Consider the following 142,896-nt stretch of genomic DNA (forward strand, 5'->3'; position numbering starts at 1 on the left):
CTGGGACAGGCATGGTGGAAGAAGAGAACTGGCTGCTGCCAACAGTCCTGTGACTTCCTCATGAGGGTTATAACATGCATATACAAGTGCTTAAGTACATACACAAACACACACAGAAAAACAAAAGGGAAATTACCTTTTCTGGGTCAATCTTGTCGTAGAGTTTCAAGACATACAGCACTCTGTCCTTGATTCCCTCTAACGTCAAAGGGGGTGCGTCACTGTATTGGCGGCACAAGTGTGTGACCCTTCCAGGCGCCTAGAACAAAGGCAGGAAGCAGACTCACTCAGTCCTAAAAGGTTTTATGTAATTGCACATATCTACAGGTATCTTTTTTAAAAACTTACACATAAATGTTTTACTTGGGAGCAGGATCCACATGTATCATAGTACATGAGTAGAGGTCAGAGGGCAAGCTGTGGTAGTGAGTTCTCTCCTTCTACTGGGTCCTAGGGATTGAACTTAGGGGCATAAAGTTTTGTGGCAGGTGTTTACTGAGCCACCTCACTGCCACCACAGGTACTTTCACAAAGCTTCCTGGGCTTTGCAGAACCCACATCATCTCATTCTTCAATGTGGCCATTACAATATACTGAGTCATAGAGCTAAGTCAACCCAGCTGCTTAAAATAGGACTGGTTCCTCTGGCTTTGGTCATCATCTTGTTCAGTAAGACTGTCATTAACATAAAAGGGTCGCAGAAATGCCAAAGTTCCCTCATGGCAAATTTACTGTGACATTCATCACACAGATGAGAGTCAAAATAAACCACCCTAACAGCTGTCATGGTATACATAAGGGTTTAATTAGGCTTTGACAATAACGAGACTCTGGCTAGAACAAATGAAGCCAGCTACCATCCCTAATCATGATACCCCATCTATTTCCCTGCTAGGTGCGTATGCCCTGTAAGTCACCAGACATGCTATGAGCCTTTCATAGCTCTGTTGTGATAATATCATAAGTATTTCTGTTGTCAGCCTGCTTTATACTCAATTGGGTACTGCAGTCTTGACTAGATTTTGATGGGGGATGTCCTTCTGTATGCTGTGAATATGTTTCTCTTATTGGTTGATTAATAAAGCTGTTATGGCCAATGGACAGGCAGGATGTAGCCAGGCAGGAAGTATAGGCAGGGCTACCAGACTAGGAGAATGCTTGGAAGAGGGATGTGGAAAGAGAGTCTAGAAGCAGATGCCATGTAGCTGCCAAAGGAGTAACATGCCAGAGCATTACAGTAAGCCACAGCCTTGTGACCATACATAGTTTAATAGAAATGGGTTAATAATTGAGAGCTAGCCAATAGAAGCCTGACCCATCGGCCAAACAATTTATAATTAACATAAGACTCTGTGTGTTTATTTGGGACTAAATAGCTGTGACCTGGTGGGACAGAAACTCCATCTTCACAATTTCATTTACCAAGTATGGAGGAGTACTGACCATCTATCTGGCAGAGGGTTAAATGTTGATGAAGTTATAACAAGAACAAGAAAAAACAGGACCTATACACCTGTTTGGCTCATCATGGACCCCTAAACTAAACAGGGTTATCTTCAAATGTTGGTTCTTAGTTTGTAGCTAAGGCTTTTCCACAGAAAATGAGTTTGTTGCTGGGCTTTTAATCCCAGGGCCTTGGGAAGTGTGGCAGGAGGATCAAGATCAAGACCAAACTGGGCAACTTACTGTTTCAAAATAAAAAGGGGCAGGGATGTAATGTAGCTTAATGGCAGGGCAATTTGCTTAGCATGTATGAAATCTTTAACACCGAAGAAGGGGTGGTGAGACAGCAATATGGATCAGAAGCTAAAGAGAAAACAGGACTACCTCAAGTTATCATCTGACTTTCTCATGCACCCACACACTAAATAAATGTATGAGAAGAACTGGGTTTGTTTGCTGGCACTCAGGTCCCTGAGAATGCCTATGAAAAATGACCGAAGAGCTGCTGTGGTGTCAAATGCTTGTAATCCTAACATTTGAAAGGTTGAGGTTGAAATCCAGAGTCCCAGGCAAGCCTGCACTGTATGTATGCATGTATGTATGTATCTACTTCAAAATAAAACTGAACCAGTATATTCCTCTTTATCAAGATAAACTTAATTTGCAGCAAACTAAAGAGATTTCTGAATACTTTTTAAGAATGGCAAAGTACCTCTTTTTCTGTCTAAATCCACTGTTTCCTTTATGTGTGTCAGAGGCCTTTGAAAGGGACATATCACCAGACCTACTTAAAGGGTCACAAATAAAATGAAGCAGAAAGGAATAAAGAGGAAGAGGGAGAAGAAATGTTAATAATAACAGAGAATGACCTCCTGAGGTTGGAGGGCCTAACACAGGTCCTGTATGCATATCAAGAAGGCATGGAAAAGATATAGAAAATATTAAGGGACTGGGGTTTTAATTCATTGGTTGAAGGCTTGCCTAGTATGAGTGAAGCCTCAGTTTAATGTCCAGTCTTGAAGGAAAAGAAAAGATCTAAGTAGATTTTAGAAAGACATGGTTGTTCAGGCTTGCAATCCTAGTACTTGGGAGGCTAAGAAAGAGTAACCTGAGTTCCAAGGCCAGCCTGAGGTAACATGAAACCCTGTCACAAAGACAACAAACAAAAACCATCAAGGACTGGAATGAAGTGGAATTAATACAGAAGAGATGGAGAATAGTACTGAGCATGTCAGCAGGCCATGGGAAGAGTGGCTGGGAAGTCTGCATGTACACAGTTACTCATGTGGTCACTAGATGTCAGTAGCTCATCAGGCATCACTGGCAAGTTCCTACAGGGCCAGGGAGCTGCCAAGAGAATAAACTAAGAGTTCTCAGTCTTGAAGCTACATGTCAATCTAAAGTAGATGGCTGCAGTGAGATCAGTAGAAGGCAATAAGATGTAGTGAGCAAAGAGGTGAGTCTCAGAAACCAGATCTGATTAGGAACCAGACTGCTGCTGTTAGTTATCATTGGGGTACTGGCTCTTCCTAGCTGTCCCCATCAAGTTATATAACCTGTACATGCCTCAGTTCTTTAGCTGTTAAATATGGATAACAATAGTACCTCGTTCATAAAATTGTGGCATGGCATCAGTAAGATGATATAAAAGCACTGGCATCTACACAGTATAATGTAGGTTATCTAGCAGTGCTACAATAACCTGGCAGTGTGGCCCCTTCAGCTGTAGTGTAACTTAAAATTCATTCCTTTCCTTGGTCAGTTTTAAAAATTGTTATTTACTTATTTTGGTACTGGGGACCCCATTTCATTCATTGTAGGCAGGGGCTCCACCATTATGTCTCCAGCCTTGTTTTTGAAATGGGGCTTAATTAAGTTAGTCTGGGTATCTTTGAACTTACTCTGTAGCCCAGACAGGCCTTTAACATGCTCTTTCTGTTGCTGCCTACCAAGGAGCTGAGATAACAGGCCAGGATTGATTTGTTTCACTAAATCTTGAGAGTACTAAACTATGGTATTCTCTAAGCACTATACACACCTTTTACACAGAAACTGAGACAGGATAGCTAGGTATGCTGCCTCAGATCCCCCTCTTAGAGGGTCTAAATGGCTTCCTCCTGCCAGATCTCTACTGTTAGGAAAACACCTCTCCTGTAGTCAACACAGGTGTTCTTCCCCCAGACTCATGAGTGTGACATAAGTGATCTCCCAGCATCAAGGGTGGTCCTGTAGTCAACACAGGTGTTCTTCCCCCAGACTCATGAGTGTGACATAAGTAATCTCCCAGCATCAAGGGTGGTATTGTCTGCAGTGATACTGAGCTAGCCTGGTGCTGAAGAGTTTCCATTAGAATACATCTTGCTTCCCTCTGCCCTTATTTGTTTATGGAAAAAACTTTAAAGGCCATCTCTGTCACTTGCCCACTTCAAACCTGAGGAACAAAGGTATCTCAGACACAGCTGTTTGAAACAAACCCACACCTCTACAAATCTCTTCCTTATTCTACTCCCTCTCCACCTCCTGGGTTCTAGCCAGAAACTTCCAAACCAACTTATTTCAATCATTGAAGCTGGGCAATTTAGTGAAAAGGTTTCTTATTCCTTCAAAAAACCTTGCTTACTATTTGTTTCCCCTGATTTGTGCAGAGAAATCTATATTCCATTAACAATCCTAAAATGTAAACAAGTGTCTGCATCTAAGAATGAGCTTCCTCAAAACCATTCTGTAAGCATAAAGCAGTTCCTCCTCTGTCAGCATAAACCCAATAGAGGTTCTAAGCATGGTCTCAGGACCACATCTGGAAAACACATGACAACACTTGGCAGACCTACCAAATGAATCTTCTATCACAAACCCCAAACCTGATGATCTGTGTGCACACACCTATGTTTGAGAAGCAATGCTGTAAGAACAGGAAGATCACATTTTCACCTAATCTGAAATTAGTCTCTAGACCCAAACACACAGCAGCTTTACTGCTCTTCTGACACTTTATAATGACAAGCTTTTGGTATAGTTTTGGGGACAATGCCCTGTGTATTCACTGTCAGCGAATCTCAAAACTGGATGTACATTTTTATTTCTTCTTGTAGCATGCAGGTGTGACTGAAATCGCTACTGTAGAAAGCTCATGAGTAATGAAAGGGTTTTTCTACTTGAGTAGTTCCTAATCTTGGATGCACACGAAGAACTTAAAATGCCATGCCAGGGCCTGATCCCAGAGGAGTAAATCAAAAGGGGAGCGAGGAGAGGGCTAGAATCTTTTGTTGTTGGGCAACTAGGGTTGAAAGTGATATCCAGGTGTTTCAGCCTCATATTGATTTTATCAAATATGCAAGCTAAACACTTATTTCCTATCCCTACTTCCAGAAGGCTCACAGACAAAAGGTGCCACAAGGGAAGAATTACGACAGGACTCTAGAATACTCTGGAGGGCTATGTAAGCAACTGGTTTCCCCTTGTGCACTGTCTTTAACTTTCCCGAGAAAGTGACCACTGTATACCATAATCACAACTGACGGAGACCGCAGTCGGTGCTCGCTCGATCTCTCTCACCTAAACTTCACTGCCACTCCACAAGACCTGGTGCCCAATTTTGTCGTTCAGTCGAGACTTGGTCTAAGTTCTGTGTTCTAATCATCAGACACTCGGCCTCGCGACAGAGGTCAACCAAAACCCGTCGGGCAGCAGGGCTAGAGGCGTACCCCGAATCACCCCTGCAGCCGCTGTGCAGCGGGCTGGGGCCCCTCCCCCAACCCGGGCGGCCCGGGCCCTGACCCCTGAGCAGCCCCGGCAAAGTCACCGCGAGTCACCTGCGTGAGCGCCAAGACGGGCTGCAGAGTCCCGGGCCTCCTCCGGGTTCCCTCAGAGCAGAGAGTGGTGCTGAGCGGCCGGGCCAAGGCCAGTGTGGGAAGCCGGGGTAGCGGCGCGAAGGCCGTGGGCAGGCGACGGACACAGGCGGAAAGGACACGAGCCGCCATGGCTACGCCAACCCAGAATGCACTGCGCCGCGTCCTCCCGCCGAAGCCGGGGTTAGCAATGTACGCTGGCAACGTACAGAGCGGCGCTTGAGGGCTCAGCGGGCGCTGGCGGTCCCTGGCGGCTCCTGGTGGCGCTGCACCCACCTCCTTTTGAAGGGCAAGAGCTTCATAGTGCCAACTGCACAAATGTCATCTATCCCTAAAAACACTGTCACTGACAAAAAAGGAACTGACTTATTTATTTTCTCAAAGTTCTGAAGTCTTTGTTTTAAGAGTGTTGACCTGTGATCCTGGTGGCAAAGGACTTTAATACTAGCACTGTGGAGGCAGGAGGATAGGATCTCTGTAAATTCAAGGCCAGCCCTGTCTAGCTGAACGTTCCAAGCCAGCCAGGGCTACATGCTAAGATCCTGTCTCAAAAAATAAAATATGCCACGATTTCCCCATAGCATTAAGAAATTGAAACTAGGTACAATATGAATGTGAAACAGAATGGATTTAATACTAGTAGTTAGCCAAGTGTGGTTGCCAAGTCTATGATCCCAACTCCAGAGGTTGGGGCAGGAGGATCATGAGATGATAGCAGTCTAGACTACATAGCAGTAGTCTCTAGATAAATAACCCAATACACAAAACACCCCCTGTCCAAAGCCCATGTGATTTATATGTAAACTGAAGACTAATAAATATGAAGTATAAAGATACATATTTTATATTTTGGTAATGTACAACTCTGGACTAAATCTGCAGTACAGCAAAAGTAAGACTGGACAATCTGTAAGTAATATATCCAACAAAATGGACAAGTGGCACTGTGGTGTCCACACACCAGTTAGCCGGTAAGTAAGGCAAGCACCCAAGGGACAAAAACCTACATTAAATGTACTTTCAAAAAAAGGGTCCTTTCCACCATGCAGTGGTAGCACATGCTTTTAATCCCAGTACTCAGGAGGCAGAGGCAAGCAGATCTCTGTGAATTCAAAGTCAGCCTGGTCTACAGAGTGAGTTCCAGGATAGGCTCCAAAGCAATACAGAGAAACCATGTCTCAAAAAAATGTCCTTTCCTTTATTTTCAGCTAAGACTTTCAGGTATAAACTGAGCATGCCGGAAGGCATTCATATTCATCCCCTTCAATCTCATAAACATATACCTCCTGACCTAAAAATGTGCCTAGTATCTTCTTAGAAGTTGTAGGGATAAGCATATGCTTAAGAATAGACCAACCCAACCCAATATCTTCCCCATCTAGGAGCTGCTGGAGCGCATGAGCTGCAAGATCCTGTGATTCGGCAACAGGAGGATATCTGAGTCTTTAGGAGGGCCCAGTATTGACATTGCAGCAGATGCCAGAGGTCTCATTGCAATGAACATTCTTGAGTAAAGCTGTTTGGGCAAAAGGGTATACTATATGACACACCAAAACTTCCAGAGCCACTATGACAAATAGATATGTGATGGAGATGGAGGAGCAGAATGGTACATGCACAGAAGGCTGCCGTTGATAGAGGAGTAGAGTGTTGCCCAAAGGAATCAACAAGATATTTGTGGTTTTTTGTGTATTTTTTTTCCTTTCTAATTTTTGTTTATTTGTTATTTACTTTTGGGGGGGAGGCAACAAGAGTGGAGGACAAATATGGAAGGATTGGGGAGCATGATGTGAAATACCCAAGGAGTTAATAAAAATTGTTATTTAAAAAATACAACAAAAGAATGGGCCAATCCCTGTGTGAATATATATAGAGGAGCTCACTGAATAAAATTCCCTAGTACCTTTGTTTGATGAGTGCCTTCCTTTAAAAATAACTCCTTTGCTTTCCTTACTGCTACAGGCACTAATTTTTTCTCCATTATTTTATGCCTTGGCTGTACTTCTGTTAGCTGTGTAGAGAAGAACTGGTTTTAACTGACATTAAGAAAACTGAGGTGGTGATAGTCCCTGGTGCTTGAAGCCAGTATCTTCCCACCGGGTTCCAAGTACCCTTGATAGTCTGTGCTAATGGTTACAGCAGTGTTTCCTGAGGACCAATCACCTGGATAACATATCCACTCAAACGTTAGACTACTTTACAAAGACACCTTCTTCCCCCTAATTTATTAACTAGCATGATCATTTTGGAATTTATTCAGCACATGGTTAATATAGACTTGACTACTGGGTATCTGAGATCTGTTCTCAGTCTTTTTTTTTTTTTTTTTTTTTTTTTTTTTTTTTTTTATCTGCAATCAAGGAAAAACTTTTGTTTCCTCTTAAGAGTATTGGGAAGACTTCAGCCAATCCTGAGCTTTGCTATAAGGAGTGGGAATGGTTTATAGAAAAGAGGGACTCGGGCCATGTGATGTGAAGATAGGAGCCCATAGCACTGCACTTCCTTCTACCCCCAACTCTTCATGAAACTCTTAGTTTTTGTTATAATTATCTAGTATTTGAAATCTAGATGATTTAATAACCACCTTCAATTAAAAATTTCTCTTTGCATGGCAATAGACATGTAGTATTCTATTTAAGCCCAAGGACTATTTTACCAGTTTCAGTAAGAAACAGTTGTAAACCCAGATAGCTCTGAGAGGAGGAGGACAGCACAAGGAGGAAAAAAGTCATGCCTTCTGAGTTAGGCAGCGAGGTCATCCAGCAACCGTGGGAGAAGATGGGTCTTCAGAAGAACAGTGAGAAAACCGAAACCTAGAGTATCAAGGAACTTATGCTTAGGCTTTTGGCTAGTAACTAAAAGACAGAAGGAAAAGGGAGGGTTACAGTTTTTTTACTTAAAGCTTGGAAAAGTGGGCAGGCGTAACAGTTGAACATCTGAAATTGTATTGTGATCATCTCCTTGGCATTACCATACACAACACTTTCTAACACTCAGCCTTTTCAGTTAGGCAAAAGGAAACTCATATAGATGATAGACTCTAGGAGACCTCCTTACAGAATACACAAAATATCATGATCTGTAAAATAAAAGGTTCAATATTAAGGTTGTGATCATAACCTTGGTACTTGTATTAAGATTTAAGAGGAGCTCTAATTAAATTATAGAATGTTTGTCTAGAATGCATAATGTCCTGGGTTCAATCCCAAGCACTGCATAAATGAGCCAAGGTTGTACATAGTTACCTATAATCCTAGCATTCTGGAGGTGGAGGCAGGAAACAGGGAGGTCTGTCATCTTTGGCTATATAACTAGTTTGAGGCCAGCCTGTGATACATGAGACACTTTCAAAAAGGGCCTTTCAGTAGCACTCCCATTAGAATGAATAAGCACCTCCAGTGCCTATCCTTATACATACCCCAATACCACACCAGGTACCCTCTTCCTTGCCAGAGTTTTAGCATGTCTTCATTTCCTACCTTATTAGGCACAGTGCTGCTCATTTCCTTGTTTTCCAACTGCTCTGCCAAGGGTCAGACTCCCATGCCCATCTATCTGCCTCTATTCTGTCTGGCCTTTATAAGCCGTTACTACTCTGGAGCCAGAATATGACCTGATGTTATAACTCAGCCTCTCTTTTTCAATTGTAAAATAAAGTTCAAACAAGACCGATTCTCAACTCCATTCTCTATGGCATGGCTTGTCTTTGTAACTCTGGGTTGTCAGTCATTTTTGCCTAGAACCCTTCACTTCTGCTTCATCTGCTTCTGCCAAGAATCAGCTGTCACCCTCCACAGAGCTTTCCAGGTAGTACTAACTGCCCAACATTTGCATTTCCATAGTAGCACTGGAACTAACCCTTAAAGGTCCCACACAGCACTTACATAGTCTCCCAGGACAGAAGCCTAGCAGCAGTCCTTATATCCTTAATGCTAATACCACCATCGAGACTTCATGGCACGGGAACTATGACCTCACCCTACCTAAGTTTTTTCTTCCTTCTCCCTCTCTTCTTATGGACTGGATTTTATGTATCCCAGCCCCGCCCCAAACTTGTTATGTAGCTGAGGATGACTTGCTTTCACTTCCAAAGTGGTGGAATCATGGACTTCTATTCCTACTCATTCAGGAGTGGAAACAGGAGGAGCAGAAGTTGGAGGCCCTCCTTATCTACACAGAGTTAAAGGTCAGCCCAGGACTCCAGCCTACATTGACCCCATCACAAGATGGGGGTAGGGGAGTGGGTGGTGATGCATCACTAGTGATAGGGCACTTGAGGATGCACATGAGAATGGAAAAGAGAAAGGTCGTCTCTAATCTAGGATTTTTTCCTTTTAAAGATGTACTTTTACTTGTGTGTCTATTTCTGTATGAGTGTTACTTGTGTGGGTGCATGCCAGGGTCAGAGGAGGGTATCAGATGCCCTAGAGCTCAAGTTAGGGGTAGCTGGGAGTCCAACTGAGGTCCTCTGGAAGGATGTCAAGTGTTCTTAACTCTTAAGTCATCTTCTAGTCCCTAAACTAGGATTTAAAAGAAATTCATTTTGAATTTTCCTTTTTTTACTTTTTTTTTTTTTTTTTGAGATAGGTTTCTCTGTCACAGATATCCACCTGCCTCTGTCCTCCACCCTCACCACAAGTGCCTGGCTTAAAAGGTGTGTACCACCATGTGTGTTTTAACAAATGTATGAAAATCAAGTAGTATAACAGCATTGAAAGTATGCTTTGAGGCGAGGCATGGTGCTGTACTCATTTTTGGGAGGTAGATGCAGGCAGTCCTCTGTGAGTTTGGGGCCTGCCTGATCTATATAGTTAATTCCAGGCCAACCAGGGCTACATAGTGAGGCCGTTATAAAAAAGGATGGGGGAGGTATATTGTGGGCATGACAGTACATACCTATAACCCCATCACCTAGAGAGGCTGAGGCAGAAGCATCTAAAATCTGAGGGCAGCCTGGGTTATGTAGTAAGCCTTTTAGAAATAGACAGGGCCAGCTGAGCTGTGGTGGCGTGCTGTGCCTGCACAGCCAGAGTACAGAGCGTGGCAGAGGGTGTCGGGATTGAAACACTTAACAGACCACCAGAGAAGTTAAGAAGCTGCTGCCACCACCACTGTTTATTACAGAGAGTAATGGGCTTATATACCCAAGCTGATGGGCTAAGCATAGGAGGAAGTCATGCACCACCCACACCTGGGGTCAAGGCACACCTGCACTGAACACTGGAAAGCTTTGAAAACAACCTTGTTTGCTCAACCTTGTCTGCATGGAAGTTCTACATCTGGATGGGGAGAAAGAGAGCTGTAAGGGGAAAGTACTTAAATTTCCCAACAGTGGCGCATGATTTTGAACCCATCACTTGGGAGGCAGAGGCAGTAGGATCTCTGTGAGTTCAAGACCAGCATGGTGCATAAGAGCTAGTTCCAGGACAGCCTTCAAAGCCACAGAGAAACCTTGTCTCAAAAAAACAAAAAAACTTAAGTTAAACAAAAAGTTTTTATTCTAACCTAACTGAAATACTTTTACTATTTATTATTAACTATTCTAGTTGTCTATGTAACCTTTGTGTATGTATACTACACAAGTTCCAGTGTACATGGCAGCAGAGAACCTTGGGTGGTATTCCTTGGGTGTTATCTACTTTGTTTTCGAGACAGGGTCATTCACGAGCCTGTATTTTGCCAATTAGGTTAGCTTTGTTGACCAGTGAGTCCTAAGGTTCTGGCTATCTTTGCCTTCCCAGTGCTAGAATTATAATTCTGTCGTTACACCATTTTCCTCCCTTGTAACTGATGTCAGGTACGTGCAAGCACTTTACTGACCAAGTTAACTTCCCTAGCCTTCTAATTTTTTAAATGATCTGAACAGACTGGAAAAAAAAAGGGAACATGCCAAGCAGAATCCATCAAAATAAATATTTATTAACATTTACTGTTTATGTACACCTGTAATAGCAAATGTGCAAATATGGATTTAAAATCATAACAACAAAGTAAACATAAACAAATATCAGTAGTGACACCATCAAAATAAAATTAAATTTGTGGGAACACAGTCAAGCAATCATGTGAAATATCTTTTAGATAGTGTATTCTTTTTCAAAAAAAAAATATATTACGAGGCAAAATACCCAGGAAACTATTTGCCTCTTAACTTAAAAGTAGCGGTATATGAATATATTTCCATCCTTTTGTCCAGCCAGCAAATGAGAATCTGTATCTGACCATTTAACCAAAGACCAATTCTGACCAGAGACAGGTGGGAGGACAGCAGTGCAGTGGCCCAGAAGCAAGTCCCAAACGGCAATTGTCCCAGAAGTCAGGACTGCTGCTGCAATGTGATCTTTCACATCCCCTTCTAGGAACCTGAGACGAAGAAAAAGAGACAGTTCAGATCCCACGTCAAAGGCTTCAGAAAGGGCCCAGAGATGGCTCTGGAGGAAAGGTACTGACATCAAGATTAATCCCTGGAACACACATGATGGAGAGAAAAATGACTATTGAAACTTGATCTCAGGCTACCACATGCTCACCATGACACATGCTCCCAACAAAACAAACAAATAAATAAAATGTAGAACATAAAACTTAAAAAGCTTAAAAACAAAACAAAACAAAAAAACCCCATGCTCCCCCAAAACCAGCCCAAACCAAACTTCTCTCATTGTGAAGGCCTACACCACAAGTTGAGGAATGCCAGCCCTGGACACCACAATTCAGTTGCTGCCTCTTACACCACAGAGGCCCCTTACCTTCTCCATGCTAATCACTCAGTCTTACCTGAGTGGCCTTGCTCTTCCTAGTGTCTCCATAAGACTCTAACCCTGAATGGTAGCATGCCTAGAAACTTATCATCCAGGCCTCTCACAACCATACAAGTTCACTGGAAGCACTGTCCCAGCTTTGTTATGTTTTTATAATCACAACACTTTTCACTATATGAGATTACCATGTTTCCGTAATTTGGGAGTATACATCTCCCCCAAATTCTCAAGGTTGCCTTATTTTTTGGCAGTCCTATGGGATCCCTAGAAGCCACAAGCATGACACCTTGCTAGGTTCTGCCACTGAACTATATCCTCAGGTTTTCTTACTTTTTCCTCAAATTAAAAAGACTTATATTTACTTATTATGTGTTTGTTTATGTGTGTTTAATAATCCCTGAAATCCACATGGTAAAAGGAGAGAACTGATTCCCACAAGTTGTTCTCTGTTCTCCATAGTCATACTCACTAAAGAAATACAAACAAATAAACAAAAGGGGGCTCTGTATTCTGTTCCTAAGCTTAAATTCTAAAGAAAATAAGTGTTGTGTGACCCTGAGCAAATTAACATCATCAACAGATGGGGATGGTGAGACATTTACTTCATCATAGCATTGTTGTGAGGATGAATAAAATAGTTTGATTAAAAAGCTTTCGGGGAAGCTAGGAGGTGAGTTCAAGGCCAGGCTGGTCTGCAGAGCAAGTTCGAGGACAGCTAGGGCTACACAGAGAAACACTGTCCCGAAAACAAACAAACAAAAAGTCATAAGCTTTGGAGGCTGGAGAGCTGACTCCGCAGTTAAAAGAACTGGTTGGGCTGCTTTTCCAGAAGAATATGGTTTGATTCCCAGCTCATAACCATTCTAACTCCAGTTCCAGGGAACCCTACATCTTCTGGCCTCTTGGGCATTGTATATACCATGTGCAGAGACATAAATGCAGGCCCACACATTAAAAAAAAAAAAAATATAAAACAAACAAAAACCCCCAAACTTAGGGAAATGGAGAGATGGCTTGTTATACCCAGTCTGTTGTGAGCCAAGAGGAAGGAGAGAGACAACAGTTATGGGTTCCAAAGTCTTTAATAAATCACCACATAAGCTGGTCATTGATTGATCAGGGCTGCAGGACAAGGACTCAGGAGTCTTATTTCTCCTGGCAGCCTGGACAAGGACTCAGGAGTCTTATTTCTCCTGGCAGCCTGGAACAGGGGCTGAAACAGGTTTATAAGCACAAAACCATAAATACAATTGTTCTAAGTCCCAGTTACATTTTTCACCAATCAGGATCCAGGGATCAGGTGCTTTTCCTGTGTCCCATCATTGTCAACCTGCACAGAATGTTCAACCAATCAGATTCATCTGTTCTTTCTGTTGTTAGGAACGGCCATAATATCGTAGAGAACTAAGGGGCATAGCAGACTGTTTAGGCTAAGGTGCTTTTACCTGCTCCTTTCAGGCACAAGGATTAAAAGTATTATCTGCTTTTCCAGAGGATCTGAGTTTGACTTCCAGGACCCACATGGTACCTCACGACTATCTTTAAGTCCAGTCCTAGGGTATCCAAGACCTTCTGCCCTAAATGGGCAATGAACAATGTCAAGTCCTTATATAGTTAGAAAACTCTTATGCTTTTGTATAATAAACACTTACCAACAGGTAAATAGATGCCTGAACAGTAAAGGCTAGGTCAGACTTCATATTGAAAAGTACTACCTAAAGTTCATTTAAACGGTCTTTAGTTAGGTCTTTTTTAAAAATTTATTTATTTTTAATTATGTGTATGTAGCTATATGTACGTATATGCATGTAACTGCTGGTGTCTACAGAGGCCAGAAACATCTTTTGGACCTGTCATACAAGCTGCCTGACATGGAACTTCGGCAACAGTAGTACATACCTATAACTATTTTTTTTCTTTTGTTCAATGGCAAAGTCGGAATGCAGGATGCCGTTTATTGAGGGGAAGGAATGGGCACAGAGGAAAATAACAGGATTTTCAGGTTTAACTCCTCCAAACACACAGGTATGTGTAATTGAAACAGGAAAAGTACCAATAACATCTCTGGGGCCAGGAGTTCCAGCCAACAGCAGCTTCCATCTTCCATCTCTCCAGACCTAGTTTACGAAACGTTCTCTTTTTTTTTTTTGGTCTTTTCCAATCAAGACTTTGCTATGTAACTAAGATTGGCCTAAATCCTTCTGCCTCTGGATTACAGGTGAGAAATAACTTTGTGGTAAAAAACTTTGTGGTGCTGGGCTACCAAACCCAGGTCCTTGTGCCTGCTAGACAAATGAGCTACTAGTTAAGTAAAGGTCAGCCTTGTTCTTATTTGTGGCAACAGACACTGAGTCAAGGGCCTCAACTATGCTGAGTTATAAGAACATCACCCCCAGACAGGCTGCTTTGTGTAGCCCTGGCTGTCCTATGCTCATTCTGTAAATAGGCTGGCTTAGAACTCAGAGATCAGCCTGCCTTTGCCTCCCAGGTACTGGGGATAAAGGTGTACACCCACTACCTGTCTTAAAATATTTTCTTTTGGGAGGCAGAGGCAGGAGGATCTCTGTGAGGACAGCCAGAGCTGTTACACAGAGAAACCTGGTGGGGGGGGGATATATATATATAAAATTTTCTTAAACTATTTTGATTGTTTTTAATGACCTCTGTATGTGAGGTCTGTTTATAGGAGTGCAGGTGGCTGACAAGGCCATAGGTGTTGGATCCCCTACAGCTGGAGCTACAGGCAGTCATAAGTCACCTGGTGTTGGTGCTGGAAACTGATCTCCGATCCTCTGAAAAGAGCAATTACTGAACCATCTCTCTAGCTTCCTTAAAACATTTTTTTTTTTTTTTTTTTTTTTTAGGAAAAAAACAGGGTCTAACTTGAATTTTTTTTTTTTTTTTTTTTTTTTTTTTTTGGTTTTGACTTTTTTCAACACAGGGTTTCTCTGAGTAGCCCTGGCTGTCCTAGAACTTACTCTGTTGACTAGGCTGGCCTTAAACTCAAAGATCCATCTGCCTCTGCTGCCTGAGTGTTGGGATTAAAGGTGTGTACCACCACAGCCCAGCCGCTATATGTTTTAAAAACAAAGAAACAAATCTAGGGCTGAGGATGTGGCTCAGTGGTTGAGTTCTTGCCTAGCAAGCATGAAATGCAGACTTAGGCTGGGTGGTTGGTGGTACATGCCTTTAATCAGCATTCAAGAGAAGTAGGCTGATCTCTAAATTCAGGGCCAGTCTGGTTTATGAGTTCCAGGACAGCCAGAAACCCTGTCTTAAAAGAAAAAATAAAATAAAAATAACAACAAAAAGAAAGAATAAAAAAGAACAGAAAAAAGAGGGCCTGGAGAGATAGCTCAACAGTTAAGAGCAGAGATGCTTTCCCAGAGGACCTAGGTCCCCCAAAACCTACAAGGCAGCTCACAGATGTAACTCTAGTTCTAGGAGATCTTATGTTCTCTTCTGTCTTCCAGGGGCACCAGGCATGCAAGTCCTATACAGACATATATGCAGTAGAAATATTCATACACATAAATAAATAAAACACAAAGAGGAAAAACCTATTTAACCCATACTGAAGAACAGGGAGTCTAAAATTTGACTCAACTCCAGTAAACATCCTCGTAAACATCATCTAGTAATGAGGACTTTCAAAAATATTTATTTATTTATTTATTTATTTATTTATTTATTTATTTATTTATTTATTTTTGAGTCAGGGTCTCTCCTTGTAATCCTGGAACTTGCTACATAGCCAAGGCTGGTCTTGGGCTCACAGAGATCCTCCTGTTTCTGATTCACAATAGGATTAAAGGCATGCACCATTGTATTTACTTATTTTATTGCATATTTGTATTATTGTATTATATTTACATATTAGAAATTATATTTATTACTATATATGATGTGTGCCTATGAATACAGCTACACATATACAGGGCACAAAGGCCATGTAGAGATCAGAGAACAAATTTTAGGAGTTGGTTCTTTACTTCCACCATGAATTCCTGGGATCAAACTCAGGTAACCAAGCTTGTAGCCAGTGAGCCACCTCCCCAGCTCAGTGGTAGAGGTCTTGAACCCAGGGTATCAGGCACACCAGGCAAGTCAGAGGTCACACACTGAACAACATTTCTAGCCCAACAGCATTTAGCATCTCATATGTTCTACTCATTCTAGTAACACAAAAGTACCCAGCTTTATATCTGCCGAGTGTCTTCCAAAATACCTCACCCTTGAACAGCAGTCAAACATTTACCTTCCAGCTTGCCCTTCAGGAAGACAGCACAGCAGAACACCCAGACTCTGAGCTGTCTTAGGGTTAATCACCAGAAGCTGAAACATGGGGCTTCCAAAGGCCTGGCTCTCTTTGGCACAAGGATGACTCAGAACAACAAATAGGAGCCCCTGATGAGGGAGAAATAAACACTCAGATTATCAAGAGTATGTTTGGCAGTGGTGACAAAACCAAAGCAAAAGGAATGACCAACAGACTCTTCGATAAGCAGGACATAACCACTGGCTTCCCTTCGTTCAGCAACTGCTGAGAGGATCTCCACACTGAACTTCTGGATCCTCGGCCAGTCCTGCCATCCTGAATCCAGCTGACTCATCAGTTTCCTATACTTTAGCTACATCAGAAAAAGGCTGGTACAGGGAAGGAGGTCACAGAGACATAGGAGCACTCAAATTGGAAATAACTCATTTAAGACCTTCCCCTGATTTAAAGGACATCGACTAGGAATAATCAGTATATTCCAAATATAACAGTTACTTTAAATGAAAAACAGGTAAATTGTAGAAATAAATTCAACCTTTTAAAAAATGTATTATTATTGTTATTTACTTTATGAGCACTGACTGGTGTTTTGCCTGCATGTACGTCTATGGTGAGGGTGCTGTATCCTCTGGAACTGGAGTTACAGACAGTTTAAACTGCCATGTGGGTGCTGGGAATTGAACCCCGCTCTTCTGGAAGAACAGCCAGTACTCTTAACCACTGAGCCATCCCTCCAACCTTCCAATTCAACCTTCTTAACAGATTATAAAAGCTAAGATCAAGATTTTTGTGAAGACTGGTCTACATAATGAATTCTAAATCAATCAGGGTTCTGTCATGATTTTTACCCCCTCCCTTTCCTTTTTAAGTAGTTAGGCATTCTAAAAATATGAACAAAATTCATAGCTTAGAATGTGAATCTTTAAATCATACAGGTAGAAAATGAAATAAGCAATCACATTGTACTAACATTTATTTTCATTTGTAAACTTAAAAAAGAACAAATAGGCTAGGACTGTAGCTCAGTCAATAGAGTACCTATCATGTGCCAGCAATCCCATCACTGGAGAGGCTCATAAGTTCCAGGCCATTTTACTCAATACATGGGGACTTTCAGGCCAGTCTAGGACACATGAGACCCTGTCTCAAAATAAAGCAAAGCACAGCACACTGCCATCCAATTTGATGACTGCTACTGTTACTTCTCTCACTAGATAACACAGATAAACACCAAGTAGCCCTAGGTCACTACTCACCATCTCAGAATAGGCTCTGTGACAGATCGAAGCTTGGTAAGAGTCATCAATGTGCACCTTTTTCAGGAGTTGGCCAGTTCTTAAATTCCTTAAGACATCAAAATAAATGGGGTGATTACATTCTTTCAGTAAAATGATTTTCACATAGTATACTTTTTTCCATTGTTTGAAGATAGGGTACTACTTGTAGCCTACCTAGGCTAGCCTCAAACTTGGCTCTTCTAGTCTCAGCCTCTCAATGCTGGTATAGCAAGCCTGCACCACCATGCCTGACTCACACATAATGCTCTTTATTTGTTACAGACTATTTTGGGAAGTGGCAAAAGGAAATCAAGGGATAGAGCCCTCTACTTTTGTAAAGCCACACTTGATACACTATTTTTTGTTTTTTTGAGAGAAGATCTCACAATTTGCCCTGGCTAGTCTAGAATTTTTTATGTTGTCCAAGCTGGCCTCAGATTCAGAGATCTGTCTGCCTCTACCTCCTAAATGTTGGGACTAAGGATATTCACCACCATGCCCAGCACTTTATACACTTATTAAAAGTGTAATGACAAGTTAACTTTGCCAAAAATTGAACTTGACAGTTTAGCCTTGGGTGAACTCTGCTACATCACTGTGGATAATCTCTCTACAATCTACTCAACATCTTCTCCATCTCCCTGTGCTTGGAAGTAGGCTAGCTTCAAGTTACACCACTTACCATTATGAGTCATTCCCCCTACCTGCCATGATGGTGGCACACACCTTTAATTCCAGCACTTGAGAGGACAGAGGCAAACAGATCTTTGTGAGTTTGAGGTCAGCTCAGTCTACATATCGAGTCTCAGGAATGCCAATGCTAAACAGAGAAGCCCTGTGTCAAAAAAAAAAAAAAAAAAAAAAAAAACCAAATAAAATAAAAAATGATTGTCCCCCCCCCCCAAATCTTTTTATACACACACACTGTATGCTTGTGACAGCAGAGGCCAGAAGAAGTCAGAAGAGGGCATTGGATCCCTTGGAAATGAAGTTATAGGTAGCTGTGAGCTCCCTGACAAGTGGTACTCCAGTTTGTGCTCACTCTTGTTATGGGTATGTTTCCCACTGAGAATGACTACATTACCACATTACACTTAAAAAAAAGATTTACAGAACTAGAGAGATAGCTCAGAGGTTAAGATCACTGGCTGCTCTTCCAGAGGTTCTGAGTTCAATTCCCAGCAATCATATGGTGGCTCACAAACATATATAATGAGATCTGGTACTCTCTTCAGAGAGTTGTATGTTGTAAACATAGTAAATAAATCTTTTTTAAAAATTACTTAAAAAAAAAAAAGATTTATAGTGCTTTATCTTACTCCCCTGCGATCTTGACAGTTGGTCCTGGTTGGGGGCTGTCATGCACCTAACACAAGAAGATGGTGGCTGAAAAGAAGACAAAAAGTCTCAGGAGTTGATCAACTTTAGGCTACAACTTGTTATGAAAAGTGGAAAATATGTGCTAGGATACAGACAGACTCTGAAGATGAGCAGACAGGGCACAATGAAATTGGCTATCCTCACCAACAACTGCCTGGCTTTGAGGAAATTTGAAATATAATACTATGCCATGTTGACTAAAAACTGTTGTCCATCACTACTACAGTGGTAATAACATTGGATGGGGCACAGCATATGGAAAATACTATAGAATATGCACACTGTCTGTCATTGGCCCAGGTGATTCTGATGTTATCAGAAGCATACCAGAACAGACTGGTAAACCAGGAAAGCTTTCCTTTAATACAACTTTACCAGATCTCCCTAAAAACAAACAAACAAACAAAAAAGATTTATTGCTATTTGTATTTTATTTATTCATATCAGAGCTAGTCCAAAATAATGGCATGGGCAAGAAGACTGAGGTAGGATAAAACACAGGAAAAGAAAGGGTAAATATAAGGAAGGAAACAAAAGCATTTGTTGGAACTGCTCCTCATCTGTGTAGAGGATCTGTGATGCTGGTAACTGTTCCATCATCACTGTATTGATGGAAAAACTTTCCCTCTGCCTCTCATTAGCTACAAGATTACTTTTGTGACATTTATAACCTTACCGATCAAGGGCTGCCTTACATTACTGCCAACTGTTCCCTCCTGAACACACTGTGTATTCCCCTGGCTCTATACCTTTCCTCAGGTTATCTCTTCAATATCCTCCCCACTGCTGGACAACTCTCATCTATTCCTTAAGTCCTAGATCATATCCCACTCTTCCAGTCTTCAGGAACTCAACTTAAACTCTCCTTTCTATCTATACTAGTTCACAGCCACCCTTCTCTTTTCACTACCTACATAACTGTCCACATCTCATTTTATATGCTACAATAACTAAGGCAGACCTTTCTTTGGGCAGCAACTGCATATGAAAACACTAAGATTGCTCCTATCCAAGATACCAGGACATGTTTATAAGCTACAGAAGTTAGTGTGTGCCCTGTACTTACTAAATGCATTCCCCCATATCCCAAAGTATTTTATCTAAACCTGTATTATTTCAAACTTCTTTGAACTATAAAGGAACATACTGAAGTGATATACTTCAAACTGTAAAATCTTATTTACCTATTACGTTTTAGGAACCTTGGGACAGGATTCATATTTGACTCATCTTTGCACCTTCAAAGAGAACTGTACATAACTGTCTCTTCAATGCTTAAAAGATAGTACTCAGCAAATACAGCTTAATCAAGATGAAATATTTAGACCTAAAGCAATAGTTAGGAAAAAAACAGCCATCTGAGGGCCAGAGAGATGGCTCGGCAGGTAAAAGTGCTTGCTAGTCAAGCCTGGTGATCTGAGTTCAATGCCCAGAAGCCCCTCCAAAACCAGCTACAATGGCAAGCATCTGCAATCCATTACTCCTATAAGAGATGGGAGGGAAAGAGGGGAGACTGAGCAAGAAACTCAAAGGCAAGCTAGGCTGGAATATAAGCACGGGAACAGAAACAGAGACCCTACCTCAAGAACAACTCCTGAAAAGTGGCCCTCTAACCAAACCTCATACACAAACTAACCAAACACTAAATATGAATCACTTCACAAATAGAACAAACCAGAAATTAAATAGGACAGATAAACAAATATCATAAAAACCATTAGCTGAATGTGGCAGCATACATGTGTAAGTAATCATGGAATCTGGAAGACTATAGGATAATCATACATTTGAGACTAGATGGATTACATAGTGAGTTCCAGGTCAACCCAGGCCAAATAGCCAGGCAGTCTTGACAGTAAACAAGCAAACAACAAATGAATAACTAAAGGTTAATGATAGATTCTTGTTAATGGTACAACCATTATCTTTTGAGTCCTTTCCTTACGGAGCTAAGGTAGGTATTAAGAACACAGCCCGGTGACGTGCATCCATAATTTTTTACACTTGGGAGTCTGAGGAATGTGTGTTAGTGGCCAGCCTGGTCTGCACTGAGACCCTGTCTCAAAAACCAAAGAACAGCCAAATATCTCTGTACTATCTACTAATGGGGGAACACAGACATGGTAGGAAATGATAATGTACTTCTTATACTTAATACTTTTCAGACTATCTCAGATACATTCAAAACTCTGGATTCTTTTAGGTTCTTCTGAAGAATAGCAATTTTATTTATTTGTTCTAGTAAACAGTTAACGTGGACAAATTCAAATTCCAAATGCAGAACTTCTATTTCAAGTCTTTTAAGTCTTAATGAAGCTGCTTACAGTTTACCTTGTAAAAAGTAGTTAAAAGGGATAGCTAGAGCCAGCAATGGTTCATACATTTGTATCCCACTGCTCAGGCACTCAGGTAAGAAAGCAGTTGAGTGTGTGCATGGCCTGGGGACATGGTGAGACCACATTTCAAAACCAAAAATAAGTATGCCAGATAATTAGGTAATCTTACTCAGAACTCAAGGTTCCTTTTTCATGTGAGTGTGCACAAAGGACAGAGGAAAAGCTTGGGTTTCTTTCTTCCTCCTTATAATTTTTTTATTCTGTGTATGCACATGTGTGTATGTATGTGTGGTATACACATGTGGATAGTATGCACATGCTACTCTGCACATGGGAGGGTTAGAGAACAATTGTGAGGAGTCAGTTCTTGGATTACAGGGGTCAAACTCAGGTTTTAGGATTGTTTGGAAAGAATTCAATACGCTAAGTCATTTCACCACCTAACTAATGTGGAACTCTCTATGTAGATGGGTAGATGGAGCTGGCCTCAAACTCACAGAGATCTGCCTGCCTTTACCTCCCAAGTACTAGAGTTAAAGCCACATGCCACTGCTGCCCAGTTTATGCCTCAGTTTTTCAAACGTAAGTTGTGGGAATCAAATTCAGGCTATCCTGCTTGTGAGGGAAGCACTTTATTAAGTGAATGAAGATCTATCCCTAGCATTCCTTCTTTGTCAATTTTCTTCTTGAGACATTTCTTCCTACTTGCTACTTCCTGGTTACCTTGAACTCTATCCGTTGGTCAACATTTTATCACAAAGCTACACATAGTCTGCAGCTCTACATTTTCACCAAAAAGTTCCCTTCATTTAATTTCACTGGCTGGCTTCTTATCTATCTTGTGGTACTAAGCATTGAACCCAAGGCCTTGCACGTATCAGACAAATAACACTTAAAAAAATTGTGTTTTTGATTGTGTAGGATATATGTCTGTGAACCATGTATGTGACTGGTGCCCATGGAGGACAGAGGAGGACATCAGACCCCTTGGAACTGGAGTTACAGACAGCTGTGAGCCACCATGGGCAAGTAAGAATTGACCCAAATCCTCTACAGTAGGAGACAGTGAGCTTAATTGCTGAGCCATGCTTCCATTTCAACAACCCTGCATCTTAAAAATAGTTTCCTTAAGATTGTTCTTTTTTCTTTTCGAGTTGGGAGGTGGTGTCCCACGCCTTTAATCCCAGCACTTGGGAGGCAGAAACAGGCATATCTCTGTGAGTTTGAGGCCAGCCTGAAAGCAATACAGAGAAACCCTGTTTCGAAAAACCAAAAAAAAAAAAAAAAATTCACATATCTGGGTTCATTTTCTTGGGGAGACAAGGACAAAACTTAAGAGTGGAAAAAGAGAAAACTTCCATCATGTTTGCAGTCTCTCTTTTTCTGAGGCAGGATTTTTCCACGTATGCAGCTGAGATCAAATCAGCCTTCTCCCCTCAGTCTCCTGTGTTCTGGGATTACAGGTGTGTAGCATCATAGCCTGTCCATGCCCAGCATATCTAACCTTCACAACTCTACATGAACAGAAGCATATTTGTATATAGATGAGGACCTAGAGCGAAAGCTTACCAGATCACAATGTTGTTCACAGTGGTGGTACCAAGCAGAGCATCCTGCATCCCCTGGACTTCAGCAAAAGTCAATATAGTCTCATCAGGGGGCATCAAAAGCTGTTCATCTTTGCTACTGGATATAAAACAATACCGAAAATCACTTTTTAAGTTAGAACAGTTTCTAAGTAGTCTTTCTATACATTACTGGACTATGTACAATAAAATATTAAAATGAATAGCAGAAAAAAGTTGTAACCAGAAGACATGTGTTCTATATCTTCTACAATGGACATTTTCTTATCTCATCTTCCTGGACACATTACAACCACCTAAAATTTACTCTAGCCAATGTTAAACTCATAAATACTCTGTTTAAATCTATTGTTTCCCATTCCTACCTCAATGACTGTAGTAACAATTTATGCAGGTGACCATCCCTGAAAACTGACATTATTGTGCCCTTCCTCTCGAGACACTCAATTAGTAGGTTTAGTGACTCTATAGGTTCACTTCTCACACATCTGTCATCTTTCTTTGTCCATCAACACTTTCCTGGTGATTGTTTGATTTGAGTCAGGGTCATTTTCTGTCCAGATGACTGGACAGTACTCACTATATAGCCCAGGTTGACCCAACTCACATCAATTCTCCAAGCTGCTGGAATTATAAGTGTGAACCACCACAGGTGGTTCACTCTTATAATTTAAGGACTCACTTGTCTCTTGCCCGGATTACCATGTTAGTTCAGGTGTAACTATGACAAATAATAAGCCTGCCCTCAGTTATTAGGAATGACAAAAAACAATAATTACAACAGGCTGAGAGTGTAGCTCAGCAATAGATTATGCTTATTATTGTCCAGGGTTCAATCCCCAGGACTAAAAGTAAAACAAAGTAGGGGGAAAAAGTACATGATATGATATGATAAAAAGAGAAAATGTTTGTCATTCAGGTTTTCATGTGCTGAACTTGAAGTACCTAAGAGATGGCTATTAAACAAGCATGCAGGTCTAGAGAATGAGTAGCTTAGACCTTGCATCTAGATGGTCAGTGACCAGTGAACATAAAAGAATATGTGGAACAAGGCACTCCTAATACTTAAGGGACACACACAAATTTCAAAGAAAGCCAAAGAGCAAACTACATTTACTGAACCTCTCCACTCCATTGGCTTCCCTGGCTTCCACCTTTTCAGTCTGCTTGTTGGTTGCAATGTAACATTAAGACCATGTTTGCTACTTGTAGTAGTTTGAATGTAATGAACCCCCATAAGCTCATAGGAAGTGGCACTATTAAGAAGTGTGGCTTTGTTGGAGTGGGTATGGCCTTTTTGGGAAGAAGTGCTCAGGATACCACCCAGTGCCTCAGTCAACTTCCTGTTGCAGGCAAGATGTAGCACTCTCAGCTACTACTCCAGCACTGTGTCTGCTTGCATGCTGCCATACTCCCCATCATGATGACAACAGACTGAACTGTAAGCCACCCCAATTAAATGTTTTCTTTATAAGAGCTGCTGTGGCCATGGTGTCTCTTCACAGCAATAGAAACCCCCACTAAGACACTACTCCACCTATACCATAAAAATCAGGGTCCTAGCCATACACATTACCTGATGCCTGGGATAAAATGCCCCTTTACAGAACAGTGAAGACCAACCAATGCTTTACTCACCCTCCATCTTCAGCAAATGTCAAGACTTGTACTTGTTGACTGCAAAAGGTTCCAATGCTACTCACTAGTCTTCTCTTGGTCAGACCAAGCACAGCTTTTATATTTCCAGATTTCAGTAGTACTTGCTTTTCATTTTCATCACCAGAGGAGCACAGCAACGCCCTAAACCAAACACAAAGGCAAATGGGGACAAGCCAGTAATCCGTGAGCAATAAGGGACTGAGTACAAATTTTAAGTAGCAACTTCAGTCAAAGATATCAGTCTACACATGATTTATCTTTATTTATTTACTTTTGTTTTTTTGAGACAGGGTTTGTCTATGTAGCTTTGTAGATCAGGCTGGCCTCGAACTCAGAGATCTGCCTGCTTCTGCCTCCCTAGTACTGGGATTAAAGGTGCGCACCACTATCACCCAGCTCATGGTTTTACTTTTTAAGGATTTTATTTTGTGTGTTAGCCAAAGATGTCAGTCCACACATGCCTTATTTTTTAAGGATTTTTTATTGTGTGTGTGTCCATACATGTGGATGTGTGTCCTGGTGCCTGAATGCCAGAAAAGGAATTAGGACCTCTCAGAGCTGGATCTACAGGTGCCTGAAGGGCAGCTGGCTTGTTATGTGGGTGTTGTATTCTGAACTGCTAAGCCATCTCTCCAGCCAATAGAATTTTGTTGTTGTTGTTGTTGTTTTGGTTTTTTGAGACAGGGTTTTTCTGTGTAGCTTTGGAATCTGTCCTGGAACTCAATGTGTAGACCAGGCTAGTCTCGAACTCCTGAGTGCTAGGATTTAAAGGCATTTGCCACCACCACTCCGCTATTTTTTTTTGCTGCTAGAATTTTTTAAGACAAGACTCACTATGTAGCCCCAAAAGGCTTTGAACTTACAGGGTAGATCAGGCTGGCCTCAAACTCAGGTATTTGCCTGCCTCTGTCTCCTAAATGCTAAGGGTAAAAGTTTGTGCTACTATGCTCAGCCAGATTAAAAAAAAAAAAAAAAAAAAAAAACACATCTCCTTTTAGAAATAAATTTAGATTTCCCCTTTCAAAATATGTGAAACACTGATCCCTGTAGTTCAGGCTGACTTAAAACTCAAAATCCTCCCTCAGCTTCCCAAATAGGAGTGTAGTGTGTTGCCATGCCTGGATCTCTCTTTCCCTTTCTCTTCCTCCCATGCACACTCTCTTTTTAAATGATTTATTTATTTTTATTTTATATGCATTAGTGTTTTTGCCTGCCTTCATGTCTATGTGAGGGTGACTGATCCCCTAGAACTGGAATTACAGATATCGGTGAGCTGCCATGTGGGTGGTAGGAATTGAACCCAGGTCCTCTAGAAGAACAGCCCCTCCAGTCCCACTTGGATCTCTTTTAAGATTAAAAAAAAAAAAGTTATTTTTATTTTCAATTACATATATTGGTGTACCTGTGTGTGGGTATGAGCACCTGAGTGCAGTGTTCACAGAGACCAGAAGAAGGGTGTGAGATACCCTCAAGCTGGAGTTACATGTAGTTGTTAAGCTACTAAGGGTACTGAAAACTGAACTTTACTCCTCTTGTGAGAGTGGTGTGAACTCTTAACTGCTAAGCCATTTTTCCATCACCCTGAGATTCTATTTTTTTTTCTTTTTTTTTTAGTTTTTATGTGTATGTGTGCATGCCTGCATGAGCTTTATGTGCACAATGCACATACTGGAGCCCACAGAAGCCAGAAAAGGGTAGTAGGTAGTTGTGAACCTCCACATGGGTGTGGGAATCAAACCCCAGTCTTCTCAAAGTAGTAAGCACTATTACCCACTGAGCCATCTCTCCAACCCATTTGTTTTGAGTGAGGATCTCATGTAGGCCTTGAACTTCCTATGTAGCTAAGGATGAAGATGACCTTAAGCTCTCCTTCAGCTTCCTAAGTGCCAAGATTATAGTGTGCCATCATGACTGCCCCTAAATTAAAACAAACAAACAAACAAACAAACAAACAAAAACCCCCAAAAGATTTAGCTGGGTGTGGTGGCACACACCTTTAATCCTACCACTTGGGAGGCAGAGGCAGGCGGATCTCTGAGGTCAAGGCCAGCCTGATCTAGGATGGCTAGGGCTACAAAGAGAAACCCTATCTCAAGAAACAAAACACTCCCCCCTAGAAAAACAAAACAAAAACAAAGGTTTATTTTATGGTTATGTGCCTGAGTATATGTACATGCAACACATGTGTGTAGATGCCTGGAGAGTCCAGAAGAGGGTGTGTGAGCCACTTAATATAGGCGATGAGAACCCTGGATTTTCTGCAAGAGCAGCCAAGTGGCCTTCAACACTGAGCTATCTCTCCAACTTAAAAAATCAGATTCTTTGATGGAATTAAAGACAGATAGTTATGGTTATAGTTTTCCTTAGTTAGGATTAAAGATAAGTTACTTAGACTTTAAACACACAAAAATAAAAAAGATGAAATATTTTCTTAAATCTTACTAAATGTTAATGAACTAAATATTGTTAACTGTGATTCTTACTTGATAAGTGTTGTGTGATATATTTTACTATGTTAAGGTTAAAACCCTTCCTTTTATTTAGACAGAAAAGAGATGATGGGAGATGCCATTATGTATATATGTTTCTCATACTGGTTAATGAATAAAGCACTGTTGGCCAATAGGAAAGGAAGATAGGAGGGACTAGGAGACAAGGAGGAAAGAGGAAGGAGTAAGGAGGAGTCAGCATGGAGAGAACAGAACCGCCATTCCTCCGCTCTCGGTAAGACCACGTGGAAATACATAGAAATGGGTTAATAATTAAGACAGAGCTAGCCGATAAGAAACAAGTAACTGGCCAACAGAATTGTATCTAATACAGAGTCTCCGTGTGTTAACTGGGGCTAGCACAGCGGCGGGACTAGACCAGGCGGAGGGCGGAAAAACCATACTTCTTACAACACCCTGCTTTTAAAACTTAAGTGTAGGTTACAGTGTGTACTCAAAATAATCTGAAAAGGACAAAGATAAAGATGGCATGGTGTTAGAGCAAGAGATCATGTGTGGGGTCTTGAGAAATTGCATACCTGATTTCTCTGATTTCCAAATTTCCCAAAGCCACACATATAAGATTGTAAACATCATGCACTGGAACTATTTGTAATACTGGAACCTACATAAAGCAAAATTATACTTAGTCATTTATAGTTTCATGAGTATTTTATAAAAATTTATCATATTCTTTTCTTTATGTTATTACAACTGAGCACAGGGTCTTGCTCATGCTAGGCAAACACTTTATAACCAAGCCGTATTCCTAGACTTTTTACTTTTTAAGACAGAGTCTTATTAAGTAGGTTCACCCTGATCTTATGATCCTTCTGCCTTGGCCTTCTGAGTAACTGAGAATACAGGCCTGAGCCAGCTAATCATATTCTCTTTAATTCTCATGTAACAGGTTTAATTTTCAGCATCTAAACAGATGTGAAGGTTCAGAAAAATCTTCTTGCCCCTCATAACTCCTCTTTGGTGTGTTTTTGTCTTTTTGAGACAGGATCTCACTATGTAGCCCTGACTGACCTGAACTCAATTTGTCCATTCATATTAGCCTAATTAGTGAGTTCTAAGCCAATGACAGATCCTTCTTCAAAAAGCAATATGGACAGTATAAGGACTGACATGTGACATGCATGTGATGCTGTCCTTGGGTCCCCACAAACACGTATACTTGAATCTGAATACGTAGGTGCAACCACCTGCACACCTAAATATACAGGAAGGGAAGGAGGGGGAAGGAAGGATGGGGGAAGGGAAGCAAGAAGGAAGGAAGGGACAGAGGGAGGGAAGAAGACAAACCCATTCATATTTAGGGGTTGGAGGTGAGGTTCAGTGGCAGATCATGAGCTTAGCATGAATAAGGCCCTGGGTGTAATCCTCAAAGCAAAAAGGAGATATTCAGTTACCTCTGTGCAAAGACCAGTGCTCAAAGCTGTGAGCATAGGAAGAACAAGGAACAAGTACAAATACATATAAAGAATACAAAGAAAAGCCAGACATATGGTGTGTGTACCAGTACTTAACAGGTAGAGGCAGAAGGGGCAGGAGGCCAAGGTAAGCTTCACTACATGGGGTGCTCCAAGCCAATCTGGGCTACATGAGACACTGTCTCAAGACTCCCCTCTCACCAAAGAAAAGTAGAAATGAGTATAGTACATGTTCATATGGATTTAAAAATCTTAAACAAAGATGGTTTAAGATGGTTCAGCAGGTAAAAATACTTGCTGTACAAGCTTGGTGACCAGAGTTCAACTCCTGGTACTTGCACTGGAAGGAGAGAACGATTCCTGAAAACTGTCTTTTGACTTCCAAACACTTGCATGCACATACTCATAAAAACTAATAATATTAATAATGATAGTAATAGTACTATTTCTAACATAGTAGTACTGTAACCACATTAGATGTGTATGAAAATAAGCAAAGATAATTGCATTTTGGTGAAGGGGAAGAAACACAGCTATCAGCAGTTTGAATGGTAGAACAGATCCAAATGCAATCTTCCCAACAGAGCCACTGAAGAACTCCACTTGCATAAAAGCATGATCAAACAGTAAGACGCTAACGCTGGAGTCAAGATGGTGAGCATGTAGGACTCAATGTAAACTTTAAGTCTGAGATGTTTCATAATAAATGCTTAAACATGAGTCGCAGATCTCTGCTAAGCTGCCCATCGGATTGTAAATGCACCTTTTAGTTCTAAGGATTGGACATACCTCTGTGAAGTGCCAGGTATGAACTTTTTCCCACTGCAAAGTATCCAGGGGCTTCCAAAGAGAAACCACATCTTCACAAGCAGTTATGATACATGGCTCCTTAGCACCAGCTCTTTCCCACCACACGGCACTCACATCCACAGAACAGGAACTGGAAGGATTCTGACCCAGAAAGATAAATTACGTTAAAGTTCCACTTAATGTAAAGAGTAAGTTCGAAAAGTGAAGTCACAAAGATGAGAAGAAATACCAGCTAAGTAAAATAAAAGTTTTATGTAGGTTTTAAGAGCTTTATAAATTTTATGTCACAAAACAAACAAAATATCCAAAACCATCTATTAGATTTACATCATGATAAATGTAAAAAGGTTTTAATTCTAGAACTAAATAAAATGTAACCGTAGAATGGAATACACTCTGATTTAACCACACAAAAGTGCCCATAAGAACTTAGTGGTTTGGAAATTAAACATCCTGGTGAACAACTCAGGAGTTGAAGAGAGAATTAAATTGAAACCATACACTATATCCTTCAGGCTGGTCTTTCAAGTGCAGGGATCACAGGTCTACCCCACTTTAATATGCCATTTTTGATTAGGACAAGAGTACTATGTGTCAAAACCCACAATCATGGCCAAAACAGACTTTTTCAGAAAAAAATAAAATAGATTACACACAGCTCAAGATGTTAATAAAAACACAAACAAAATAATGAGAACAAAGTAAAAACAATGAATGGACCAAGTGTGGTGGTACATGACTATAATCCCAGTACCAGAAAAAGAGGCAAGAGGATCCTGAGTTTAAGGCCAGCCTGAGCCACACACTGAGACTCTACCTCTAAAACAAAACAAAATCAGTATGACCAAGAACTAGTTGCTTCTGAAAACAAACATGCACAAAAAAGACAAAAAAAGACAAATTTTTAAAGTCTGATTCAAGCGTAAATTACTTTCAGAAATTCGGTAATAAGGACTGAGGATATGGCTTATGTGGCAAAGTACTTGTCTATTGCATATAAAGCCCTGGGTTCAATCCCCAGCCCTCCACAAACTGGGCATGATGGAACATACTGTAATTGCAGCACACCCACAACTTGGAAGGTAGAAATAGAAAGAAGGATCAGAAGTTTAAGACTATCCTCAGCTAAACTGGGAAAACAAGGCTGGTCTTGTATACTTCAGACCTTGCCTCAAATAAATAAATAAATTAAATTAAAAAAAACAGAATGAGATGAACATGGTGGCACACACCTCTAATCCTAGAGTTTGAGAGGTAGAGGCAAGTAGATCTCTGTAAGTTTGAGGCCAGCCTTGTCTACCATGCAAGTTCCAGGATAGCCAGGACTACAGAGAAATCCTGTCTCCAAAAACCAAAACAAAACAACTGTAACCTTTAACATATAAATTTGAAAATATGAACAAAATGATAAATTCCACTTGAATCTAAGGTATTCAAATTGACCTGAGTTGAGGATGCTACGAGAACACGGCCCACAGAATCAACTAAGGGCTCACAAAGACTAAATTGATAATTAGACCCTGTGTGGGTCTAAGGTAGGTCCTCTACATATATGTTATGGTTGTTAACTTGGTGTTTTGTCAGATTCCTAACAGCAGGAGTGGGGATGACTCTGACTTTCTCCCCTGCTCTTGGAACCCTTTCCTCCTACTTGGTTGCCTTGTCCAGTCTTGATATGAGGGGCTGTGCCTAGTCTGATTGTAATTTGGTATGCCATGTTCAGTTGATATCCCTAGGAGGCCTGTTCCTTTCTGAAGGGAAATGGAGGAGGACAGCATTTAGAGAAGGGAAATGGGAGGGGAGTTGGGGAGGAGTGGAGGGAAGGTAAACTGAGGTTGGGATATAATGTATGAGAACAGTACATACGTATACACATACGTAATACATAAAATCGACCCGAGAACAGCTTTGAAACAGACCATAGGTGCTACTCCTACGTACCTGCCACAGAAAAGGAACCTGCCAGTAACTGATAGCAGCACTTCTATGAGTCTGAAGTTTTTCCTCTATATCAGTGATTTCCAACAGGGAAAGACTTGACACCTCCACCTCTATTTCCAAGAACACCCACCCAGCAATGTTTGGAGACATTTTTTTTTGGATATGGTAATTAAACACTATGTATCAAAATTCAGAATTGAGATTTTCCTTTTCTTGAGTTTACTGTTTAGTCCAATCTGACCTTGAAACTGATAAGCAGCCTACACTGTCCTAAAACTCATGGTCTACTTGTCTCCTGAGATACTGTGTGCCGCCACAAACCCATTTTCTTATAAATAGTTAAGTGACTCTTGAAAAATATTTTATTATTTAGCAAGAGAGGCATGAATGACTCCTGTTTCCCTCCTTCCTCCTGACAAAACATCTGATTTAAATAAACTACTCAGCTCATTTAAATAAACTTAAGTTCATTTTTAAAAATTAAACCAGGTGTGGTGGAACATGCTTTTAATCCCAGCAGAGCACTTAGGAGGCAGAGGCAAGTAGATCTCTGACTTTGAGGCCAGCCTATAATGAGACCCTGTAAATAGTAAGTTGTTCTTGGCAATAGAAATAATTAAGTTGTTCCTGGCAATAAGTTGGTGTATAAATTTCAGAAAGATAACTTAAAACATAACTACATGGAAATGCTGTGATGAAGAATTAAAATCTGCTTTTCTGCATCTGTTTCTCAATACATTTAGTATTAAACAAACAAGTAATTAAACTGCTGAGACAGAATTCTTTCCAACCTTCATATTAACTCATTTGATGTTTCACATGTATGTACAAGGCACATATAACAGGATATTCTTCTAACCTTGAACTTTGACACCAACTGTAGGCTGCCTGGGTTCCAGCTGTCACAAGCAGGGAGGTCTACAATTTCATTCTGTGGAGACAAGTCACACTATGAGTTTACTGTCTGTGACACTTGTGTTTTTCACTCACTCACCTGCAAAGGTCCCTCAGATGTTACTACTGACTACACAAAGGCAAGTGAAACTACCTCACTAATGACAAAGAGAGTAGGACCCTCCTTATATTTTTAAAATACGTAATTTGGGGGGCTGGAGAGATGGATTAGCAGTTAGGAGCACTAGCTGCACTACAAGAGGACCTGGGTTTAATTCCCAGCATCTACATGGCAGCTCACAACCGTCTGTGACTCTAGCTCCAGAGGATCCCACATCCTCACACAGATAAACACACAGGCAGAACACCAATGAACATAAAGTAAAAATAAAAAAATTATTAAAGAAATACATAATTTAGTTAGCCTTAATTTTTTTCTAGAATGAACAGAACCTTTAACAATGAAGTCATTTCCATCAAACACAGCAAAAACATCTATACAAATATTGAGAGGCCAATGGTGAGATAGCCAGCTGTCTGTATTCACTAGGACATTTCATCCTTTCAGAGAAAACTTCACAAAGGAAACGATTGTACCTGTTCAGTGGAATATTCATGTAACTCGAGGCATGCATTTCCACAGAGCTGATTTTCTCTGAAAGTGAATGACTCAATGGGTAGAGGTGTTGCTTGGGGGCCAGAGTCACTGTCACAGGCAGGTTGTCCTTGCCTACCTGACTCATGCAGGTTGGTATCCAGTTTTGGTGAGCTGGCTGAACTGTTGCACTGTTTATTAGCAAGTCTGCTTATGTCTTCCAAGTGAGAAGACTGGGATGTAGAACAAGTCTGTCTAACTGCAGTGGCTGCATTCTCACTGCTTGCTTGGGAGGCAAGAGCTGGAGTCGTGCCTAAGACAGGGAACGCAGGTGAACACAGGTAGGCAGTACATCTGCCACTGTGGCTAGGTGCAGCCGAATCTACAGGAGTGAAAAGCAGTACAGATGAAGAAAGGCCCTTGCTCCCAGGCTGCCTTTTCAGGGTTGGCCCTGGATGTTGTGCCTCTTCTGATGGAGCAGTGAGTTCCTCTTTCAAGTCCTCCATTTCTGAACCTACTTGCAGTTCCTCCACAGTGGCATGATTTCCTTCCCTGGGAAGCCTCTCTCCACAGTTTTGTGAGTCAGGAGACTCAATCAGTTTTTCTGAGTAGGACTTCAATTTTTTAAGCTTAAGTGGCCCAAAGTCTTCATCAGGTAACTGGAAGTCTGTGATATTGAGAAAAGACAACTTGCCTTAAAATTTAGGTTTCATCCTTATGGTACAATGAAAGTATTATCCAGAATGTAAACGTTACTATTTTAGTGTACACATATGTTTTCACCTGTGTATAGTCACATGCATGTGGAGACCAGAGGTCAATGTTAGGTGGTATCTGCACTTGCTCTCTACCTCATTTTTTTAGGACAAGGTCTTTCACTGAGCCTGGAGTATGCTGATTAAGTTAGCCTGGTTGACCAACAAGCTGCTTAGCCCAGAAAGGAGTGAAGCGCTACATGCTATAGCATGGACATAATGCCAAGTGAAAACAAACAGATGCAAAATGCAAAGGTCATACATCACATAATTTCACTTCTCTGAAGTACCTAGAATGCTACCTTTCCTCCAGATATCATGCAGTAGACTGGTAGTTGTACATGGACTGAAAAGAGTAATAGAAAGCAGGTGCTTAGTGGCCGGGGCTTCTCTGTGGAGTAATGGAATGTTTTTGAACCAGAGATGGCAACTGTGTAATCCAGTAAATCAGTAAAAATCAGTAAAAGTCACTGGATGGCTCACTTAAAAAAAAAAAAAAAAAAAAAAAACCAGTTAACTTTATGCTATGTGAATGTCACCGCTAGAAAAAGGTTTTTGGTTTGTTGCTGTTGTTGTTTTGTTTTTCATGTCAGAATTTCTCTGTGTAGCCCTGGCTGTCCTGGAACTTGCTCTGCAGACCAGGCTGGCCTCAAACTCAAGGATCCATCTGCCTCTGCCTCTTGAGTGCTAGAATTAAAGGCATGTGCTACCACATCTGGCTCTAGAAAAAGTTTTTAATTCTCCAAGACTGATATTGTTTATTATCTCACCATCTTTATTAAAACCATGTCTCTGGGACTGGAGAGAATGGTGCAGAACATGAACTTTGGGGCTGGAGCAATAGCTTGGAGATCAAGAATGTTTACTGCTCTTTTAAAGGTCCTGAGTTTGGTTCCCAGCACTCACATCAGGTGGCTCACAACCACATGTAACTCCAGCTCCAACATCTCTGGCCTTTGTAGGCATTTGCATTCATACTCACAGATATACACATTACATATACACACGGTTGAAAAGAAAATAAATCTAAGGAGCAAAAGAAAGAAAAAACAGAGAATGGGTACTGCTCTTACAGAAGACCAGAGTTTGGTTCTCAGAAAGCACATGGACCAAGCAGCTCACAATTGCCTGAATTCCAGTTCCAGGGGATCTGAGGCCCTCTTCTGGCCCCTTCAAGCACTACAGTCAAAAGAACAGATCCACACATGCAAACAGATAAACATACAACTTAAACACCACACATCTCTTCTTTGACCCCTTAAAAAAGCAGCACCAGTGGTGCTGGGTGTGGGTGACACAAGCCTTTAGTCTCAATAGATGCAGAGGTAGGCAGGCCCTTCAGTATTAGCAGTCAGGAGGCAGAACTGAAGAATTTTGCTAAGTTCCAGGGCAGTCTAGTCCACACAGCAAATGCCAAGATAGTCAAGGGCTACATAGACAAAACCTGTCTCAAATTAAAAACAACAAGAACAACAACAAAACCAAAAAAACAAACAAACAAACAAAAAACAAAGCAAAACAAACAAAAAAGACACCCCCCCCCGAAAATAAACAAACCAAAACCAGAAAGCAGCACCAAATTCTTAGCTGTTTTTTTGTTACTAAAGGAGTTTTGTTGCAGGTTTGTTTTATCTTTGTCATGAATGATGCCTTAAAAACATCTCTAGTAGGGGGTTGGAGAGTTGGTTCAGAGGTTAAGATCACTGGCTGCTCTTCCAGAAGTCCTGAGTTCAAGTCCCAGAAACCACATGATGGCTCAAAACAACCTAAAATGAGATCTAGTGCCCTCTTTGGGCATGCAGGCAGAATACTGTATACATAAAATAAATCTAAAACAAAACAAAACAAAACAAAAAATCCCTAGTAATACCAAATTCACATATGAAGAATAAACTCAATAATGGAAACAGGAAACGCTTTTAAATGTAACTCAGTTTACTAAAATCACAGCAGGAGACTGGAGAGATGGCTCCGCAGTTAAGAGCACTTCAGCATCCACTCCAGCATAACCATCTGTACTCCAATCTCAGGGGAATCTGACACCTTCTGACCACCACTGGCACTGCATGCATGAAGTATTCAGGCATACAGGCAGGCCAAACACTAATATACATAAAGGAAAATAAAATCACAACAAACTATTTCAAATTACACACACACACACACACACACACACACACACACAAGAATGAGTAACCCAGCACTCAGGAGGCTAAGGCAGAAGGATCTTGAGTTGAAAGCCAGTCTGGACTAGAATACTGAGAACCTGTCGAGTGCATACATTTTCTTTTGAGACAGGGCCTCACTATATAACCCTGGATGGCCTAGTACTGCCTGACTTGACCTCAATTGTGATTATTGTTTTTTTAAATTTTTATATTTTGTTGATTTAGATAAGGAAAAGAGCCACATTTACTATTTTTAAATGAATGAATTACAGGTCATAAGCAAACATTTATGCTCAATGGATGCCTATTTATGTACAAAGTTTTATGAGAACATGATGTTACATATTGCCTATGGCTGCTGCTATACCACAAGTGAATAGGTGAGAAAATAACAAGCAAAATATTCACCATTTTATTTGCAGGTATTTGAGCACTCCCTAGTTTAAAGTCACAGTGATCCTGTTTTTCTGTTATCAGGTATGATTAACTTCTGAGAAAATAAATAAAAAGCTGGTCATATTCTTGCTTACTACTCCAAAAATCTTATATTCTACAGACCAGTTATGTTACTCATAAAAGTTCCAAGGCTTTCCATTACATGATGGAGTTTTTCTGTAGTTTTACCTAGTACACATTCCATTTTACTTCAAAACACCATTTTACTTCAAAACATCTGTATTAGAAAAAACTGTGCTGTACTTTAAATAGGTATTAGCTTGTGTAAGCACCCAATATCTGCTGTGTGAGTTTTTTAAACATACCACTGAACTCTGGTGCACACTGTCAGGTTTCAATTTTAACTCTATCATTTAAAGTCAATGTACCCTCACTCTGCCTTTCCTCAGTTGAAAAGTAGAGATAAAAAGGTTCCTCTGCCAGGTGGTAGTGACATATGCCTTTAATCCCAGCACTCTAGAGGCTGAGGCAGGCAGATCTCTGTGAGTTGGAGGCCAGCCTGGTCTAAAGAGTGAGTTCCAGGACAGGCTCCAACACTAGAGAAACCCTCTCTTGTGTGTGTGTATGTGTGTGTGCGCGTGTCTCGTTCTATCCTGTATAGGGCAATGATTATTCAGTAAGTTAATAGTGCACATAGCATTTTCAAGTACCAGGTACACAGTGATGATTAGCTCTCACATCAACCATCATCACACACAACCTGATTTATATTCAACTTTCTTCTTACCATGAATAATCACTTTTTCGTCCTGACACTTATGTGGGGTGAATTTTCCCTCAGACATGTTAACCCCCAGTGTGCTGCAAGGAGGGAAAAGCAGATGACGATCCAGTGTGGAGACTCGAACTGGTTTTCGTTTTCCTCTGTGTCCTCTACCAGGTGGCTGTGTAATGACTTCCCTAGATTGGCTGTCAGCTCCAGCGGGTGCAGTGGGAGAACTGACCTCAGCTGACCAGATTAGTTCCTGAGAGGGACTTCCTGAACTGGACTGTCCTGTGCATGTGTCCAACACACTATTTTCACTTTGGTCAGTTTCTTCCACGGAGATGACTACATTCTTAGTCACTTTCCTTTTATTTTTAAGCCCTTTCTTCTTGACACCCAAGTGACTTTGAATTACAGCTTCCAGAGCTATTTTTCTCTGGTAGTCTGACATTCGACGGGTAGTTCTAACATAGTATTCCGCAGGAAATGGAAGTCCTTCAAGCACTGTACAAGAGTGTATTTGACTTTCTGTGGGGGGTGGAGGAGAGATAGCAGCTGGGCTGAAGCTTTTAGACGAGCCCAGGATCTCATCTGCTTGAAGATTCTTGTTTCTTTCAGCAACGATGTCACCAGGAGAGTTTAAAGATTTAGAGTTTTGGGGAGTATTGGCTGGCAAGTGATTGTGAGTGAGTTCATTTATAGAACATGAATTACTTGCTTCTGAAACAGGACTTCCTGGCAGCTGATCATTGGCACTCACTGGGTTACCTGTACATATAGTCATTTTCCTGCCTTGTGCCTCCAGGTTTATAGATGAAGCTGGGCCCTGAGTAGGAATTCTGTAGTCATTGTTAGGAGGTGTATGATCAAGGTGTTGACTATGACTGCTGTCTGACACAGCATGTGAAGGAACTGTAATCTCCATGGAGACATTATTTTGTCTTAAAGGTATATCAATATCCCTTTCTGATTTGCCAGATGATGGAATTAATAAATATTCTCCATCAACTTCTGTATCTAGGGTTGGAGGGTCAAGAGTTTTAGACTTCAGATTTAAAAGGCAAGTCTTTTCAGTTACTGGGAACCTAGGACTCTTGCTATTGATTGCTTCCTGTGTCTTTCCTTGCTTGTCAGGGGATATTTGAGAGTTAATACCAAGGAAATACTCTTTCTCCTGGGGAACAGATGTTTTCTTCCACTGCTTCTTTGCTCTCTCTGGCAGTGTATTCTGGCCTTTCTTACCATCAGGGCTGCTGATGACATGCAGAAATTGTTCTTGGATGTCACCTGTTCTTTGTGTATATAGTACTTCTTCTGGGCCATTTTTATGGCTAAGGGGCTGAGGTTCAACATCAAGTATCACAGAGATGTTTTCTCCAGTTTCCACATCAAGATGGTTGATTTGTAGCGTGTCACAAAGAGAGCCTTCCTTTATGGGTTCTGAGAGGGAAAGCATGTATATATGAGACTCAATTAAGTCCACTCCTAGGTAGAGTCCCAAGAGAACCAAAACCAGACTCACATAGAAACATACACATAGCCATTCACATGCAGCATTATTTTTACAATCAAAGAGTGGCACTGGGCATGATGGCCCAGGCAATCCAAGGACTACTATGAGTAAAAAACCAGCATGGAAAACAATATTAATAAGTTATTAATAAGTGCCAGGCCATCTAGGGATGGCTATGTGGCAAGATGTCACATAAAAAATCATAACTAAAAATAAATTAAATAACTAAAAGTTAAAAGTAATTTTTTCCAATACTAAAACATTGACTGTAGTTCCTAAAATTAGAGAAAAAAAGCAAATGAATAGACAATCCAACTTAAGACACAGGGTATTGTATAACATGAATTTTGTATTCTCTTAGTCTACTACTTATTATCTGTAAGCTGTGAAAAATAACATCAGCCAACTGGGGAACGAATACAAACAAGTGTAAGTGAACAGGCTAATTTACCAGAGCAGCTTAGCTGTGGGGAGGTTTCCTGATGGGGCACACAATCTTCTATTGCTTTCTTAGAGTTCTTAACCTTCTCAGCTCTTTTGGCACGCTAGAGAAAACAAAAGCAGCCCCCCAAAAATCAATTTTCCTTAAAGATTTATTACTGTTAAGAACCTTTCTTCCCATTAGGTGTGGTGGTACATACCTATAATCCTAGCACCCAGAAAGCCATGGCAAGATTGTGGGTTTATCTATTTTTATTTATTGTGTGTGTGTGTGTGTGTGTGTGTGTGTGTGTGTATACATACACTCTAATAACCTTGTGCCTTAGCACTTCAGTGGAGGTCAGAAGACAACTTTCCTTACACCATGTTTGTCCTGGGCATTGAGCGCCCTTTCATGAGCTTGGCAGCAGGTAACTTTACCCTCTGACCCACCTTGCTGACCCCAGGTTTATGAGGTTAAGTTCACAATGGACTACATAGTTGAGACCCTGTTTCAAAACCAAAAGCCAAACCAAGACAATAAATCTTTTACATAGTTTGTGCAACACCTTGAAAGTATTGACTCACTCACCTTAAGACGAGCAAGTGTCTTGCTGTATTCCTTTTTCAAAAATGCTAATTTTTCCTTCAACTGGAAGAAAAACATTAACAATTCTGAGCAGTGGGAAGGTGGAATCCGAGGCAAGGGAAGTAGTACATAGCAGGCCCGAGATGGCATGCGGTGCTCACTGTGCCGTGCTCAGCAGCATCCCCCAGCAAGACTCAATACAGGGAAGGGCAGTTTTCTCAGTTCCTACAAAGCATAAAGCTTCTCCGGGATCTTCCCATGCTGGTTTCCTGTCATACTGAGCAATTCATCCCTTTCACAATTCCTATGGATTCCTAAAGTCCTAACCCTAGGGTAGATTTCTAGGTTCTTGCTCAAACCCAGTTTAGACACTCTCCCATTCCTCTGTGCTCTTCTCAAAATTTACTACACCACACACTATGCTGTCCATTTTCTTACGTGTCTTTCCATCACTTTGAGAGACAGGGAGGGGCTGTTACCACAGTCAATCAATCAATAAATGCTTTTAATCTATTAATGGCTCAGGAACTCTAGTAGTAACACCCTCCAGCCTCACCTTAGGGAGACACACAGTGTCAGATATCTATCCCTGGTGCTTGAGCTAAGAGTGGTTAAGACAACGTACTTGTAGTGAGGGATGCAAGACAACAGATAAGACTGCACATGATAATAAATACCCAGATCAACCTGGGAGATATGAGTAACTAGCTTCCTGAAGGTACTACTTCAGGGAGTGTAGTCTTGTAGGCATTTCTGAGGGTGACCATTTACAACTAGATCTGAAAGAAAGAACTAAGCTTGGGGAAATAGGAGCCATGTAGTTATTTTAGGCACCATAAGCAGGAAAGCTTTACGGAGGAATGGACTCATATATTTGAAGATATGGAGAAGAAAGCCAGTGAAAGAAGTAGGGGCTGTCACTGATGAGTTCCCAGCTAAGCACACAGCAGGCATTCCACAAAGCTTTTGCAAATAAATTTAATCAGACTATGCCAAGTTATTAGACTCTCAAGGTTTAGATTCTTTGTCTTCTGTGGTTGAAAATATTCTCTCAGCAGCAAAGCCACTTTCATCTTTCTGTCCTTTAGGAATCTTTAAACTGATATTCATCCTTTGGAAAATTGCTGGCTTTTTAGTCGTACCATATTCCTTTTAAAGCAAAACAAATGGGCTCATCTAGCACGCAGAAGCTTTAATCCTCAGCACTGCATAAGCCCAGTTCTGTGGTAAATAACTGTAATTCCAGCACTTCGGAGATTGAGAGGAAGATCAGGGATCTAGGTCATCCTTAGCTACCCAGCAAGTCCCAGACTAGGGATATGAGACCCTGTCTTAAAAACAAGCAACCTCACAAACAAAAAAGCAGCAAAATGTGCTACAACAAAAGTTGCAAATGATGTTAACTTTTCTTATTAATCATTTCCCCTGCTCAGTTTCTAGAGCATTTTGTGGACTCTAGTACTTCTGCATTAAAGTTACCTCAGTCCCCTTCCATTTTTAATCACACAATCATAAAAACTGCTGATATTTTGAAAATGTGCTTCAGCTGACTCTAAGAACTTTTATAACTTCAATAGCCATTAACTTGATTAGCACTCACAATAACCCTAACAAATAGACTGTTCTATAATCACCCTCATTTTATAAGACATGTAAAATGAACATAGAAGAAGAAGCATTTCTCAAGGATGCTGCCATTTGTAACTGCTCCATCTAAACCCCCATAGGAAGCTGTTCCTAACCTATGCATGGAGACTCCTGGGTGGTAGAAAGACTCTTTCACAAGGGTCGCTTAAGACCACCAGAAAATACAGATATTTACATTATGATCCATAACAGTAACAAAAACGAGACAGCAACAAAAATAATGTCATGGTTAGGGGTCACCACAACATGAGGAACTGTATTAAAGGGCTGCAGCGTTGGTAAGGTTGAGAACCACAGTGCTAGAGTCTGTGCTCTCAAACTGTTGCTCAATCTTATCAATATGTGGGACTTAGCTTGTTTATTTGTAAATGATCTTTACTGCCTATAGAAGGTAAGACAGGATAGGAGGACAGACAAATTAATGTGACTTCTAATTTTGCATGGCAAGGACAAGAACCTGCAATGTTTAAGCCTTGCAGAAGGGTACTATATTAAGCCCTAATGAAACAAGGGTATTTCCAAACTACAATTATATTAAATTTATATCATACACACACCTAACCATTATATGCAATATTTATATTTATCCTTCCTGTAGTCCTGTTCTAACATGGGTCTTAAACAGAAGTTGCAGAACCAACCAGGGCATACATAATGACCACGTTCCTCTCCAATATGTAAACAACTATTACCTTTGGAGGTCAAGACCCAATATATACACACAAAAATGTCTGTTAAGTACAAGACTGTTGAAAGACTTACGTGAGAGGGCAGAGGTGGGTGGGAGAGGTGGAGGGTGTGAAGGAGGATTTTAGGTTTACCTGTATTTAAAGTTATACACCTAATATTTATGCAATGTCACTAGAAGTTACGTGCGGCTAATTTGCATTTTGCGCTCCGCCCCGTGAGCAGTGCGCTAGTTTCTATGACTTCTCGTGGAGGGCAGGTCGCAGGACACTCACTGCCTCTCTCGGATTCAGGAACTAGGCTTGAAGTCCTGGGACACCGAGTTAAGAGCCCTGGGTCACCCTTCCCGCAACCCGGGCACCTTTTCCTTCTCCGCACAGCTGAGGGGCTTCCCGGAAGGCTCTTCCATCCGGATGGAAGCCGAAAGCAGGGAGCAGCCGTCACCAGCCTCGGGCCTGTGGTCACGAAGACCCAGTCGGACCTTCCTGGGCCCAGAAGGAATCCCGGGAAGGAACGAAGACCTAGCGTGCCACCTGCGCGGGCCTGGCTGGCCCACCCGGATCCCGCGCGCTACCCACTCTGGCCAATTAAAACCGCCGCTCGCTCTGCGCACGCGCAGCTGGAGACCTCCGCGTGACGGCGCGGGACTGTCTAGAAGAGAGTCGAGCAGTCGATGAGAGCCGGATAGCGGAAGTGCACAGGCAGCCGGAAGTAGCTGGAATCACAGTCGGCTTGAGCTACTGACAGGATCCTGAGGTTCGAAGAGGAGGAGGCAGCCATGGAATTGGGCGAGCTGCTGTACAACAAGTCCGAATACATCGAGACGGTGAGCGTGTGCAGACCCTTTTCTCGCTGGCCGCCCAGCTGCCCCAAGAGGACAGGAGGGGCGGCTGCCCCTCCTGTCCCTGCTTCACCCGCCCCTGCTCCCTCAGTCTGTTCTTTGGGGGGGGGGAGTGATGTAGATACGCTTCGTGTTTCCTTTGATGTTGTTATTTAGTCTGAGCATGCATGAATTAAGCTCTCCTTCTTCCGTCCGTACCTCTCTCTCTTCCTTCCCTCTCGGTGTGTGTGTGTGTGTGTGTGTGTGTGTGTGTGTGTGTGTGTACACCTGGATTTCCTGTGGAGATGTCTTCCGGAATACACAATTCAGGCTATTCGTTCTGATACTAATTACAGTTTCAGGCTTCAGACCCTTTTAAAAACAATATTTAACATTTTACTAACGTGCTAAAAAGTTGTTTCTAACCTTCAACTCATGGTAACGTGTGAAGTGCTGGAAACAAGCAAGTGCCAGTGTTAGGGGTACTCATTATTCTTTTTTCTGCATGTCCTTACAACTCTGTGGACATGGGAAAATCATTTTCCTTACTTAGGGCTGTGAAACCGGAGAGCTGGGGTTTGAATGCACATCTGTCATTAGATACAAATCCTGAATCCATTTCTAGAACTTTTAGTTCCTAGTCCACCCTTGCTCTTTTGAAATATTGGATTCAATCCATCTTACATGTTTTGGGGGTACTAAGCACTCTTATCATTGAGTTACACCCATAGCCTTCCCTCCCCGTCCTGACCCATCTCTTCCTTCTCTAATTTGTTTCTGTGATCCTTTCAGTTAGCAGTCCAGTCCAACCCCAAATTCATAATCATTCTTCCCGGAGCTGGGACAGTAGGGGTGCAGTACCACACTCTGTCTTCATTCCATTTTAGACTGCACTCCATTCAAAGTAATTTTCTCTGCAATTCTGACTTTCTTGATGGAAATGGTAGCACAAAAATCTCAGCTTTTTCTGTTCACTTTTAGGCATCTGGGAACAAAGTTAGTCGCCAGTCTGTTTTGTGTGGAAGCCAGAATATCGTTCTCAATGGCAAGGTAAAGTACACACAGTTTCAGACCTTTGCTTATCACCATATTATCAGGGTAGACAAAATGATGCTGTGTCTCCAATGTGTTGTACATTTCCAGTTCTATTTGTTTTTTTCTCCAAATTGGATTTATTGACTGCACAAAAATGATAGATGAGGAGAAGTCAGGAGATTAGAAAGAGGCCTACTAGATGGAGAATAGAGACATTTTAAGGAAGAACTGTCGGGGGAGCAGTGTAGCACATGAGATGTGAAGGAGGAAGGCACTATAGACAAAGGAGCATGGGGAGGTAGATGGAGAGAGGAGTGGAAGGGAAGGAATTTTATCTGAACTGAATATGAACATTTTTTGTCATATTCTTCAATACTGTATTTAGGTAGGATTTACATCACAATAATATTACAAATAAAAAGTGTTGGGAGTAGGGGAAGGAACAGCATCCTTTTATTTTACCTGAATAAAATACAATGGCACATTTTTCTGCTGTGTTACATTGTGCTCAGGACTACTGGATGCAAAACCTAAAGAGGCAATAAAACAGAAATCAGGGAAATGCTTGCCTGTAATCTCAGCACTTGGGGAGATGAAACAGGATGAGCACACCAAGTTTCAGGTTACCTTTGACTACACAATGAGCTCCAGATCATCCTCAGGGTTGTAATAAGACCCTATCTCAGAACAAAGTAATCGGGAAAACATAAGCAACACATGTTGACGTTAGTTATTATAGAGTGAGAATATAGACCTATATTACTAGAGCTTCTGACTTCTTTCAAAAGGAACTGGACGTGTGGCCACATGTGGTGGCACAGCCTGTGTGGAAGCAGATAGGACAGTCTCTGATCACGGCTCCAAGGCTTTGGTGACCTCAGATGGTTCTGAGTAACTAAACGCATAGTTCTCAACCTGTAGGTCACAAATCAGATATTTACCTTACGATTCATAACAGTAGCAATTTACAGTTATGAAGTAGCATCGAAACAATTTTATGGTTGGGGTTCACCACAACATGAGAAACTGTGGTGATATATTATTTATGACTTAATAAAGATCACCTGAAGGATCAGAATGCACAGCCAGGCTCACTAATTAGCCATAGAAGTTGGGCAGTGGTGGCACACACCTTTACTCGAAGTACTCAGGAGACAGAGGCAGATGGATCTCTATGAGTTCAAGAGCACCCAGGGCTACATGAGAGTGAATCAGTCTAAAAGAGAAACAGCTCACATCTTTAGTCCCAGCACTAGAGAGTATATAAGGAGCTCAGTGCAGTCTCAGAGAACCCTCTAGCATTCTGAAGCTTGGTGGACAACAGGCAGTCTGAGTGTGAATCTGAGGAGCAGTGAAGTCAGGAGCAATCGGAGATCGGCCCTTTGTTCTGAGCATTGGTAGAGATGAGAACTCCAGTGGCTGGCTGCTTTGCTTCTCTGATCTTCAGCTTGAATCCCAATACCTGTCTCTGGGTTTTTATTATTCACGTTATAAGGAACTGTATTAAAGGGTGACAGCATTAGGAAGATTGAGAACCACTGCTCTAAACAGATATGTTACCTGGTCTACCATATGCATTCTCAGTGCGTGTTCACTCAGTGAGTCCTGTCTGTGGAGTATTAAGATCAAAGCTTACATTGTGTTGCAGTCAAGCCTTTCACTGTTCAATTACCCCTTTTATAGAATTTTGATGGCACGAACCATAACATAATGCTTAGGGTCCTGTTCACTATCTTTTTATAACACTGGTAAATTTTAATATGTGTTTTGCTTTATAGACCATTGTAATGAATGACTGTATCATCCGAGGAGATCTGGCAAATGTAAGAGTTGGACGTCACTGTGTTGTAAAAAGTCGTAGTGTTATAAGGCCACCATTCAAGAAATTCAGTAAAGGGTATGTGATTTAATTACTTATTTCCAGTCCCAGGCTCCATACTGTCCCTGATGATATTGTACATGTCCATGTGTAGTGAAGAGGTCTAACCCTGTTTGGTAGGGTGCTGAATAAGAGTTCACAATAATGAGCACCACTCTGGTTGTAACTTTGTTCATAATTGATTGTCAGAAGTAGAATAGTCCCGACTACGGCCACACCACCTTGAGTCTATGGCCATACCACCCTGAATGTGTCTGATCTCATCTGATCTTGGAAGCTAAGCAGCGTCGGGCCTGGTTAGTACTTGGATGGGAGAAGTAGAATAGTCCCTGTGAGATATAGAGAAATAAAACATAAATAGTAAAGCATGAGAAAAAGGTAAAAGTAGATTTTTCTCTTGCATATCATACCAGAATCAGATTATGCTAAGAAATTTAGACTTTTAACTTAAAATTAAAGAACTCTCAGAACTGCTGTAGCCTATAGTTTCTTAAACTGTGGGTCATGACCCTTTATTGTCATTGCTTAACTGTAGAAGGCTGTGAAAAAATTGGCAACAATGAAAGGTTTCTGAATATGTAACAACCAAAAATTAATTCAAAATGAGATATGTGATGAATCCAACATTTCTGGCAATGCTTGCCTGTGGTGCATCATGAGATATGACCACTTTTGCATAGAGCACGTGCATTACACTATGCATGGTGTCGTACAAGCCATACCAATTGCTGCCTAAAACACTTCTGCTCAGGTTTGAACTACTTTAATGTTATAAATTCTAATGTCTTTACTATACATACTAAGTGTCTTAATTAGAGTTTCTGTGGCTGTGATGAAACACCATGACCAAAAAAGCAAGTTTGGAAGAAAAAGGTTTATTTGGCTTACACTTCCACACTGCTGTTCATCACAAAAGAAGTCAGGGAAGGATCCTGGAGGCATGCGAGGAATGGTGCTGCTTACTGGCTTGCTTCCCAAGGCTTGCTTTTTTTATATATATATAGACTCTAGGACCACCTATCCAGTAATGGCACCACACACCATGGGCTGGGCCTCCCCCATTGAGGAGGCCTTATAGCTGGATCTCATGGATACATTTCTTCAACTGAGGCTCCTTCCTCTCTGAGGACTCTAGCATGTGTCAAGCTGACACACAGAACTAGCTAGTACACTAAGTTTGCTGCTATTAGAGAAACATAATGGTTTAGTTACTGAAAATAAATTTTAGTATCTTCCCATAGTTATCCTTTAACATGTAAGTATACAATTAGTTATATCTTTGAATTTCATATTAGAATGTTGGGTTTTGAGGCTGGAGAGATGGCTCAGCAATTAAGAGTACCACTGCTGTTACAAATGACCTGGGTGACTTAACAGCTGCCTATTGTTCCAGTTCTAAGGGACTAGTTCTTTCTTCTGACTTCCTTGGACTTTGGTATACATGTGGTATGCATAAACTCATTCAAATAAATAAATATACAAACAAATGTTAAAAGAAAAAAAAGATTGTTGGGTTTTAAAAAAATTGCAGTTTGAGTTGCTGACTTGAGTTTCATTAAAAGAAAAAAAGAATTGGTCAGTGTATTTTGGCTTGAGACTTAGACAGTTGTTTTTCAGTAGTTCCTTAAATGGCTGTAAACATACCTGCCATTTTGTCCTAAGTATTTATGCAAAGTGACTTTCTTAGCATTGCCAATTATAAAATTAAAATAGTAGTCAACTGTGAATGGCAGAGAAGATGCTCTTGTTTTGCATTATCAAATACTCAGGCAAGACAATTCTTTTTTTTTTTGGTTATTGTTGCTTTGGCTTTTGGGTTTTTTTTTTTTTTTTTTTTGAGAGAAAGGGTTTCTCTGTGTAGCTTTGGCTGTCCTGGAACTCACTCTGTAGACCAAGCTGACCTCGAAATCAGAGATCCACCTGCTTCTGCTGGGATTAAAGGAGTGTGCTACCACTACCCAGCTAAGACTTAATTCTTTATGTAAAAATAAATGAACGCACCACACATGCACATTTGTTTTTGTCTTTAATCATCGTAAAATTGTGTGTGTGTGTGTGTGTGTGTGTGTGTGTGTGTGTGTTTGAGGTGGGTCTAGTGTAGCTCGGACTGGCCTTAAACCCCCTAATTTTCTTCCCTCAATCATTTAAGTGCTGGCTATGAGTGTGTGCTACCATACTCAGCTTAAATGTTTTACTAGTAAACCTATTCTATATACTTGTATATCTGGGTTCACATAAAAAATAATTTCTTGGGTAAAGAGGTGTCAGGAATAGAAAAAGTTTAAGAGGGCTTACTGTAGACTGCCACGTGACCAAGGGATTCATTGTTGCACAAGAGGAAGAGACTTAACATACTAAAAATTAACAAAGTTCAAGTAAATCTTGAGTCTTGGAGAATAGATAATGATAATTTTTTCATGTAGAATATAGCTGGAAAGAGTTTGAGCAAACAGCTACTTTATATCTTATCTAGGCCACAGATGTAAAATATGAGCTAGGGTCTGGAGAGATGGCTCAGTGGTTAAGAGTGCTTACTGCTCTATCAGAGGACCAAGCTCAAATCCCAGCATCCACATTAGGTGGCCTATAACTCTGACTCCAAGGAATCCACTGCTCCCTTCTGACCTCCATAGGTACCCAGAAACACACATGTACACACACAAATAAGTCCTTAAGACAAAAAGCTTGGTTTGATAAATGCTATTATAGAAACACTGTCAGTAGTATTTGAGGAATTGTGGAGAATGGAATAATATTAGATGTCTGGAGGAAGCCTGGTAACTTCTATTCATCCTATAAGTCTTGACTTAAATACAATTTTTTACCTTTGTCCTTTTTTTTATTATTATTATTTTATTTTGAGACAGGCTTTCCCTATGTAGCTCTGGCTGTCCTGAAACTCACAGAGATCTATGAGAACAGGCTGGCCTTGAACTCACAGAGATCTGCTGGCCTCTGCCTCCTGAGTGCTGGGATTAAAGGTATGAGCCACAACATCTGGCTTATAATTTCACTCTCTATTAGGCTTTCCCCAAAGCCTCTGACTAAGTAACCTTTTATCTCAGCTGTAACTAATTATGTGTGTAGTCCTTTACTTGATCTGTAACTCCTCATGCAACAGATCTGTTTTGCTTACATTGTATCCCCAGTTTGTAGCAAAGTCTGGCACACAGTAGGAACTCAGTAAATGTGGTAGATGGTTAAAATTTAAGAATGATGGGAACTAAAATGATTTTTAAGACCTGAGACTGTAGAGTACTTACTTGTTTAGCATGTGTAAGGCCTTAGGTTCTGTTCCCGCACTGCATGAACAGGGTATGGTGGCACACAACTTTAGTTCAGAGGCAGGAGGATCAGATGTTCATGATCATCTTCTGCTATAGCAAATTAAAGGCCAGGTGGGCTCCATGAAACCCCCTTCTCTTCCCTAGCCCCCCAGATTTTTTTGTTTTGTTTTTTGGTTATTGTGTTGTTTGCTATGTGTTGGGCACCAAAACTGATAACCTATGAACTTGTCAGTCTCGGAAACAGATTATTAAACATATCTGTGAACTTTGTCAAAGAAAGCAAGAATGTGTCAGTATCCATTCATTTTAATTTGCTTTGAAGATCCTACTCCTGCTTTACTGTTTCCTTGTATAACCCACTAATTCTGATTGAGTTATTAAAGTTATTAACCTGATTCCTTGTTTTTTTTTGTTTGTTTTTTGTTTGTTTTTGTTTTTCTAGACAGGGTTTCTCTGTGCTGCTTTGGAACCTGTCATGGAACTCACTCTGTAGACCAGGCTGGTCTCGAACTCACAGAGATCCGCCTGCCTCTGCCTCCCGAGTGCTGGGATTAAAGGTGTGTGCCACCAACGCCAGGCTCTGATTCCTTGGTTTTAACATTTGGAATTTCAATAAACTGAGGGTTCTTTCCTTGCAAAGAATAGTCTATTAAGATGTAACAAAAACTGAGGATATGGTACATGCCTGTAATCCCACTCCTCAGGAAGCTGAGTCAGGAGGAGCAAAGGTTTGAGGCCATCTTAGACTATGTGACAAATTCTAGGTTAGCCTGGGCAACATACAGAGTCTGACTGTAAAGGCTGGACCTGGTGACAAACACCTATAATCCCAGAGCTCAAGAAGCAGAGGCAAAAGGATCTCAGTGAGTTCGAGGCCAGCCTGCTTTACATATCAATCTCCAGGATAGTTAGGACTACAAAGAGAGATCCTGTCTCAAAAACAAACAAAACCCAAAAACAAAAGAGTCTCTATAAATAAATAAATGTTGATATTATGATCTGTAGTTCTCTAAATTTTAACCCAAACTTTTGTCACCTTGACCTTTTCCTTGTCTTCCTTTTTAGTGTTGCATTCTTTCCTCTACATATTGGGGACCATGTCTTTATTGAGGAAGACTGTGTGGTCAACGCTGCTCAGATTGGTTCTTATGTTCACGTTGGGAAGAACTGTGTGATTGTGAGTATACAACTCACTCAACTAAGCAGCATCATTTCCTCTCTGTCTTCCTCTCCCCTTCCCATCTGTGGGACTCTGTATCTAGAATAGGTGGGGAGTCAGTTCCCAGTTTCCTGTGGTTAGGTTTTTCTTACTGGATTTGAAGGTTTTTTTCCAAGCATTAATAGTAATGACTAGTGGGCCGGGTATCTAGCTCAGTTGAGTGCTTATGTAGCTTGTAAGAGGCTCTGGATTTGATTCTTGAACACTGCAAAGACTCAAATGCACACCAAACATCAAACCAAGTAATAATGTCTAGCCTTTATGGAACCTCGTCCATAAGATGTTAAATTTGGGACTGTCTATATTTATGTGTATGGGGCTTCTGAGGCTAAAGAGATAGCTCATTGAATTAAGCACTCATCATGCAATGATGAGAACCTGTGTTTGATCCCTAAAATTTATGTAAAGAGCCTGATGTGGTATCACACACTAATGATTCCAGCACTGGGGAGGCAGAAACAGGCAGACCTCCCCTGGGTCTCACTGTCTGGCCAGCCAGCTTACTTGGTGAGCACTAGAGCAGTGAGGGACCCTTTCTCACAAAATATAAGATGCATGGAGCCTGAGGACCAGCACTGTAGGTTGACCTCTGGCCTCTGTATGAATGTTCACACACATGTATCCTGACATGAATATACACATATACTGACATATAAATGTATATACACACAAAATCTTTTTCCTCATTTAATTCATTTTATATTCATAACCATAAAGGCTTTTGGTGCTGTTATTATTCCTGTTTGCTGATGAGAGGATTGAGAATTCTAAAATTGACAAAGGTAGTCAGTTAGAGCTAGGATTTAAATACATTTGAATAGCTGTGCTGCCACATGGACTCTTTGATGCCTTGCCTCAGTATGATAGGGATGAAGGTTATGGGCAAATCAAAGCTGGCATGGAAGACAGTGGTAGCTTGGGCATTTCAGGCGAGGGATTGTTGTGTGCGAGAGTCAGTGTCTCTGTTGTTAGGGTGTGCCCTGCAGGTAGTACAGGGTACAGACAGGCCCCCAGTTCAGCAGCACCTGAAAGACCCTGGTCCGTAGAAGCACAGGCATAAATTTGTTTTACGTAACCAAAGTTTGGGTTTCTTGCTGTTTGGTAGATGAATTTTATGTCTCTTGGGGTTTCTGAGAATCATGTGTGGTGATATATTGTTTATGATCTAATAAAGCCACTGAAGATCAGAGAAGCAAAGCAGCCAAGCTACCAGAGAGCTCTTACCTCTACCAGGGCTGGGGTGATCCTGACATCAACATGGCTGGAGACTAATTGCCCAAGACTGAATCCTGGATTCCCTGCTCCTGTTTTATATACCTCTCCAGTGCTGGGATTAAAGGCATAATAAGCTCTGTTTCTCTTTTAGACTGATTCACTCTCATGTAACCCTAGGTAGCCTTGAGCCCTCAGAGATCCATCTGCCTCTGTCTTCTGAGTCCTGGGATTAAAGGAGTGTGCCACTATTTCCTGTCTGCTATGGCTGTGGCTAGCTTTGCATTTTGAACTTCAATGGCTTTATTAGATCATGAACAATATAACACCACAATGCCCCCATTTTTGTCTAATAAAAAAGGAAGGCTATAATTAATTATATACAGTATATATATACATATATACTGTATATACAGTATACAGAAAAATCATATACAGTAAGTACAATAACTATAAATAATATATATGTGTGTGTATGTATATATACATATATATATATATATATGTACATCAGCATTGTCTAGTTCATTTGTATTTGACAAATCAAAAAAGAAAATACTCCATTATCAGTGTGTGCCACCATTGCCCAGCTTCTACACTGTGGCTGCTTTTCTTCTCTGATCTTCAGTGGCTTTATTAGATTATAAACAGTATATCACCATAGTCATGATCTACTTGAGAATGTGTATAACCAAAGTTTGTCTGCCTAAAGTCTAAGAAAAGATGTGTCCTATATTTAGATGTGTACTCAGACTACAAGTATGTAAGAGCCAAGTTCTCCCTCCAGAACCAACTCTCTGCCCCAGATAAGCGTCAGATGTTGAAGCATCAAAACCCATGCATTTCACAATCTAGGAGCCACAGGATTCATCATGGGTGGTCAGTGCAGGGGATGATCATGTTGATATGAAAGCAATTCTAACTGGACTTTACTCAGATGGGGGAATGATTATTTTGTAACATATTTTTACTGCAAAGGAATTCTTTAATATGTGTAGAGACAATGTTTTTGTTCAGTTCATGTTAAATAAAGGATAAAAAGGTTGATCTCAAATAGAAGAAAGGATTAAATAAAGAATAGAAGGAGATGGAATAGGGCACTAAAATACAGCTTAGGAAGATGTTCTGCTAGTTCTAGTAGAATAGCCACAGTTCACAACAACTTACTGTATACTGATGAACCTGAAGAGAGGCATTTGAAGGCTCAAAACATGAAGTGAGAAGAAGACCAAAATTTTAATTGCATTGATTTGATCAGCACATATTATATACTGAAGTATCACACTGTAACTTGCAAATACATAGTTATTACACACTGGTTATTACATACTGCTGTCAGAAATTGAGCCCAGGAGCATGACCTGGAGAAACGACTCAGCTGTTAAAGGCTAGGCTTACAACCAAAATTATAAGAAATTGAACCCAGGGCCTTGTAAATGCCAGGCAAGCATTCTATCCTGAGCTATATTTCTAACCTTAAACATACATGTATGTGTATGTTTGTGTGTGTGTATATATATATATACATACACACACACTTTTTTTTTTTTTTTTTTTTTTAAGACAGGGACTGGCTAAGTTGTTTGGACTAACATGAACTTGGTGTGGCCTAGACTGGCCTTGAACTTGTGCCACTGCTGTCCCAGTCTTCCAGTAGCTGGGTTATAGGCCTGTACCACCATTTCTGACTAGATATTCAGTTTTTTGTACCTCTTTTCACAATACCACTTAATGACCTCATCATTGTTTAGTGTGAGCAGTACCTGTTAACCCTTGAAACATTTTAAAGTCTTTTAGACTTTAGAATTTTTTAGAACTGTAGACTCTCAGAGCTAAAGCCCAATTACCTTCAAGGCACATAGGCTTTCCTAGAGTGTCCTGTGTGATAATCTAATGATGTATTGCTGTATGAAGGTGTAAATCAGAATTGTCATATGTCAGGAAAAGCTTAGCAAACATATCCTATGCATTACTATGCTGTCAGCTTTTTGCTTGTTACCAGATTGGTAGCATTGTTGTTGGTTTGGCTTTATATCCTGATTTCTAGGTGAGGAAATGAAGGCTCAGTGATGCCAGTTTGGCTTACATAAAATTATTCAGGTTTCAATAACATGAGCTGCATAGCTATAGTTCCTGACTCCTCCTTGGAGGAAGAATGAAGAAGCTTTTTATTGGTATATATAGTTTTTAGCTATTATCAATCCACTCTTGTCTTAAAACTATCAGCATTCTTCATATTGCTGTGAATTAGTCCCTGTACTCAGAATGTTCCTGAAATTCAGTTAATCTATTTCTTTTAAGTGGTCAGGATCTAAGTGAGTAGGATGGCCAACTAGTAGACAAAGAAGGCTACAGGCTATATGTGGCTGGCTGTAAGTAGTGAGACGATTCCCTCCCACTACATTTGTCTGTGGATCCCAATTTACTTAGCACATTCTAGTCTCGTGTGCTTATCTTGGGGATTAGGAGTGTAGGCATGACCACAGCCTTAGTAGAGATAACATTGCCTTGTTCATCAGGGGACATACACATTTGATATCTTTGAAAGTACTATAGCTCATTGATGAATGAGAACTTCCAGGGAAGAATGAAGGTCTGTACTTATAGCCTGCTTCTGAGCCAGACACACCAACTGTTGCCAGTCCTCTTGTTCATCCAGATGGAGGAAGCTTAAAATAGAAGCTTTTAATTTTTTTTTATTTTTTTTTAATATTTAGCCAGGTGTGGTGGTGCTTGCCTTTAATCTCAGCACTGGGGGAGAGGAGGTAGGTAGAGGCAGGTGGCTTTCTATGAGTTTTGAGGACAGCAAGTTCCAGGACAGCCAGGGCTGTTACACAGACAAACTCTGTCTCTAAAATCCAACATATATGTAATGTTATGTGTATGAGTATTTGTCTACATGTATATCTATGCATTGCATGCCTCCCAGGTGACTCCAGAGGTCAGAAAGGATGTAAGATTTGCTGGAACTGAGTTTCAGACTGTTGTGAGCCACCTTGTGGGTGCTGGGAATCAAATCTGGGTCCTTTGGAAAAGAATCCAGTGCTCTTAACTGCTGCCATCTCTGTAGCCCTGTGGATTTTGTTTTTGTTTTTGTTTTGAGACAGGGTCTCATTAGTAGCTGGCCTGGAACTCTGTAGACCAGGCTGACCTGAAACTTGGAGAGATTTACTTCCCTGTGCTTCCTGAGTGCTGGGATTAAAGGAGGCCCCTACCAAATCCAGTAGTAGAAGCTTTTTTAAAAATTCGTTTAGGGGGCTGGGTAGTGGTGGCACACGCCTTTAGTGCCAGCACTCAGAGGCAGAGGCAGGCAGATCTCTGAGTTTGAGGCCAGCCTGGTCTATAGAGTGAGTACCAGGATAGGCTCCAAAGCTACACAGAGAAACCCTGTCTCGAAAAAACAAATAAAAATTCTTTTAGGGAAGCTGGAGAAATGACTCAGCCCTGACTGTTTATGTTTCTACAATCTCAGCCAGATATTTTTCATCAGATTGTCTAATCTCATTTCTCCTGTGTTTTACTACCCAGAATTTTGTCAAATTGTTTTTACCAGGACACAGGTGAATTTATAAGCCCTAACTTTAAGGATAGCTTTAAGATAGCTTTAAGGAGCTGACTCAGTGGGTAGTGTTTTCTGTATAAGGCAAAGGATCTGAACTTTAGTTTCCAGCCCCCATGTAAAAGCTGGACATAGTGGCACATGCCTGTAACCTTAGTGCTGAAGAGAGGGAGAGACAGTGCTGGGGGCTCATTGGTTAGGTAGTCTAGCTATTCTAGAGTTTTAGACTCAGTGAAAGATCTTGTCTCAAAAAAAATGAAGTTGAAAATTACCACTTTCCTGATGAAAAAACTTGTGACCTCCACATGGATATACGTGGATGAGCACATTAGCACACACACAATCTAAAAAGAAAGTTAATAAAGAGTGAAACTTTGAGCCAGGTGGTGATGGCACAGGCCTTTAATCCCAGCACTTGAGAGGCAGAGGCAAGCATATGTCTGAGTTCGAAGACTGTTTGGTCGATAGAGTGAGTTCCAGGACAGCCAGGGCTATACAGAGAAACCCCCTGTCTCAGAAAAACCAAACCAAAACAAACAAAAAAGAGTAAACTTTGATCTGCTTGGTGAGTATCCTAAGGCATAGGTTTAAACAGTATATATAGCTTTTTCCATAACCTAGCCAAAAAAAAAAAAAAATGAGTTTTCCCATGCCATATTTCTTGCCTTTAATATGCTATGGATTATGGAAGAACAGGGAAGAAAATGGTCACACTATATAAAGTTAAACACAAGGTTTAGTCCAGATATTCAAAAACTATCTCCTGTTGATAAACAAATTGACTAATACCTTCTACTCAAAAAAAAAAAAAAAAAAAAAAAAAAATTATTCAGAAAACAGACACGTAGCCTGTAAACTGGCTGGTACCCAAGCAGATGTGTTAGGTTAGCTAATATAAACTGAGAGTCCAGAGGTAGATCCTGATTTCATGCTCACATGATCCAAGGGTTCATCTGATACCATGAAAACAAGCCTTCCTCCCTTTTCTCTTTCCTATGGAGGTTACTTCCTGGCAAGGAAAAGATGCTGTGGGTATCCATCCTGCCTTCTGGGAACTCTACTGGAAAGTGCTTCATTTCCCTCTCATCCCAGCAGAAACCCAAGGTTGAGGTTCATTAGACTAAGGTGGCTCATGCACCAGTTCTCTAAACCAGGCTCTGGTCAAGCATGAAGTCCATGTGTGGGCTTGAGGTAAAGCATGTGAACCAAGATGGGGATGGGTAGTTCCTAATGCAAAAAGATTTCTGTTACCAGAAGGAAAGGCAGCAAAACAACAGATGCCACTAGGTCAAATAGAGAAAAATGCAACTCTCAGAAGACAAAGGTTTGCCTAGTGTCTAATGCTTAAGACAATCTATACTGTCTGTAGCATTACCTTCCTCATGTTTATGCCTGTGCACACGCACACACACCCTTTACTCCTCCTTGTCAGATTCCACTTGAAGTGTATAATTTTAACCAAACACCCTGTCATTGCCCTGGCTCCCTTGCTATTATAAAATACTATGAATGCCTGGATATGGTGGTGTTTGGCCTTAATCCCAGCACTCCAGAGGTAAAAGCAGGCAGATCTCTGTGTTGGAGGCCAACCTGTTCTACATAGCAAATTTCAGGCCAAGTAGGATTACAATAATGCAACACTTGTAAAAATACTATGAATAGTGAAAATATAGAACAGCTTTCCACACAGAACACTAAACAAGCTTCATTCCCATATCTTGGTCAGTTTCTAATAATAAGAATTTAATTTCAGGGGCGCCGATGTGTCTTGAAAGACTGCTGCAAAATTCTTGACAATACAGTATTACCTCCAGAAACTGTGGTCCCACCATTCACCGTCTTCTCAGGCTGCCCAGGTAATGTTGTTAATGTCTGTTTCAGCCTTCTTAAAACTGGTTTTCATTACTAAAATAATCCATATGACTTCTGACTCTGATATGTAATTTAGCAACAAAATACCTAAAAAAGGCATATAAATAAGTTACCTTTGGGGGTGGTGGTATTTGTTTTGGTTTTTTGGTTTTTCCAAGACAGAATTTCTCTGTGTAGCTTTAGAGCCTGTCCTGGAACTGGCACTATAGATCAGGCCTTGAACTCACTGAAATCCAACTGCTTCTAACTCCTGAGTGCTGGGATTAAAGGCATGTACCACCACTGCCTGAGGACAGGGTCTCACTGTTTAGCCTTGTCTGGCCTGAAATTTACTATGTAGATTAAGCTGCCCTTGAACTCAAAGAGATGTGCCTTCTAGTGCTGAGATTAAAGGCATGCACCACCACATCCAGTGAACAAGCCGTGTTTTGAATTAATAACTGGATTTACAAGAAGAAGAAGAAGAGAGAGAGAGAGAGAGAGAGAAAAATAAATTGTTAGAAACACAAAAGAAATGAGATCCAAGCTGGAAGTCTATAGGTGGTAAATGCTGACTTCATAGTAGAGTGATTTAAAATGTAGTACTTGGGGATAGGAGTGTGGGGATAGGAGACAAAGCCTTAGATCCACACATGGCAGAGAGATTCTCAAATACCTTGGAAGGTTTCCCCTGAAGGTTGCTATAGGGCTGGAGAGATGTCTCAGTGGTTAAGAGTACGGAATGCTCTTCTACAGGACCTGGGTTCAATTCCCAGCGCTCTCGTGGCAGCTCAATTTTCTGTAACTCCATTTCCAGGGGATTCAACTCCCTTTTCTGGCCTCTGTAGTTACCAGGCACACATAAGGTAAGCAGACATACATGCAGGCAAAACACTCCTAGACATAAAAATAAATTAACATTTAAGACAAATCTGCCACCGGCACATGATAAGGACAAAGAAGCTTTTCTCTCTTGGCCTGGGCTCTGAGTGGACAAAGGGGGAAGAAAAAAAATCTTTTTAGAGATTTGTATGCTTCATCTTTTTAATGTATTCAAGTTCCTTAGTGCCAACTTCTTATGGTCATTGAACACTAATGTCAGAAGACAAGGAACCACCCTGATATTTCTTTGAGGTGGAAATAATAAAGACTATTTTTGAAAAGGACCAGCTTCATGGGACCACTTAGGTCTCTGTATATGAGGAAACTGAGACTGAAAGGTGGGCTGTCCCCAGTGTCAAAGCCTTGTCCAGCACCAAAAGACCCCTCATTAAAACTTGTGGTGTTTATTTTCAGTAGTTTCACAGATAAATGCCAGACATTAGGGTACTTTAATGGCACTTCCATCTTTGAATTCAGACATGGGGGCTTGCAGGGAACCTGGCACATTTGTGAGAGCTGCAAGAGATAAAACTGAGCCAGAAAGCAAAAAGAAGTGGAAACCAGGATGGATCTTAATCAGAAGCCACAAGCTTTGCTGCTACTGCAGCCTTGAAGATAATGCAGTAACTGAAGTCATGGCTGCTTGACTTGGCATTGAGAGCATTAAACCTGATGTTTAATTAACAGCTGAAAATGGGAATTTTATGTGGTATCTCTGAATTTTTTAAGTTGTCTAATTATTGCTCTGATTAAAGATTAAATACTGTAAAGTTTAGGGGCTGGGAAGATGACTCAGCTGTTAAGAGCACATATTTCTCTGGCAGAGACCTGGGTTTGATTCTAAGCACCCACATAATTCACAGCCATGCATAAATCCGCTTCCAGAGGATCCAAAGCCTTCTTCTGACTTCCTTGGGCACCAGGTATGCACATGGTGCACAAACATACATGCAGACAAAATATTCATACATATACCATTTGTATGAATGTATACCATTTGTATAAAAGTATACCATACTTTTAATCCCAACACCCAGGAGACAGAGGCAGGCAGATCTCTGTGAGTTTGAGACCTGCCTGGTGTGCATGGTAAGTTTCAGGACAGCCAGGACTACATAGAGAATCTGGCTCAAACAATCAAAACAAGACAAAAATACTGTGAAGTTTAAACATGTTTGCAAGCCTAACATATATATTTTTTTAATTATACAGTGCCTATGAGAAATTTATGAAGTTTTTTTTTGTTTGTTATACATATACCCAATACAGTTTATATAAATATGTAAAATATGTGTGCTTATATGTTTGAATGGGAAATGTAGGTATTTGAAACTGCACCTATATAAATGAAACCAAACTTTCTATTACACTGTACTGCTCAGAAACTATCAGTTATTTAGCAATATCAGATGGCATATAGGGAGCCACATCATTCTTCTCAAATGTTACAGGTTTCACACACTGCATAGGTGGATTTACTACAAAGCATTGAATCAGTCCCATAGTATAGTGGACACTATTAGAAACTGCTGTTTTACATGTATTGAGAAATTGGGCACAGTTATCTCTGGCATACAGTCTTAGAAGCTGACTTTATGAGCCACAGGATATGGACATTGAAAACTTTGCTGGCTATTTTTATTCTATATGTATGTGTCTTTGCCTGCATATATCTCTGCACTGCACTACAGGCATGCAGCACCCAGACCTGGAGTTACAGGTGGTTGTTAGCTGCCATGTGGATGCTGGGATTGACTGCAACTCGGACTTCTGTAAAGTCAGTGCTCTTAACTGACAAGACATCTCTCTAGTACTTTGCTAGCTATTTTTAAAATGTCCTTCAAAACATTGCATGATAGGGCTAAAGAAATTGTTCAGTAGTTAAAGAGCATTGGCTGCACTTCCAGAGGACCTGGGTTCAATTCTTACTACCGACGTGGCAGCTCACAATTTTAACTCCAGTTCCAGAGAGTCCAACACCCTTACATGGATGAATGCAGACAAAACACCAATGCACATTAAAAAAAAAAAAAAAAATCTACATAGTAAGTTCCAGGACACCACAGAGAAACCCTGTCTCAAAACACCAAACCAAACAAACAAAACGAAATCTGTGTGAGTAGGTGAGTGGAGACATTAGCTCAGAGTACCTGGTTCAGAAATACACCCTCTCCTCACCCCATCCTCCCCCCCCCCACCTCTTCCCCCAAGGCAGAGTTTCCCTGTATAGCCTTGGCTGGCCTAGAATACACTGTGTAGACAGGCAGAGATTTGCCTGTTTCTGCCTCCTGAGTACTAGGACTAAAGACATGTGCCACCATGCCCAGTTAGGAGTGAAATTCTTAATCAGGCTTGTTCCATTATGGACTGTTCTGTTGTCCTCTTTTGATCCATCTGCACCTAGTATTGTGGCTTTGGTTTTTATTGTGCTAAACTGAGTTTCACTGTAGGAATGGCAAGCCAATTCTTCCCACAGGGATAAGGATAAGTCTGGCTCAGTAGGGCTCAAACTGGCATCCTGGGGGTGGATAGCTCTTGTGTGGAATGACGCTGAGAGCAGGCAGAGGTGCCTTCTCTCTCTTTTATCCTAGAAGCATGTTCTGATCTCCTCCACCTGGAATTTGTTTCTTCATTTGGAGAGCTGTCGGGCTTGTTTCTCAAACACAAACTCAGACCTTTCAGAAGATGTCCGTAGTGGACAGTCTTGTCAGTCTGAAGATGAAGGACCTCCCAGTCAGATCTTCACAGTAGATCCCAGAAGTTGTAGGCTTCTAACAAGGGGTAGGGCTGCAGTCCCCCTGGCTCCCTTGCTTGACCCAGTCTCTTTTTTCCCAGGACTCTTCTCAGGAGAGCTCCCAGAGTGCACGCAGGAGCTGATGGTTGATGTCACCAAGAGCTACTACCAGAAGTTTCTGCCCCTAACCCAAGTCTAAAGTCTCTGCTTTATATCTTGAATTCCTTTGAACTCTAAGATGAACTGGGAGATAAAGTGAGCAGTCAGTAACTACAAGAGCCTCCGTGCTTTTGACCACTTCTACTCTCCTTGATTTTTGTTTTTAAAATTTAGAATTTTTCAATCCTCCAAGACTCAGAGCATTTAGGAATTTAATAGGAAGGCTGGAGAGATAGCTATTACTAGGAGTACTGGCTGCTCTTTCAGAGGATCCAGGTTCAGTTCTCAGCATCCACATGGCACCTTATAACCATCTGTAACTCCAGTTCCAGGTGATCTGATAGGCTTCTGGTCTCCCTAGCACCAGATATACATGTGGTACAGACATAATATGCATCCAAAACATCCCATCACATAAAATACATTTTTTTAAAGAATAATTTTAATAAGAGAGCATCTGTCTTTATCTGCTGTGCTTACACCTAATCTGTCAACAGTCACCGTACCATTCATTGTCTGAGGAGGGCAGAAAGGTCTTTTCCCAACACTCCAGCCCTTTGGTCCTGCAGATGGCTGGAACCTGGCTGGCATGGGCCTGCAGAGCAGTAGCATCCTCTTAGCATGGGGTCATATGCCCCAGGTGCTACTCACAGCCATGTCCTACTCTCACTGCACACCACCCACTCAGATGACATTCAGCAATCCTGCTGCTAACATGGGACCAGTGGCCACAATTTCTCCTACCTTGAGGGAAGTGTTTGTGATTTCAGAGCCCAGGTTCCAATTGGTTCTTAAAGTGTGGGGAAAAGAGATGGGCTGTAGTCATCCTAGCACCTGTGAAGTAGAGTCAGGAGTGAGCTCACAGTTGCCTGGTGTGCTACATGAGACCCTGCTTCAAAACAAGAAAAACAAGTCAGTAAAAGAAAAGAAAAAATGTGAAGAGCAGGTGGTAGCTGTTGTTCTTCCTTTCAGAGAGACCTTAGCTGTCCTAAAGTAGTAAATAAAAGATGTAAAACATCCTGTCTTAGGCTATTTATTTATAGGTGGGAAACCTACACTGCAGATTTTGCTTCTGCAGAATTCATGGCTTAGGTCTACTGTGTGGACGGCTTAGTCAGGTCCTCATTCCTTGTCTCAAGGTTTATATCACCAGAAATGAACTTTTGTGAACCTTGCTTTCTAGCCTCGAAACATTTGTCCCACCTGGTATTTGCCAAAATTCCCATAATCCAGACCAAAATATTTGTACTTGAGATCAGCCTCACATATGCTTGAGAGTCTTTTCAAGTCATCCTATAGACACAGAGCCATCTTCCCAGCTCCCCTAGCTGATAGCACACTCCTCTGGCTCTGTTCTGAGTCCTTGGTTTCAGGATGAAGGGCTTGGTCCACCAGTGCTCTCAGAGACTGGCAAAATGTTCAGCGTTAAAGGTAGAACTTAATAGGAGCCATCTTGACTTTAGTTTAGCACTAAAGGATAGGGCCTTAACAGGAGCCATCTTGACTCACAGGTAGGTGTGGGTTGGCAGAAAAACCTTATGTGGACTCAGCTCTAATCCAATTGAAAACTGCTTTCTGTTTCTCATTTGTGATTTTTTTTTTTTTAATGTTGGTGCATTAAAAGATTGACACATGGAATACATTTGAAGGTGATCGCTCTCCACCTCTAATAATTGCAGCTGCTATTCCTTAGGCTTCACTGTCTACCTAGAGCTATGCTAAAAGCTTTCTGCTCACTGGCTTGTTTCTCACACTGATACTAAGGTGAATGTTTTCACATTTAACACGTGAAATAAAAACTCAGAGCTATCAGACAACGTGGTGCCATTTGTACAGTAAAGAACTGGCTGACCCAGGAGTCCCCCCACCCCCACCCCTCCACCCCACTCCCCATCCCTGTGCCTCTCTGGTTCCACAACCTACACTCATCAGCCTTGCCCTGTAAAGACTAAATGAGGCCATCTGCTCTGTGTCTTGTCTGATACCAACAACCTGTAATGGTTCTGTTTTTCTTATCAAGGAACCTGCCCCAAATTCTTTATACTTTGGTGGTACCAAAAAGATGAATGTTGGGATTGGCAGTTAGATGTTCACTATGCTAACTTCAGATATTTACCAGGGCTTGTCTGGCAGATTACCTTTCCAGCTTGTGTTTAAATACCGCCAAAAGGAAGTTTGCCACTTTTTGCAGCTGCCTCTACTTTGTTGTTAATCAACTGAAGTTAAAAAGTATGTTTGAGTACTGTGTAGGCTGAAGGCAGGGTGATTGCTGTGAATTTTAGGCTATCTAGTGAGTTAGAAGCTAGCCTGGGATATAAAGCAAGACTTCCAAAATAAAGGGAGGGAGATTATCACTTTACACAATAAACCACTATTAGAGACCAGCCTAAGTAGCAACATAGCATGCAGGTAAGCAAGAAACTTAGGATTCTATAGTGATCATTGAGAAGGCACCTGGGAAAGGTAGAGTCAATTAAATGAGGGACTGTAAACATTAAGGACAGCTTTTGGTGCCTAGGAAGCACTCTCCAACAGGTTCTTATAGGGTCACATGCAAAGGTGCACACCTACCAGTGCTCTTCTGCATCTTTCTTACATTAGTGAAAGGACAGACTGCCACTGCATCTGAGACTTTGAGGAATGCAGTAACTCAATCAAGGTATAAGGTTCTCTCTTCACTGTATTAGTCAAGGTTCTCTAGAGGAATAGAACATATAGAGTGAACACACACACACACACACACATGATTTATTAGAGTGGCTTACAGGCTGTGGTCCAGCTAGTCAAATAAGGGCCATCTACCAATGGAAGGTTGAAGAATTCAGGAGTTGCTCAGTCTGTGAGGCTGGATTTCTCAACTGGTCATTAGTATACGTTGGAAACCTGAAGAAGCTCTAGCCAGCAAAAGAATGGACTTACCACTGGGAGTGAGAACAAGCAGGCAGAGAGAGAATGCTTCCATTTTCCATGCTCTTTACAAAGGCTGCTGGCTGAATGTATAGCCCAAGTGAAAGGTGGATCTTCCCATCTTAAAGACATAGATTAGAAGTGGGTTCTCCCACTTCAAATTGTTTAATTAAGAAGAAAAACAATCCCTCACAGGTATATTTGGGATTTAGTTAATTCTAAATGTAATCAAGTTGACAACCAAGAGTAGCCATCACACTCCCCAAACTGTGCAGGGACACACAAGTAAGTGGCTTGGGCTACCTGATACCATCAGGTATCCTGCTTGTCACCTTTTCACATTTGGCTCTAAGGGAGACTGTAAACTTAATCTCCATTTGGATCGTCAAACTAGGTATATAAATAATAGGTCATTGTGTGTGTGTGTGTGTGTGTGTGTGTGTGTGTGTGTGTGTGTGTGTTTAGACATGGTCTCTGTGGCCTAGGCTAGGAAGGATTTCTGATATTAAAGAGAATGGACATAAGTAGACATTTAGCAGCCTTGAGCAGACCTCTGTATTTGTTTTTCTTCTACTGCAAGTGAGATTTGTCTGTACATTTGGGATATGACAGATTATAGCTCTAGACTTCTACCATTGTATCCCAGCAGCACTCCAGTTTTAGCCTGGCAAATCCCAAAGAAAGTGCTCTGTGTCTTATACTGTGAGACCTGTGCCCTTTTAGATCAGTGACTATGGCCAATGGTGTTTGGCTCTGTGATTGATCCAGTAAGGGTCATCACCTTTCCTCTCTCACCGTAGTGTGAGGAATGGTATTTATTGCCAAATCAAGGTGCTGAGAAGACAAAAACAGTCCCTACTATAAACAGTAGCAGCTCTGTAATTGTGTGCTGATGGTATTTGAGAGTATGCTAACAGTCATGAGTTTGTATCCTAGGGAAAGCCAGCTGGACTCTGTCTCCATGGTGGCTCTCACCCCAGGGGCAGTCGGTTACTAGACAATTATAATTCCAGAAAAGAAAAACTTTTTTCTTCTTGGAATATTAGAAAAGAAGGCAGATAGGAAGACCTTTCCAGCTGTAGAGAGGAGAGGAAGGAGTTGGGTTTCTGCTGCTGAGAAAGCCAGGCCTTAGCTGGATTTCAGGCTTGATTCCAAGACCAAAATGTCACAAGGACATCCCTCTCTCCAGCTCCTGCCTCTGTTTTCCTTTGAGATGGTTCTTTTGTTTGTCTGTTTGTTTGTCATTCTTGAGACAAGAGTCTCTCTGTGTAGCCCTGGCTGTCATGGAACTTACCATAGACCAGACAGACCAGGCTGGCCTCAACTCTCAGATATCTGCCAGCCTCTGCCTCCTGATTCCTGGGATTAAAGGTGTGTGTCACCATGCCTGGCTTATTTTCAGATACCATAGTGTGACACACACCCTCTACAAACACGCTTTTGTTATTGCTAGAAAGAGCTCCCCTTTGCTGAAGCCCCACCCTCACCCCCCACCCCACTTTAGTTCTCATTAGTTCAGACAAGAGAGGTATCAAGACTCAAGTCTTCATTGTAGCTAAGAAGCTGAGATATGAGCACACATATGAAGTGAGTTAATGGCTAGTGGTTGTAGGAAATAAGTCAAACTACTACAGAAGGGATAAATATGTCTGGGTAGGAAAAATCATCCCACATCTAGTGCAGGCCTCTTCCTTTACCCAGATCTCTTCACTTTACCCTTTTTACTCCCCATGCACACTTAACCCACACTCTCATTACTCTTGGTACCAAATGACAATTTATAAGGGCACTGAAAGACCCAGACTAGGGGCAAAATGCTTAGCTTGAGTGGGTATGGTCAACAAAGAGTTGTTACAAGGATGCCTTTCTGTCTGGAACTGCTTCCTGCTGTCCCCAGTCAGCCATCCAGGTGGACATCTAGTTATGTGCCTCCATTTCTAGTCCTAAGGAACTAGGATTAAGCTCCTGGGTTATCCAGCACTTATATAGTAGATGCTTGCCTGGATATGAGCCATGCTCTTCCCATCCCCATTCTTGCCTAGATAAGTTTCACATTATAGGGTCCCAGGGACTGGGAATAATTGACCAATAAGGTCCTCTTGACTCATTCTGTCTTACATGGTTATCCAGAGCCTTTGTGGTTGGTTGGAACGGGCAATGAATTCTCTTAGGACCCAAGGCTATGGTTCTTTTTCAAGTCATTGACACATCTGGGCTATGGTAGGTTTGAAACTAATCAGACAACTACTTGTCCTACTTAACACAGTCTTAGAATATTAGCCATAATGAAGAGGTCTTGGCAATTAGGAAGGTCTTTGTTGGTATACCACCATAGCCTACCTATAAGAACCAAGAGGGTGTTCTTCAGCCATATTTCAGCTGGCATCAGCCACCCTCCAGGACCAACTGGTTTCCATAGGTCTTCTGGTAGCTTTTATGAAGCTAAAAGGCAGTTAAAATAGTACTGGCAGTACTGGGACATGTCTAGCTGTTTATAACTGGCCTCAGAAAAATGCCCTGTCGCCTTAGACAAGTTGTCATAAGTTCACACTCACTGAAACACAGAAGCCTAGCAACAGCATTGTGCTTCTCCTAGTGAGTGTGTTTGTTGCCCATTAGCATAGGAAGGTGGGACCCTGACCACATGCTATGTAGCAGAAGACAGTATCAGCCACCCACCTATTCACTTAAAAATACTGAGCCCACACAGAAAACCAGACCCTGAGATGGAGAGTAACATGCAGCTAGTCCCTGCTCCTAGGCACCTTACAGCTTAGTCAGGGGAGAAAACTCTGAAACAAACTAGAGTTCTCTAGTAGAGATCTTATTTTGGCAGTAGCCATGAAGCATGGGTGCTGAAGGTGAGCATGTCAGCTCCCACTCTGCCATGTACTAGCCATGTTTTCTGACTCCTTGGAACCTCAACTCTCTCATCTATAAAGCAAGAAGGTGGGCAGGGCGCTTTTGAGGATTTTAGTTCCTTCATACATGGAAAGCACTGGCTGTCAGTGTGCACCCCACAAACAGCAGCTAGAACTATCTTTAGAAAGTGAAAGACCACAGGTAGAACCCCTGGAGTTAAAAACACAGCAATTCTGACAACTTTAGACTTAAAGTAAGATCAAGCAGATCTTAACCTTTATAGTCAGACCACCACAAAAAAAAAAAAAAAAAAAAAAAAAAGATTGGGGGGGGGGAATCATTCATATTTTGCACCTGTAGAATGCCAGGCACTCAGCAGAAAACATTTAACCCTCTCAATTGTCAATAAAGTAGGGATTTTCACAACCCATTTTTCAAAGGCGGAAACTAACTAACAGAGAAGTTGAGTAAATTTGCCCAGTGATGCACACCAGAAAATTGGCTGAGTGAGCAGCATCAAAACCCAGCTCTTATCTGGGTACAAAGTCCATCATGTCTGCCCCTGTTCCCATGTCCAGGGTGGCAAAAGCAGTTAGCTCAGTGCCAAGTACCTGCCTGGTATGTTCAAAGTTTCCACAGAAGCCAGACAGGCAAGTGGGCAAAGGGGTGCCTACGAACAGAGTTGACTTTTTTAGGAAAGCCACATACCTGCACTGTATGGCCATTCCTTTTACATGTTGTAAAAAAAAAAAAAATTTTTTTTTTTTAAATTAAGGTTAACAGAACACCCTTGCTGGGCAGATTTGGCCCTGCTGCTCAGCTAGCACTCTTCCAACCAGCCATCCCTCCCTCTGACTGAAGGAAGGGAGGGAGGGAGGGGGAGGGAGGGAGGGAGAGAGAGAGAGAAGGAAGGAAAGGAAGGAAGGAAGGAAGGAAGGAAGAAAGAAAGAAAGAAAGAAAGAAAGAAAGAAAGAAAGAAAGAAAGAAAGAAAGAAAGAAAGAGTGTTCTCTATTTGGGGCTCTGGGTGATGCAACTCAGGACAAGCCAGGTAACCTTGCATCGCGGGGCGGGATGTCTGATGCTTCTTATATTTCACCTTGCGTAGGAATCACCTGACCGTCCTCTTTGATCTGCAGGTCAGGCCTGGGAAGTTTCTTTCCTTTGAGGGTAGGGAGAAGGAAGGTCTCAGGTAGCTGAGGCTGGCCTAGGCTAACCTGTAATATTGAACTCAATGCTCTTTCTTAAGGAGTTCCTGGGTGTTGCAGGTACTGCTGGCTCTTGGGTTTTTCTGGAGAGGTCTAGAGTTCCTTTTAACTCGGGCTCCGGGAACGATTGCCACAGAGAGAGCTGGTCAGCTTCGTTCTGCCTGCCAGGCGTGCTGGGTTTGTTCCGGTTTGGGTATATTTAGGCCAGCTGGGGAGAGGGCAATCGAGAGCTAAGGCGGCACTGCCAAGCTATCTCTTGGCCTGGAATTTCAGATCTAGAAAGCTAGGAGTGGAAGAAGGTATTAGTTAGGTCCCTACAGGAGGAGCCCCTGGAGGAAGGGCTTGAACCACGTGAGCACTCTCCGGCCGAGGAGCAGAAAGCAGGACCGAATCAGTCCCCTGGGGATTTCCGCGTATTCTATTCGTTCCTAGTTTCCCAGGCTATCACAATTGCACTAAGTCCTTAAGTCCCTGCCCATCAAGTTTCTCCTCGCAAGATCGGGGGTTTAAAGGCGGCTGCGCCGTAGAGCACTCCCATGGTGCCGCGCGCTGGGCGGGTTTGTATTTTAAATCCCCGCGGCCAATCAGCAACGCGCAGGTCCTTGTAACGTTCCCAGCGCCGCGTTTGAATTCGGGGAGGAGCGGAGCAGGTCAAGATCCTCTGCACCGGCCGGGCCAGGTCCGCGGAGCAAATTTAGGAGCATGAATGCAGCGGCCAAAGCGGGAAAGCTGGCTCGAGCACCAGCCGATCTCGGGAAAGCTGGGGTTCCTGGAGATGCAGCTCCCGGTGCCCCAGTGACCACTCCGCTGTCGAAAGAGATTCCTGAGGTCTTAGTGGACCCGCGCAGCCGGCGCCAGTATGTGCGGGGTCGCTTTCTGGGTAAAGGAGGCTTTGCCAAATGCTTCGAGATCTCGGACGCAGACACAAAGGAGGTGTTCGCAGGCAAGATCGTGCCCAAGTCTTTACTTCTCAAGCCCCACCAAAAGGAGAAGATGTCTATGGAGATTTCTATCCATCGCAGTCTCGCACACCAACACGTTGTAGGCTTCCACGGCTTTTTTGAGGACAGCGACTTTGTGTTTGTGGTTTTGGAGCTCTGTCGCAGGAGGGTGAGTGTTTCTGCTGCCAGGCTGGGGCGACCATACCGGGAACTTGTTGGCAAAGAGGCATCGACGCCTTGGAGTGGCCTAGAGGAGTGCTTGGCATTCCGAGCTGCTGAGGCTGCGGTTCAGGGCAAGCGGAGCCCGGGACCTGTTGCTATTAGGGAAGGTGGCCCCTGCACGCAAGGCTGCGAGTAAGTTCAGACAATGGGTGTTTAAAGTGGTTAACAAGGGTACTAGGGCTTCCGGAGTGGTGTGGGGCAGGGTTGGGAGGCAGGGAGGTCAGAGACTGTCTTGAGTCAGACTTCAGCTTTCAGGAAAAGGAGAGGGTTACCTGCTGGAAGGAAGCCCCTAACTAAATAGGGGGTCGAGAGTGGGGTTGAGAGAAGACACTGGATAAGGGGGCGATTGAACAGGAGAGGGTCCTGTAAACGATAATGACCAGTGTATGAGCAGAAGCATCAGGGGCCTGCCAAGACATAAGAAATAAGGATTAATGTAAGTGGAAGAGTTAGCTAAGCCTGAATTATGGGCTGAGCATTTATAATTAATATAAGCCTCAGAGTGGTTATTAGGGACTTGGTGGTCAGGATAGGAAACTTCCGTCTATACTTTACTCCCGAGGGCCTAGTCCTGGCCACATCCAGCTGGCCACCCTTTTCCTTGGGCTTCAATATCTTCTTCCCTCTTGCTCAGTCTCTCCTGGAGCTGCACAAGAGGAGGAAAGCGCTGACGGAGCCTGAGGCACGCTACTATCTACGGCAGATAGTCCTGGGCTGCCAGTACCTGCACCGAAATCAAGTCATTCACAGAGACCTCAAGCTAGGCAACCTCTTCCTGAACGAAGATCTGGAGGTGAAAATAGGTGAGGTGCTGGGCCTGCGGGTGTCTGGTGCCAGTACAAGAGGTGGAAGGAGGGGAAATCTGGGAGAATAGGAGCCAGAGAAGGGGAAGGTGGTGGGAAATGGGGGTGTTGCCCTCTAAGCCAGAAATGGAAAGTGAGGGGCCCACCGGCCAGTGTCTTGCTGTGCCTTTACTGAGCTGAAAAGCACCTGTTCCTTTAAGACTCTGATTTGCCTCGATCCCTATACTCCTGTCACTTTTTTTAACTTGTCCATCAGCAGTCACGAAGAATATATGATTCCCTAGTGCTTCCAATTCTGCTATGTATTTAAATTTCATTTATGTGGGAGGTGGAGATAGAAGGTAACTTTCAAGAGTCAGTTTTCTCCTTCCACTGTGGGTTCCAGGGTCAACTCAAGTCATCAGTCTTAGCGGCAAGCACCTGTACCTACTGAGCCACCTTACCGCCCTAGCCTTGCTATCTAAAGAGCAGTGGGAAGGTTCAGGAAACAGAGACTGGAGTATCAAGGCACTGGCTCTCAATGGTCAGGCTTTGAGGCAGCTGTCTTCAGCCACAGATGGCCTGCACCTAGCAGCTAAGCACCTCTCTTCTTCCCTCTGTCCCAGGGGATTTTGGGCTGGCAACCAAAGTGGAATATGAAGGGGAACGAAAGAAGACCTTATGTGGCACTCCTAACTACATAGCTCCCGAGGTGCTGAGCAAGAAGGGACACAGTTTTGAGGTGGATGTGTGGTCCATCGGGTGCATCATGTAAGTTGGGAATGGACTCAGGAGCTATTGGGTCTCAGCGGGATTTTCTGAGGCATTTTACCCAGTTGACCTTACCCTCTGGATCCTTCCTTCCTTATATATACAAAGGCTATTTCCAAGAGCAGGCTGCCCACATGATACCCTTTTCCTTATTAATCTGGTGTAGGCTACAGCATTCCTATAGCTTGGGCTTGTAGTCCAGGGAAGAGACCAGATGTGTCTGTACTTCTTCCTCCAGCTCCTTGCTGCTTACTAAAAAGCATGCACAAACCCAAACTATCAACACCTGAGGGCTTGTTAGGATGTGGGATCTCAGTTTTGAACCTGGGTCTAATACAATCCCTGGCTGACTTTCAGTAAAGCTTTGGAAGCACTGATCAGTGCTGATGGGAGAATTAGATCATCAGAAAGGCTTGTGGTAGGCAGAAGCCCCATTGTGGTGGCCTGTGGTGGATAGCTGTGGCCTCTATGGTCTTTGGGGAGTCTTATTTCTGCAGTCAGAACTGGGGAATCCTTGGCTCCTTGGTAACCAGATGTCATCTACAGTCTTCTGAGGGCTAGTCCCAGCCATAGGCTACTGTGGCACTGGGCAGACTTGAAGATCATCCCCCATCCATTCCAAGTCAGTGAATCCAGCACAGCTCCCTTGCCCTAGACAAAGACTTCTGCATTTGGACTTTCCTGGGGGTTTAAGCAAAATCCTTCCTTATACCTCCAGGTATACCTTGCTAGTGGGCAAGCCACCTTTTGAGACCTCATGCCTAAAAGAGACCTACCTCCGGATCAAGAAAAACGAATACAGTATTCCCAAGGTGAAGACACCATAATGTTTTAATTTATGTTTCAATCAAAAGCTGATCACTGAGCCCAACTATATCTTGGGGACAGACATGAGTCAGCCCTGTCTCTAGTGTAGCCACAAAGAATGTATATCTAAAGGCTGTCCTTGAACTTAGTGCATGTTGAATTTGAACATCAGATTCTCCTGCCTCTGCCTCCCAAGTGTTGAGATTTATAGGCATGTGCCATCATGCTGACTTTATGGTATACTGGGAGCTAAACTTGGCTTTGTGCTTATAGGCAAGCACTCTATCAGCCTAGCCCCATGCCCAGCTTCCTGAGTGGATGTAAAGCACAGGGAGAAAAGGAGGAAGTAGAGGTAGACATGTTTAAGCTTGGGACATGGACTTCTCTTCCCAGCTGAGCTTTGTTTAGGGGTGATGGCTTGACTCTTGTGAACTAGGCTTTCCATAGGGCTTCCAATGACAAAATGACATCTATTTTCACAATCAATGGTATAAATCCATTTGAAAGGATAAATAATCCATTTCTGGGGACTAGGTCCATATGGGACATGTGGCCCCTTTCAAATCTGTATTCTTGACTTGTATATAGAGTATCTATGTCACAAAAGGTCAGCTCATTGTAGACAGCATGGACTAGCTTGAGCCAGCTGGATTGTTATGATATAATTTCTGGCTTTATCACCTAGGGTGTTTGTATTCTCAGACAGGGGCACTTCCTCCTTTGAGCCTGTTCCTTCATCTACAAGTAAGGCCTAATAGTGGAGTAGTCTTAATATTTATAAGGCTGAGTGAGACAGGGGGATTGCGAGTTCTAGGCTAACCTCAGCTACATAGTGAGATCCTGTCTCAGTTCAAATTCTACAGAGAGGGAGGGAGAATAGTCTGTTTTGTGAGAATCGATTGAATTAATGTACAGGAATACATTCCTGGTACATAAGAAACATAGTGCTGTGATTGACAGGCCTGTGCTAGGTTTTATCCCATAAACCAAGTATCCCACTTGGTAGTGTTCCAGGTGTTGGACCTCTCCCCCATTCTATAGATGTGTTGGTAGGTCCAGAAAGCCCAGTCTATTTGTCATACCTGGAATCAAGGGGGCAGAACTAGGATTTAAACACAGGTCTGGGGACCTGGAGGCCTTTGTTCTCAGGTACCCCTGTGGTGTTAAATAACTAAATGTCCTTTGCAAGGGTGAGGTGGAGAAATCATCCCAAGTTGCTATTGAGTGCCAAGTGACAAGAAATGATCCTTCTCACCAATAGGATGACACTGGTCCTTGATAAAGCTGAGGATGGAGGGACCTGGTGGAACTCATGGCCACTGAGCTATGGTATATTTGAGACAGGAGCAGCTGCATGCCAGGTGGGGTTTCTGCTTCATCTCACTTAGGCTCTGCCTCTCCACTCCAGCACATCAATCCTGTGGCCGCCTCCCTCATCCAGAAGATGCTTCAGACAGACCCCACTGCCCGCCCTACCATTCATGAGTTGCTCAATGACGAGTTCTTCACTTCTGGCTATATCCCTGCCCGTCTCCCCATCACCTGCCTCACCATCCCACCAAGGTTTTCAATTGCTCCCAGCAGCCTGGACCCCAGCAGCAGGAAGCCTCTCACAGTCCTCAATAAAGGTAAAGCTTGGTCCCAGTAGTGTAGACTCCAGAGAACCCAGATTTTCAGGGTGCATGCACCTTACTCTGCCCCAGAGTTGGGATCTATCCTTGAGGTCTGGTGTCTGGGCTCTTCTGCGCCTTGGCCTTGGCAAGAAAAACAGACTGAATCAAACCATTGGGCCCAAGAAGAGAAAATGGACTAAACACTAAGACCAGGAAATTGTTTTCGATTACCTTTGAAAGTTCCTAACATCACTGAGCAGTGGTGGTACACGCCTTTAATCCCAGCCCTCGGGAGGCTGAGACAGAGTGAGTTTCAGGAAAGCCAGGGCTGTTATATAGAGAAACCTTGCTTGAGGGTGAGGGGGTAGGGAAGGGTGGTTAGTTGAGAATGCTGGGACTTGTCAGGTTCACGTACATACATGGAGTGTAATGTGGTAATGTGATACCCATCCTCAGTTCTCATTCTTAGCCACCATGGTTCATTCCTTTGTACCTTTCATCTTTGACTGCTTGTGTTTTGTTTTTCAAGAGGAAACTCTCCCAGGCTGCTTTTGATTCAGTCGTCCTGCTTAGGGCTCTGGGTTACAAATTTATCAGCACACCTCACTTTTGAATTGTCACTACGGCCAACTTCAGAAGTCTGCCATTTTACCCTTAAACTAAAGTGTGTCTGTGAGTTTGAGGCCAGCCTTATCTACAGAGCAAGTTCCAGGACAGCCAGAGCTGTGAGACAGAAACAAACAAATAGGTAGAAGAATGAACAGGAAGCTTCTGCGGCTTTTCCCCCAGGTTGTTGACATTTCTTTGGATGTTTGCATCAACATTCCTCTGTATGTTTCTTTAACTGCTTGAGAGAGCGCTCTCCTCTGTTGGTAATGCTTCAATGTATGTGTCTTGAAAATAGACATGACAGACACAGCACAACCTTCAGAATTGTGAGCATTAATCTAATCCCATATTGTTTTAACAGTTTTTTTCTTTCTCCCCTCCACCTGCTTTGGAGACAAGCTCTCACTATTAGCACAAGATGGCCTCCAACTCACAGAGCTCCACCTGCCTCTGCCTTTTAAGTGCGAGGATTAAAGGTGTGTGCCACCACCGCCCAGCTTGGCTAGTTTTAAAATCAGATCTTGAATATTTTATTTCACACTTGAATTCTTAATGTAGCATAATGGGATTTTTGTTGTTTCTAATTGAAAATTTAAGAAATGTCCTGTTTCACAGGAGAACTAATGAGTTGGTTTGGGGAAATGAATCATTGAAGCGTAAAGATGGCAAGAGTGACCATACCATAGGCCAACTTAATGCTTCAGTATGTGTGTGTCTATTCAGTTACTCAGTTATCTGTACGCACACAAAGCAAAAGGGTTACACTGCTTTGCCCATCCTTCCTCCTTCCTAGATGTACAAGGTGACCTTCATTCTTTGCTTGAATTGGTAACTTCAGGCTGCCTTCCTGAGTGACAGTGGCAGCTGCTGTGCTAGAAGGCCAGGCTGTTGGAGCAGAGGCCTGAGCAGCTGACATGTTGTGGCTTCTCAGTATGCGTCACATACCTGATACGAAAACCGGGTAGTGACTCAGTTCCCCACAGTAGTGATCGCTGTGGCAGGGTAGTCCTGTGTTCCCTCCCCCAGTTTTGTGCCTGGTCAATGACTTTGTCACCTTCTTAGGTATGGAGAACCCGTTGCCTGACCGTCCCCGGGAAAAGGAGGAACCAGTGGTTCGGGAGACAAATGAAGCCATCGAGTGCCACCTTAGTGACTTGCTGCAGCAGTTGACCAGTGTCAATGCCTCTAAGCCCTCAGAGCGAGGGCTGGTGCGGCAAGGTGAATATTGTCAGGGGCTGCACATCTGGAGAAGGCAGGGTTTCTCGATCAGCACAGCAGAGTGCCCATTTCCTATAGATCAAAATCCAGATGAGTTAGCATGACACCCAAGTGTGCCTTCTGCTGGTTTCTGCCCCATCTCATTTTATAGGTGGCCTTGGCATAGCTACAACTGTTGTCTCCTTCCTGCCCAGGGAATTAATACCATTCCAGCCTCAGGGCTTTTGTGCTCACTGTCACCACCCAGACACCCACTGCCAGCACTTCTCAGCCTGACTCAATTCTCCATAACATTTCCTCATGTCTTTGCAGTAGGGACTTGTGTGCACCAAGTTGGTTCTGGTGTTGCTGGAGTTGTTGGGTCTGCTCAGTTTCTTGATCACTTTAATCTGGGGCAATAGGCTTCCCACCAGCCCTAGTGTTAATGACAGCTGCTTAAGAGACTTTGATCACACTTCGTCCCTGTGGTTGGAATGTGGCCCCTTCTAGAAGCCTGGGGTTTTCTTTTCCTGTCCTTGCCTACCAGTTCCTGGGACACAGTAAAGGGTCCCACTTAATGAAGTGTGGGACTTGGCATCCTGGGTTGCAATTTTTCATTTGAGTGTCTAGGTTTGTGCTGTCAGGCTCCTCCCCAGGCTTCATGGGGTGCCCCTCTCCCCCCAGCTGCCTGAGAAGACCTAACCAGTGCTCTTTTTCTATCCCAGAGGAGGCTGAGGATCCTGCATGCATCCCCATCTTCTGGGTCAGCAAGTGGGTAGACTATTCGGACAAGTATGGACTTGGTAGGTGTCTCCAGAACGTGGGGTGGGCAGGGGATGGTGTGGCCATGGTAGCCTTTGAGTGAATGAATGAGTGATGTCTGTAATTGTGTATCTGTGTCTGTGTTACCAAGAATTGTTAGGGCCTTAAGTTTGTAAGCAGTCTACTACTGAGCTATTCCCAGGCCTTTGCCCACCTCCTCCTGCCTTTCTAAGATAATCTTTGAACTGTCATTAGGGTACCAGCTGTGTGACAACAGTGTGGGGGTGCTCTTTAATGACTCAACACGCCTCATCCTCTACAATGATGGTGATAGCCTGCAGTACATAGAGCGTGATGGTACAGAGTCCTATCTCGCCGTGAGCTCCCACCCTAACTCGTTGATGAAGAAGGTGGGAACTGGTTGCTGAGGGATGGTGTGACAGGGTGTGGGGGCTGCCTCAGGGTCAGACCCTCATTCTGGAATCCTTATCCCAACTTTCCAACCAGATCACCCTCCTGAAGTATTTCCGCAATTACATGAGTGAACACCTGCTGAAGGCAGGGGCCAACATCACACCCCGGGAGGGTGATGAACTGGCCCGGCTGCCCTACCTGCGAACATGGTTCCGCACACGCAGTGCCATCATCCTGCACCTCAGCAATGGCACTGTACAAATTAACTTCTTCCAGGTGTGCGGGGGCAAGGGCTTGTACTTGGGGTGGTTGGGTGGGGTGAGAATGCTGTCCCTTTCACCAGCTGGGTGTCTTCCTTCGCTTGCCTTCCTCAGGCATCAGCTGAGCTCTTCACTCACTCCCTTCTTCCTTCCTAGGACCACACCAAACTTATCCTTTGCCCCCTAATGGCAGCAGTGACCTACATCGATGAGAAGAGGGACTTCCGCACATACCGCCTGAGTCTTCTGGAGGAATATGGTTGCTGCAAGGAACTGGCTAGCCGGCTACGCTATGCCCGCACCATGGTGGACAAGCTGCTGAGCTCACGCTCTGCTAGCAACCGCCTCAAGGCCTCCTCTTAGGCCTCTGTCCTTCGAACTGGTGCTCCTTCACTCTGAAAACTCTGTCTGGGCCTGTACTGCTGGGCTCCTGGGGCTGCTGTTCAGTGTCCCCTGGCCCTGGGGGCCTGGTGGGGAGCAGTGCCCCCTTGAAGGGGTTGCTGTGTAAGTTATTTTTGTACATGTTTGGGTGTGGGTTTACAACCTCTTCCTCTGCCCTCAGCCCACTGTATGGATTGTATAGATATTTCTATTGAACTTGGGACTGCCCTTTTATTAGCTTTATATACATTAAATATATGTACATCCTTTTTTTTGTAATCCTGTATTTCTTGAGGGTGCCCTGACCTCAAAGTATTTCTCTGTTCCAACAGCCTCAGGCTGCTAAACTGCCCATCTTTTCTGACACTCCTGAGACCAGACTGAGTCATGCCTTTAACTCCTTGGTCCACCTTTGGGGACCCTGGTTGTCTTAGCTCTTTGTGGCATCTGGCAGGAACTCCTGGCATCCAAAGCTGGTGGATAGTAGGGCAGAAAGAGGCTCTCAGAAGCGCAGGTCCTCATGGCATGGTAGGTGTGGAGCAGCAGCCTTGGGAAACGGTGTGTGAAGTACTGGATGAAGCCAGCAGGGAGTTGGCCTAGTGCCTGGTGTACTTCAGTTGGGAGCTCCCTGTAGTGGTGCTTCTGGGGATGGGCAGGACAAAGAACCTGGCTCAGCTGTGGCACGCCATCCCTGGTCCATTTCCCATCCAGGCTCTAGAACACACCTTATTTCTCATGGCACGGAGTAGGTCTCTCACTGATGTCCCCTTATATGATCGGAACCTTCTTAGATCTGTGGGTGGAGAAGTGGGCTACAGGGATGTCCCATTGGGTCTCTTCCTCCTCAGGCCCACCCAAGTGTGGCCTCTACCTGCTTGCAGTGGTGCTGAGATGTGCTTGTGCCAGTTTTCTCGGACCACCTTGTGGCTTCCTGCCTCCAGCGCCATCACGAGGGGTCCCTGCTCTGGCTCCTTCTCCAACCAGTCGCTGACATCCTAGGACCCCACAGAGCTCCTAAGTCTTATGAACAGTATCAGAGGCCCTAGGGCCAGGGTGTGTGTTATGTGATTGAACCTTCATGCCACCACCCACTTGAGGGAAACACTGTTGCCTCTGTTCTATATTCTATAGGTAGGCAGCCTACAGTTCAAGTGTGGTCCCTTGCCCAAGATCTCAAGTAGAAGGAGTATCTGCACTCATGCCCCAGTGTAAATGATTGCAGATGAGAGCAAACTGCATTTCCTTAAAGGGGAAGCTAGGACAAATGCACAGACTTCCAGGTCCAAGGTGACAAGACCCTGACTTCGTTTTTCTTGTTCAGGGCCTGTGATGGTTTGAATGAGAATGGCTTCCATAGTCCATATTTTTAAATAATTAGTTCTCAATTAGGTGAACTGTTTGGGAAGGGTTAGGAGGTGTGGTCTAATCAGAAGTGTCCCTGGGGGTGGGCTTTAAAGTTTCAAAAGCCCACACCTGGCTCAGTGTTCTTTCTTGGCCTTCAATTTGTGGATTAAATGTGAGCTCTCAGCTACTGCTCCAGCACCATGATTGCCTGCCACCACAACACCAAGATTGCTGGGTTTCTCTAGAACAGGAACTAAGGTAGGACCCGAACTTGGAGCTTGGGAGCCCCTTCTTAAGATCCCCATCTGACCTGGAAAAACTGGAGCTGCTTGGCTCTGCTCCAAAAGAGGGGGTGGGCCAGCACCCGTCTTGCTGAGGGGCGATCCTGAGGCAGCAGGCTCAGCATGGCTTTCACCAAATCCAGTGCCACAATCTTGTCTGGAGGGCAGAAGAGAAGGGTTGGATTATAGATGCTCAGCCTCATGTTTCCTTCCTCCCATCTTTGCTGGTTTGGCTGGGATCTCCCTCCCTCACCGTGGATCTCTTCCTCCAGATGAGCCAGACAGGGATCCCCTGAGAGGATGTTGGCTTGGCGGTAGAGACTCTCACCAAAGGGGTGGCTGCCACCAGAAAGCACATAGTAAAATACACAGCCTGCAGAGAAGATATCCACAGCACTAGTCTGTGGGGGGGGGGGGGCAGAAAAATGGGCATGAGAAGCAGGAAGTGGACCTTGCTAAAAATCCTTTCTGGACCTGTAGAGCTGTGTGTATGAGAGACTTTAGTTCAATTTCTCCCATATTCTTAACCCCAGGTCTACACTGAACTGCATCCTACCTAGCTCATTAGGTCAGAACAAGTGAGAGCCAGCATCACTTTTTCTTTCTTTCTTTCTCTTTTTTTCTTTTTTGGATTTTTGAAACAGGATTTCTGTGTGTAATAATAGTCCTGGCTATCCTGGAACTCACTCTATAGACCGTGCTGGCCTTGAACTCACAGATCCGCCTATCCGACTCCCAAGTGCTGGGATTAAAGGCATGCACAACCATCACTCTCCACCCCCACCTCCCATCTCCCACCCAGCAAGAGCCAACATCTTTTTTCTATGTAGCTAGAACTTAGGATCCCCCTGCTTTAGCTTCCTGAGTGTTCCAAATACAGGCTACCACATTCAGTGACTGAGTATAGTGAAGGCTAAGCATCGTTTTCTAAGCCTAGAATGATGTATATAATCCTCAGGAGGCTGAAGTGGGAAAGTTGAGTATTCAAGTCCTACCTAAGACTAGATACTAAGACCCCATGTCAACAGAGTCATTTTCTAAGTCATGTTTTCTCAACCTAGGTGGTACTGATTCAGAAGATAAAACTGTCAGAGAAAGTGTGGGTGGTGCCCTGTGTCATGTTCTACTGTAGCATGTTTAGCAGCATCCCTGGCCTCACAAGATGACAGATGCACTTTTCTTCCCAAGGCGAGCCAGCTAAAATGCCTCCAGACATCGCCTAATGCCCTCTCAGGTGCAGAACAGTCCCTGCTGGAGATTGCCTTGAGGAAGAGAGTGGATTATCCCCTGAGAATAGATGGACAGGTTTGGAGGGGCCTCTTTCAGAGAAGAGCTGGGCCATGGAGGAAGACGTGTTGCGGGCCGGCAGACTCACGGGGCTGTCTGGGGGCAGCTGCAGGAGCTCTGGTGCCATCCAGCCTTCTGTGCCGGGAATGCCGGAATGGAGACTGAAGCTACAGCGGCCTGCAGGTAGCTTCTTGCAGAGGCCAAAGTCAGAGATGACTACTCTGCCTTGGCCCTGGCTGTCAGGCCCAGCCATGAGAATGTTGCCTGGCTTCAAGTCACGGTGTACTACAGGAAGGAAGGGCAGAGTGAGTGATGCCCATGGGGAAGAGCAAGGAGCTAAGGACTGGAAGTAAGACATGGTACCTATGTGTAAGGAATGTAGGTGGGCCAGGCCAGACATCATCTGCTGTAGCACCATGGTGGGCTCCAGGCCCCAGCGGTCTAGATCTGGGTTCTCCACATACTAAGATGAAGAGGCAAAAATGTCACTTTCCAGCCCAAGGCTTCCCTCCCTCCTTCCCTTCCTGGGCTCCCATCTCACCTCTTGCAAGGAAGCCTGGCAGAGCTCCAAGGCAATGTAGTGGAACTGGGGACCACGCTCAGTGCAGAAGTAGCGGAGCACATTGGGGTGCCTGTCAGACTCTTGCAGCAGCTGCACCTCTCGCTGAACCAAGCTGAAGCACTCTCGGAGGAGCCTCTTCACAGCTACTGCCCGTCCCTCAAACTGTCCTCTGAGAGGTGGACCAGGGGTTGGGGGTTCAGAGAGAGCAGATAATGGAAAGGGTCAGGACCTATCCCCAAGTCTGGGAGTCTGGAAGAATGCCTGCCCTTTGGTTGTCAAAAGGGCTACAAGTGATACAGCTGCAGCCTGGGCTCCACCTGCCACTCACCGGAAAACGAAAGTTCCACCTGCCCCACGTCCCAGCACATCCTTGGGGTTGAAGGAAATCTTCCCCACTACAGTGGGCTGTTCTGCTACAGAATGGGGTGGGGGGGGAGATATCATGTCCTCTTAGTGAGCTACACTCACAGCCCACACTCATCCTCCCTGCCTTCCTTTGCCAGCCATAGACCAGAACCACCCTCCAACCTTGACCTCTCTCCAGACCTCCTCCCTTCTGTGCTCAGTGTGCTGCAGTAGCTGAGAGCAAAGACCCAGGTGCTAGGCACATGGCTCCAGTAGCTGGTGCTGCTATTGGTGTGGGTAGGCAAGAGACTCAGAGCTGATAATGATGCCACTTGTATTGATGAGGACCAAATAGATATATGGGAGAGGAAGTGGGTCATGTTGGCTATGCGATTTCCTTTGGAGCACCTCCTGTCTCTGTTTTCTTCCCCTTCTCTAGCATCCTTCCCACCTCTAACATTTGCAACAATTCTTTTCATTGAAGTTGAATGTTGCAAATAAAAAGATGAATTCAAGTAGATGGATGCATGATGAGAGTGAGCACAGTTATAGCAAATAAAGATGGGGCTGGGTGTTACAGTGCGCACCTACAGCACAGCATAAAATCTTGGTGTGCAATTAAGATGGGTGAGGTTGGGACCAGGGAGATGGCTCAGTAAGTAAAGTGCCTGCCTTGCTGTGGAAACCTAAGTTGGAACCTAAGTGAAAAGCTTGGCATAGTAATCCATAATTGTAATCCCAACACTGAGGAGACTGAAACAAACTAGCTGAATCAATGAGCCACAGGCCCCTTGTCTTAAAAATCAAGGTCTAACCAGGCCTGGTGGTACATGGCCTTGATCTCAGCACTCAGGAGGCACAGGCAGGAGTATCTCTGTGACTTTAAGGCCAGCATGGTTCCAGGACAGCTAGAATTACATAGAGAGATCCTATCTCAAAAGACCAAAACCAACAACAATAAAGAACCCAAGATCTATGGCTCCTTAGAAATAACACCTGAGGTTGTTCTCTGACCTACACACACATACATGTATACACACACTAAATGACAGAGGGAATGAACATTACATAGACATCTTTCCCCAATGTGTTTAAGTGAAAGTATTGGTTTAAATAGAAGCAGGCTCTAGGTAATCTGTTGTAGTTTCTTGAGCTCTTGTCTCAAAGTATTAAGAACACTCCCTGTGGTGGATAAAGAAAATTTGGCATTTAACATAACAAAGTGTCCTGGCTAAACCATATGTGGAGACAAGATCCCCTTCATCACTTTAGTGTTGGGTATCAAAACCAGGGCCTCACATATGCTAGGTAAGAGTACTACCTATTGACCTAGATAGGAAGTGGAGAAACTTCTAGAGCTGGGATTCCCATTACATCACATCAATGACAGGGGTGAAGGTGGGTAATAAACTGGGGTAGTGAAGAATTACATGTTCTTGGGGTTGAAGAGATAGCTCAGCAGGTAAGAGCACTTGATATGGGTTCAAATCCCCAGAAACCATTTAAAAATCCAAGCATGGCAACATGTGCCTGTAAATGTGTCTGTGTAGACAGAAGCATTTCTGGTTCTTCCTGGCCAACCTAGCTCTGGTCTTACTGAGAGACCCAGTTTCAAGGGGATAATGTGGAGAGTGATAGAGGACACTTGACATCTTACTCCACATTGCAGGTGAGGAGAAATGCACAAACCCCTTCATGTGCTCACTAACATGTGCATACAACATACATACATATTCACATACACTTCTCTATTTAAAACAAACAAAACAAAGGGATTTGGCAAGAACAGCCTAGGGAAAATACAGAGTCTTACCTGTAGAAAGACAGGTAGACTTCACTCCAGAGTCAAAAGGTCCAAGGAAATGGGTTTTGGGGTACAGTGGAATGGACATTTACTTGGATTCAGTGGAGTCAATAGATGACAAGAACTAATCTCAGGGCTGGGGTTACCTTGCTGTGGAGCCCTTTAAAAAAAGTTGCCCATGGACTGGAGAGGTAGCTCAGTGAGTATGCTTTACTAGAACTGACTCTGAGGAGGAGCTGAGCCCCAAGGAAGAGGAGAAGAACATGGGTGAATACTGGAGCCTCAAGTCAGGAGCCAGGCAGACATCAGCTTGAGTAAGTGGACAGCAGGTGGGAATTTGACATGAGGAAGCATGCTGAGTAGCAATGGGGAGCTACCAGCATCAGCTCACAAAGACACAAAATGCACAAACCTGGCTCAGAGTCAAAAAGCAGAAGACTTGAGTGAGTATTGGATGCACAGGCTATACCCACCAAGCACTCAGTAGACACCAGTGGGTCCAGAGTGAGCAATAGATGCACAGGTGATAGCCACCAAGCATTGAGTATACACAGTGGGTCTTTGTGGGGTTAAGGATTAAACCAAGAAGCATTGAGAAGAATGTTAAAACAAAATAAAAACCATGCCTACGTAATTTACTGCTACCATTATCAAAGACATTATTCAAAAAACTATTATTAATTATTGTATTGGTTTTTGAGACAGGGTTTCTCTGTGAAACTGCCCTGGAACTCCTTTTGTAGACTAGGCTGGCCTTGAATTCACAGAGATCTGCCTGCCTCTGCCTCCCAAGTAAAACAATTATTAACATCACCTTAGTGTAATTCTTTTTTAGACACATATCCCAGGCTGGCCTTGAACTTCTGGTCCTCCTACCTCCTTTTCTCAAGTGCTGGGTTTATAGGTATGTACCACCATGCCTGGTTTATGAGTGCTGGGGTTCAAACCCAGGGCTTTGTGCATGCTAGACATGCACTGTCCTAGCTGAGGTATATCCTCAGCACTGACTTGGTAATGATTAAGATGACAACTTCTCGTAGTGCAGTGATGCAATGAGGTGGGTGTTAGTATTCCCACTGGACCAGTGAGAAAACATATGCTCAAAGAGTTAACTCTTCAAAAGTTAGCTGACAACAGTTTAATCTACACATAGTTCTAGCTACAACCAGAGACTCTGAAAATAAAAATAAAATATAATAGGAGACATCAGAGGATACTTAACTATCTATCCCACCATCTGCGGTTTCTAAAAATTCGACTTTGAAAATCAATTATGTTCACCTCTCCCTTTTCTCTGTTTTTGATTCCCCAGTTTGTTCACTCAAGTTCACCTTCAGGGTCATGGGATGGCTGGTCTTGCTCTGAGGGGCTTTGAAATCTCTTCTGGTTCTCCAGGGTGACCCTTGAGAGCTGTGTCTGAGCATCTGGTGAGGGGTCATGAGGGCCTGCAGGTGCCAAAGGGCTCTGCTGCTGCTGTAACACATGGGTATTAGCGAACTCAAGCCTTCCTCCCCCAATGGGCCCTACACCTGTGCCACAGCTGAGTTCACAATAGAGTAGGGGCCCCTGGGAGGGAGGCAGAGGCAGCTGAAGTTAGGCAAGGGAGAAGTAGGGTTCTCTCTAGGGAAATGGACAAAGGATGTTGGACTTACCTGCCTCATCAGGTAGAGGACCCAGGCTCCCAGGAGGATGGCGGTGAAGCTAGCTGCCAGCAGGTCTTGGGATCCCAACCCTGAAGCTTTCACTTCAGGATGTAGTTCTGGATCCCAAGGTTCTTCTCTCCTCAGGCTCAGGAGCTAGGAACAAAGTGGTACTCCCTCCTACTGTGAAACTCCCAATTCTTCACCACTGGGTTCAGGGCAAGGTTTAGTTGAAGGAGTGGGGAGGGGTGGTCCCTGTGTGATGGACTTGTAGTGCTCAGGAGAGCTGATCAAACCTACCAGAAGACTAGCATCTCTTTGAATGTCATTAAAAGCTCATATGCTGACCTGGGTTGGTAGCTCATACCTTTAATCACAGCAGAGGCAGAGGCAGGCAGATCTCTGTGAGTCTGAGGCCAGCCTGGTCTACAAAGTGAGTTCCAGAATGGCCAGGGCTACACAGAGAGATCCTGTCTCAAAAAACCAAAAGGAAAGAATCATGTGTTCATGGGATATTGCTGAAACTACAAGATTCATCTATAGAGTTGAGGAATTTGGTGGGTCTGGAGCAAACTCCCAGGATTTGAAAATCATTGCTCCTTCTAACCTTGAACAACTAACTAGCACTTCTCCAATCTCATCTGGGAGAACATGCCTTTATAGTTTTTTTTTTTCTGTTTTCAATTTTGCATTTGATGAATATTTTACAATGAAGAGTAAGAAAAATTCTTGGAACTATGCTTTGTGATTTAGGAAGTCAATATCATTTTGACATTTTTAACATGCCTGGTAGTAGCAGCACCAAAATGTGTGTTTTCTGGGAACTTCTGTGAGATTGACTGGGGAAGAGGTACAAGGGCTGCTGATGTCTCTGGGTCAACCCATAGCCCCTGGCATCGCAGCACTAACCTCAGAGAATAGAGCTGGAGCATGGAGGTCCTCTGGGGTTCTTGTCTCAGTAGACCCTTTCTCTGGGATGGGGTGAACCCTCAGCATGGTGGTGTGCAGGACTGGGGGAAGTTCATGGTATCCTAAATGGAAGGAAGAAAAGACAGAGGAGCTGAGGATGCTTTCTATATTCCAATTCAGAAACTGGGCTTAGAAGTCTTTTATCTTCATCTGATCCAAAGTCAGGGGATCTCACCAATGAGTAGCCACTGGCTGGGAAGGGCTACACTGCCTGAGGGGTATCTGACAGCAGTGCTGGGTGAGCCCTCTCGCTCCCCTGAGACTTGAAGTGTCACCTCATCTGTTGTGGGGCCATCGGTGGGTGCCAGGGTCAGTCCACGGGGCTATGACAGAAGATGGAGAGCCACACGTGAAAGAAACCCTTTTCCTGCTCCATCCCTCTTTGCAGTCCTCTCCGAGACCCCCTTCTCACCACGAGGGCCACCCCAGTGTGGACCAGTGCTTTGGAGACATAGAAACCAGCTTCTTCTTTCCCCACATACAGTGTCATCCTAAAGGGGAAGGGAAAAGAGAAGGATGAGTGATGTTGGTGAATAGCTTCAGCATTACTTTACTTATGTCCTTTGTAGTTGCTTCCATAGTGACTCTAGGATTGATCATGTGACTTGCTTTAGCCAATGGGACAAATATGACACAAGCAGAGAGTTGAATGGCACTTGTGCATTGGGAGTTGCCCCTCAGTGGTATTCTCTGAAGCCCTGAGACTACCGTGTAAGGAAGCCTACTCTCTCACAGGGGATGAAAGACTTTAAGGTACACAGATGAACCATTCTATTTGATGCCTCCTTGGCCAAATGGCCCATTGGCTACTAGATAGGTGATTGACACTATCCAAGACCATTGCTTCCACAAGTCATTAGCTGATTTTAGAGACCAGAAAAACTACCTGGATGACCCAAAAATCTTGGAAAATAGCAGGTGCATGTTGTTTTTTAAGCTCCAAGTATTGGAGTTGTTTGTTGTGCAGCAAAACTAACCGGAACAATATCTATAGCAACATTTTCTCAATGTATATCTCACTTTTTGTTTTTTTGAGACAGGGTTTCTCTGGGTAACATCTCTGATTGTCCTGGAACTTGCTTTGTAGACCAGGCTGGCCTAGAATATGCCTGCCTCTGCCTCTGAGTGCTGGGATTAAAGGTGTGGCCTACCAAGGCCTGGCTCACTTATTTTTTATTTTTTAAAATATGGGATCTTACTACGTAGCTCAGGCTAGCCTCAAATTCATGGTGCTCATTGGGCAGTGGTGACACATGAAGCAGAGGCAGGTAGATCTTCATGAGTTCGAGGCCAACCTTGTGTACAAAGTAAGTTCCAGGACAGACAGGCCTACACAGAGAAATCCTGTCTCAAAGAACAAAACAAAACAAAACAAAAATTCATGATGCTCCATCAGCAGCATCCTGAGTACTGGGACTACTGGCATACACCACCACACCTGGCCCAGACCTCTTACAAGATCCCAGTGTTCTAAACTGGAATTTGTTATCTCTTGTTTTACCTTTTGATTTTCCTCTCTTCCTCCTTTAGTGCTTTGAACTTCTGAAAATGATAGCAGCCATGAAATTCTAGAACTTCTAGGAGCCTATAAGCCTCCTTATAAAAGTTGGACTCACTATCCATCCTGTTCCTCATAATCTTCCCCAATCTTCTCTATTACCTTCTACTTAGCACCTTGAGGTTTTTTTCTGCTCCAGCCTGCAGCATCATCTTTATTGTGTGTGTGTGTGTGTGTGTGTGTGTGTGTGTATAATACATTTTATTTTTTAGGTGTATGGGTGTTTTGCCTGCATGTATGTCTGTATACTACACACATGCATGGTATTTATAGAGGTCAAAAAGAGGGCATCAGATCACCTGGAACTGCAATTACAGATGGCTGTGAGCTGCCATGTGAGTGCTGGGAATTGAACCTCAGTCCTCTGGAAGACTCTTAACCATCTCTCCAGCTTCTCTGTAGTGTGTGTGTGTGTGTGTGTGTGTGTGTGTGTGTGTGTGTGTGTGTGAGAGAGAGAGAGAGAGAGAGAGAGAGAGAGAGAATGAGAAAGAACGAGAGGGAGAGGGGGTGGGGGAGAGGCTGATCTCCAGGCAGTTCTGTCTGGTTTTAAACTCATAGAATCTACCTGTCCTTGTCTCCTGACTGCTGAAATTAAAGGCATGCACTACCACGCCCAGCCTCGTGGTGTCACATTTTTCCTAAACACATTCTGAGATATTCTTCATACAGTAACCAGAATACTCTTTCTGAAATGAAAACACGAGTCAGTCGTTTCCTTGATTGAAACTCTCCAAGGATTGACTGCTCTTTAGCCTTGGGAAAAAAATATTCAAGCCTTCTGTATATGACCCTGGCTTATTCGTACAGCCTCAGGCATGAGGCTGCTTAGACCTGTATCTCAGCCTTTGACTTTCTTTTTTTATTTCATGAGTCATGCCTTTTCCCATTTTCTGTTGATCCTTTAGGTCTTCCGTGCATTAGATGTTTCTTCCTCTGGGAAGCTTTCTATGGCTTCCTCTTGTTTCCAGCCTCAGTCTAGGTATCTTTTTTATGCTTTACCACCATAACCTGTCTGTCTCTTCACCCTTATCTTACCATGTTACAGGTCCCTTTTATATGTCTGTCCCCTCACTAGACTCTGAGCTTCCTGTAGGCAGGAACACTGCCTGTGTTGTTTGTTATTGGATTCTTAGAGCCCAGTAAATGACTAGCATTTACTAGTGCCCAGTTAGCATTTGTGGAGCAATTGGAATGAATGGGCAATCCCTGACTCCAGTCTGTGTCTTAGGATGGCATAAGGGAGGGTGACACTTGAAGTATTTAACAATCAGTTCGGTACAGCATTTATGGAACAAACCAGGTTGGGACCCAGAGTCTCCTCCCAGGACAGACTTTGCTCAATCACTTGCTAAATGGTGACTCCCTAGGAGTTCTAGGGACACTATCTTGACACCTGATCCAGCTGTATTGATGGGCCATAGCTGAATATCATACAGCTGGGGCTGTAATGTTGCAGAAATTCCCTTCCTAGGCTCTAGATATCAACACTTACAGAAGTTGGATGTCTAAGGAAGAGAAGTGGGTGACTGTGTCCTGGGAGCTGGAAGCAGGAAGTCGGATGTGTCCCTGGCGAAGGACAAGGAAATGTAGAGTATCCCTAGCCAGCGTAAGATGTGGCAGCTGGTGCAGACCATCCTGATGCCATGTGTAGATGCCCATCACAGGCACTCCCAGGTCTTGTGTCCACAGCACAGTTCCACTTCCTGGATCCACAGTGAGCAGCAGGCCCATCCCACAGGATGTCAGGTGGCTCATGTCTATCAAGAAAGACAGCTGGGGAGACGTCAGAGAGATCTCATGGGACATACCATGAAAGCAGTCAGAGTAGGGGGTCAATTGGGTGTGCAAAGGTCATTTGAAGCCACATGGAGGGTTACAGGGACATAAGAAGATCAATAAGAGTTTGTTTCAAATAGGAAGGGATTGGTTGGGGCCATCTAAAGTTGACTCGGGTGTGTCTGTGAGACTGGGACATTTGAAAAAGTTAAGATGAGAGGTCATTTGGGGAAAGATCTTTGGTTGTAGGTCATTATTCATAGTTATGGTCAGACTGATGTTTACTAAGGTCAAGTAGTATGATCTAGAGGTTGGCAGGTTCTTTGAGAAGCACGTAGAATGTGAAGGAGTCAACTAGGAGCTTTGGTGGTGTCACTTACATGCCAGAGTTACTTGCACGATGCTTCATGAAGAATGATGGAGTTAAGATTTGAGGAGGCACTTAGGAGCACCAGTGTGGTGGTTTGAAAGAAAATGGCCCCAAAAGGGAGTAGCACTATTAGGAGATGTAGCCTTGTTGGAATAGGTGTGGTCTTGTTGGAGGAAGTGTGTCACTGTGGAAGCAGGCTTTGAAGTCTCAGATATGCTCAACCCATGCCCAGTGACCCAGACCACTTCCTGTTGTCTGTGAGTCAAGATGTAAGAACTCTCAGCTCCCTCTCCAGCACCATGCCTGCCTGCATGCCCCCATACTCCCAGCCACCATGCTCTCTAACATGACAGTAATGGACTAAACCTCTGAACTACAAGTGAGCTACCACAATTAAATGTTTTTCTTTATAAGAGTTGTGTTGGTCATAGTGTCTCTTCATAGCAATATAAACCCTAACAAGACACTCAGGAAGTTGGGTAAGGTGAGTATAATATCAAGGGGGTAGCAAGAGTTATATGGAGGCCAGACATAGATGTCACTCACCAGGTTAAGACTTGATGGGATTGCTCAGGGTATTGGGGAGGTTGCTTGGTGTCCCTTAGATGCAAGGAGTCACCTCAGGCTACCTGGTTGGGGTCATTTGGGGTATGGATAAATTCAGATGTATTGCTTGGGCTATGTGATCATCAGTATGGTGTTCAGAGTCACCTCAGGTCATCTGTCAGGCTGTGTCATTCAGCATGTAAGGGGCATCATGTAGGTGGATCAGTATGTGCTGGGACTTGGTCCTCGTGTCACTCAGGGTTTCCAGGCTGGGGACTTTAATCCAAGTAAAAGCTGAGAAAGATGACACTCACATTTTCCAGGTGAGTCATCCATAGGGGGCGCTGAGTAGCGGCGGTAGGTTGTGTTCCAGCGCAGGGCTGGAGCTCTTGGGTCATGCATGGAGACAGTGTACTCTGTGTGTCAGAAAAAAGGGTCACCAGGAATATAGTCATACGGTGCTTCCCCAACCCGACTCCAGAGACTGTCCCTCTTGTAGGACTGGAAACTTCCCAAGCTTGCGGATTGGAGGCCTAATGATCAAGCTTATCATTCATTATACCTCTAGCTCCTTTGTCAGTGCTTAGTAAAATGTGTATTGATGATTGTCAGATTGGCTGAACTCAACTTGGATAGCAACAGTCAGGCCTGGGAAAAGAAAATGAGGGGTTTTCACAGAGCTAGGCAACAATTGACTTACGCGTTCGGCCGATGTAGAGTTGAGGGGTAGAAAAGCCTTCAGTGCTTAATGTCATCTGAGTCTCCCCTGACTCAGGGTCCACTACAAACCACGTGTCTTGCTTCCGGCCTGTGGAGGAGGGAAGTGAGCCAATTTTCAAGGTGATGTAGGAGAGGGTGTGTATGCCCTTTTGTTCCTGGCCAAGGCCCCCATTCTCACTGGCTGGATTTGGCCCCCACAGGTTGCAGGGATACTCACCTGTGTAGAAGACCCCATCAGAGCTGCGGCAGGGAGATGCATGAACCAGCTCTGGGATTGTGAACGGCAATTTCTGAGAGGGAAAGGGTCCAAGAGGGGGTAAGTGCAGAAACATGCAGAGCACTTGCTATGACACACTCTCCCAAGATCAACCCACAGCAACCTTTTGACTGGACACCTTGCCCTTTCCATTTCCCAGGAGAGGAAACTGGAGCTTGGAGAGGCTCAGTAACTTAACGCATGCCGCTCAGGTAGACCAGCCTCAGAGCCAGCATCCTTAGTCACTTTGCTATGGAGCCTCTTGAAGAACTGCAGAAGATCCCACAATGGGTGTCACAACACCACATGATAGCCTTGATTCCACCTGATGACCTTCTCCAAATAAAGGCACACATGCACATACACACACAATACACAGAGACAGCCACACACACACACACACACACACACGACACCCCCACATGAACATACATATACAATACACAGAGACAGCTACACAGACACCCTCCCACACATATACACATACAACACACAGAGACAGCTACACATCCACACAGACACCACCCCCATGCACACACAACACACAGTGACAGCTACACATCCACAGACACCCCCCACATACACATACAACACAGAGAGACAGCTACATGCCACACAGACACTGCCCCCATGTACATACAACACACAGAGACAGCTACACATCCACACAGACACCCCCCTCACACACACACATGCTTTAAAACTCAGTAACCACAAAAGGCAGTGAGATTGAAGAGCTATTTGGACTCAGTGTTGGTGGTGAATTGGGCTACCCTCTACCCTCCTTTGGTGCTTTCTCTCTCTCATCAGGAATCAGATCCCAGTCTGTGTTATGTGAGTGCGTACCTTGTATTTAGGTTTCTTATGGGTTTTAACAAGGGGCACAGAGTGAGGTAACCATATATAGAAACCACCAACTTTCAAAAACAGAGCCATTCAGCTCACACACTCAGTCCAGACTAGCAGAACTACCCAGCCTAATTTTGAGGTTTTTGGGTTTTAAATCTTTGAATTCGTGGATGATACATTATTTAGCAAAAGATAACCAGTACAGTTTTCACCTTAATGCCCTCAGAGTCCTGCAGATGCCCCCTGATACACTCAGAGGTATGACATTCTGGTCTGCAGACACAGCCAAGCCCTCCCCATTCTAGCGGTCAGCCTTCCATAGTGCTCAGAACCTCGACTTACAGCTTCAAAGGACACCCCACTCTGATACACAGTCCCTTCACCCACTGGCCCCCTGGCTGGTGGAGTCCTGCCCAGGAAACACCCATCCCAGGAAACGAGGGAAACAGACCATCAACCCCTGTTGTTTCTGGGTTCCCAAGATGTACAGGCTCCCGTCAGCTGGGTCAGAGAGAAAGGCCATTCTGTGGAGCAGAGAGGGACAAGGGGAAGGCTAGGTGCATAGCTCTGCTTTCATGAAGGTCTTATCACTCCACTTTCTCAGTTGCTAGAGCCCATCTTTGTGGGAGACCCTTGGATCAGCAGGAATCCTTTCCATACCATATAAGAAGACTAATTCTCTCCCCTAAAACCCTCACATGTGCTCCTCCCAAGCCCCTCACACAACTATGACTCCCCAGCCACTCCCCTGTAAGAGGCCCCAATTCACTTACTCTGTGACATACATTGGTCCTTGGATGATGGGGTCTGCAGGGACAAAGACATAGAACCTGAGTCTCTTTTAGACTCTATTGAAAAGCATAGCTAAAGCCATAGCATTTACCCTATGCCAGATGCAGAGCCCAGCAGGCAGCAAGACCGCTATGGGTAGTCTCTGTCATGCTACTTTCCCCAGTTTGTAGGTGAAGTCAATGAGGCTCAGAGAGCTGAAGTGATTTTCCCAGGTCCACACAGTTGGTAAGTAGTGAAGCTTTCTGGACCCTAGTGTTTCTGTGTGTGCATGCATGCAAGCATGCATGTGGTGTGTTCAGTGTGTGTGTGCGTGTGTGTGTGTGTGTGTGTGTGTGTGTGTGTGTTTTCTTTTCTTTGAGACAGCGTCTCCCACTGAACTTGAAGCTTACTAATTTAGCTAGGCTGGCCAGCCAGGAAGTTCCACAGATCTTCCTGTCTGCCTTCCCAGTGTTGGGATTCAAAACACACTGTTGTGGTTAGTTTTGGCTGTTGTTTATTTGTTTGTATGTGGGTGCTGGCCATCCAAGCTCAGGTCCTCATGCTTGTGTGACAAGCTGTTGACTCACTGAGCAGTCTCCCTAGCCCTTCAGTGTTCATGTTCTTATCTTCTACGCCGAGGTGACTGCCCACTCTACCACTCAGAGACCAGAGAGAGATAAGCAGCTATTCCTTGCTCACCGTCCTTCAGTGTCCACTTCAAGTCCCCTGTCTGCTTGTTCAGTGCATGGAGACTTCCATCCAAGGTAGACACAAACAGAAGGCTCTCTGGCTTGAGAGTCTGGACCTGGGAAGGGAAACAAAAATCATCTCATCAGAGGGTGCAAGGACTATCTTGACTTTGCCCCAGGCAGAAGTCATTATGACTTCTCTGGTCAAGGAGACAAAGATAGGAAGAAAGCTGCACTTGACCTTATGGGGTTACAGTGGGAGCTTGGGGAGCTGAGGGGACTTTGGCTTCCATTTCCTCCCTCTCCCTTTACATCCTTCTGTCAACCAAAGCAGGCCAAATGTGTGCGTGTATGCATGTGTGATATTTGTGTGTGTGCATATTTGTGGTGTATGTGTGTGTCTGTGTCTGTGTGTGTGTCTGTGTATAAGGCAGAATTCAATGTCAAGTATCTTCCACTTTCTATATTATTTATTGAGACAGGGTCTCTCATTGAACCTGAGGCTCGTTAGACTGGCCAGGGTGTTCCAGGGATCTACTTGTCATCCCACTGCTAACCCCGACCCCTGCCACCCTGCACTGGGGTGACATTCATGCCCATAGTCATGTTGCCCACCATGGGTGCTGGTGACTCAAACTCAGCTCCTGAGGACTGAGGATTGTGATCCATGCAGCCTCCCTCTGGGATGGAAACTATGAGTGGAATCCTGGTTGCACAGGTCAGGGACTGGGGACTAGGATGGTCAGAAATGGAACAAATGGAGCACCGAGCCTCCTTGAAGACACGGTTTCCTTTTCCTTAGTCACACGTGTGCCTCTGTTCAGAAGACCCTTCCTCTCTCCCTGGACTGGCTCAGCTGCTTTTGGTGCCAAGCTTTGTAGTCCCCCTAATATCTATCTACAGGAGGGAGGCCTGGAGCTACATTGTATCTGGCTCCTTCTGGACTCACTTGCCAGCTCTGGGCCCTCCTTGAGCAAACAAGGTGAGGCTGAGCTCAGAGCAGGAACCCTAACATCCGGGTGGCCCAGCCGCACCCCTTAGAAGGCCACATCCTGCTTCAGGACCCTCAGGTCTGGGGTGGGGTCAGTGATATTCGCTGGAGAGTCAGAAGCTCATCAGCTAGACCCTCTCTCTCTCGGGACTCAGTCTTGCCATCTGCAACATGACAGAGACATGGACCAGGGAAAAGGCTGCCTCCTGATTGGCAGCTCCAAAGAGAATGTTGTTTGATCTTTATAGTGCTTAAAATGTTACTTTTAATTAACTTTCTGTTATTGTTTTGTGAGACAAGGCCTCTTGATGTAGCTCTGGTACTTGCTGTATAGAGCAGGCAGGCTTTGAACTTCTGACAATCCTCCTGCCTCTGCCTCCAGAGTTATGGCATTAGAGGAATATAATGCCATGCCCAACATTAACAGCTTTTTTTTTTTAAATCAGAATTTTTTATTTTATTAATTGATTATTCTTTTGAGACATTCACTCTATGTAGCTCTTGCTGTGCTCGAACTCAGAAATCTGCCTGCCTTTGCCTCCCAAGTGCTGGGATTAAAAGATGTGCACCACCAATGCCTTGCTGAAATTTTTTATTTTAAAAATCCAGATTTTCATTATCATTCTCATTTCTAGTTTTTTTTTTTTTTTTCTCAAAAAATGTCAGACCTGGACAGGACATAGCAGGCTCCCATTATTATTTAGCAACTGTGGATGGAAGCTGAGCTAGAAGAGGGGTTCCCAGTGTCTAATTCTACCCCATCCCTTTAGCTGGGGGTGAGGGGTGGGGAAGGGGAGAGACCCCAGGCTGAGCAGAGTGAACTGACTGGCTCCCAGCAGACAGGTTGGACCAGATCTCTACACTTGAAGATAGATCATTTGTCCTGGGAGTTCTGAACCTGCGGGTGAGGGTGGTGGTCCAGTCACACACAAAGGGAAGGGGCATCATAAAGTGCTATAAGTTGAACCATGGTTTCACAGCCAGTTTCGCAGCAGAAGACCCTAACTGAATCATAATTTTCAAGAAAACTGGATTCTCAAAGGGTTTTAGTGGCCTGAATTTACTGTCTACTTTTTCCTCCCCACAAGCGCCCTCCCCATCTTTGCAGTAGAAGAGGCTGAGTTGGCACATCTTCCCAGGTAGGTTGTAAGAGGCATCTCCCTGAGTTTATGAGGCATTCGCTCTCTAGGGGTCGATTTGGGCGACCTAAGCCTAAGGGAAGGAGGGAGAGGCATTCCTACTGACCAGTTACAACGCCAGTCATCTGGCCCTGCACTCACCTGTGGGCGGATCGTCCCCAGCAAAGACGCAAGCTGCAGCAGGAACCCGAAGGGAGGCCACAGTAGGGACTCCCAGGCTGAATTTGCCATAGCCTGTGGGCATCACAAAGTTGCCAGCTCCCTCTACTCACTTCGTGGCTCCAGGCGACAGCCAGCTCTCTCCACGGGAGACTCCGCCCCCAGCAGAGCCAGCTGGGGAAGCAGAGTCTTGGGCGAAACCTCACCCTGTGGTGGCCCCCGCCCTTCCCATCGCACCTACACCTCACTCAGTCCCTTCCACCTTGGGGCCAAACGTTGCCAGTTGGAAGGATTTTACTGAAATGGACTATGGAGGACATACCAAGGTCTGTTCTCTCTCTCTCTCTCTCTCTCTTTCTCTCTCTCTCTCTCGATTTACTTATTTTATTTTATGGTATGTTTTGCTTGCATGTATCTCTGTGCATCACCCACGTGCCAGGTGGCCAAGGAGGTCAGAAGATGGCGTTGGATCCCCAGGAACTGGAGTTACTGATGATTGTGCGGCTCTGCCATGTAGGTGCCGAGAATCAAACCTGGGTACTATGCAAGAGCAAGTGCCCTTAACCATCTCTCAGACATCTGACCACAATGCTTGTGCTCTTATTTTGTATTATTATTTATTATTTTTTTGTGTGTGGCTGGCCCCCACTGTGCTGTTATGAACTATGAATTAACTGATGGAGTCACTCATTTGTCCAACAGATATTTCAGGGTCTATTAGGCTATCCTGCTGAGCAAGACAGAGCAAAAGTTGTCTTTGTAGAACTTATAGATCACATGGTTAAGAAATCAAAGCTGGGCAGGGTCAGGAGTTCAAGGTCATCCCTGGCAACATAATGAGTTTGAAGCCATCTTAGTTGTTATAGAAGATCCTAACTGAAAAACAAAGGACAAATGATCAAAAACATCAGACTGCAAAGAATGGAAAGAGAATTTTGTATGGCTGTGCCCATGTTAAAAGTAAAATGTTTTTGTATTGAATGAGTATTTTGCCTGCATGTATATCAGTGGCAGAAGCATCAGGAATTCAAGGTTGAATTGTGATTTCAAGGCTAGCCTGGGCTACAAAAGCTTCTGTTTTAAAAACAAAGCAAATCAAAGATGCCACTGGTCACCTTCTCTCTGTTTCCTCCAGGGTGTGGAAATGTCAGTTCTGTGTGCTGCTCACTTTACCACACTCCCTTGGTCAGCTCCCCCCTGTCTTCCTTACCTCCTCAACCCGTAACACTGTTGCTCCTGTCCTCCAGCTCTAGGCCACTGTATGCCATATCCCTCAATTTCCTTTGTCTCCTACCTGCAGCTGGAACCCATATACTTTATTCTTTCCCCACACACATTTTTACCTTCCTTCCCCAAGTTTCAGGAGACAGGCTTCTTACTTTCAGTCCCCTTTGGCCTCCTCTGGGATGTGTGTGTGTGTGTGTAAAAATGTAATTTTCAGAGCTATGGAGATGGGACCATTGGTAAATGCCTGCCGTACAAACATTAGGATCTGAGTTCAGATCCCCAGCACCCATGTACAAAATCCAGACGCAGCCCAGTGCCAAAGATGCAGACAGTGGATCCCTGGAGCTCACTGTGTTTCTCTCTCTGGGTCAATCACTGAGGCTGATGGGCAGGAGCATCCTTTCTTTTTTTCCCCCAATGGCCATAATTCATTATCTCACCATAAGGCACAATACACAGAGCTTTGAGGGTCCAATGATGTTGTCATGGCAGAACACTCTGCAGCCTTGGCACATGATCATGACTTTGAGGCTGCATGAACACTGGAGAGAGATGCTTTCCATCGCACTGCTGTCAGTGAACATTTGCAGGGAGAGTGATGCAGTATGGCCTCCACCAAAGCTGGCTTTGTGGCTCAGCTGCACCACACTGCCAGCAAGGCCTCTGGGAAAGGTGGCAAAGCTGGAGGAGTAATTAAAGCTCTACTGGAGTGGGGCTCAGCGAGAGTTTAGAAAACTTCCCATACAAAGCCTGCTTGATGTTGAGTTGGGAGGGGATGGAAGAAGGTTCCAGGGGCTGACTTAGCCCTTTCCCTGGCTCTCTGGGTAATTTCCAGAAAGGTAGGTCCACAACAAAAGGCATCCCTTGCAAGTGACTCACTAGTCCCAGAGGACTATACCCTGCAGGTTTTCTATTCTCTGCATCTGACTTTAGGGGATCCCTTGAGGACATCTGCTCTGTTTTAAGGCCACCAGTAGAGCCAGGTGGTGGCTTTGGTGTCCAGTCTTCCCTTGTAGTCTGCACGCCATCAGATATGTAGTTTTTGCTTGGTTCTTTGTTCCTACTGGGAAACTGGAGGGACCTCAGTAGGTTGTGGTGTCTGCTCTTCAGACCTGGGGTACTGAAGGGTGAGAACTGTATTCCTAGGACCAAAAAGTTTCTTCTCTTGACCACCAGCATTGTTCTGACCACCCAGGATCCTATCTGTCTGCTCAGAACCAAAGGAGAGGCTCACATTTGCAGAGGAGAAACATGGCACTTCGGAGGTACTGTGATTTCCTGGACACTGACCTGGGGCAGGACCTGGATCACTGCCTTGGGACTGGGAATGGACTTCTTTCTGCTCTTCACAAAGGAAGGAAGAAAAATGCCCTTTGGAATCTATTTCTTCCAGGTTGCCAGAGGAGGGTGTCAGTTCTGTTACTGGATGTTGGGAGTGTAAACTTGGAACCATCTTGGCAATCTTCTGGGGCATTCCAGGAACCTGGGAGGCCTTTGTCGGGCAGGAGCATTCTTATTGGCCAGTCCTAGATCACATGTCCAGCTGCCTGTGGATGGTGTTAAAAAGGGACAGAAAAGGGTATTTCTTCTCCTCCTTCTTCTTGTTTTTTTTTTTTTTTTTTTTTTTTTTTTCTGTTTTTTGTTTTTTTGTTTTTGTTTTTTTTGACAGGGTTCTGGAACTTGCTGTGTAGATCTCAAACTCAGAGATCTGCCTGCCTCTGCTTCCTGAGTGTTGGGATTATACCCAGGCTCAGTTTGTTTCTTCTTGTGTAGCTACTTTTAGTTTAGGACTAATGTCCGTAGATTCTTTTCTTCCTTCCTTCCTTCCTTCTCTCTCTCTCTCTCTCTCCCTTCCTTTCTTTTCTTTCTTTCCTTTATTATTTTGTTTTTACATCCTGACCAAAGTCTCCTCCTTCTCCTCTCCCCCCAGTCCCCCCTCAGCCCCCCTCCACCACTCCTACTTGTTTCTCCCTAGAAAGGGGCGGGTCTCCCATGGACACCAACCAGCTAAGGAAAATCAAGCTGCAGTGAGACCAGGCTCCTCCTATTAAAGCTGGATGAGGTAGGAGGGAAGGACCCCCATACAGGCAACAGTCAGAGACAGCACACTCCTCACCCCCACCCTGTCAGGCATTCCACAAGAAGACCAAACTAAAAATCTGCAACATATGTGCAGATGGCCCAGGTCAGTCCTGTGCTGGCTGGAGCCTAGATTAGTTGGTTCTGTGGGTTTTCTTGTGTCCTTGAGCCCTTAAAGCTTTTTAAAAATTTGTTTTGTTTTGAAATAGGGTTTCTCTGTGTAATAGCTCTGGCTGCCTGGAACTTGCTTTGTAGACCAAGCTGTCTTCCAATTCACAGAGATTTGCTTCCTGTGTGCTGGGATTCTTTGTTTTATATGAAAAAAACAACATGGCTTGTGAGAGCTACCACAGCTTCAGAGGCCTGAGGTGGAGAAAAGAAAGCACCAAGGTCAAACAGACATCAAATCATTGTGTTCCTGCCATTCTTAGTTCACTTGATTTTAACCCTCAAGCTCACCTCACATGCCACTAGTATTAGGGTTACTATTACAGTGATCAAACACCATGACCAAAAGCAATTTGGGGAGGAAAGGGTTTATTTAACTCACCCTTCTTGGTAACTGTCAATCACTGAAGGAAGTCAGAGCAGGAGCTCAAGCAGGGCAGGAGGCTGGAGGCAGGAGCTGATGCAGAGGCCATGGAGGGGTGCTGCTTCTGGGCTCGATCATCATGGCTTGCTCAACCTGCTTTCTTTTCTTTTCTTTCTTTCTTCTTCTTTTTTTTTTTGTTTTTGTTTGTTTGTTTGTTTTTTTTGAGACAGGGTTTCTCTGTGTAGCTCTGTAGACCAGGTTGGTTTAAAACTCACAGGTATCCATCTGCCTCTGCTTACCCCCACTCCCAGCTTTTTAAAATTCTTTAGTGATTTATTTTTTCTTGTTTTATGTGCATCGGGTGTTTTGCTTGCATGTACACCAAAATGAGGGTGCCCGATCCCCTAGAACTGAAGTTAGAGTTAGTTATGAGCTGCCATGTGGATGCCGGGGACTGAATTCAAGTCCTCTGCAAGAGCTGCCAGTGCTCTTAACCATCTCTCCAGTCCTCCAGCCTGCTTTCTTATAGCACCCAGGACCACCAGCCCAGTGGTAGCACCACCCACAATGGGCTGGGCCCTCCACCATCAATCACTAATTAAGAAAATGCCTTACTGCTTACTGCTGGATCTTATGGATGCATTTTCTCAGTTGAGGTTCCTTCCTCTTGGATGACTCTAGCCTGTATAAAGTTGATACAGAGTAGCCAGCACACCATTTGACTGATATCTGCTTGGCCTGAATTCTTGCTGTCATCAGCTCATGTTGCCCAGGCTCATCAGAGCCCTGAGTGACTGTTGATGGCTGGTGTCCTATCCCAGGTCCTCCTAGTGGGCTAAGGGCTCATGGGAGCTCACTTCTTCAGAAATTACTTGCCTTGGGTTAGTCGAGGCTGTGTTGCAACCTTGTATGTGTGTGAATAGCATAAGTGTGTCCCTAGTTACAAAGTGAACCTTGTCACAAAGAGGTCCTGAGCTGGGATTGTGTCATTAGATCTTCCTCAGGACCTTCTAGAGAGTTCTTCCCTACCCACTTCTAGAGAGACTTTATGTGTCCTTAGAACATGGATCTCTGCCTTAGGCTCTGCGGTTTTCAATTGAGTCAAGATGCCTTGTAACTACAGATAACCTGACTGCCCCACAACATGAGACCTCTTGAGAAAATGTGCACATTGAGATTCCAAGCCCGATAAGGTAGGCTACGGCTTACCTGCTGCACGGTTCACGAAGAACCGTGAGGAAGGAGCTCAAAGTGCTGAATGTGAAGAAATGAGGAAACAGATACCATGCTGGTTTAATTATGCATTACATACATGTGTGGGAATACTGGTTGTGGGGCTGGAGAGAAGGCTCAAAGGTTGAGAACTCTTGCAGAGAACCTAGCTCCATTCCCAGCAACCACATGCTGGCTCATTATGACCTGTAACTCAGTTTCAGGGATCCTGCACCCTCTTGTGGCCTCTGCTGGTACTGCATTCTAGTGGGGAAACAACAAACAAAAAGCCCAAAAGCTGCCCAGGCCCAGATCCAGGGTTATCACATGGCAGTCCCTAACATCCACCCCATCTATGATCTGCTGGAGGACAGGAGGGCCCTGACCCTCAGACCCAAAGCTGCAGGATCTCCACAACACAGGGGACCAAAGGGATGTCCAGAAAGAGTCCTGGGTTGGGGAGGGGAGGCGGTGGGGGCAGAATCAAAGGTGTAGTGGAGACTAGGAGACCAGACCAATGACTCTTCGTAATGAACACTTGCAAGTAGAGATGTATAGAACAAGGGGTATATGGCACAACTTGTTGGGTCCCACTGCAGCTTCCATAATGAGTATTTTTTTCCAGTCCCCCCCCCTTTACTTTTCTCATTTTATTTTCTTCATTTTGTTCTCTTGATTTTTGTTTAATTGGGGGGGCGTGGCAGAGAGGGGATGCAAAGGGATGGGGAATGGGATCAAGACCTGTGATGTGAAAAAACACATAGAATAAATGAATTTTATTTAACTAGTACTACCTTGGGTGTTGTTTTGTTGCCTTGTGCTGAGCAGTGCCCATCCCTTCAATCCTCACAGCAGTTGTAACTTCATCACAAAAGCAATTTGTCACCTTAGAAATGAAGCCAAGCTATGTATGGCTGGACTCCAGCTTTATATTCTCTATACTGGGCATTTGTGTTGTTCTGTTAAATTTGCTTAGATTAAAAGTATTTCTCAAAAAAATATTTCTCTTCAGGTGTGCTAGTAGTGTACATCTTTAATCCAAGTACTTGGGAGGCAGAGGCAGGTGGATCTCGGCCAGTTTGAGGCCAGCCTGGTCTATGCATCCAGACCCTCTCCAAACAAACATTGCTCATGTAGTGGATTTGATTTGCATAAAATGGGGACTACAAATGAACTGGAATAAATGATTTGCACATGTGTGATAATAAAGTCAAATGTATTCTAAAAATATCTTAAAATTTAGGGGAAAAAAAAAAGCCCAAAGCAAACTAACCAACCCAACCAACCAACCAACCAACAAAATCCACCCCTGGGTTCATGTCCTGGAGTCACAGAGCCTGCTTTCCCCCTGGATAGTTTTTCTCTATGCCTGCAATCCTGGGGAGACCAAAGCCGAAAGATTAAGACACTTTTACCCCTTGGGGCTTCTTCTTTTCTGTAGAGGAAAAGCCTTTCTCAAATTCAAGAGAGGCTGTTTACACAGAAGGGATGAAAATGTAGAAAGAGAAAATATCTTGCTTTGAAGTTATCAAAGAACTCAGTCTGGAAATCCAGGTTTGAGGAAATGACTGACGAGACAAGAATTTGCTGAATATGTCTACCCCCCCCCCATCTTATGGCTCTAGAGATTTAACTCAGGACCTCCTTGAGCACGCCAGGCAGGTGTTCTACCCCTGAACTTCACCCCCAGCCTCCAAATAGACTCCTATTGTTCTGAAGTTTACCCAGCTAGTGTGGTGGTTTGGATGAGAATGAGCATCCATAAGCTCATATATTTGAATGTTTAGTTCCCAGTTAATGGGACTGTTTGGGAAGGGTTTGGGTGTGTGGCCTATTGAAGGGGCCATGTCAGCAGGAGTAGGCTTTGATGTTTTAAAGGCACATACTAGGCACAGTCCCTCTCACTTTCTGCCTGCTGCCTGTGGATCAGGCAGGATATAAAACTCTTAGCTACTGATCCAGCACCATGCCTGTATGCTTTCTGCCTTGATGATCATGGACTAACCCTCTAAAACTGTAAGCAAGTCCCTAAATGCTTTGATCATTGTGTTGGATGCTTTTATGTCAATCTGAGAAGAGAGACCCTCTATTGAGAAAATGCCTCCATAAGATCAGGCTGTGGGCAAGCCTGTGGGGAATTTTCTAAATTAGAAATTAGAGATTGATGGGGGGGGAGGCTCAGCCTAGGCTGGTAGTCCTGGGTTCTTTTTTTTTTTGAGACAGGGTTTCTCTGTATAACAGTCCTAGCTGATCTGGAACTCATTTTGTAGTCTACGCTGGCTTTGAATTCACAGAGATCCTCCTGCCTCTGCCTCCTAAGAGCTGGGATTAAAGGCGTGCACCACCACTTCCCAGTTAGTCCTTGGTTCTTTAAGAAAGCAAGTTGAACAAGCCATGGGGAACAAGCCAGTAAATAGTACCCTTCCAAGGCCTCTGCATCAGCTCCTGCCTCTAGGATCCTGGCCTGACTTTCTCTGATGATGAACAGTGATATAGAAGTATAAGCCAAATAAACCCTTTCCTCCCCAACTTGTCTTTTGATCATGATGTTTCATCAGAGCAATAGAAATCCTAACTAAGGCAGTCATGGCGTCTCTTCACAGCAATAGAGTAATAACCAAGACGCCTAGTTTGTGACATCCTACTAGAGCAGTATGTCCTTATTAGCCTTTCTAATGTTGTGGCCCATTAATACAGTTCCTCATGTTGTCATGACCCCCTACCATAAAATTATTTTTGTTGCTACTTCATAAGTAATTTTGCTATTTTTATGAACCATAATCTAAATATTTTTGGACTTAGAGGTTTTTCAAAGGGGTCATGACTGAGAATAGGGTTGAGAACCACTGTGTTAGAGCAACATCAAACAGATTAAGACAGAGATATGCAGATGATAAACAAAAGATAGATAGATAAATAGAGGGACACAGAGAGGGACATGGACAGAGGAGACAGAGTTAGGAAAGGAAAGAAGAACAAAGCAGCAGAGACACTGAGGAGAAGAGATGGGACTCAATGATACCATGGTCATCTCAGGGGATACCAGCGACACAGGTGTTCCTGGCACTATGTGAACTCAGCAGGAACTTAATTCCACCCTAGGGAAAGCCTGGGGGAAGCCAGATGGGACTGAATTTCTTCAACTTGACATAAAGAGAGCTTAAAATAAAAGTTAAACTTGTATAAAGTCTGTAAAGTGTATAAAGTTATGAAGAAATGAGTTTAAGGCTGGGATGGTGCTCAGTGGTACTTGTATAGCATGTATGGATGCTTTCCCGGACTCCATCCACAGCACTGCAACAAACAAGCAAACCAAAACAAATGATGTTCTGCCCCCACCCCGAACCTGAGCATGTGCCCTAAAGTGTTCCTAATATACATATGGCTAAATGTCTGCAGCCTTAGATTCAACCAGCTGTGGAAAAAAGGGTCAGGTCCCTTGGAGCTGAAGATACAGGAGGTTGTGAGCTGCCGGACATGGGTGCTGGGTACTGAGCTCAGGCCCTCTGGAAGAGTATCGAGTGCTCTTAACCATTGAGCCATTTCTCAGGATCCCTGAAAAATACATCCACCCTGAGCATACTCAGACATTTTTCTTGTCATTATTCCCTAAACAATATAGTAAACAGGTGTCTACGTAGAACTTACAATGTATTTTGTATTTCGTATTATAAACTCGAGATGATTTAAGGTGCATATGTGTAGGTAATATGCAAATCCAAGTCATTTTATATTATTAACTTGAGCTCCTGTGGATGTCATTATCCCTGGCAATCTTGGACTCATTCTTGTGGATACTGTTGGATGACTGAACGTACATCAATAGCTTTTAAAATGGAATAGAAAAGGGAATGGTATCACAATCATAAGGGCAATAAAGAGAACATGTTTAGGAATCGATTGAACTAGAAAGGCACAGGATTTACAGAAAGAAAATTGTCAACATTTATGAAGGACTTACAGTATGAACAAGTGGAAAGATAACTTCTCAATTTTCCCTAAAGTAAAATATCAGTATAATGAAATTCTTATGAAATTAGGTTTTTAAAAGCTAAAGATCACTGGAAATAGTAATGATTAGTAATTAGTAATGATTTCTGGGTGTAGTGAAGTATGTCTTTAATCCCAGCACTTGGGAAGCAAAGGCAAGGGAGTTCTCAGCCAGATTGGTCTACATAGTGAGTTCCAGACCAGCCAGAGCTACATAGTGAGACCCTGTCAAAATATAAAATAAAATAAAGAAATGATTGAAAATAGTTAAGGAAAATGAAAACGAAGACTAGAGAGGGGGCTTGTCTTATTAGGTATCTGAACATATGGGGAATCCATAATATTAACATAATTTTAGCATACAAACTGTGCTGGGAAAACTAGATAAATACTTATGCTTGGGTAGGAAGTATCCTAAAATGAGGCTCATGTGTTGAAAGATTGGTCCTCACCACTGGAGATTGGGTACTGATTGCTCTAGCTAAAATATTAACCCATTGGTGTGTTTGTATTGTATGGTGTTGCTAAGAAATTGTGGAGACTAGGAAGTGGACATGGAAGACGTAGTCACTGGAGGTATGCCCTTGTTTAGCCTGTATTAGTCAGGTTTCTCTAGAGTAACAGAACTTATAGAACAAATCTATCATCTATCTGTCTGTCTGTCATCTATCTATCTATAATCTATCTATCTATCTATCCATCCATCCATCCATCCATCCATCCATCCATCCATCCACCTATCTACATCTACAGGCTGCAGTCCAATTAATCCAACAATGGAAAGTTCAAGAATCCAGAAATTGCTCAGTTCACAAGAGTGGGTGTTCCAGGTGGTCTTCTGTATATGCTAGAATCCCAAAGAAGTAGGCTCTAATGCCAGCAGGCAAAGAGAAAAAAGCTTCTGTCTTCCATATCCTTATATAGGCTTCCTGCACTGCAGAAGGTGTGGCCCAGATTAATCTGGATCAAGGGTGTGTGTCTTCCTACTTCAAAGGTCTGAACTAGAAGTGCATTCACTCACTTCAAACCAAGCAAAAATAAATAATCTGTCACAGGTGTGCCCTCAATTTCTGGGTTGTAGTTCATTCCAGAATTGTCAAGTTGACATCTAAGAATAGCCATCACACTCCCCATCTCTCCCTGCTTCCTGGTTGCTATGAGTTGAGCAGCTTTCCTTCACCATGCCCTTCATGCATGATATTATATCTAGCCACAGTCCTTAAAACAATGGAGCCAGCAAAGTATGAATGGATGCTTCTGAAATGACGAGCCCAAATCCTTCCTCCCTGTCTTAGTATGAATACCCTGACAAAAGCAACTTAGGGGAAAGGATTTACTCTGTCTCATGGTTCCAGGTTATAGTCTGTACTGTGGAGAAGTTACCGTGACAGGACCCTGAGACAGTTGGTCATATTACCTCTATAGTAAAAAAGCAGAAAGCAAGGAATGTATGCATGCTTTCTCTCAGCTTGCTTTCTTCACTTGTACATAATTCAAGATCACCTACCTAGGGAATGATGCCACCCAAAGTGGGCAAGTCTCCTCACCTCAGTTAGTGCAATCAAGAGATTTCCCCATTGATGTGTATTTGCTGTCCATTGCTACATAGCAAATTGCTGGCTGAACAATAATATCTAGCCAGGTATAGTGGCATGTGCCTGTGATCCCACTTGGGAAACTGAGGCAGGGGAAGTATGAGTTTGAAACTAGCTTCATTTATACAGGAAGTTTGACGCCAGTTTGAGACCTTTTCTCAAAAAGTAACAGAGACAGAACCAAACAACAGTTGTTTTAGACTCCAGGGCATAATCATAACTCAACTGGGTCCTTGTCTAAGAGCTTCACCATGCAGTAACCATGTTTCCCGGGACCGAAGTTCTTGAAATGGTTCACTAGGGAAGGGGGCACTCCCAAATCCCATCTTGTGGTTGTGGGCAGATTCTATTTCTTGTGGAGTGCTGTACTAAGTTCCTTAACAGCTGTTGCTTGGAGGCCATCCTCAGATCCTTGCCAGTGGGACTTTCCATGGGACAGTTCATTACCTAGAAATTTATCAGGAAGAGGGAGGCAGTATATGGGGTGGGGTGTAGTTCAGTTAGTACTATGCTTACTTAGCATGCATGAAGCCTTGGCTTCAATCTCCAGCACCACATAAAACTGGGCCTGGTGGTGCTTGTCTGTGATCATAGTACTAGGGAAGTAGAAGGAAAAGGATTGGGAGTTCAAGGTCATCCTTGGCTGGTCTACATGAGGCCTGGTGTCAAAAAGAAAAATAGCAGAATACATATAGGGGAGAGAGAGAGAGAAAGAGAGAGAGAGAATGAGGAGGTGGAGGAGAAAGAGGAGGAAGAGGAGGAAGGGTATGGAAGAAGGAAGAGAGAAAAAATATCAATGGAATGGATTGGCTTGGTATTGTGTTTGTGTTAGGTTACAGGGAGTGTACTGTAGGAATGAAGGGCAAAATCAACAGAAAAGAAAATCACAGTTACTCAAAAAATAGAAAATAAAATTGGGTGTAGTGTCACGTGCACATCATCACAACACTTGAGAGGCTGAGGCAGGAGGATTGTTAGGTTGTATAGCCTTGCCTGGAGACACAGTGAGACCTCTCAGAAAACCAACCCATGCCAACCAAACAACAGCAGAAGATGCTTTCCTTATGCATCCATCCCATTTCATACAATTATGCACTCACATGACGTTGATGTGTGTTTGCGCCCCAGACCCCATGAAGGAGCTGTGTGCTCACAGTGTTAATGTCCGTCATTGTGGATTGGAGGTCTGCACACCCAGAAGTTCACATTTTGGAGCCTCGGTGCCCATGATGGTGGTGCTGGGAGTGACAAGGTCTTTAAGAGATGGGGCCAAGTGACAAGTCTTTAAGTCATTTGGGAGAGTGGCTCAGAGAGGGATTGTGGGACCTTAGTACTGGCTTTGTGTTTTAAGGTGGGATCCTTTCTCTTAGCTACACCCCACAATTTGTCATAGATTCCTGTTGGAGCCTCACACTGTGTGGCCTCCAATACTATGACCTAAACAAACACCTTTTCCTTAAAACATTATACTCATATATTTGCTTGTATGTGTGTGTCTCCATGTGCCATAGCACATGTATGGAGGTCAGAGGACAGTTTGAGGGAAACCCTTCTCTTCTTTCACCATGTAGGCTCTGGCGATCGAACTTAGGTCATCTTGCTGGCCCTTAAGCGTTTTTCTTCTTCTTTTTTTTGGTAAGTCCAGCCAGCCTCAGGTATTTTAGATAACAACAATGATGAGGAAGAAAACACATTGTCTGAGTTTGGTTTCTGCTGCTGTGATTAACAGCATGACCCAAAGCATCTTGGGGAAGGAAGGAAGGGCTTATTTGGCCTTACAGGTTATATAGCTCATCAAGGAAAGCCAATGCAGGAACCTAGAGGCAGGAACGGAAGCTGAAGCCACGGAGGAGGGCTGCTTACTGGTTTGCTCTCTGAGCTCGTTCAGCCAGCTTTCTCATACAACCCAGAACCATCAGCCCAGAAGTGGCACGGTCCACAATGTGCTGGGGCCTCTCACAGCAATCATTAACCAAGAAAATGACCCACAGACTTGACTTCAGGCCAATCAGATGGAGGCTGCTCCTCAGCTGAAGTGAAGTTCTTCCCAGGTAATTCTGGTTTGGGTCAAGTTGATAAAAAATCTAATCAGCACATTCATCCATGCTTCCACACCTGGCCAGTTCTGCACCCCCCCCCCCAGCATCTTCGGACACAGTATTCCTTTCACCTTCTGCGTATCAAAATATGGTGGTGCCCGCATTTAATTCCAGCACTCAGAAGGCAAAAGTAGGCGGATATATATAATATAAATATATTTTAAAAAGTCATTGTTGAAAAAGTATCTTAGGTCCTCCTCTTCACACGCCTATGTACTTATTGGTTAACTAACTACAGGGGAAATTTTATTATCCTCAATTTACAGACAAACAAGCCGTGTTGCAGAGATGTTAAGTTACCCAAGTAATCAAAGCTAGTAATTAATGAGATAGTGAGTCAAACCTAGCTCAGCTGGTCTCCCGAGTCATTGATCTTGACCTCTGGAGCGCCTTCTGTCTTGCCTCACGGGAGGCCTCTAGTGGTAACATCTCAAACTGCAGGCTTATCGTTCCTTTTGAAGGAAAAAACTTCAGGCTGTTGTAATCTAGAAGACTGGTCATCTGGGCATGGGGTGGGAAAGGAGGGAGGACAGGGGCAGGAGTAGAGATCCCGAGGCACCAGGGAGGCAGTGGAAGGTCTGATTATGTTGTGTGGTGTGGTAGATCCCGTGCCTGAGAGCCAATTACCACATTTTCAGACATTTTATGAGTAGTAGGTTAATCACTGCTATAGGGCGTGGAGGCACATGCTTACAGTCCCAGGACTTGGGCTCAGGCTCAGGCATCGGAGTTGGAAGCCAGCCTGGGGTCCTTAACAAGACATTGCCTTAAAACAACAGAACAAAATAAAAAAAAAAAAAGATGATGATTAGCTGGACGTGGTGGCCCAGGCCTTTAACAGCAGCACTCGGGAGGCAGATCTCTGAGTTCAAGGTCAGCTAAGTCTATAGAGTGAGTTCCAGGACAGCCAGGGCTACACAGAGAAACTCTGTCTCAAAATAATGATGATGATGATGGTAATGGCAACAATAACAATAATAGAGTGCCTGGCCTGTGCCAGGCTCTGTGCAAAGAGCCTTTTATAAGTACCTTTTGGTTTTTCTCAAAATGATCCTATGAGAAAAAAAAATCACCACTACTGTTCCCATTTTAATAAATGACAAAACTGAGTTCCAGAGATGTTTATAGTTCACACATTATTTGCAAGCAAAATTATAGAGCCAGGCTGGAACCTTAGTGTACCCCATTCCAAACACATTCCACCATCTTTTTTTTTTTTTTTTTTTTTTTTTTTTTTAAGCAAGTTTTCACTATGTAGATCAGGTTGTCTTCAAACTTGTACCTTCTGCTTCACCCCACCCCCACCCCAGTGCTGGAGTTAGCTGTGAGCAGCCACACCCTGTTCTGAAGTTCTTCTCAATGAGAAGACTCTCTGGACATGTGCTATCTCCCCTTTTCTCTCTCTCCCTCTCTCTGTAGGACTAAATAACATTGCAATGAATTTAAATGTGGAACCAGGGAATAGATTATAGTGGGGGTGGTGTTTATAAGGTGTTGGCTTATTTGTGGTCATTATAGGCTTGTTCTTATTTAGGTTTTTGGGGTTGGCCTGGGTCCATTGCCTATCCCTATAGGTTGGACACCACCAGTGTTTGACATAAGTGCGTTCTTAGTCACATGTCATAGTGTACCCTAAACAGAACCAATGAGCTGACTCATCAGTGTGTGGACACAGCAGCCAAAAGACAAGGTCTAAAAGTCTCTGCCAGTGGGCATCTTGGACTCAGTGTTTTAGGACCCTTTGGAATGCAGCATGAGCAGTTCTTAAAGCAAACTTTCCTTGCAAAGCTGGCTGGTGCAAAGCTGCACTTTAAGTTCTGAGTTGCCAGGAAGAAGGTGAAGGCATGCTGGGTTGTAGGAAACCACTTTCTATCTGTGTCCTCCTGGGCCTTCTGGGTCCTTGGGGTTCAAGTTCACAGTTTGGCCTATTGGTTTCACCTTTTTCCTCCTTAAAGGTTTATTTTATTTTCTGTATGAATATTTTGAAATGTATGAAAATTTTGCCTGCACAGAGGACGTCAGATACTTTGGCACCAAAGGAGTTATAGATGGTTGTGAGCCTCTGTGTGGGTGCCGGGGATTGAATTAGGGTCCTCTGCAAGAGCAGTAAGTGCCTAAACAGCTGAGCCATCTCCCCAGCTCCTCATTTTTGTCTTTTATTTCACAGCTTTGAATGGTTCCTATTTTATCTCCCTTGAAGCTGGCATGCTAGGAGGATCTAGGGCTACCCTTTTATCCTCGGTTCATGGGCTCTGACAGCGCCCCCAACCCCCCTGCAGAGAGGTTCTAAGTTTTCTGATCTTTACATTGTGTGTGTGTGTGTGTGTGTGTGTGTGTGTGTGTGTGTGTGTGTGTACTCTGGAGGTCAAGGGTGTAACATCATTTACTTACAGCAGGGGGCAGTACAATGTAGCAGATAAGTGTCTGAGGCTTTAACTGGGTTTGAAATTGATTTTAACCCTCCATTCCTATGTAATTACAGGCCTTTTTCAGTAAGAAATTTTTTGACTATGCAAACTCCATATATATAACTATCTTTAAAATTACATATTATTCCTGTTCTAATAATGAAAAAGATGAAATTCACCTTAACTTATTTTACTGACATTCTTTTTTTTTTTTTTTTTTTGGTTTTTCAAGACAGGGGTTCTCTGTGTAGCTTTGTAGACCAGGCTGTCTCAGATCTGCCTCTGCCTCCCAAGTGCTTTGATTAAAGACCTGTGCCACCACCACCCAGTCATATTTTACTGACAATCAATTAAACATATTAAAAATAACTTCATGGTGGTTTGTGCATGCATTGAATACCAGCACTTGGAAGACAGAGGCAAGCAGATCTCCATGAGTTTGAGTCCAGGCTGGTCTGCAGAGTGAGTTCCAGGACAGGCTCCAAAGCTAAACAGAGAAACCCTGTCTCAAAAAACAAATCCAAACAAACAATAAACAATACACAACCTAGACTGGAGAGATGACTCGGTGGTTCAGCACACTTACTGCTCTAAACAGAGGACCTCAGTTTGGTTCCCAGCACTGCATGGGACTCACAACCTCCTGAACCCAGTTACTGGGGATCCAAGATCCTTTTCTAGTCTCTGAGGACTCCTGCACACAGACGGTATACACATGTTCATCGAGGCTCACAACCACGCACATTAAAAGTTTAATCTTTTGAAAGCAGACTTATTTATTTTTTTTATTTATTGTCTTAGTTATTTTTCTTTTGCTGTGCCAAAACACCACAACCAAGGTAACTTATAAAAGAAAGCATTTAATTGAGCTTATGGTTTCAGAGGGTTAGAATTCACAGCAAGGCATGGCAATGGGAGTAACCGAGAGCTCGCATCTTGATCTATAAGTGGGAGGTAGAGAGAAAGCACACTGGGATGCCTAGAGTCTTTCAAAGCTCTCAAAGCCCTCCCCTACTGACACACATTCTCCAACAAAGCCATCCTTTCTAATTCCTCTCAAACAGTTCCACCAACTGGGGACCAAGAATTCAAAAATAGGAGCCTGTGGGAGCCATTCTCATTCAAACTACACAATTTATGTATGAGTGCCTAAATAAGTTCCATATATTTGCAGGTGCTCACAGAGGCCAGAGGAAGTTACAAATAATTATGAGCCTCCTATTGTGGGTGTTGGGAACTAAACCTAGGACTTCTGCTAGAGTAGTTAGCACATATAACCACTGGACCATCTCTCCAGATCCCTAAAACCAAATCTACACACGTGCGCGCGCACACACGCACACGCGCACACGCGCGCGCACACACACACACACACACACACACACACACACACACAGAGAGAGAGAGAGAGAGAGAGAGAGAGAGAGAGAATGAGTACCTGGTATATTTTGACATCATGAACACTCTATGCCATCAAGATCCATCGGACACAAAGGGTTTTCATACCCTTTGCAATTTGCCTGCTGGTCACCTAGCCTGCTTTGTGTTCCCATGGATTAAGTTGTATTGTGTAGAGGTAGGGTTTTTTTTTTTAAAGATTTATTCTCTCTCTCTCTCCCTCTCTCCCTCTCTCTCTTGGTCAGAGGACAACTATCAGGAAGAGTTGGCTCTCTTCTTCCACCATGTGAGCTAAGGTGTTGAACTCAGATTCCCATGGACTTCCTGTCTCTCCCTTCCTGTCTCACCTTGAGTTACAGCACATGCCACTGTGCTTTGTGTGGGTTCTGGTAGGTCCTGGGTCCTCACACTCAGCCATCTCTTCTGCTGTCATTCCTAGGTCAGCCTGAAATTCTAAACAGTTTCTTCCTCTGTTTCCCGAGTGTTGGGATTCTAGGCCCATGGCACTGTGCCTGGTTTAGAGTTTATTTTGAATTGGAAATGTGTTCAGGCTTATCCACATGAAAAAGTGTGACACAGGCTGGGCACTGGTGGCACATGTCTTTAATCCCAGCACTTGAGAGGCAGGCTGATCTCTGTGGGTTTAAGGCCAGCCTGATCTATAGAGCTCCAAAGCTACACAGAGAAACCCTGTCTCATAAAATAATAATAAAGGAAAGGAAAGAAAAGAAAAAGACAAAAAGTGTGTCAGGGAAAGACTCCTGCTTATGGCTATCCTATCCCACACCTATCTAAGTTGTGCCGTCCTTTCCCAGTGTCCAGGTCCCCACTTTTTCAGAAGTGTCTTTCAGGGTCAGTCCTTCATGTATGGAAACATAAATGTTTTTGTGTGCTCTCCTGGCATTTAAGGAAAACATCTATTCATAAGAATACACACTGGCACACAGCTGGCTTTTCTCACTTGGTATATCTTAGAGGCATTTCCATAAAAATCTGTAGAAAGCACTCCCTGCCCCCCCCCCCCCCCCCAGTTTCATCGTATTTCATTAACCTAATGGACATTTGGGTGGTTTCCAGTTTTTTGCTGGAAAGGACAATGCTGCATCAGATAGACATGTGTTGTCTTACAAGTGGGTAAGACCTTCCTTAGGGCAAATTCTTAGAATTCTAGTACAGGATCCAGGAGAGCACACACTTGTCATTTTGTGCCCTGGTAACCCCGCAAGAGTGAGGCAGAGTCACCCACGCACCCCTTGTGTGGATGGACAAGACTGCCTGTCTCCCCAGGGTCTCACAAATGTGTTTATCCAACACCTGGAGTCCTTCCAGTTTTGAAAATGAAAAAAAAATTACCTCAGTGTAGCTTTAATGTTCCTTTATCTTAATAAGGCGGGTGTTGAATTGTGTACTTTGCTTTTAAATGTCTTGCTAGGGCTCTAGGTGAGATGGCTCAGCTAGTACAGGGGCTTCCAAGGGGCTGATGACCTAATTCAATGTCTGGGTCACACATGGTAGAAGGAGAGAACCAACATGTACTAACCTACACACAGGCACACATGCACATAGTGTCACATTAACATATATGCATGTACATGTGGCTAAACCATTCTCAAAAAGTCTTGCTAGTTGTGGTAGCTTCATAAATTATCTAAACTCTTAAGGTGTGAAACATGCCCAGTGTTGCAGATGGAGTTTTCTAGACTTTTCCATGAGAATGGAGATGCTGTCACTGTCTAGATTCTGCATCCTGGAGTTACATGTACAGGCTGCCACACACACAATCATAGATCCATGTCTACCCTGGTTTATGCATACAAGATTCATTAGTCTCCACTCACAGTGGTGTGTGGCCCTGGGTGACTCTGATAGCACTTAGTTCTATTAATTTCATATCAATTAGGAACCTGATTTCCAGTGTGACTGCAGCCCATTGTCCTGGAAAGGGGACCACTTCCCTTGGAAAGTCCAGGTTTTGTTGGCATACTGATTTTATTACCTATTGTCTCTGGCTTCTTATGCTGCAAGGGCAGAGTTGGGTAAGCACAGTGCAGAATGTGAGGTTTGTAAAGCTGATGGTGGATATTGTCTGTCCATTTACAGAGAAAGCACGGGGACTCCTCACACCAGCCAATCCACACAGAGTGGTTCTCCCCTCCCCTCTCCTTTCTTTCTTTCTTTCTTTCTTTCTTTCTTTCTTTCTTTCTTTCTTCCTTCCCTCCTTCCTTCCTTTCTCTCTTCCTTCCTTTCTCTCTCTTTCTTTCTCTTTCCCATTATTTCCTCTTTTTCCCTTTTCTCTCATCTCTCTTTTTTCCTCTCCTCCCTCCTGTTTCCTTCGCTCCCCTTCCCCTCTCCTTCCCTTCCCCTCCCTTCTCCTCCCCTCCCCTTCCTCCCATCTCTTCTCTCCTTTCCTTTCATTTTTGTTTATATAGTTCATTTCTCATTATATAGTTCAGGTTAGCTTCCAACTTGTAATTCTCCTGCCTTAGCCCTCTTAATGCTGGGATTATAGATGTGCTTGTGAAAAAAAAAATCAAGTTTATTTGTACAAACACATACACATTTTGAAATAACTGACATTAGATTTGTGTTAGAGGTAGAGAGACATTGTAAAATAGTACTTTCATCAGGGCTGAGAGAACTAGAGCAAGGTATGTGGTTGGTCAAATGCCCCTTGAATGACTTTACTTCTCGGGAGGCTCTGTGACTTGGAGTCTGTGGATCACATATAGGAATCAATTCTATGGCAAAATAAGAATGTTTGTAACCTTGGAGCCAAATGCAGAAGGACGGTGATAGGAACCTGCAGGAAGTGAGCCAGGCCCTGGGTACTGGTGTCTATAGGCTGCACAGATGCCTCCTGGCAACAGCCAGGGAGGACACACTTGGTGCTCCTCATCTGTCTCTGCAGGCAGAGCTGTGTTCAAGGCCCTAGTTTGGCTTTCAGATGGTTAAGGGAGAAGGCTGTCCATACTCCCTTTGTACTAGAGTAGACTGGTGTGGGTTGAGAGTGACAGGGAAAGTCCAGAGGCACAAGGACCCAGCTGACAGGCACCAAGGTCATCAAAGGGGACTTGGCTTGGGGAGGGATGGTCCCGTTCTTGGGGATGCAGTTCTGGTTTTTCAGTTTTTTCTTTTTCGTTTGTTTGTTTTGGTTTTTGGAGTCAGGGTTTCTCTGTGTAGCCCTGCTGTCCTGGAACTCTTTGTAGATCAGGCTGGCCTCAAACTCACAGAGATCCACCTGCCTCTGCCTTCCAAGTACTGGGATTAAAGGACTGTGCCACCACTGCTTGACAGGATCTCATTGGCTCAATTTCATGGACTGATGTGGGATGTTCTTCTGTATGCTGTGAATATGTGTTGCTTTTATTGGTTGATAAATAAAGATGTTTTAGCCAATGGCTAAGCAGAGTAAAGCCAGGCAGGAAATCCAAACAAAGGTAGGTAGAGAAAAAAGGCAGGAGGAAACGACATATAGCTGCTGGAGAGGCAAGATACCAGGGCATCACCAGTAAGCCACAGCCATGTGGTGATACACAGAATAGTAGAAATGGGTTAATTTATAAGAAAGAGAGCTAGCCAGTAATAAGACTAAACCATTGGCCAAACAATTGTAAATATATATTGTCTCTGAGTGGTTATCTTATAATTGGCAGTGGAGACTAAGTGGATGGAGAGAAACTGGTCCAGGAGGACTTGGCAGAATGCATAAAAGCTTTCAACTACAATGGTCCTCCTGCCTCCTGACTTGAGGTATGTTCCACAATACCTGGCTTGGGGGCACATTTCTGGACCCCTCCTCTTTGTATTTCCCTTCCCTAGACACTCTGCATCCCCCAGCAGGTGCGATCTCTTACATCATTCTCTCCTAGCATTATCTTCTCATTTGTGTTGTAATTATGTAACTGTGTAATAGACAAGACATGCTTCCCCAAAGGTGTTCTAGTCCCAGGAACCTGAAGAAATGGCACCTCACATGGCCGAAGGGATACTGTAGATGTCAAGGGTGTTAGGTTTTCGTGACCTGGAGATTAGCATTCTCTTTATGAGTTCAACAGAACCCATGGATCCTTGTGGAGAGAGGCAGGTTCATTACAGCTGGACATGGGAGGATGGAGAGATGGGTTGGAGTAATGTAGGTGCTGGCTCTGAAGGTGGAAGAAGGGTGACAGGCTAGGGAATGTGTGCAACTTCTAGAAGGTGAAGGAAACATGGAGGCAGGTTCTCCTCTAGATCCAGAGGGTACTCAGGCTTGTCAGCTCCTTGACTCCAGCCCAAGAAGCCCTAGTACAAGGGGATAAATTTGTAATGTGAAGAATAGCCATCAATTCTGTAGTGATGGTCTTTTTAAAAAAGGATTTTGTTTTCATTTATGTATATGCATGCATGCCTATGTGAGTGATTGCCTCATGTGCTCAGGTGCCTGTGGAGGTCAAATGAGGCACTGATCTCCTTCGTGTAGCTGGAGTTCCAAGCAGATGAGAGCTGCCTGATATGGGTGGTCTCTGGGAACCAAACTCCAGGCCTCTTCAAGAGCAGCATGTGCTCTTAACCTCTGAGCCATCTCCAAGGCATCTCTCCAACCCCTAAGTCTGTGTTGATTTGTTAAGGAGACTGTAGAAGATGAACTCGCTTTGCAAAGTGATTACTTGTATATTTCATTTCTCTTTTTCCTCAAACCATCCATGAGTTCCTGTTTCATTCTGAGTAGAAACGAAAGCCTTCAGTGGGGCTTACTAGCTCATTTCCTCTCAGGAGCTCTCTAATCTCATCCCAGACTCTTCTTCATCCATTCCTTTCAATGCCTCCTAAATTCCTAACATTCCATTTAGACAGCCTGGGGAGGTTTTTGCACATGCACCTCAGGGCCTTTGCACCCAGAGTGTTTTCTTTTCTGCCTGAAATGCTTTTGGGTAATTGGCATATCTAGATTCCTCACATCTGAGTCTTTGCTCTTGTATTACCTAGTTGAAGCTTGTTCTAACTTCTCTGTTAAAACTGCACACCTTCCTCAACCTTTCTATTTGCTTTATTTTTCTCTCTTTCATATCTGCTATCACAATCTAGCCTCCTGTATAATTGTGTGTGTGTGTGTGTGTGTGTGTGTGTGTTGTCTGTATAACCCCTTCAGACTATGAGCATCATAAAGGGGAGATTACAATGTGTTTGTTAATAGCTGTATTCCCAGCTTCTAGTACAGTGTCTGGAATATGGTAAGTCTTTGGTGGATGAATGAATGAATGATCAGATTTAGTGTCCAGCTTTTCCTCACAAATCTAGGCTTCGAGTCTGTGTCTAATTTGCCCTCTTCTCTAATGTCACTGTCCAGAGATGCCTTCACAATGCATGGCTCTCAAACAAATCACTATGAGAACTGAGTTGGGGCACTGCCATTCGAATCCACTAGGGGACAGTATATAATTGCTGCTCACTGCCCCACCTCCACACCACCCATCCGCCCTGGCCCTGTCTCTCTCTACTCATCTTGTTTTCCCTTCCATCCCCCCCCCCCCCCCCGCCGTCTTTTCTTCTTTAACTAAAGAAGGCGACATTATGCTGGATTTTAGACTGTCAATTGTTACTGTCTCTGGACTCTTCAATTGAGCCTCTAGTATCTAGCATTTTCAAGGTTTTACTCTGTAGGGGTTCTTATATGTATGTGTGTGTGTGTTGCATGTGCTCATATGCATGTGGGTATGAGGCTGCATGTGACAGCCCAGAGGCTGTCTTTCTCAGTTGCTTCTTCACCTTTTTTTTTTTTTTTTTTTAGGCAGGATTTCTCCCTAAGTCTGGAGCTTACCAATTCAGCTAGGCTGGCTGGTCAGCGAGCTCCAGGGATCTGCTCCTCTCTACCTCCCTTGTGCTGGGATTACAGATGTGGGCTGCCACGTGTGGACTTACACAGGCGCTGGGCATTCCAAGCTCAGGTCCTTATGCTTGTATAGCAATCTCTTTACCGAGTCAGTCTTCTCCCCAGCATCTGGTGGTTGTAAGCACAGGGAGACTGTAAAGCTGTGCATTTCCTAGCTCTTGATGGCTTTTATATGAGTGTGTGAGGCAGCCAAGAGGCCAAGAGGCATTGGCAGGCTCTGCAAATGTGCTGTCAAAGGAGGAGAAGCTTCTAGAAAAGACCGATTTTTTTTTTTTTTTTTTTTGCTACGAAGCTAGCCCTATTATTTCCCTCTGTTTTCATGAGCAATTCCATAAGAGCACAAGGAGGGGTGCAAAGTGGCTGATCGTGGGATGAGGATTTGAAAATAGGATTGAGGGGCTCTTTTTACTACAGACCTTTTATTGTTTGCATTTAACCCAGGAAAGGGTGTCACTCCCCCCTCACACACTTCAGACTGTGTCTTGCTATGTAATCCAGACTGACCCTGAACTTGGGAGTCTTCCTGCCTCAGTCTCTTCGAGTGCTGGCATTGTAGGGATGTGCCACTATGCCTGCCTGTACTATGTTCTTTATTGTGTGTGTGTGTTTGTGTGTGGTGGTGGTGCATGCATATATGTGTGCAGAGGCCAGAGGAAGGTATTGGCAATCTTCCTGTCTCACCCCACCCCCTGGCCCCAAAACACTGCAAAAGTTACAGGTGCGTGGGAGATCATGCCTGACTAGTTACGTGTGCTGGCGTCTAAACAGATCCTTTAGTTGTTCAGCAAGCACCCTTCATCACTGAGCCATCTCCCCAGCCCCTATTACATTCTTTTAACAATCTTTCACAGCTCCCCAGTCCCCATCTAACCCTCCCTGCAGCGTACTGAGGCAAATCCGGCCTCTTGTTTCTTGCATAACCCAATTCACAGTTCCTGCCTGGTCTCGTGCTCCCCTGCTTGGAAACTAGGGAGCATGAGTGTAAACATTGTGTTATTACTAGGTCACTCTGTTGACATCTGTTGTTTAGTCTGCTCAGCATCCTTTCCTTTTAGGCGGAAAAATGTTGCTTTCAGGAACTGCCTCTCCCTGTCACTGTGGCCTGTGGGTCACAAGGTCCATGTCACCTCCAGTGCAGAGTGAGTGAGGCCACAGCTCAGCCCCAGTGATTGCTGCAGAAGTCGGTGGGGGTTCTTTTCCAGGGTGTGATTGGATTGTTAGAAACTGTGATTTGAATGTTCTCTCTGAGCTTGTGAGCTGGGCATTTAGTCCCCAAGGCAACAGTGTTGGGGTGGGGCCTAAAGAGAGGCAATTTACCTTATAAAGGTTCTGTTCCCATGAATGGGAGTTTTGTCGTTAAAGAAGGGTGCTCTCTGTCTCCCTTTCTCTCTCTCCCTCTCCTTCTCCCTCTCATTCACATATCACCAGAGGACACCCCAACTTGTTACTTGTCCTTCTGCCCTGGGATGACACTGGGATGCAAGAAAGCAGAGGGCGGGCCTTTACCACAGGCTAGTGCCCACTCCTGGGCATTCCCAACCTCTAGAGCTGCAAGTTGAATACACTTCTATTGTTTATAGATGACCCAGCTTGTGCTATCCTGTTATAGCAACACAAAGTAGGACTAGGGCACTAGGAGATCAAGGGAATTCCTACTTGGTGAGTTGAGGAGCAGTTTTATACAGAGAAACTGTAAATATGTGCGGCCCACCTGACAGTGAGGATCATCAAGGGGAGAAAGTGGCAGCATCCAATGACATGGCTGGGATGCCTGGATGGAGCTGCGTCTAAAGCATGTTACCTTAGACATCCCTTAGGCTTTCAACCAATCCACTCTTTTCTTCTTAATATAGGTTCAGGTTGGTTCCTGACACTGAAAGCCAGAAAATTCCTACCTGGGAGCCACTGGAGTGATTCACTGCTTTTCAAGAGCCCTTGGGCTGTGATGAATGTGATGAAGAGGTGCACTGGGGACGTGAGGGGGCAAGAGGGAGAAAGGGGTGTAGAAATGTTAGGTGTATGCCCAATGGACGGCATTCACTCTGTGTGCGGTGCATCCACCCTGCTCTGAATGTTTGTGTCCCCTCAAAAATCTAAAGACTAATCTGTGGGATATTCCTGTCACTGTGATTGGTTTAATAAAAAAAGCTAAACGGCCAATAGCTAGGCAAGGTTTTCGGGTCAGAGAGAATGCTGGGAAGAAGTGAGGAGGCAGAGGGGTGGTCAGACAGATGTGGAAGAAGCAGCATGGGAAGTATGTAGATGGTAAACGAACCTTGGGACAGCACATAGATTAATAGAAATGGGTTAATTTAAGTTATAAGAGCTAGCTAAAAGCAAACCTAAGCTATTGGCCATGTTTTCATAACTAGCAATTCTCCATGTGGTTATTTGAAAAACTCCCCCTTATGGCACAGTGGTTAAGAGCACTGACTGTTCTTCAAGAGGACCTGGGTTCAATTCCCAGCACCCACATGGCAGCTCACAACTGTCCCTAACTCCTGTTCCAGGGAATCCAATGCCCTCATAAAGACATTCATGAAGGCAAAACACCAATGTACATAAAAAATAATTAAAAAAAACACAAAGAACAACTCCCCTTAAACTAATCTGTGGTATGAATGTTAGCAGGAGGTAGGGCTTTGAGGAAGTCCAAACCATCTGTGCCTATGATTAGTATTAGATTTCCATCACTGCGATAAAACAACTGAGATGAACCAAGTTAAAACAGGAAAAGTCTATTTTGGCTGATGGTCTGTGAGGTTGCAGTCCATAGGTTTGCGGCAAGGCATTACTTCAGGGTTGGGAGCATGTGGCAGATCAAAACTTTTCACATCATTATGGTGGGGAACTGAAAGACAGACAGGCTTGACATCTTGATGCCCCTCCCAGTCAATGAGCTACATCCCTAGGCCCCACCTTCCAAAGGCTCTGTGTCCTCTCAGTAGCACTGTCTCCATCAGGTGACCTTTGGTGTCCTTATAAAAGAGGCCACCTTCCATTTCAGTGGCTCATGCCTTCAATCAGGGCACTCAGGAGGCAGCGGCTGACAGATCTCTGCGAGTTCCAGGCCAGCCTGGTCTACATAGCAAGCTCCAGGACATCTGGGCTACATAGTGGGACTTTGCACTCCCATTGTGTAGGTTTCTACTGCCTGTTCCAGGGGGATCCATCATCCTCTTATGACCTCTTGCAGGCATTGGTACACGTGTGCTGCACATACATACACACATATAAAAATAAATTTAAGTCGGCAGCATTTGCCTTTAATCTCAGCTCTCAGGGACATAGAGGGTAAGTGGATCTCTGTGAGTTCCAGGCCAGCCTGGTCTAATGCTGTTTGGAACACATGTGTTAAAGACTTTCTTGCAAACTGTGGTACTGATGGGAGATGGCAGAACTGTTAAGGCTCTGTGGAAGCAGAGACCATGGAGGAATTCTGCTTACTGGTTTGAATCTCACAGCTTGCTCCAAATTATTCTCCGACCTTCATATGCATGCAATATCAATGTCATGTGCACACACAAAATCCCCATACTAAATAAGTAATACATGTAATAAACATGCAGTATTTGTCTGTCTGATCTTGGCTTATCTTATTGAACATAATGATTTCCAATTCCACCCACTTTTCTGCAAATGTCATGATATCATTTGTCTCATGGTTGAATAAAATTCCATTGTACACAGATACACCACATTTCCTTCATCCTCATGTATTGATGGACACCTAAGCTGGCTCCCATATTGACTTTTGTGAACAGAGCACCAATAAATATGAATGTGTAAGCATCTCTGTGATTAGCTGATTCAAGAATCCGCCAGGCAAAAATACCCAGGAGGCATAGAGCTGGGTCACATGGTGGCTCTACTTGCTGTTGTGCCTACTGAGTAGTGAACACCCATTTTTCAATTCTTTTGGGTATAAACCTAGGAGAGGATTATTTATCACTTGACAGCTTTTACTTACTGAGAAATCTCAAACTTGTCCATTTTATTTTCCATGGGGTCTGATTCTCCAGCTCCTCACTAAGACTTGCAAGTTTCTTTTGTTTTTGTTGGTCTTAGTTAGTAATTCCAGCGAGTGAGAAGTGATATCTCACTGTGGATTGATTCTTCATCCCCTGATGGCCAGTGATGCTGAAAAATCTTTTTCTGAATTTATCTGGACATTTATACATCTTCTTTGAAGAAATTCCTATCCCAGCCCTCTGTCCATTTATTCTTATTATTCTTATTATTATTATGGATTTTTTTGAGGCGGGGGTTCTCTGTGTAATGGTGGCTGTCCATGAACTTGCTCTTGTAGACAAGCCTGGCCTTGAACTCAGAGATCTGCCTGCTTCTGCCTCCTGAGTGCTGGGATTAAAGCATGTGCTTCCACTGCCCATCTGTTCAGTTTTTAGTTGGCACATTCGCTGAATGGTAAGAGCTTTATGTTTTTTGCTTTGGAGCCAGTCTTGGAACTTGAACTCACTGAGATCTGCCTGCCTCTGCCTCCCAAGTGCTGGGATTAAAAACTTGTGCCACTGCCGCCCTGTGAACATTTGTTTTTCTAACTGGAACATCATCAGGCATGGTAAAAAAAAAAAATTAAAACTTAATGTATGTGTATGTGTCAGGGCAGAGCATACATGCAGATGTCAGAGGAATACTTCCAGGGGCCAGTTTTTTCTTCCCACCACATAGCTCTTGGTGATCAAATGAATGTTGTTAGGTTTGGTAGCAAGTGCTTTTACCTGTTGAGCCATCTCACCTGCTGAAGTAGCGTAGCAACTTTTATGGAGCTTAAAGAAAAAAAAAAAAAAAAAAAGATTCAGCCAAGGATGTAGAACCCAATCACACACACACACACACACACACACACAGGCAAGTTTAATGGGTTCTTCAGCAGAAGTACTCCCTAAATAACCAAACAAAAGTTGGCATGTGCATTGTGGAATTGGTATAAACCCCATTTGTTTGCATGAAGCAGGAATGTCTCCTGGCACAGGGTTCCCTGATGCTTGGTGGATTTATGGGTTGATCATAGCACTAGAATGACTCACATGTGTCCAGCGCTGACTTAGAGGGCAAAGCTGGAAGACCCCTTTCTCACCCTGGCTGGAGGTGACTTCTGTATACGATCAGGGGCTCACTGCTTCCTGGGTTCAGCCTGACTCCCAGCTCTGGCCTGGAGAGTTGTTGAGCGTTGTGGGGGAGGAGGTTGGCTTTCTACCTTCTTTAGTCCTTGGGGGGCATCTGAAAGGGAATCAAGTGTCTCTTTTGTCAGTTACTTAGTCTGTAAGAGAAGCAATCACTTTTTAGATCTATATTTTCAAGTCTCTTTGGAGTTAAGCCTTGGCTCAGGCTGGAGACTATTAGACTGCTTCTCTCTCCCAAATGGATATGAACTTGAATCCTTGTAATGAAATTCTTGCACCCTCCACATGAAAATGTACATCTATACAAATGTGGTGACAGTAGGGTAGTTTCAAAACTAGATAGCTATTTTTGCAGTATCGAGGACTGAACTTAAGGCCACACACTCTTTTAGCCTAGAGCACCACCCTTCACTCTGCTTATTTTACAAAAGATAATTTTAAAAAATGTGTGTGTGTGTGTGTGTGTGTGTGTGGTGTTTGCACTCACGAATGGGTGTTACATGCACATGTGGCCATGCTCAGCAGTGTTTTGTGAATGCTGGATATATGAACTCAGGTCTTCACTCTTGCACAGCAAGTACTCTTACCCACTGAGCAACCACTCCAGTCTGTTACATTTAAATCTTGAAACAGTATTTAAGTTGCCCAGCTTGGCCTTGAACCCACTCTATAGCATAGGCAGGCCTTGGACTTGTGATCCTCTTGCCTCAGCCTCCTGAGTGGCTGGAATGACAGGCCTGCCACATCAGTCTAGGCTGGGTCTGTGGCTTGTGAGAAGAACAAAGGAGCATTGAACTGGGATGTTCTGTTAGTCTTGTCATGTGATACCCTGAACTGTGTAGGACTGCAGAGACCTTACCATCAAGGACACTCCAGACAGAGCTGTCTGATCCTGACCTTCCCAGTCCAGAGCTGAACGGCCTCTTTGACTTTGCTTCTTCTTCTTCTTCTTCTTCTTCTTCTTCTTCTTCTTCTTCTTCTTCTTCTTCTTCTTCTTCTTAACTTTTTGAGTCAGGAGTGTGCTCTTTTGCCCAGGCTAGTCCAGAATTCATTATGTAGCACAGGTTAGCTCTGGATAGCTCCCTTGCCCCACTCAGCCTCCCAATTGCTGGGACTATAGGTATGTACCACTTTACACTAATTAATTAATTAGTCTTTGTGACAGGGTCTCACTGTGTAGACATGGTTGGCTTCAAACTTGTTGTATAGAACAGTCTGCCTTTGAACTCACAGAGATCTACATGTGTCTGCTTCCCTCTGCTAGAATTAAAGGTGTGTGATACCATACCACAACACACCTAAATTTTTGCCTTTTTTTTTTAAAGCTTATTTCTATGTGTATGGGTGTTTAGCCTGCATGCATGTCTGTGTACCACAAGCATGCCTGGGACCCTAAGGTAAGAAGAAGGCATTGGGTCCTTGGTGACTACAGACAGTTGTAAACCATCATGTGGGTGCTGGGAATCAAACATTGGTAGGTCCTTTGAAAGAGCAGGTATTATAAACCGATGAGCCATCTCTTCAGCCCTAAACATTTTTCTTTCTAAATGGCTCAGCTGTGGTGTTCCCTTATAGGCATAGGAAATAAGTAGGGCGCTGTATGTTCAAAAAGCACATGCAAGTGAGAAGTCCAGAGAGGGCACACACAGTGCACAGCAAGTCCTGGGTGCACCCTGCACCCTGATAAACCAGAGGCCTTGTTACTGTCTTTAATATTTTAAGCCAAGTCACGATTTCAACTTGCTGGTGCTGGGCACTGGTCAGCAGTCACTACACACCTGTCATTCTACTGGGGCCCGCAGGGCACATCGGGAGAAGACATGAACTGTATGGGCACTGTGACAAGTAGCCTCCAGCTAGAGATATCAAAACTTGTAGGAATTTCCCCAGCCCACTGCAGTAGGTCAAACCCAGTCAAACCCAGGGCAATTGTTGTCCCACTAGCTACACAATGAGTCCCAGAACTCCTGATTTCTGAGAGAATCCAGGAATCTGGATTTAGGATAAATCTTGCACATTTGTTTGAGACAAGGTCAAACAATGAAACCCAGGCTGACTTAGAACTCATGTAATTCAGAGTAGCCACGAACTTATGCCTAGTTCCCTGCCTCAACTTCCTAAGCGCTGGTGTCACATGGCTTTCGTGGATCTTAAGAATTGGCTCAGCCACACAATAACCCTATGTAAACAGAAGAAAACACCGTAGACCCAAGCAAGATGTTGGGCTTGTGTAGAAAGACAGTAGTTAGGATCCTTGTATAAACTGTCTCAATGGAGACAGGATATCCCCATCCCCCCACCCCCTGCCCAGGGAGCCATCCCCCTCTCCCTGCCCCCTTTTCGGGTCCCCAGAAGAATGTCTTCATCCCACCCAGCAGGACAAGAACTGAGCACTGCTGGCTGAGAGGATCTGGGAGGTCCGGTAGAGGAGTTGGGTTTGTGTCTAGGGAGGGTTGGGAGTGAGGAAGGCGGGGCCCTGGCGTGGCCAGCCTCTGGCGACCTCAATCTCCGGGCTGAAACGACCGGTTGTTCTCAGCCTCCCTCTCTGACCTGCTACCCCGGGCATTGTTTTCTGTTCTCCAAGGTCGTAGGTGGCAGGCGAGGAACGCCTGGGTTCTGGCTGCTTGCCAGCTCTGTGACCTTCGGCCCTGGGGCCACTGGGCGGCCGCGCCTCCTCGACGGGAGGAGAGGACTCCTCATTCCCCTGGCTGCTAGCCTCTACCGGAGGCTCCGCTATGGGCTCGCGCAGTTCCCACGCTGCGCTCATTCCCGACGTGGACCACATTCGCAGAGAGACCGGCTGTGAGTGTGCGGGGGTGGGGGAAGTCCAGTAGTCTGCAGGAGGGCACAGGAGGTTTAGTGTAGTGTAGAGGGTTCCCAGAACGGAGCTTGAGTATCCCAGATTGCAAAGACTTAAGAGGGCTTGGAGCCTGAGTCCGGGAACCCGCGCTCCTGGAGCTGGGAAACCGAGATCCTGGCATCCGGATGGCAGGAATTTTAGTCTTTCTTTGAGAGCCAAGTTTGAGGCGGCCGGGGTTGAAGGCTCAGATTCGCTTAGGCATCCTGGAGCTCCGATGGAGGATGCAAGCAGAGCATGACAAGAGATGCAGAGGGGTTGACTTCAGTGAGAACTAGGGATCTGGGAACCTCTTGGATTTCCAACATAGTGTTTCCTTGAGTCAAGCTCCCTCCAGCCGGGTTGACTCCCCACCTGGGCCTGGGGTGGGGGTAACGACTCTCCCTCCCTGCATCCCCACCCGTTAGTCTCTTCCTTATGATTGAAGCCTCGCTGAGGGTGGGGAGGTGGAAGACCCTGTTATACAAAGTTGGTGGGTGGAAGGGAGGTTGCAGATGAGAATAAGCCCTCTTAGTTCCCGGCCCATGTCCCCGGAGCTGGGGTTTCTTCAGCGCACCCGGATGTACGCAGGATCTGGCGATTAAGTGTTGCGAGTCCTCTGCTGTCTCATCCCAACTCCTTCTCTTCCACAGTCTCACAAGCCAGCCTGCTCCGCCTCTACCACCGGTTCCAAGCCCTGGACAGGGAGGAAAAGGGCTTCTTGAGGTGAGCAGAGATCTAAAGCCCCTTTGCCACTGGTTTTCTGGTCCCACTCCCCCCCCTCTCTGACACCTCTATCTGCCTCCTTTGCCTCATTGCTTTGTCTTCACAGCCGCCTAGACCTCCAGCAGATCGGGGCGCTGGCTGTGAACCCTCTGGGGGACCGCATTATAGACAGCTTCTTCCCCAACGGGTGAATCTTGGCAGGCTGGAGGAGGGGAGATGGACATGGGTGGGAGGGAGGCTACAGATGATGGCAGTCTAGGTGACCATTGTCATTCTCCATTCCTGCACCCATAGAAGTCAGAGAGTGGATTTCGCAGGCTTTGCCAGGGTTCTGGCTCATTTTCGACCTGTAGATGAGGAGGATGCAACAATCCGAGACCCCAAGCAACCTGAACCCCTAAACAGCAGAATGAACAAGTTGCGCTGTGAGTGTGTGTATAAGACCTGTTCAAGTGAGACCCCAAGATTTACCCACACCAGGGAGAGGCCCAGGAACCTCTCACTCCCCTTGTGAGCCCGATGAGGAATTAATGTTAACTCAGGGAGTCTCACCTTCCTCTTCCCTGCTCCTTTCCCAGTTGCATTTCAGCTCTATGATCTGGATCGTGATGGGAAGATCTCCAGGAATGAAATGCTACAGGTTAGAAAACCACAGGGTGCATCAGATGTGGGCAGGGCAGGATGGCTAAATGGTGTGGTGGTGGTGTGTGTGGTCATAGTTTGGGCTGGAGGAGCAGTCTCTACAGCCTTTCTTTATGACCACCTCATCTCCCACCTCCCAGGTTCTCCGGCTGATGGTTGGGGTTCAGGTGACGGATGAGCAGTTGGAGAGCATCACAGACCGCACAGTGCAGGAAGCTGATGAAGATGGTGATGGGGCAGTGTCCTTCATGGAATTCACCAAGGTTAGGAGTGGGGATCAGGAGCCCCTAGGACAGAAGGTCATGGGAGATAAAGTTCACTGGAGGATGGGAGAGACCTGGGGCATATTGATTGGGAGATGCTAGGACTCCAGGGGAGGAGGTGAGGTGCATAGGGTTGAGATTCAAGCCTCTTGACTTGATTACACCCATCTCTCCTCAGTCCTTAGAGAAGATGAACATCGAACAAAAAATGAGCATCCGGATCCTGAAGTGACCCCTATGCCTTTGACTCATGCAACCCTCCATAGACTTGGGATTTATCCTCGGGTCCCTTGGAGGCAGGATCCCTATAAGATATATTCTTACTTCACAACTCTATTGAGGACTGGGAAAGGGAGTTGGAGGGGTGTGTGCTGATCTCATTTGGGAGCAGATTTGTGAATCAGCCAATCTTTTGGTTGCAAGTGACTGAAAATCCCGCCCAAAGTGACATGAGTTAAAAAAGTGAAAAAAAAATTACTTGGGCTCATGTAATTAGACAGCCCAGAAGTAGTTGCCTTTTGGTAATCGGGATCCAAGGACAAAATTGATGTAATCAGGATTGAGTTTTGTCACCTGAGTTTCTCAGCTCAGCTCAGCTGCCCTCTTGAATTGGCTTAACTCTTTCCTTTGGTGGAACGGGCCACCAGCACACCAGATCATATCGTCCTAGCCCACTAATCGAGGGGGAAGAGACTTCTTTTTTAAGTACACCAACCAAGTATCATCATCCACACAGCTGGAGTCTTTTCTCCCTCTGTAGGGGAATGAAACATTCTAATTGGTCATGCCTGTGTCATGTAATAATTCTGAAGCCCCATATATAAGGTTTGAAGTGTTAGGATAGAGTGAGAGGTATTTATTTTAAGGAAAATGAAGTAATGATATCAGAAAATGCACGTGTATGTTTATGTTGGTTTTGCTCAGGCAACACAAATTATGCATCTCCTTACCACTTGGTCGAGCAAGTGGAGGGAACCTAGAAATGTGGCCTCTGGGATGGGTTTTTCTCTGATTCCCTGGAAGAGTAGAAACATGGTGGGAGGGAGGACAATGTGCAAATAATAAATCATACATACTTTCCTAGTGTGTGTAGTTTCTTCAAGACTTGTAGAATAATTCTGTTGTATTTGTGGTAAGATGCTCACACATCAGCAGACTGAAGAATAGAGTATAAAGGTCACATTGAGGCAAAATAGACAGAAAAAAAATTAAAGGGGCATGAGAAAGGAAAGCAGACCGTCACACAAGAGGCTGGTTGAAGTCTCCCATAAACCAAGTCAAGAATTCACACACACACACACACACTTTCAAATAATAATGTTAAAGCAGGGACTAAAGAGATGGATCTGTTGTTAAGAGTACTCACTGTTCCTTCAGAGGACCCAGGTTCAGTTCCAGGCACCCACACTGGATGTTTCAGAACAGTTTGTTACTCAAGTTTTGGGGAATATAATGCTATCTTCTGACCTTCCTAGGTACTGCATGTATATTGTGAGCATGCAGAGAAGAGGTCACAAACAAATAAATATAAATAATAGTAAAAATAGTAGTGAAACAAGCTTACGGCCTGAACCTATGTGACCTTCCATTACTGTCTTTCTCTTTCCCAGGGAGACTGTAAACCTTTGCTTATGGTAAATACATTCCAGCATCCTGTGTAACTCCTGGGTCTTAAGTTTTACCTGATCATTTGTATCCCATGTAACTTGGGAGCCACCCTATGATCTCATTTAAATGCCTTATAAATCTTTTAAGATGTAACTTTCAAGCCACCAAAGTGGCTGTGATAAAGATATTTAAGCATGATTTTCTTAAGAAGCCCACACCCACATCTGGATGTGCCTTATCTTTACCTTGAACGACTCCTCAATGCTTGGATACACCCTTCAAAGGGAACTGGAACAATGGCTCAGAGGTTACGAGCACTTGCTGCTCTTGTGGAGATTCTGGGTTCAGTTCCCAATACCCACCTAGAGGCTCACAACTGCTATATAACTCTAGCTCTAGAGCATCTTCCACAGGTACAAGGTATGCATGTGATGTGTATATAAACAGACAGGCTGTCACACATACAGGTAAAGTAGATCATCTTAAAAATGCCTCTTCCCAATAAACTCCAACTCTGCTTTAAACTGGCTGATTCTTTTCTGTGGCAAAGCCTCTTAAAATGTATATATTTGAATTTTAAAGGAAATGTCTTGTCCTATAAATGAAAACCAGTATCACTTGAGAGGGGTTTACCAAAGAAAATTAGAAGGGCCCTGTAACTACCTCAGGTATTTCCCTGGGGCTTCGGAGAGATTTTGTGACTCTTCTGGGATTGTCTAGAAGAACCTATGGAAAGCCCTCTTCTTTGCTTAGAAGTCTGAATCCAAAGCAGTGTGTGCAGGAATCCTGGAGAACGTGTCCGGGAGAGCCAGGGCAGTGGTGCTGTGTAGACACTCTGTGGACTCTTTCTGACCCCTGAGAACAGCTTACATTCTGAACTTGACTCTCAAAGAGAAGGAAGCTCAGTGCTCTCCTAAGTTCTATTCAAAGAACACTAATAGAACACCCTTGATCCATTTTATTTACTTATTTATTTGGTGTGTGTGTGTGTGTGCACATGTGCACAAGCATGCACATGTGCATGTGTTATACAAACATATGAGTACAGGCCAGAGGAAGACACCATGAGAACTTTCTGCTTATTCTCTTGAGATAGGTCTCTCACTGCATCTGCAGCTGGACTGGCAGCCTCAGTGAGTCTCCTGTCTCTGTCCTCATGAATGCTGGGCTATGGGCAGTCTTGACTACACCTGGCCTTCCCCCACAACCCCTTACAGTGGTTGGGATTCCTCCGTGCACATTCAGCACCTTTACCCACCTACTGAGACCCTCCCACTTACTTACTTTTTAAGATTTTTTGAGAACAGGTTTCTCTTGGTAGCCCAAATTAGCCCCAAACTCTCAATCCTCCTGCTTCAACGTCCCTGGTGTTGGATTACAGGCCTGCATTGATTCTTAAGAGTACAGTAGAGACTGGGAAATTATCATGATTTAGTTAAAGTACATTGAATTTCAGATTCTGCATTAGTTATCTTGTTGAAAAAGCTACTTGAGGAAAGAGGAGTTTACTCTGGCTCACAGCACCTGCAGTCCATCATGGTGGAGGGGCTTGAGGCAGCTGCCCACACTACACCTGCAGTCAGGCAGGAGGAAGAGATGAATTTTGTGTTCAGCTTGTTCTCTATTGTTATATTCAGTTCAGAAACCCTGCCCAACATTCAGGGTGGGTCTTCCCACCTCAGTTAACCTAAGATAACCACTGACAGACATGCCCAGAGATTTGTTTTCCATAGTGATTCAAATCTCATCAACCAAGATTCACCGTTTAAGTCTATTAAGCCTGTGTTTGAACCTGAGCCCCTTTCCTCACCTGCTTGCGCAGCTGTCCCCAAGCACGCCTTTGCTTCTGTTATGTGGGAGAGGGCGGTGACCAGCAGCTGCTCTGCGGGAATGCTGTGTTGCCTTCTCCAGCCCTGCTATATCTCAGCCGAGGCCCTTACTCCCATCTGTATGGTTGGACTTTGGCCTGGATCAGTTAGAATTCCTCCAGCTGATAACTGGCCCATGAAAATAGAGATTTATTGGTTTAGAAAACTAAAAGGGAAGTCCAAAGGTGGCACAGGCAGAGAAGTGTCCCAAAACCTTGAGGATATCTTCAGAAGTAAGCCTTCTGGTTTCTTAGCTCTGAGATCTTGTGTTGGCTTCACTTCTGAATCAACAATCTTGTGAATGTAACACCTGCTTTCACAACTTGTTCTGCCCAAACTCCCAGAACTAGCCTCATTGGTAGTATGGTAACTAGAACAGCCTGATTGGCCAAACATGGTCATATGCTCTCTTCAGACTGCAGTTGACCCTATTTGAACTTATAAACACAACGAGTGTGCTGACTCTTCAAGGCCATGTCACAAGGCCATGGCACACTGGCTAGGTGATCTCAGATGAGAACCATACAAGAGTTATTTTTTTGCCACAAATACAAGACTTACCAAATAGCACTGGCTTAAAGAGTTAAGACGCTTATCTCATACTATAAGGTGTTTCTGATGATAGGCGCACCTGAAGTTATTGAGTGACTCAAAACATATTTTTAAGGACTGGAGCTGCTCCGTCCTCCCTTCTGCCAGTATGTCAGCTTTTGATTCTCATTGGTCCCTGATAGCTTCTGTCACTGTCCACCACAGCACAGTGAGAACAGGCGTAGACTAGTCAGTTTTTTGTTGCAGGATTGAGAAAATCAGTTAAAAGGAGGAAAGGTGTACGGAGCTGACAGTAACAGAGGTTTCTATCCATGGCCACCTGGTCATGTTGCTTTGGGCTTTGAGCCTATGGTAGGCAGAGCATCATGGTGGGAAGTGGGTGGTGGAACAAAGCTGCTTACTTCACAGTGGCTGGGAAACAGACAGACAGCAAGACACTGGGGGTGATAAACACCCTTCAAGGGCATTACTCCAGTGGCCTATTTCCTCCAACCAGGTTCCTCCTAAAAGTCCATTAAGCTTTCAATTTATCAGTGGATTAATCCATTGATTAGGTCAGAGTTCTGATGATCTTTTCAAATGCCTATCAGTGCAGCCACTCCAAAGTGTGAGCCATTGGGGGAATCTGTGATCTAACTGCATGGCCAGGGCAACTAAGACCCTTTTCTGTTCCTCTCTACTTTGATCATTGAGAAGTACCCCTTTTCTTTGACTGTCATTGACAGCACAGAACTAGAACATGGTAGTTACAAGGAAGCTTGGACATGAGAATGTCTGTTTTGTTTTTGAGACTGTATCATGGGGCTTTACCAAAAGCAACAAAAGAAGAGGGAAATAGTAGCTGTGCTGTATATTGCCTTAGTTTGCTTTTATTGATGCAATAAACTCCATGACTAAAAGCAACCTGGGGAGGAAAGAGTTCATTCCATCTTAGACTTCTTAGGTCATACTCCATCACCAAGGGAAGCCAGGGCAGGAACTTAGAGGCAGGACCACTGCTTGCTAGCTTATTCTCCAGGTTCATGTTCATCGACTGTTCTTAGACTTCCCAGGACCACCTGGTGCTATGACTCACAGTGGGATGGGCCCTTCTACATCAATCATTAACCAGTAAAATACCCCACAGATTTGCCTGTAGGCCAGCATGATAGAGACATTTTCTCAGTTAAGCTTCTCTCTTCCCAGATGACCCTAGTTCATATCAAAGTGATGAACAAAACAAAACAAAGCAAACAAAGCAAGCAAACAAACAAAAAACCCCCAAAAAGCTAATCAACAAATATATTATTTTAGCCCCTAATAAAATATCTATTTTACCTTTACTAATGTGTGTCTGTGTGTAGGTATGCTCATGTCCAGAAGAGGGCATCTTATCCTCTGGAGCTGAAGTTACAGGTAATTGATAGCCTCCTGACATGGGTGCTGGGGAACTGAACTCAAGTTCTCTACAAGAGCAGCAAGTGCCCTTTGCTCATGAGCCTTCTTTCCAGCCTCTAGGTTTTGCTAAGTGTGGCAACAGCAAGACCCCCAAACACTGCAGATCTCAGTGGCTCTAAGTTTATTTGCTGCCGAAGCCCTGTGCTGTTATTATTCATGGATGGCTGTAACTCTGCACCATTTGTTTCTTTGTCTTTGGAGCAGACTCACCCACCACACCTGTGGTGAAGGGAAAGAGCAGAAGAGAGGCTCAGGAAACACGGCTTCTCAGGTTCTGTTTGGTCTCACAGGACCCTGCCTGGCCGGTGAAAACAGATGAGTAAAGCAGCTGCTGTTTTGTTATGTGTGAGGAATTGTGGACTGAGGATTTGACTGTTTTGTTATATGTAAGGAATTGTGGATTGAGGATTTGACAAGTGTCTTGGTTACTGTTCTGTTGCTGTGAGGAGACACCATGATCAAGGCAACTTATAACAGAAAGCAATTAATTGGGGACTTACTTATAGACTCAGTGAATGAGTCCATGACTGTCAAGGCAGGGACTTCGACATGTGGGAAGGCATGGCTCTGGAGCAGCAGCTGAGAGCTCATATCTGATCTGCAAGCAGGAGGCAGAGAGAATGAGACTGTGCCTGGTGTGGACTTTTGAAACCTCAAAGCTCACCTCAGTGATATAACCGCTCCAACAAGGCCACACCCCCTCCAACAAGGCTACACACCCTTCAACAAGGCTATACCCCGTCCAATAAGGCCATACCTTCTACTCCTTCCTAAACAGTCTACAAATTGGGAACAGAACATTCAAGTATATGATCCTATGGAGGCCATCCTCATTCGAAGCATCACAGTAGGGCTCAGCTGAGCATTTGCTCCATGTGGCATTGACAGGGATCACTGTACCATTCAGCTTGCTACTTGGAAAGCCTGGACATACCCAGTCTCAGATATTTCAATATAGTAACAGAACATAAAACACTGCACATAGTTACATATAGTGATGCACAATATTTCAAGGAAGGGAGGTATTTTAATTAATTGATTGATTTATTAATGTGTATATGTGCATTCTGAGTGTGGTTTTGTGCAAGTGAGTGCAGTGCCCTTGCAGGCCAGAAAAAGACATTGGATCCCCTAGACCTGGAGTTACAGATGTTTGCAGTCCTCTTTGTGGGAATTGGGGACCAAATCAAGGTCCTTTAACAAAGAAGCAAATACTATTAACTACTGAGCCATCTTTCCAGCCTGAGAGGTAGTAGTTTAAAAACTGAATATCGCCAGGTGGTGGTGGTACATGCCTTTAATCCCAGCATTTCAGAGACAAAGGGAGGTGGATCTCTGTGAGTTTGAGGCCAGCCTCGTTTACAGAGTGAGTTCCAGGACAGTCAGGGCCAAAGAGAACCTGTTTCAACAAACAAACAACTAAACAAACAAATAAAAACCAAAAATACCTTGAATACCAGGGTGGATCTTACTTTACCAGTTATATTTATCATGTGGAATCAAGCTAATGAAAGCTACTGGAAGATTGCTACAAACAAATCAATGGGGGAAAATATAAGTGTATAATATACACTTTAGACCTGAAAATCACCTCTACAATGAAGTAGCAAATGACTTAGGAAAAATGTGTACGTGTGCACATGGTGGTTAATTCTGATTGTCAACTTGGTGGGTTTAGAATCACCATGGAAACATATCTCTGGGCATATCTTGAGGCATTATCTAGATCAGATTGAGGTTGGAATATTCACCCTAAATGTTAGCAATATCATCTATGGGGTGTGGTCTCCCAGACTGAGTTAAAAAGGAGAAAACAGGGCTGGAGAGATGGCTCAGTGATTAAAACCACATAATGGTTTTCTTAGTTAAGGTTTCTATTGCTGTGCACAGACACCATGACCATGAGAACTCTAATAAAGAAAAACATTTATTTAGGGTGGCTGGCTTACAGTTTAAAGGTTCTGTCCATTATTGTCATGGTGGGACATGGCGGCATGCAGGCAGACAATATGCTAGAGAAGGAGCTGAGGGTCCTACATCTTGTAGGCAACAGGAAGTGGTCTGAGTATCACACTGAGTGAAATTTGAGCAAAAGAGACTTCAAAGCCCACCCAAAATACTTCCTCTAACAAGGTCACACCTATTAATATACCACTCTCTATGAGATTATGCATTCAAACTATCACAACGCTCTTCCAGAGGACTGTGGTTCAGTTCCCAGAATCCATATCAGGCAGCTCACAGCTGCCAGTAATTCCAGCTCCAGGGCTCCAACAACCCCTCCTGGACTCTAGGGACACCTGGTTATAAGTGTATATACTCTCATATGGGCACACATATATACATATACTTTTCAAAACAATCAATAGAAACAAAGGAGAAGAAGAGAAAGCCATCTGGGTGCAAGCATTCATCACTCCTGTTTCCCTACCACACATGTACTGTGAGCTGCTCCCTCGTGCCCCTTCCATCATGACTTCCCTACTATGCTGTACTCTCAAACCGTGAATCAGAATAAGTCCTTCTTCAGCCCTTGCTTATCAGACAATGAGGAAGGAAACTAAGGGAGAATATAACACAGTTTAGTGGGATAGAGGGTTTCCATCAGTCATCCAGGAGAACAACAGTGCTAACTTTACAAAATTAAAAGTTTAAGGCAAAGGGAAGTTTGAGGGGTTATTTGTGTTGTGGATATTAAATGTGGGATTGCAGGGCCAGAGGTAAGTCTTAGTGCTTAAGAGCACTGTCTGCTCTTGACCCAGGTTCAGTTCCAAACACACACAGTAGTTCACAACCATCTGTAACTCCAGTTCTAGGGCTTCTGATGCCCTTATAGCCCCCATGGGTACTGTATGCATGTGGTGCATAGACATATATGCAGGTGGATCACTCATACATACAAAATAAAAATAAATTATATATAAAAAAGTAACCTTTAGATAAAAGATTGCAATCTTTTACATGCAGGTAGCTTTTTTTTTTTTTTCAGTTAGAGAAAGACAAGCATTGAATACACAGTGATAAGAACAAAAAGCTCTAAATGTCCAAAAGCACACACCACACTCTGCTTAAGTGTGGACTACATTGTAATTAAGCCTGTGACTCCCCTGAGGATTAGCTTAGTTTCCTGTATCAAAGTCCCCAGAAATGGGCAGGCTTTGCACAGACTCACTCGTAGGAAAGGTCCCTGAGTAATTAATTAAGGCCTGCTGGGCAGTTCATTTAAGTGTTATTTGTGGCAAAGTGGAAAACTGGAGTCGGCTGGCTATGTACCAGCATGGGTGGGGTACTCTGGGGTGTGCCGTTTCAAACTCCCTACAAGAAGGAACTTGACTATTAGTTTCCAGATGTGGCAGAGATCCCAAGCTGCTGCCCCTTCAGGCAGCTGCAGGCAAGAATTGAGCAAGATATTGGGGCTAGTGACTGCTTGTTGTGGGTTCTCTTTGGCAGGGAAGTTTTGCTCTAAAAGTCTCCTTTGGGTTGCCTGGAATTCTGTTAGATTCATGTTGCTGTCTGGGATCCTCCCTGGCCAGTCCTGCTCACTCACTCCATGTTTGACTTTCACAGTTGTTATTTTCAATAAATTTGTACTCTCCTAAATGTCTTATACATTATTCATTTTATTGTTTTACTGTACACTTACATATTAGACCCAGAGAAAAGTGTGCATGAATATTAATATTAATGCAGTCTTGTGGCACTGACCACGCCCATTGGGGGGTGGAGACAGGGGTGGAAGTGACCTGGGGAAACTAGGTCTGAGAAGGAGCCTGGGAGCTCTCTCTGGCTTGCAGCATGAGGACAGGAGAGGATCCGGAGGTATCCTTGGGACCAGGAACCTGCTGGTGTTCAATCTGTCTATGTTGTAAGTTACTTCTCCCTGAATAAATATCTATTCAGTCTATTTTTTTCTCCTGATCTTTATTGAACCAAGATAGTCTTGAAGCGAATCTTTCCAATAGAACGGCATTAAACACAATGTGTCAGAATTCAGTTGGAGTTGATATTTGCCTGTTTTCTGTTGCTGTAACAAAACACACAAAGCTGAGTATCTTATAAAGAAAAGAGATGTAGCTGACTCACAGTGGGGGGCTGAAAGGTCCACGTGCCATGGCTGTGCTGTAACATGGTGGATAATCAGGAAGGGAGCTGAGTGCATTTAGGGGGAGAGAGAGCAATTACACAGAGAGATAGGAAGCCAGGGACCAGGCAACAGCCTCCATCTTTTCATAACGTGTTCTTAACAGGAACTAACCAAGGCTTCGAGAGAATGACACTAATCTCTTTCAAAGATGGTGACTCCAATAGTCCAACCACTTTCCATTAGGTACCACCTCTTTTTTTTTTTAAAGTCTATTTTTTATGTGTATGCGTATGTGCCCAAGTGGGAGTATGTGCACATGAGTGCAGGTGCTCATGGAAGCCGGAAGAGGCCATCAGATTCCCTGGAGTAGGAGTTAGCGGTGGTTGTGAGCCACCTGATGTGGATGCTGGGAACAGAACTCAGGTCCTCTGAAGAGTGGTGGCTAATATGAATAGGGAGCATCTTGGGGCTAGTTAAAGATGAAATAATAAATTAATCAAACTAGATGGTAGTTCCTCCAAATGATAATATAAATGAGTATTTGTTATTGTTAAGAAGCAGGATGGGGACTGGAAAGAAGGCACAATGGATAAAGCTCTTGCTGTGTAAGGATGAGGACTTGAAGTTTGGATCCCTAGAATCCACATCAAAAGCGTGGTACAGCAGCCCACACCTGTAATCTAGTGCTGGGGAGACAGAGCATTCCTGGGCTTGCTGCCCAACCAGCCAGTCTAGCTGAACAATTGAGCTTCAGTTGTCAGAGAGACCCTGTCTCAAAAATAAGGTTATTGAGAAAGACACCCAATGTTACCACTCTAATTTCCACATGCACACACATCTGAACACACTCATAAACACACTTACATACATTGCATGCATAAACCACACACACACACACACACACACAGAGCAAAATGGGTCATTTTGTGAAGGGATAAAAAGGAAATGTCTTTGTGTGTGTTGCTAGCCTTTTTCAGGAACCAGCTTCTTCATGTACTGTTACACAAATAAAAAAACCTAGAGACAGCCTGATGGTGGTGGAGAAAGCCTTTAATCCCAGCATTTGGGAGGTAGAGTCAGGCAGATCTCTGTGAATTTGAGGCCAGCCTGGTCTACAGAGTGAGTTCTAGGACAGCTTCCAAAGACACAGAGAAACCCTGTCTCAAAAAAACCCCACAAAAAAGAACCCCCCCAAAAAAACCCAAAAACAAAATAAAACAAAAACAAAAAACAAAACAAAACAAAAAACCCTCCAAAACCAACCAACCAACCAACCAAACAAACAAACAAACAAAAATCCCACAAAACCAAGGACAGATATTGGGGTTCAAGCTGAAGATCAGAAAAGCAAAGCAGCAGGCCACTAGCTCTCACCTCTACCTCAGACTGAAAGGGCTGTCCTGTCCTCGGCATGGCTGGAGAATAAATTCCTGAGACTGACTACTGAATGCCCCGCCCCTATCTTTTATACCTCTCTAGAGCTGGGATTAAAAGCATGGGACCCAAGTGCTGAGATCTTCTTTGTGTGAGCTGTTTCTCTTTTAGACTGATCCGCTCTAATAAAATACTGGGTGGCCTTGAACTCACAGAGATCCATCTGCCTTTGTCTCCTGAGTCCTGGGATTAAAGGTGTGTGCCACCACTGCCCAGCTTCTATAGCTAGCTAGTGTGGCTGGTAGAATTAAAGGTATGTATCACCATTGCCTGGCTCTATGGCTATGACTAGTTTTGCATTTTTATCTCCAGTGGCTTTATTAAATCATAAATAATATATCACTATAACATACCTGGGTAGGGGGATTCAGAATCAAATCTGGATCCAGATCTGTCTCTGTCTCTCTCCAGCTATATTTTCTGGCTCATCCAAGACAATGACAAATAACATTACCAGCAAGCCAGCCTCATCCTGTGAAATCCAATGCATTCACCGGAAAGCTCAGAGGTCTGTGTAGAGGCAACCTTCTCAGTCTGGTAGAGTTTTGGGAAGCTCTGTGCTCCAGGGCTTTGCCAGAGCATCAGGAAACACACTGCTAAGGGGCTTCAATTTGAAGAGTGAACAGCAGGGATCTTCGCCAGGGCTGGAAAGTTGAAAAGTGATGATGATCTTCAGGCTATTAGGGAGCTGGCCCAGAGGAAACAGAAAGTGAATTCTCTATTGAAAAGCAAATAAGCAGGAGAGCTGAGGAACTGAGGAGAGACATGCAGAGGCTCCGTGGAGCTGTAGGCTCGCACAGGCCGCCATCCTGAAGACAGGCACCTGCTGGACGATGATATTGAGAATGGGGGATTCCCTGCTGGAGCTGATGGAGAATGGGGAAAAGGAGGCTGAGGGGCCAGCAAAATGACTTGGTGGGTGAAGTCATTTGCTACCAAGGCTGATGACCTGAGTTCAATCCCTGAGGCCCACATGGTGGAAGGAAAGAACTGACTCTTGAAAGCTGTTCCCTGCTCTTCATGAGGCTGGATACATGGCTAAATGGTTGACAGAACCAGGGTTCAGTTTCTATCAGGTCCCAACTGTTTACAACTACTGTTCTAGAGGATTGGACCCCTTCTTCTGTTCTCAGTGGGCATTGCACGAATGTGGTACACATACATACATACATACATGCAGGGAAATGAATACACACTGAAATGAATACATCTACAAAAACCCCTCATTTCTTTTCTACTGTGTGTGTGTGTGTGTGTGTGTGTGTGTGGTGCAGATGTGTGTTATATACAAATGTGTGTGCAAGTACACACACATGTGGAGGCCAGAGAAGAACACTGGGTGTCATGTCACATATTCTCAGCCTTATTCCTCGGAAACAATATTGCTCACTGAACTAGAGTGAGGTTGGTAGGCAGCGAGCCCCAGCAAACCTCTAGTTTCTGTCCCACGCATTCTGGGATTACAGGGTGTGTGCAGGCTCACAAATTTTTACATGGGCACTGAGGATTTGAACGCAGGGCCTCATACTTGTATGGCAAGAGCTCTTGTCCACTGAGCAGGATTGCTCAAGATCCCCTCCCTGGGATGTTTCTACGTTTATTCCCTTATCATTGCAGTCTTCACTAATTTGTGTTAACCTCGACCAACTTCTAGTCTCACTTCCTATGATGCTCTTAGTGGTTTTGTTAAGTCTTACCTTGTACCTTTTGGCTTTTTAGATTTTGATACCACTTGATGATTTAACAGTAATATTTTTTTAGTTGTTTTTTTTTTTAAATCAAAAATTGAATAAGGAGACAGGAACTGACACAGAGACCTTGGAGAAATGCAAGTGATGGTTTGTTCTTCATGGTTTGCTTTTTTATACAAGCCAGGACCACTTGCCCAGAAGTGGCACCACCCACAGTAATGGTTAGTCAAGAAAATGCCCCACAGACTTGATGGAGATATGTTTCTCAATTGAGATTCCTTCTTCCCACATGACCCTAGCTTGTGTCTCCTTGACAGAAAAACTAGCCAGCATGACAACTTTTGAATGTGGTTCTGATTTGATTATGGAAGCAAACTGAGCAAGCCACTCAAGTCCCAAAGTCCTAAAAAATGAATTTGCACTCACACATCCTCGGATGTTACCCATGTAACCAGGTTTGTGCTTCTGAAGAAGTATCATGTTGGAGGATTCTTCAAAGCCTGTGTGTGCTGATAGTGTTGTGGTGGTCCCTCACAGATAGCCTAAAAAGGGATAGTGTGTCCCTTCTAAGTTGAGAGACTGAGAAGCTGTTGCAGCAAGAACCAGAGAGAGCCTATCAGGAGATCTTGTTTGTTTGTTTGTTTGTTTGTTTGGGGGATTGTGAGACAAAGTTTCTATGTGTAGCCTTGGCTTCCTGGAACTAGCTCTGTAGACCAGGCTGGCTTCAAACTCACAGAGATCCTCCTGCCTCTGCCTCCTGAATGCTGGGATTAAAGGGGTGCATGTCAAGGAGATCTTTAAAGCAAACACCAGTTGTTCACTGAACAGGATCAGTCAGTTTATTAATGTTGGATTTAGGGACCTTCATAGCATAGCAATGAGTTAGAAGATACTTTCAATTTTTCTCAAGCTTGAGAGTAAGCAAAATAGAACTATCAACTAGAGAAGTGGGGGTAATAAGATGCTATTGCTTAGGTTTCATATAGCGTTTCATGCCCAAGGCCTTATTCAGTTTATACTGAGCCAATTGCTGTTGTAATGGCAAGTCCACAGGATCTCGTTTTATCAAAGCAATTTGTAAATGCCAAAGACCTACTTCAACATTCACTTTAATTTGCTATTTATTATGTCAGAGAATCTATGCCTAATACAGAATACTTGACAGTAATGAGTGCAGTGAATGGAAGTTTTGGGCAAAAGTACAGTTAAAGTGAACCACATCTCATATTGATTATAGAGTTGCAGTGGTGAGAGATCTTGATCAGTAAAGTGCTTGCCTGACAAGTGACCTGAGTTATAACCCAGAACCTACATTTTAAAAAGCCAGGTGTGGTGGCACATGCTTGGAATCTTATTACTGGGGAGGCAGAGATAGGCAGATCCCTGGAGCTCACAGGCCAGCAAAACTAGACTACTTAGTGAGTTCCAGGACAGTAAGAGACTGTCTCATTTAAAAGAAAGAAAGAAGGAAGGAAGGAAGAAAGGAAGGGAGGAAGGAAGGACCACCTGCCCAGGGGTGGCACCACCCACAATAGGCTGGATCTAATCAATTAGCAAATTAGAAACATCTTACCAACACAGCCATAGGCCAACTTGATTGAAGCAATCCTTAATTTTTTTGGGCGCGGGGGGGGGGTGGTGGTGGTGGTGGTGGTGGTGGTGGTGGTGGTGGCTGGGTATGTGTAGGTGTTTTGTCTGTAGGTATGTCTCCGTAAGTATGCATGGTGTCCATGGAGGCCAGAAGAGAGCTTCAGGTCACCTGGCACTGGAGTTGTAGATGGCTGTGAGCCACTATGTGGGTACTGGGAATTGAACTTGGGTCCTCTGGAAGAGCTGCCAGTGCGCTTAGCCACTGTGCCACCTCTTTGGCTCTTTAGTATCTCTTCAGAAAAATCAAATTGAAAGAAATCAGACCAAGCTCAACCCAAACTTATCTCTCATATAAAAGTTGAAGATGGTATGGTATCTCCGCTGTGGAAGACTATGAGCCTCCCAGGCTCCTTGCTCATTGTTGCTCAGCCATTCTGAGGAAGCTTCCTTCTCTTCCTCCTCCTCTTCCTCATCTTCTAATGTGGTCCAGAATCACATACAGCTTGGCACATGAGAGGATGGGAGATGAAGTCTTTTTTGAAAGTTCTATATTTTAGGAAGGAGAATGAATGTAGTAGATTATCAATAGCCCATGTGTTCAAAAACTCACTCATCTAGGAGATCACTTCTGATGGTCATCAGTTGTTGGGTCCTATGGAATCCTCTTGGAATTTTCTCAAGCAATGTAATGATGACGTTATCTTAGAATGACCTTTTCTTGATGACTTTTACTAAGAGTTTGGTTTCCCTAAGAGCAGAGGCCATAACTACCTTTCCGAGTCTGACAGTTCCTGGTGCACAGTATCCAATAGGCTTTGATCGAAGGGACTGAATGATGAGTTTGTATAGCCTATGGATATAATATATATTTAAAACTTCATTGTAAGTGCTTACCAAAATTTTCTCATAATTTCATTTGTCTAAAACTATCATTTAAAGAGTTAAGTGTGTATGTTTGTAAGGATGTAGGAGTGTGTGTATTGTGCCAACTTTAAAGACAACAAGATGGCTACTTCTGAGTATAAATCTTTGACAAGTATTGCCTCTTTTTAAATTTGTGTGTACGTGTGTATGGGCATGTGCACATTTGGTGACTGGAGGTTGATGCGGGTTGTCTTCAACAATCATTCTCTACTTTATTATTTATTTCTTTTTAGAGACTTATTTTTATTTTATTTATGTGTATGTGTGGATGCCTAGTGTGTGTGTATGTGTGTGTAATGCTGATAGAGGCCAGATCTCCTGCAGCTAGAGTTACATGAGTGCTGGAAACTGGTTTCTCTGGAAGCAAGAGCTCTCATCAAATCAGGAACTCATTAGTTGGCTAGACAGGTTGGCCAGCAAGCCCCAGGGACCCTCCTGTCTCCTCCTCCTGGCACCAGGATTACAAGCTCAGGCTGCTGAACATTTTATGTAGGTTCTGGGAACTGAACTCTGGTACTTATGCTTGTATGACAAGCATCTCCCAGCTTTCCCCTTTTAACTTTTCCATTAAATATGAGCTGAGTACTTGCATTAGCTCCATGTTCTGAATTCAAAGTAACATTCTCAAGGTCATGGAGTAACATTCTCAAGGTCAGTCATGGTGAAGGACTTACTTTTAATTGTTAAGCCCTTTTGTCTGTTTGGGAAATTGCTGGTTTCTAAGCAATCACATAAGTAATTTTTAATTAAACATTTCCCCAGTTTTACATTTGAATTTCTGTAACTGCACTTCAGTGCATCCTAATTTAGTTTTAAGAGGTGAGTGTGTCACTTCCTAGCACAAAAGTAATTCACAAAAGATGTTTAATTTTATAGACAGACTATCAACTTCTCATTGAAAACTTTACCAGTCTCCTGCCTGACACTGATATTTTTAGACTCAATTTTGAAGGAGTGGTTAATTATTAATATTCTTGAATACTCTGGCATGCCAGGTACTGAGAAAAAAAGCAAGTATTCTAGAAATAAGCAAGACAGGGGGCTGGAGAGGTGGCTCAGAAGTTAAGAGCACTGGCTGCTCCTCCAGAGGTCCTGAGTTCAATTCCCTTCAACCACATGGCAGCTTACAACCATCTATAGTGGGATCCAATGCTATCTTTTGGTATAAAGTCAATAGAGCATTCATACACATAAAATAAATAAATCTTAAAAATGAAATAAAAAAAAGAAGCAAGACATAATGGTATGACTACTGGCTTGTATTCTAGAGAGGTAGAGAACAAATAAAAGACCAAATCAAGACAAGGTGATTTAGAAATGTGTATAATACTTGTATTTCTTAGAGAACTTTGTAGATATGTACAGTGTATAGTGTGTATTTTGATTGTGTCTTCCTCAATTCCTTCCTCCGACTTTTTCGACCCTAATATGCCAGCTATCCACCTTCTTCTAGCTCACCAAGTTCTATTAGTGTTGCCTATGAGTGCATAGGAGTGGGGTCATTGGCTGGAGCATGGACAACCTACCAGGGACCACAGCCTTTTCCCTGGAGCCATCAATTGCCAGTACCTCCTCAGCTAGGAGTG

The 142,896-nt window shown here is 43.7% G+C and overlaps 6 protein-coding genes across 7 annotated transcripts in view; 3 read left to right on the forward strand and 3 right to left on the reverse strand.

The window, feature by feature from the left end:
* Positions 1 to 5,467, reverse strand: part of Ndufab1 (NADH:ubiquinone oxidoreductase subunit AB1) — a 9,831-nt gene extending 4,364 nt beyond the window's left edge. For both annotated transcript variants that reach the window (XM_051192867.1, XM_051192866.1), the window contains exons 1-2: positions 5,256 to 5,467; positions 137 to 259 (exon numbers count right to left, since the gene is read on the reverse strand). In XM_051192867.1, coding sequence (XP_051048824.1) covers positions 137 to 259; positions 5,256 to 5,423 — 291 coding nt within the window. In that variant the 5' untranslated portion in view covers positions 5,424 to 5,467. The remainder of the gene's footprint in view (positions 1 to 136; positions 260 to 5,255) is intronic.
* A 5,723-nt stretch (positions 5,468 to 11,190) lies between these two features.
* Palb2 (partner and localizer of BRCA2) lies at positions 11,191 to 42,196 on the reverse strand. The gene is made up of 13 exons (XM_051192869.1): positions 42,037 to 42,196; positions 39,345 to 39,404; positions 38,784 to 38,877; positions 36,841 to 38,259; positions 32,737 to 33,401; positions 32,105 to 32,176; positions 29,284 to 29,445; positions 27,598 to 27,683; positions 24,549 to 24,710; positions 22,894 to 23,010; positions 17,588 to 17,675; positions 16,311 to 16,459; positions 11,191 to 11,654 (listed from the first exon to the last, which is right to left on the reverse strand). The coding sequence occupies exons 1-13, from the start codon at positions 42,082 to 42,084 to the stop codon at positions 11,444 to 11,446; spliced, it is 3,333 nt and encodes a 1,110-aa protein (XP_051048826.1). The 5' UTR covers positions 42,085 to 42,196; the 3' UTR covers positions 11,191 to 11,443.
* Positions 42,197 to 42,337: 141 nt separating this feature from the next.
* On the forward strand, positions 42,338 to 61,329 carry Dctn5 (dynactin subunit 5). The gene is made up of 6 exons (XM_051192865.1): positions 42,338 to 42,501; positions 43,477 to 43,545; positions 45,309 to 45,427; positions 49,762 to 49,873; positions 56,440 to 56,542; positions 60,255 to 61,329. Exons 1-6 carry the CDS (start codon positions 42,454 to 42,456, stop codon positions 60,350 to 60,352), a joined length of 549 nt encoding a protein of 182 aa, XP_051048822.1. The 5' UTR covers positions 42,338 to 42,453; the 3' UTR covers positions 60,353 to 61,329.
* Positions 61,330 to 67,701: 6,372 nt separating this feature from the next.
* Plk1 (polo like kinase 1) lies at positions 67,702 to 76,318 on the forward strand. The gene is made up of 10 exons (XM_051192861.1): positions 67,702 to 68,397; positions 69,085 to 69,253; positions 69,859 to 70,003; positions 70,722 to 70,815; positions 72,219 to 72,438; positions 74,095 to 74,250; positions 74,955 to 75,032; positions 75,247 to 75,401; positions 75,499 to 75,681; positions 75,822 to 76,318. Exons 1-10 carry the CDS (start codon positions 67,990 to 67,992, stop codon positions 76,026 to 76,028), a joined length of 1,815 nt encoding a protein of 604 aa, XP_051048818.1. The 5' UTR covers positions 67,702 to 67,989; the 3' UTR covers positions 76,029 to 76,318.
* Positions 76,319 to 76,439: 121 nt separating this feature from the next.
* Positions 76,440 to 94,174, reverse strand: Ern2 (endoplasmic reticulum to nucleus signaling 2). The gene is made up of 22 exons (XM_051192007.1): positions 94,085 to 94,174; positions 91,824 to 91,929; positions 91,127 to 91,160; positions 90,805 to 90,877; positions 89,466 to 89,538; positions 89,229 to 89,336; positions 88,843 to 88,944; positions 87,329 to 87,593; positions 84,691 to 84,769; positions 84,454 to 84,601; positions 84,219 to 84,340; positions 83,322 to 83,465; positions 83,001 to 83,142; positions 79,849 to 79,933; positions 79,500 to 79,689; positions 79,322 to 79,421; positions 79,047 to 79,243; positions 77,925 to 78,072; positions 77,701 to 77,828; positions 76,918 to 77,041; positions 76,772 to 76,839; positions 76,440 to 76,688 (listed from the first exon to the last, which is right to left on the reverse strand). Exons 1-22 carry the CDS (start codon positions 94,172 to 94,174, stop codon positions 76,440 to 76,442), a joined length of 2,775 nt encoding a protein of 924 aa, XP_051047964.1.
* A 29,989-nt stretch (positions 94,175 to 124,163) lies between these two features.
* Chp2 (calcineurin like EF-hand protein 2) lies at positions 124,164 to 127,202 on the forward strand. The gene is made up of 7 exons (XM_051192864.1): positions 124,164 to 124,457; positions 125,145 to 125,217; positions 125,324 to 125,404; positions 125,512 to 125,642; positions 125,796 to 125,857; positions 126,000 to 126,122; positions 126,301 to 127,202. Exons 1-7 carry the CDS (start codon positions 124,391 to 124,393, stop codon positions 126,352 to 126,354), a joined length of 591 nt encoding a protein of 196 aa, XP_051048821.1. The 5' UTR covers positions 124,164 to 124,390; the 3' UTR covers positions 126,355 to 127,202.
* The last annotated feature ends 15,694 nt before the right edge of the window (positions 127,203 to 142,896 follow it).

This window comes from Phodopus roborovskii, unplaced genomic scaffold (assembly GCF_943737965.1).
Source record: "Phodopus roborovskii unplaced genomic scaffold, PHOROB, whole genome shotgun sequence".
Taxonomy (NCBI): domain Eukaryota; kingdom Metazoa; phylum Chordata; class Mammalia; order Rodentia; family Cricetidae; genus Phodopus; species Phodopus roborovskii.

Coding starts and splice junctions, on each gene's coding strand:
- Palb2 (XM_051192869.1), bottom strand. CDS start 42,084: ATGGAAGAGCCTTCCGGGAAGCCCCTCAGCTGTGCGGAGAAGGAAAAG. Junction 29,446..32,104: donor AGTTGGTGTCAAAGTTCAAG/GTTAGAAGAATA, acceptor TTTCTGGGTCAG/AATCCTTCCAGTTCCTGTTC. Junction 27,684..29,283: donor ATACCTGGCACTTCACAGAG/GTATGTCCAATC, acceptor TGCTTTATGTAG/GTTCCAGTATTACAAATAGT.
- Dctn5 (XM_051192865.1), top strand. CDS start 42,454: ATGGAATTGGGCGAGCTGCTGTACAACAAGTCCGAATACATCGAGACG. Junction 42,502..43,476: donor AGTCCGAATACATCGAGACG/GTGAGCGTGTGC, acceptor GTTCACTTTTAG/GCATCTGGGAACAAAGTTAG. Junction 49,874..56,439: donor TTGGGAAGAACTGTGTGATT/GTGAGTATACAA, acceptor ATTTAATTTCAG/GGGCGCCGATGTGTCTTGAA.
- Plk1 (XM_051192861.1), top strand. CDS start 67,990: ATGAATGCAGCGGCCAAAGCGGGAAAGCTGGCTCGAGCACCAGCCGAT. Junction 68,398..69,084: donor TGGAGCTCTGTCGCAGGAGG/GTGAGTGTTTCT, acceptor CCTCTTGCTCAG/TCTCTCCTGGAGCTGCACAA. Junction 75,402..75,498: donor CTAACTCGTTGATGAAGAAG/GTGGGAACTGGT, acceptor CTTTCCAACCAG/ATCACCCTCCTGAAGTATTT.
- Ern2 (XM_051192007.1), bottom strand. CDS start 94,174: ATGGCAAATTCAGCCTGGGAGTCCCTACTGTGGCCTCCCTTCGGGTTC. Junction 84,341..84,453: donor CAGCCAGTGGCTACTCATTG/GTGAGATCCCCT, acceptor CCTTCCATTTAG/GATACCATGAACTTCCCCCA. Junction 76,840..76,917: donor CTCAGCACCACTGCAAGCAG/GTAGAGGCCACA, acceptor CTCCACCCACAG/ATCTAAGAAGGTTCCGATCA.
- Chp2 (XM_051192864.1), top strand. CDS start 124,391: ATGGGCTCGCGCAGTTCCCACGCTGCGCTCATTCCCGACGTGGACCAC. Junction 125,405..125,511: donor GACAGCTTCTTCCCCAACGG/GTGAATCTTGGC, acceptor CTGCACCCATAG/AAGTCAGAGAGTGGATTTCG. Junction 125,858..125,999: donor CCAGGAATGAAATGCTACAG/GTTAGAAAACCA, acceptor CCCACCTCCCAG/GTTCTCCGGCTGATGGTTGG.